The following is a 144,179-nucleotide window of genomic DNA, read 5'->3' on the forward strand; positions in this document are numbered from 1 at the left end:
AAACAAGAAAAATTATTGAACCTAAAAACAGCACTTAGGAGCCTAAAGTTAATGGTAAAGTGTGCTGGGGTTGCAATACATTCCACATGACTTCCCCCTCCCACCTGTGATGCTGAGGAGAAACATAATGCATATTATCTAGTTATATAAGACACTTTTATAGCAATACAATGTCATTTGTGTGCTCCTGAAGGCAGCCACACTGCAACAGGCTCATGCAGCTGGATAAACAAAATAACATGGAGGGCATCCAATTGGATGTCATAGTCACCTTAGATGTAGAGGCCCTCTGTACAAACATCCCTCAGCAAGAAGCACTTGAGGTTGTAGAGGAGATCCTGGGGTCAACCAATTGGACAGCCACTACACCCATACGTTTCATCATGGAATGCACAAACATAGCCCTGATTGAAAACTTTTTTTAGTTTAAGGACCGTCTCTATCATCAAACGCAAGGGACCTCTATGGGCAGCACATTTGGCCCCAGTATGGCATGCCTGTACATGTCAGACTTCGAGGCCAAACATGTTCTCACAGACATTAACCCTTACAAGGATAACATCATCCTGTGGCGTCGCCACCTCAACGACGTCCTTGTACTATGGAAAGGTGGTCAAGAAATCATCCCCGCATTCGTTACCTGGGTCAATGGCCTTAATCCTTACCTAAGGTTCACGGCCAACATCTCTGACCAGGAACTACCTTTCCTAGACCTAATGATCAGCCGCAAGCCTGACAAACTGGAGACAAGAACTCACAAGAAGCCCACAGATAGCCACAGTCCTCTACTATTCAGAAGTTTCCACCCAAAAGCCTTTCGGGAAAACCTCTCCTACAGGCAATTTCTGTGGATTAGACGTAACTACAGCAACCTGGAGGACTTTACTAAACAATCGTCTCAGCTGAGGAACCATTTAGCCAGACAAGAGTACCCAGTGAGGAAAATAAAAACTGCCCAGAAGAGAGCCGCAACACTAATAGAGAAGCACTCCTTGAAATACAACCTAAAGCTGAAGAGAAGCACATGACTTGCGTTACCATATACACACCTGAATCAAATATGATCAGACGGGTCATAAGGAGACACTGGAGGATTCTCCAGATTGGTGAACTTGCACCCAGCCCCTGAAGTTTGCTTTCAAGAGAACTGCAAACCTAAAAGACATGTTATTCAGTGCAAGACCCAAAAAGAAGGAGCCACAACAAAACCTAATGTGGGACCTGCCTCCTGTAGTTGCCCACTACCCCTGTGGACAATGCATAGCCTGTTCCCTCACCAGTGCAACCAAGACAGTTGCATTGACTGACACTTTTATATGGACATAAAAGAAACATACTAACTGTAATACATGCAACTGCGTATATCTCATCACTTGCCCATGCCAGCTCAAATATGTGGAGATGACAACATGTCCTGTAAAAACTAGGATTACTGAACATAGGACCAATATTAGTTTGAAAAAGACAAACACCAAAATGTGTGCCCACTTCACAGAAAATAACCATACCACCAATGACCTACACTGGACAATTTTGGAATCTCACCCCCAAATACGGAAAGAAGCTCTGTTCAGGAAGAAGCAATACTTGGTTTTTAGACTCTCCTCCCAAACCACAGGGTTAAATGACAACATCCACGGAGCCGCGGACGGGACAGTCTTGGCAGGGAGTACCTCTCGTATTAGTGCTATTAAGCACGGGGTCCCTCCGTATTACATGCTCATGATGCAATTCGACAATTTCTAGCAAGTCCTCATTGCAGGTACTTACGATTTGGAATCTAGTAATTAGGCACATTTAGTCTAGTTTACGCATTTATATCACATATATTGTTTGTAATTTAATGACAATACACAACCCTGATGTGAGTAAGGTGGGGATCTGTGCACCCCGTCCTGAAGAAGAAGCTTTACGCTTCGAAACATGTTGACGCACACAAGAGGTATTGTACATTAAATACAAAATACCTCCACCACACCCCTTTTAGCAATACCAGAATGGAGGTTTATTAAAATATTTTTAGCACTCACATGCCAGGTATTTTTTAACATTCAAGCATGAATTCACATCTGACCCCACCACTCACTTACCATCTAAACCCTCACGCACCACACATAGTTATTACATCAGTGCTCCCGCGTAGTTGTTGGTTAGTAGGACACCGCATTCCGTAGAGGGATGCGAAGACCCCTATGATGAAGCATGACACCAAGGGCCCTTTTGGTGTGTGAGGGGTATTTAAAGAACACAGTGTGCTCCCCACCATCGTAGGGACCATACCAATCTCATTGAGGTGGATTCCTTTTGTTTGTTATAAACGACAACATCCCCAGGGTTGAATTAAACCGACCAAGGTAGTCACTTGATGTGAGCTGACATTGAGATACGCCACCAAACATGCCACTTCTATAAAGTACTTCCAGGGGGTCATAACTTACAACAGATACCAACATACAACACACCTACCTAATTCTCTGTAATTCGTGTTGGCCCACCATAGTACCATTGAGGTGTCACAAAGGGGCTTTGCTCTGTCTCCCATTTTTGCCACCAGCCAGTTGAGGCACCATGCATAGCCCCACTTGCAGCCACCCCCATTAGGGTGAGCCACCACATAGGAGGGGTTGTTTGTACAAAAAACAAATAGGTGAGAGAGAAACCTACCCTAGCCTCCCCTCTCCTCCAACTTTGTTGTTCCTAATTAGTTTTTACCCCCGGCATGGGTTGTCTGCACTGGGACATTTGAATCAGGCTGTTTGTGATTTACTACAAAATAATCATAACTACAAACCCTAGCAAGGTTTATCCTGCAAGCATCTGTGTGGAGCTAAAAATGCGATCTATTTCATTGCCCACTCAAGTGTTTCAATAAAGTTCACCCCCAAGATGACTGCCACCTTTAATTTTCTACTGTCATCACGCTCACACGCTTAACACGCTATTTTTACCACGCCCCCGCAACCACACCTCACGGGGACCAGTTGCTGCGCCACCGTTCGTGAGTATGCATTCTTCGAAAAAACGCTGCCCGGCCATTACCAAGAGCCCCTGGTAAGACCAAAACAATGAAATGTTATTGATTGCACGCTTGTCGTATACCCTCATTTCTTCACAGGTTGTGAGCAACAAGGTGCAAGCCACCGTCAGCCTTGACCTACAAATTAAGGGGTGAGTGGTTAACCAGCAGTCTGATTCGAACAACGCAAAGTACGCACTCAATTTATCTTAATTTCCTCCTTCGACCATCATTACAAGCAATTGCCATGACAGCAACCACGCTAACTGCTGGGACAGCGTCTGTGTAAATATGTGTGCACTTGTAAATGGCTGAAACTACGGGTTAGGTGGCTACCCTCGGTTTTTGCCCATGGACAAGTTCAGACATATTCTGCAACAATTCAGTTGCTTTTTACCCACTATTTGTGTTGTGTTTGTCGTGTTTGTCTCCTCAATGTCTTTACTATTTACGCAACCCTCACTCTGTGTCCTCATGTTGGGCTCCTCAATGAATTTACAAATTGGAGCGAATCACGCATTTTGTAGAGACACAGACCACAGAAGGATTGGTCGCTACGATCATGACAGATCACTGAATCATGCTGACATTAGATGTACTCCACTGCACGCCGATAGCGCCAAACCACACAGGCTTCTCCTGGCATTTTTAAACATAGAAGCACGCTATGGGTACATCGCAAGGGTCAGAAATGAGCTACACATTAGGGGCACCTTTCTCTATTGCAAATGATATAAGGTGTTTCCACCGCCCCCTTCTTGATTAACAAGCGTCTCACTGCTGCCAGACGCACATTGGGTTCACTTTGAAAACTAAGCGCTGTGGGGATTCTGCCTCACTTTTTTAAAAACTGTTTTTATCTCTCTCTTTCAGGTCATAGAACACTATGTCACTCGGACCTGGTGCTCAATTGCAAAGCTGGTTACTACTGCATCTCGCTATTTCAAGACCCAGATTTGCGGTAGTGCTAGAGTTAAGACAATTTCTCTAATTACCCACGGTTCTGATGAATTGCCACTAGACCCATTAGGGGCTACCTTAGGCCAGAAACATGTCGACTTTATGCACCACACAGGCCCGTAGAGACCATTGTATCCAGCTAGGGCTTCCTGCTTTTAGTTAGGCTAGTGCACCCTAGGAATAAAATGTAGACAAAAGGGCATCCCTAGACCTATTTTAATCATCACTTCACACTCACTGCACTACCTAGCTGACACACCCACATGCACCTTAACGGCTTCATCAACACAAAGATCTCAGCTAAAGAACCCCTTCACGGGTGTCCGTCGGGCATAGCAGCGCCGGCCCGACAAGGAGCAGGCCCAATGATGAAGAATGACATCCACCGGGGTGTGTGAGGGCACTTCTTAACAGACCTGAACACTCCCACCCTCACTTAGTAACTGCACACCACACCAGTCTATTATTCAAGTTTACGATTAGGGAGTACGTGTGCAGGACCTGGTTAAAAAGCTCCTGGTTCCTCTTGTTTAGAGACTAAACAAAATAATCACAGCTGAGTGGAGGAGAAACACTATTTTTCTGTGGAAGCGCATAACTTTTGCCTAATCAGAACATGTACTCCTGACCACCAACATGTGGGCATATCCAAAGCCCCTCTCTTCAGTATTCCTAAAAACTCTTTTAAGGTTTATCATTTTACCTATGGCAGCAGCAGCAGCGCTGTCAAGCCAGGCTTAAAAAAAGTAACGCATTCTACTACTGAAATAAAAGTAGAACCTGAATCTAATAGAGGCCTATATTCGTTCTGAAATGCTCCCTCGTTTTATTTCTCCTCCACTTCAAGGCAATTTAAATCCAGCTAACATGCATTGTCTTCTTATGTCTCAAGAGACACAGATGCCCCTGTCACAATATATATTAAAGATAAAAATACCTTTTGGAACCCCCAGATGGATTGGCGCAGACTGCTCTCCGGGACAGCAAGCGCATCTCTAAGGGGGCTCTCCTGTTCCAAGGACAATGAGCCTCGGTCAGGCTTCCCTAAAAATACTGCTCTGTGCCCCCTGCCTCACAGTATGTGCTACCCTCAGTTGAAAACTCTCCCTTAACTAGAACCGCTGCTAAAAGGAGCAAGATGTGCAGAGATGTCAGCAAAGCCACCAAAGAGAGAAGGGGGAGGGGAGGCTGGCCGACCAGCTGACAGAGTGAGCGCTCCTTGTGCTCCTCGGCATGCTCTCTACCTGCAGACCCAGTCACTGCACAAGGCAGACCCTCCAGTGTCAGAGGAGAAACATACAGCTCGGCTAAGGTGGACGAGTGTCTCCCCACTGCTCTTTGAGCAGGAAAAATAAAATTATAACAACGTAGATATTATCATTTTATTTTTTGCAGGTTCAGGGCTGGATTAGGACGGTGCTGGTGGCACAGGTGGAGGAGTGGTTTGTACACTTCAAATGCCCTTGACTGCTTGGCCGGCCGTCTTGGCCTGGCCAAACAGTCATGCGCACTTTGCATGTTCCCAGCAGGCTGCAATACACAGCCTGGTGGGGAACATGCTCAAGTCCCCAGTCCCCAACTGAGCACTGATCCACAGCACTCAGACCAATCACAATTCTGCATTGCAGCATTGTGATTGGCTATGGGGAGTCTGAGTGCTTCCTGGTTCTGGGACTCGAGACGCGGCTGGCGGAACAGATGAGTGGTATTTTTAAAAATAAATAAGCACATTTATTTTCCCCACCGCCACCACCCCCGCCCTCCATCCTCATTCCCTGCCAGCTGCTACTGAGCTCAAGACCACTGAAATATTGCACAAAAGTGTGGATTTGCCTCATTTGCCACATAATCCATCCTCGGAGGCTAATTTGCAGATTTTAACAAAAACAAATTGCTTCTAGATCAAACAGTTCAAAAGTTTGTAAAAGCATGGCTACATATGTTACTGTGAAGTGTAAGGCCCTTTGCAAATGACGACTAGTTACCTTCAAGTGGCTTATTGCAATATGTGGATGATAATCTGGTACCCGAAATAAAGTGAAACGTTTGCAGAGACAGTGTTGAAGTGTGAAAATAAAATAATTAAGTGCTACTAGAACAGATTGTGAACATATTATGCTGCATAATTTGCCTTTTTTATGCATGACTCAGTTTGCCCTGCACTGTTGAATATTTCAACTGGCCCTGAGAAAGCTATACTGGGGATGGCACAACCAAGAGAATGTAATTTTGAATCTAAAAGGTGACAAAGGTAGCCTGTTGCTGGTTTCGAAGGTGGAAAAGTGTATTTGAATGTAGCAATGCAATTCTTTGCCCTAGCCCTGGTCTCTGCTTCACTGATGCTGTGTTACGCTCATTGATGGCAGTACAGAGGACACAAGTGCATTTATTGCCAGTGCTTGGGCCAGCAAACAAATCACCTCTGTTGCTGTAGAGATGAAAACCTCCAGTAGTTAAATCACAAAACAGGTGCCTGAACTTTGAACAGGTGCCTGAACTTTGATCACTGTTTTGTGTGAAATGGATCCCGACTCCAAAGGCCCAGCCTCTCTAACAAGATGAACAGACCAATCAGACTGACAGCTATTTACATATTCATGCACCGTAAACCAGGGTGCCCCTTGTAACCTTCTCGTGGCGCTGTATGATATTTTTGTGAGCATTAAATTCTGGCAGAATTGTGTTAATTCTGATCCACTTTCGGGTTTGTGAAAAAAAAGGGCAGCAATCTGTCCGCCAGGATTAAAAACATTCTGCTGTTGATTCAAGCACGACATATGCAAAAGAAACAATTGATGGACGAAAAGCTGGACAATGCAGACATTCACCTCAGTCACAAGGATCTGGGTTTAATCATCATTCTTTTGCTCACCACACCACCCCAGATTGGGCCCAGCCATATGCAAAACAGTCTTGACCCTGTTCCTTGTGGGAACAGTCCAGCCTGAACTGCCAAGCCAGGTCCTCCCTGGACCGGCAACAAGCAACCTGGGCCCGGTTTCAGAGCATCACCCTTCATCAGCCAAGCTAGCTTGAATCCAGTGGTGTAGTGAGCACGGGACCACATCTGGGCATACCCTTCCCATTTAGGGCAACATATGCAAAATAAACAATTGAATGACGGAATGCTAGACAATGCAAACATTCACCCCCAGTCACAAGGATCTGGGTTAAATCCATCATTCTTTTGCTCACCACATCACCCCAGTTTAGACCCAACCATATGCAAATCAATCTTAACCCTGTTCCTTGTGGGAACAGTCCAGCCCGAAATGCCAAGCCAGGTCCTCCTTGGACCGGAAACAAGCATCCTGGGACCGGTTTCAGGGCATCATCCTTCATCAGCCAGGCTAGCTTGAATCCAGTGGAGTAGTGAGCACGAGACCCACGTCTGGGTATACCCTTCGCACTTAGGGCGACATATGCAAAAGAAACAACTGATGGACAGAATGCTGGACAATGCAAATATTCATCCCGAGTCACAAGGTTCTGGGTTAAATCCATGATTTCTTTGCTCACCACACCACCCCAGTTTAGACCCAGCCATATGCAAATCAGTCTTGACCCTGTTCCTTGTGGGAACAGTCCAGACCGAACTTCCAAGCCAGGTCCTCCCCGGACCGGAAACAAGCATCCTGGGACCGGTTTCAGGGCATCACCCTTCTTCAGCAAGGCTAGCTTGAATCCAGTGGTGTAGTGAGCACGGGACCAACGTCTGGGCATACCCTTCCCACTTAAGGCGACATATGCAAAAGAAACAATTGATGGACTGAATGCTGGACAATGCAAATATTCACCCCCAGTCACAAGGATCTCGGTTAAATCCATCATTCTTTTGCTCACCATACCACCCCAGTTAGACCAGCCATATGCAAATCAGTCTTGACCATGTTCTTTGTGGGAACAGTCCAGCCCAAACTGCCAAGTCAGGTCCTCCCTGGATCGGAAACAAGCATCCTAGGACCAGTTTCAGGGCATCACCCTTCATCAGCCAGGCTAGCTTGAATCCAGTGGTGTAGTAAGCATGGGACCCATGTTTGGGCATACCCTTCCCACTTAGGGTGACATAGGCAAAAGAAACAATTGATGGACGGAATGCTGGACAATGCAAACATTCACCCCCAGTCAAAAGGATCTGGGTTAAATCCATCATTTTTTTGTTTGCTCACCACACCACCCCAGTCTAGACCCAGCCATATGGAAATCAGTCTTGATCCTGTTCCTTGTGAGAACAGTCTAGCCTGAACAGCCAAGCCAGGTCCTCTCTGGACCAGAAACAAGCATCCTGGGACCGGTTTCAGGGCATCACCCTTCATCAGCCAGGCTAGCTTGAATCCAGTGGTATAGTGAGCACGGGACCCACGTCTGGGCATACCCTTCCCACTTAGGGTGACATATACAAAAGAAACAATTGATGGACTTAATGATGGACAATGCAAACATTCACCCCCAGTCACAAGGATCTGAGTTAAATCCATCATTCTTTTGCTCACCACTCCACCCCAGTTTAGACCCAGCCATATGCAAATCAGTCTTGACCCTGTTCCTTGTGGGAACAGTCCAGCCTGAACTGCCAAGCCAGGACCTCCCTGGACCGGAAACAAGCATCCTGGGACCAGTTTCAGGGCATCACCCTTCATCAGCCAGGCTACCTTGAATCCAGTGGTGTAGTAAGCACGGGACCCATTTTTGGGCATACCCTTCCCACTTAGGGCGACATATGCAAAAGAAACAATTGATGGACAGAATGCTGGACAATGCAAACATTCACCCCCAGTCAAAAGGATCTGGGTTGAATCCAACATTTTTTTGCTCACTACACCACCCCAGTTTAGACCCAGCCATATGGAAATCAGTCTTGACCCTGTTCCTTGTGGGAAAAGTCCAGCCTGAACAGCCAAGCCAGGTCCTCCCTGGACCGGAAACAAGCATCCTAGGACCGGTTTCAGGGCATCCCCCTTCATCATCCAGGCTAGCTTGAATCCAGTGGTGTAGTGAGCACGGGACCCACGTCTTGGCATACCCTTCCCACTTAGGGTGACATATACAAAAGAAACAAGTGATGGACTTAATGATGGACAATGCAAACATTCACCCCCAGTCACAAGGATCTGGGTTAAATCCATCATTCTTTTGCTCACCACACCACCCCAGTTTAGACTCAGCCATATGCAAATCAGTCTTGACCCTGTTCCTTGTGGAAACAGTCCAGCCCGAACTGCCAAGCCAGGACCTCCCTGGAACGGAAATAAGCATCCTGGGCATACCCTTCCCACTTAGGGCGACATATGCAAAAGAACAATTGATAGACGGAATGCAGGCTATTGGAGAAATTCACCCCCAGTCACAAGGATCTTGTTTAAATCCATCATTCGTTTGCTCACCATTCCACCCCAGTTGAGACCCAGCCATATGCTAATCAGTCTTGACCCTGTTCCTTGTGGGAACAGTCCAGCCCGAACTGCCAATCCAGGTTCTCCCTGGACCAGAAACAATCATCCTGGGACCAATTTCAAGGCATCACCCTTCATCAGCCAGGCTAGCTTGAATCCAGTGGTGTAGTGAGCACGGGACCCATGTGGGTCCCGTGCTCTCCAAGCCACTGGAGTGAAGCTATCCTGGCTGATGAGGGCTGAATGCCCAAAACCAGTCCTAGGATGCTTGTTTCCAGTCCAGGGAGGACCTGACCTTGCAGTTCAGGCTGGACTGTTCCCATTGAGCGCAGGGTCAAGACTGATTTGCATATAGCTGGGTCCAAACTGGAATGGCATGGTGAGCAAACAAACAATGGATTTAGGCTCAGATCTCTGTACTGTGTTGAATGTATGACATTGTTCTACATTCTGTCCCTCAATTGTTCTTTTTGCATTTGTCACCCCGAGTGGGACGGGTATGCCCAGACGTGGGTCCGGCCTCTCCATGCCACTGGACCCAAGCTATCCTGGCTGATGAGGGCTGAAAGCCTGAAACCGGTCCCATGATGCTTTTCAGTCCAGGGAGGACCTAACCTGGCAGTTCAGGCTGGACGGTTCCCATTGGGCGCAGGGTCAAGACTGATTTGCCTATGGCTGGGTCCAAACTGGAATGGCATGGTGAGCACAAAAAAATGGATTTAAGCCCAGATCTCTGTACTGGGGTGAATGTATGACATTGTTCTGCATTCTGTCAATCAATTGTTCTTTTTGCAGTTGATTCAAGTGCAGCAGCATTAAAAACTAAAGGTTAACTTGAGCTGTCAAATGAGATGTGTACACCGAAGCAAAAATGTTCAGCAAATTCAGTGGGACTTGTGCTAAAAAGACTCTTAATCAGGCTGATCCCCTAATTGGTAAGGTGATATCTTTCAACACTATGCTTAAATACTTAAAGAGCTCAAACAGGACCATTCACTGCAAATGCCACCCAGCCACTAAGCCCTGATTTCGCGGGCACTTTTGTAAAAAGCGCAGCCTTTTTACTAAAGTGCAGATTTTGTGATATTTTGCAAATCAAGAAATCCTGGAGGGCATGAATGAAAGGCAGGTGTCACCCTGCCATAGTAAAACATTTATAGCATCTAATAGCTCCTTAATCTCTGATACCAATAAAGCGCCTCATAGTTTTTAAGAGAAGATAGTGCATAGTTACTTCTGTTTGAGTCAGAGAGGAGGTTTGTTTTCAGCAGCATGCTCTAGTTATTCCAATATGGGAAGAACTTCTGGGGTTTTCTAGTTATGAAATTATGTAATGTAGTGGAGGGCATTTTACTAAGGGGCTATGTCAGGAGTAGTGAAGGCATATTATATTAATAGAGTCCAAGTCTGAACAAAACCATGTTTAAATTGTCCGCTCCGTCTTACTGAGACTATGGGGAAATTGCCTATCTGCAAAAATTGAGAGATGTGAGCTTTAAACTAAAAGAGTTGAACTTTGGGGTTTTAGTCTCACACCAACGGGAATACACTTGGATCAAAAGAAAGTGCAATTAGCTGGCTTCGGGCACTTATATAGCATTAACTCCACTGCTGATTGAGGAGGTTCCCATGTCAGTGAAAGGAGTGAAGTAGCTTAATTTTAGCTACACTCATACACGTCACAAACTTACATTGATTGTGTGCAGTTAGCACTCTGTATACTCAGAGTGATCTAATATTATGAATACAACAATGGAGTTTCAAATGTATTTCTGAAATATTTCCATGTTAAAACAATAGAATCATATAACTAATGCTTATTATTGTTTAGAATTCTTGTGAAAATTTAGTTCTCACTCACAGTTACACGAATGTTCTAGAATGTAACTCTCAGTCTTATGTTTAGTTCATATGTAACCATGATTTCTCACATAAAGAATATTCATATTCATGCATTGACTATGTGACCATACATGCAGTGCACATTTGTTATGATAATTTAGCATGACTAAAGGCCTTAAGCTCTCAGGTTTTCAATTTTAACCTTTAACGTGAAAATTGCTTACTTGCATGTTCTCTCTTCTTCAGGTGCAGATTTAGGGCTTCATTAGCTAGTGAAAAGGCATTGTGTATTGTAGGGATAGTAGGGTACGGCAAGAAACTTTTGGCTAGAGGAAGACACGCTAACGAGATGGGAGACAGGTGCTTATGGTGGAGAAAGGGATGCTCAAGGTCAATCAAATGTCCAATTGCTACCATTGAAGATGGAAATGTACTGGAGACAATGACATGGGTTACCTTGAATACTTTGTGTGTTATTTGGTGTTGCATAGCTAGTTAGGAGCAGATCCTTTAGGGCTTCATGACGTGTAGACCTTTTTTCGGTACCTCTGAGTGTGTTGCTTCATGTTGCACATTCTTTAGATTTGAAGCACTTGTACTTGAGGCACCATTATACTGAAACCTGTCCTTGTTTCTCTGATTAATTAGGGTTTCCCCACTTTAGTATAGAGTAGAATGAGTTAGATTTCTTTACTAATGACGAGGCAGGAGGATTGGATTCTGCAGTTTAATCTTCAGAACTCTTCCTCATCTTATGCATCGCAGCGACTGAGTTTCTTGTATATTTTTGTTATTGTTTAGCTTGTTATCTTTCTCAGAAAGTAGCAGAGCAAGGATGGTTAGTTCTTGAAGTATAGGGAGATAGAAAGTTACTGTAGATCAATCCAGACTCAATCCCAGTCCTAGAATCCATGTCCCGACTTGGAGTGTCGGCGGATTCCAAGTGGTCCGGGAGAGAATTATAATAGCAGAGGAGTGCAGTGGCTTATATGCAGTTTGTGGGTTGTAAGGGAATGGGATGCTGTCTGACAAAGATGTTTTGAGTGTTGTGTATGTGCAGTGTTAAGTCAAAGTTGTTATCGGGTCGGACGTGGTCTAAGATCCCAGGATAATACTAAACAGTGTAGAAGCACTATATTGTAATTCTCTGCTAAAGTTATGTAGTGCACTTTGTTGACGTCACAATTGAGATAGCGACATTTATTGGTGTGCGAAAGTGAGGTGAGTGGTGCAGTGGACCTTATGCACAGTGGGACACTGTACTAATCAGAGCCATTCCCCACAGGTCGAGGTCTCCTTTGAATGTGTGATTGTTGAGGTCGGAGGATGGGTTATTTTCGAACCATAGATGCCACATTGTTAGAAATATTACAAGAGCAGACAAAATAAGATTGCCTTGTGTTTTTATTGCATATTTGATGTTGCATGTTTAGTGTTGAGAAGAGTGCGTTCCTAGACATTGCAAGGGAGGGTGAGCCCCTGCAAGGAGTGAGATTGATGTCATAGTGTTGGTTGGTTGGTGTCAAGCCACGCTATTACTGGTTGTTCACATCAAGTGCTGCTTGGGTTTTGGTCAGTGACTTGGCACAATAGGTGTGGGGAAAAGATTGTTTCCTGAGTTGACAGATATTCTGATTTCTATTGGTGACAAAGTTGCTGAAAACTGAAATGCTTAGAGTCCTACATGATTTGGTGAGGGGAGATGTGACAGTACCTGTCAGAAAGGGAAAAGAAGCACCACCTGAAGATACTGCAGGTCATTGTATAGCAATACATATATGGCTTCACAAATGTATTTGGCTTAATGGCACAAGATCACAGAGCAATAAGTTGTACTGGTTTTCCCATGCTATGGTGCATTTAATGTGAGGATCATTGAAAATTAGAGGAGAATTTAATATGAGATGAAACCATTTCCTAGAACTACACAGTTTGATGCGCTGAATGCATGAGAGGGTGCAGCACTTGCCAAAGGAAAGAAGAGATATCAGGAAAAAGCTTGCAAGGCAGTGTGGACATACGTTGATGCTAGATGGGATGCAGAACAGAGAAAGCGGAGAACAGATATGATAGAGAGAGCAAAGTTGTAACCCACCATCAAATAAGAAAGTAGGGCTGGGAAAGACCAGAAAAAGAAGGAGAGAATCTGAGAGAATCAGGGGAGATGATAGCAACAGTGTCACTGGTGATAGTCTTTTAGATGTGTTGTTGTCAGAACACCTACCTCCATACAGTGAGTCTCAAATGATGAGTGGGGGAAGCACAAATGTGAGCGGACATACAGGAGTGGTTACCGCCCCAACAAATATGAACCCTGATACAATGTGGATGACTCCTGTGAATATGAATCAAAAATCTGATGGGAGGGAGTTCAGGGATGTGTGTACCTTGCACTTCCACACCTCTCAATGCACCAGATGCCCTTCTTGTTCCAGTTACGATCAGTCCAGTGGTCTCTACAGACAATCCTAATTCAGTGGGAAATTTGAGGCAGAATTTGACTCTCCTGGCTAAACCACAAGTTTCAGGGTATGCTCCCACAGGTTCAGGAGCAGGAGGATTTTTTCCTTTAATTCCAAAGAATGAGAGTTCTCCTTGTGGTGCAAGTAAAGACCCGTCGCATAATGAAACTGGATTTGAGCCTTTAGGACATTCCAGTGATTACCAGAGGTTGAGATGATTACATGGGAGCCACCTCTGAATGCAAACAGTAGTACACCTAGAGAAGGAGTAATACCAAATTGGACAACTAGTTGAAAACTTTTAATGAGTCGTCAAATGCTAGTGGAACTACAAAACTGAGCCAGGGAACAATCAGGTCAACATTGAAAGTAAATTTGGTGGATGTATAAAATTAAAACTCAAGTTGAATTAAAAGATAAGTGGAAGTCTTGAGTTGGCCCGAATAGATGCTTTACAGACAAATGAACTTTTGTTTATGAGCAAGGTTATTACTAGATGAGCGAGACCAGCCTCATAATACGCTGACCGACATAGCCAAGAATTATGAAATAGATCTGGGTTGTGCGAAGCCCTTAAAAAAGAGCCACCAATTATTTTCTTCTGATCAGGATATAGAGAATATGAGAATGCCAGGGTTGAAAATGCAAATTTAAGAGTTAATTCAGAGCATTCAGATTTGGAGTACATTGAATAAATGGGAGGACAAATGGTCAAGGACTAAGGGTCCCAAAAGATCTATGGGGAGCTGCCTCCTTCAGGGGAAAGAGGAGCACGTGCTACGAGTTTCCCTTATGGGAAGTACCTAGCGGAGGTTACGTTTATGTGCCTTGGAGTAGAAGTGATCTTGTATCATCCACAAATGACTTTCCGAGACTAAGACAAAAGCCTGCAGAGTTGTATAAACAGGTTGATTTGTTTGTGAACATTCTGAAGGTATTGTGGACTGTTTTGAGTACCTTGTTTGATATTGTTGTTCCAACTGATGTGTGGGCTACATGCAAAATAGCCACATAATGGCCTGAAAGAGATGCAGTGACACATGGTTCACCAGCTATTGTGATGAGAAAGTATTATCAGCTGATGACGTGGTTAAAGGCTAAAGTACCACAGCAAGATATTGATTGGGTTAAGACTGACCAAATGACAAAAGAACCAAATAGACGATTCATGCATATTATGAGATATTGTTACAAGCTTTCAAGCAGTGTAGCGGAATGGAGACATTGGAACCTAAGGATATGAGACAGTTTGTGTCCAGATTTGTGGCTGGGTTGAGGCCCGTAATTAGCATGACGATTTAACGGCATTTAATATATTGGTAGAATAAGTTAGTTGATGAGAGTCTGCGTTATACCAAGCACTGTCATGATAACATTTATTTGAAACAAAAAAAGTTCAAAGAGAAGCTAATGATTGCACAGATGAAGACTGCTCAGAGGGGCTTCAAGGGAAATGTGGCCCCTATGCAGGGACTATCCCAACAAGGAGCTCCTGTGATGCAAGGTGGTGGAGGTTTTCCGACACAAGGTATAGGTTGAGGTATTCCGATTGATCGGAGTACTGGGATTGTTATTGCCACATTGAAAAAGTCCAATCTTTGTCACTATTGTAAAAGGTTGGGGCACTGGAAGCGGGAATGTTGCCTTAATCCTGCTAATCAAGGACAAAATGTAGGGTTTGCCCAGCCTTAGAATAGTAATCCCACACAACTTCAAAATGTGCTGAGACCGAGGTCTCAAAATTTCAATGAGCTGCAGGTTCCACAACCCCTGATGCCACAGCAGATTGCCAATAATCCTAGATTTAATTCAAATCAAATCCCAAATGCAAATCAGAATGTCATTCAGAACAATAACATGGTTCAGCAGTATTCTGTGTTTAAAATGATACAGGGTTATGGCTCTGATCAGTCTTTTTGATGGTGCCTGAGAGGGGAGGAAGATTGTGCACTTGGTGCAGTCTTAGAGGCAGACCAGAGTGGCCCATTTGTAGATGCTGAAGTAGATGGCCACCCCACAACCTTTTTGCTGAATACTGGTGCTACCCACTCTACTGTGAGAACAGTGGAGGTTCCACACCTACCCCTCTCGGGAAGATGAAGAATCTAAGTTGTAGGAGTGACGAATAAACAGAACTCAAGTCCCTCAATGGAAGAGGTACCTGTAAAAACAGGGTCCTTTGCAGAAAATCATCAATTTGTGGAGTGAGATTTGAGTCCTGTGTGTCTTTTGGGACATGATTTGTCGTGTAAATTAAACAGCATAATTTACTGCACCCTTTAGGGGCATAGAACTTCAGACCAATGATGAGGATATAGCTTTTTATATAATTAAATCAGAATCTGGCTGTTATGATGTTCCCAATTATGACAGTTGACAAGCTGCCATTGGATCTCAGAGATACTGTGGGGTTGGAAGTTTTGGATTTTTCAGGAAAGGTATTTGGGGTCAGATGTATCATCTTTGCAGTTTGTGTCTTCTTAATGGGGAATTTTAGCGATTCGCTATTAAGGACTCGCAAAATGCAATGTATGTAGGTTTCGCAATATTAATTGCGATTACTACATATTCCTTAATTACGAATCGCAAATTACGATTCACAATTAAGAAATACCTTCCCATTCGTTCCAATGGGCCTAGAGGCCCATAGGAACGAATGGGAAGACATTCGCGATTTGCGAGTACCCAATAGGTACTCGCAAATTTCAAATGCAATTTCAAGGGTGCAAAGGTGCCAGAAGGAAATCCTGTTGCACCCCTGAAATATGCATGTGTGCACATGTGGCGCACATACATGCCCTAAGGGCATATATGTGCCCCACATGACACTTTGAAAAATGCAAAAAGGTGCATTTTTCAAGGAATTAGCAAATTACCACCAACTTGAAGTTGGTGGTAATTTGCGACGTCGTAAGGCAAAATCGCACAACTTGGGTGATTCCAGAATTGTATTTGAGGAATTGCAAATTGCAATTCCTCAAATGCATTAGCGATTCCCTATTTTGCGAGGGCCTTTTGAAATGATACATCCCAAAAGGCTTTTTCCCGTTCGCAAACGGGCCGATTCTGACAATCGGCCCATTTGCGAACGGGAAAAAGACTTCATACATCTGGCCCTCTGACTCATTAAAGAAGTTGAGCCTGCCCATATACAAGTAAAGCCAAATGTTGAATACGCAAGAACCTCGCCATATAATCTGACCCCTGAAGTGATTGCTGGAATTACTCCAGTGATTGAGAACATAGTCCAACAGGGGATCTTGAAGGAGATTATGGGTAGTCCTCACCCATTATAGGTCTGCAGAAGCCAAGAGGAAGGTACAGTTCATGCAGGAATGGCAAAAAATCAATATTATTGGAGGTTCCGAATCCCGCTGTGATTTTATTCCAAATTGCATGTGAAACTGAGTGGTTCACTCTCATTGACCTTTGTCAGGTGTTCTTCTCCGTGCCGTTGCATGAGGAAAGTCAGTTCCTCTTCACATTTTGGTTAGGCAGTTGTGTTTTGGCATGGTGCTGAGTCCCTCAAGGGTACACAGAGAGTACGTCTATCTTTAAGCAGATCCTGAAAAAGAATCTGGAGTCTCTGATCATGCCATGCAATTCAGTATTGGTGCAGTATATCGATGACCTTCTAATTCATTGAACGCTCAAGAAGCTTGCAAGACAATTGCCTTGCTGAACCATTTGACTGAGAATGGACATAAAGTGTCTCCAAATAAGTTGCAGTACTGTTTGACAGAAGTCCTGTACTTGGGGTATCACATTGTGAGAGGTGCAAGGAAGGTGTCATAAGAAAGAATCTCAGCAATCATGCAGATGAATCCACCAATGACTCAAAAGGAAGTCGGGATGTTTTTGAGAATGGTGGACTACTGTCACGACTGGATACACAACTTTTCCTTAGTTGCGAAGCCTCTACAGAGACAAGGATGTGTACGATCTTCTACCCAGGGATAGTGATTGTTTGGTTGCCTTCCTAGAGTTCAGAGAAAGCCTCTGCCATACCCCGGTACTAAGAATGCCTGATTACAACAAAGCGTTTTTGCTTTTCTGCAGTGAGAGGGAGGGTTGCACTCTTTCAGTGCTCATACAGAATCATGGAGGTGCAAGTAGCACTTTTGCCAAGTTTTCAGCTACACTAGACCCAGCAGCTGCAGTGTTGCCTGGCTGTCAGAAATCCATGGCAGCCACAGGCTGTAATGGGTCATCCACTGACTATCTATGTTCCCCATTATGTTGAATTTTGTTGACTAGAACATGTACACAGCACCATATTAACAGCCGCCTCACTAAGTACGAGCAGGTTAAGGCATTGTGCTGTTTTGAATCCTGCTACTTTGCTACTACTTCCTGATTGTGATATTGATGATTGTGAAGTAGAACATCACTGTCTCGATGTTACTGAACTGGGCACCAAGCCGAGACCAGATGTTCAAGATGACCCACTATCTGAATCTGATTACGCATTGTTTGGGAATGGTTCATGAGGCCTAGAGGGGACTATGAGAGCTGCTTATGAAGTTTGTACTGTCTCAGGAGTACTGGAAACTGGCTGGCTTCATGAGTATTCTCCACTCAGGTGGCCAAATTGATTGCCCTTACCAGAGCATGCTGTGTTTTAGTCCAGCTGAAGGTGACTATTTTCAACAATAGCCAGTATAGCTTGCTATCGTGCACAATTTCATACAGTTATGGTCTCAAAAGTGCGTTCCTGACCTCATCAGGTGCCCCCATCTGCAATGGAGAGTACAGAAAGTGCAGAAGCTTTTGGAGCTTTGAAACGTCCTGCACAAGTCGCAGTCGAGAAATGTTCCGCACGTTCCAAGGTATATGATTAAGTGACCATTGGCAACAGATGCCGATGAAGTCACAGAATATTGTGCTCATAATGCTTGCACTTTTAATGGAGAAATAAACAAATGAAGGAGAAGATGAAACCGATTACAACCTTTTGCTAACAATTGCTGATACTTGGGAGTAAGTTAAGATGTTGCAAGAAGTTACAGAGACAGAACAGAAGAGAAGAGTTGGGTCAAGGCACGTTGTGTGAAGAGGTATGAGGGCATTTAGGTTTCAGAATATGGAAGACCTGTGTTGCCTAACAATTTGTTGCCACCTATGGCTAGGCACTATCATGGACCAATTCTTGTGAACAGGAATGCCATTGTTTGGTTGTTCCGGCAGACGTGGCTTAATCCCAAGTTAGGTTGATGGATGAAGCTTTGTGTCACAGGTGTGTTGTCTGCCAACAGATAAATTTAGGGAAAATGACTGCTGTTACTTTTGAGTCATATAGGGAGGTCAGAAGTGTCATGATTACCCTGATCAAGCATAAGTAATGTGTAACGCACGGGTTACCCCAATGCTGTACACGTTTTCATATATAAAAAAAACCCACCCCTTTCCCGTGCATCCAGCACTACCACTGGTATGTGAATTGACATGTAAGGTCTGTAAAAGATATGTGTGGTGTCTTACCTGTTTTGTATCATAATTTAATGTGTACAATGTGAAAACTCGGTTTTGAAATGTGTTTTGACCTTAAAACATTGTTCGGTACTGTATTTTGACTTTGGACATTGTTCAGGTATTTGAAACATTTGCGCTTTAAATATCAAGCATTTTAAAACATCTCGTTGGTTTCAAACTCTGGAGACTAATAGCTACAATGTTGCTGGGAGAGCGTTGAGCTCAGCAAGACTGCAGGATGTGCCGCTGACCGCTGCCCCCACAGGGGTCCACTAGAGCGGTCAGCGTCCTAGAGTCGCCTGGGCACCGGTCACCCCTCCCCTCCCCGCCCCCCCTCCCGGGGGGCAGGGACTCCGGCCGGTGTCCCCCTCCTCTTCCTGCCCGGAATTGACACGTGGGGCGTCACTTCCGGGGCTTATCTGTGCATGGGGAAGGCTATATGGCTACATGGCTTCCGGCCCCGGCACAGTACCGAATCTGCGCTCCTGGCCGTGTCAGAAGCTATTAGGAGCAACCTAGATGTAGGGGACTCAGCGGCCTTGGTCCTTTTGGACTTAAGTGCCGCTTTTGATACGGTGTCCCATAAAATACTCCTGAAACGTCTGCAGGACATTGGGATCAGGGATTCAGCCTTGGCCTGGATTAAATCATTTCTATCGGAAAGATCATTTCAGGTCTCGGCACCTCCCTTCTGCTCACAGGAGTTTGCTCTGCACCAGGGGGTACCACAGGGCACCATACTGAGCCCACTATTATTCAATCTTTATGTTGCCCGCTGGCAGAGCTGGCGAAGGGGAGGGGGCTGTCGCTGGTATCTTACGCTGACGATACCCAATTGGTGATAGCCTTCTATAGGGAATGTACCATCAATCTAGACAACTTCAAGGACGATTTGCTGGCTATCTCCGATTGGATGGCAGCTAATTGCCTACAGCTCAACTCCGGCAAATCGGAAATCCTGCTATTTGGGAAGCATAGGGAGCTGTGGACCGATCTTTACTGGCCGGACCGCTTAAAACCTGCCCCAGTCCCTAGGGATACCGTAAAAAATCTTGGGGTATGGTTTGAACGAGGATTGACCTTTGAGAAACAAACAAAAGCTGTTGCAGGGGTCTGTTTTGGACTCCTGCGGGATCTAAAGCCGTTGCTCGGGTTTTTCCCCCCTCCGGTGCACCAGATTATCATCCAGGCGTCTGTTCTATCCAGACTGGATTACGGCAACTGCCTATATTTGGGAGCAACACGGGCCAGCGTAAAGCGCCTCCAGACGGTCCAGAATGCAGCAGCAAAGATCCTGGTCTCACTACCTAAACATTGCTCAGTCGCCCAGGTGCTTCCCAAACTCCACTGGTTGCCAGTGGATAAGCGGATACAATTTAAGGCACTGTGCATCTCACATAAGATTCTAGCAAAACAGGCTCCGCTGGGCCTTCTCCATTTGTTGCAGGCCTATGTACCCAAGCGCCCACTGCGATCTGCTGACCAAGCTATGGTCTGCACTCCTCGAGTGTGGAGGGCCAGGGCAGGAGGACGTTTGTTCCGCTGCCTGGCGGCTAAACTGTGGAACTCACTCCCGACATTTACTAGAACTATTTCTAATCACCTGGCGTTCCGTAAAGCCTTGAAGACATGGCTTTTTCCCATTTCTACCATTTAATTGCCCTGATTCTTGTAAGCTCTCGTTTCTGGTCCCCTGTGCTGTGCTGGGACGCCTCGTTGCTGTGGCAGCCATGCGCATTATAAATCTGAAATAAATAAATATATAGCCCTCCTCCACCATGCTGGTGACCTCTTTCGCCTCGCTCGCCGCATCCGGAGGGTCCCTCGTCGTTTCGTCGTCCTTGTCTCCTAGCAGCTCCCAAAGAACGGTGAGTGCCACTTGCTACCTCGCCCCGCCCCGGCCCTGTCCCTGGGCAGTACCAGGTCGTACGGGGCCCCGTGGCATGGATTGCCATGGGCGGGGGGGCGCGAGCCTTGCACGTGGCCCTAGGTGGCGTTGCTTTGTGGCCCACCCTGAGGTCGGGGGACGCCGGGGGGGGGGGAGTTCGGTCCAGACTCCCTTAGCGCTCGCTTCAACTGTGGGCGCCAGCGATGTTGGGTATCATAGAATTAATTACGGGGCCTGCTGGAGCTGCCCGGGACCTGGCAGCACGGGCTTGGTGCGGCGTCGGGGTTGGCTGGCTTGGTGCGTGGCGTGGAGTGCTCCGTGCGAAACCGGGGGCGGTGCGGGTGCTGTGCAGGCAGTACGGGTTTTGCCTGTAAGGGGATGTCATCTGCGCACCGTGGGCTCGGTGGGATGAAGGCCGATGTCCGGTCAGAGAGCCCCCCCCGCCCCACCCCCGACCCGAACACAGAGCAGGCCCGAGTGCCGCCGCGGACCCAGGGCAGCGTAGCAGCGCGTCGTGACCGCAAACTCCCCCGTCTAAGTTACGGTGCTCTTGAAAGAGGGAGAGGTTGCAGTCCGTCGGCTTAAACAGCCAACTTTGGTGCAGGGAACCAGGGTGCGAGCCTCAAGGTCGCGTCCACGTCCTGTGATTCTGGGCAAATCATTCCTCTCCGTGTTTACCCGAATGTGAATGTAAACACGGTGCTCATGTTAAGCGCTCCAATACCTTCGGGTCGAGATCGCGCTATATAAATATGCAGGGCATTTACGGTCTGGTTTATTTCCACTCCAAAACCTTCGGTTCGAGTTCGCGCTATGTGAATATGCAACAATGAAAGAATCTTGCTGTTTCGAGTTGCGCGGGTCATTTCATCCCTCCGTGTTTACCTAATCCCCCCCTTTTTCTAATGTGAATGCAAACACGGTGCTCATGTTAGCGCTCCAATACCTTCGGATCGAGACCGCGCTATATAAATATGCAGGGCATTTATGGCCTGGTTTATTTCCGCTCCAAACCCTTCGGTTCGAGTTTGCGCTATATACATATGCAGCAATGAAAGAATCTTATGACTTTTAGGTCCCCCAGCATGAGCTGACCACATCACAACTGCTATGAAAAAGGCTGAATATGCATGACTTTGTTTCTTGACATTTCCTCATTGTCAGTAGTGCATGTTTATTTCATTGTACTTAACGAAGCATGGCATCTATGCGCTATATAAATATGCAACAATGAAAAAATCTTGCTGTTTCGAGTCGCGCGGGTCATTTCATCCCTCCGTGTTTGCCTAATCTCTCCTTTTTGAATGTGAAGGCAAACACGGTGCTCATGTTAAACGCTCCACTACCTTCGGTTCGAGTTTGCGCTATATAAATCGCGCGATAGGAACCTGGGGGGGATTGCTGTTGGCGAGTCAAGGGTGGCGGTTTCCGTAAAGCAATCGCGGGCCACATGAAGTGAAGGGGTGGGCATATCTGGTGCACGCAGAGGACTGAGTGCATTCCACCCCCACCCCCCTTGTTTTCCTATGATTGGGGGGCTAATTGCTCTCATGCCTAAAACGGCCCGCGCACGTAAGGCGCCAGAATACCTTTGCTTAAGAGTGTGCTGAGTATTGGTTGTAGCCAAGAGGGCTACGAGGTGCGGGGGGCGTGCCGCAGCAGCATGATCCGCAGAGCAGGAGTGGGCAGACCTGGTAGGTAGAAGACTCTCGCTTGGCCAGTGCGCAGTGCTGCCCCGGTGTAAATCCCGCAACGAGCACCCGGGTGCACAACGGACGGTCGGTGGGTGACCATGCAGCGGTGTGTTGTTCTCCCCTTTTTGTCTTGCAGATGCTGTGGTATTACAGGTTTAGACGAGCAGCACCAGGGTGTAAGTGGTGTGGCCTGAACCTGCCGGCCCTTAGGGGCACCAGGGTGCCATGTAGGGCGTAGCTGGCTTACACCAGCCGTGTTTCTAAGGATTGTACACCGCGTAAGCTAGTGGGAGAGGTGGACACTGGTTACGCTAGGAGGCTGGGTGCAGCACTGCCCTTCCTTGCCTCACACTTGTTTTTGTCTTTGCAGCAGGTCGGTGAGGGAAGAGTAGTGAGTTCAAAGGGACACTTGCATGCTGCAGTGCCGCTGGAACGCCTGTCCGAACAGCACGACAGTCGCCCGTGTCCCTCGTTTTCTTAAGGAAGTACGGCTTAGCCACGGGGGGCCAGAGCTGGTTCCCCGGACAAGGGCTTGGGCCAAGAGTGCTCTGGGCTGTAAGCATGTGGGCGAAACTCTTTTCCTTATCCTTCCAGATTGGGAGGCACACGCACGAAATTTGATGGATAGTCAGGGATCCCCACCGCTTTTTACGATGAGGTCCCAAGTCGAGGAGACCCAGACTGGCATCTCTGAAGATGCACGGATCGCAGCTTTTCTCGAATTATCCAAGACCAAGGGACTGGCTTGGGCCACCGAACTTTTGAAAACCAATAACCCCGAGGACTCAGGAATCGCCAGCGAGGTCCAGCCCGTAGAGCAGGAGCCCAATGACGAAGCAGGCCCCTCTAGGTCCAAGAGGATACGTCGCCCCACGGTCAAAGACTTTCCGGCGGAGCAACCAACAGTGAGGGGCAGGGCCGTGGCCCCCTCTCGGGCCGCCACCCCCCTCCAGGTGTCCCCGGCTTTGGGAGCTGGACCATCGCTTGCACATGCCAGCTTCCCGCCCCCGGCGGCTTTCGCTACATCGGAAGACCTTGGTAACCTCTCTGACACTTTGAGGAGCTTCATGTCTGAGGTCAGAGCGGGCTTAGCGCTGGCTAGACCACCCATTTGTGCCGGGCCCGTCTTTCCCACCCTCCCCGGGGGGGCCCCGGTGCCGGCAGCGTTCACACAAGTTTGGGGGGGCGGGCAGCCCGTCCAGCGCACCCCTGGCTCAGGTGGGGGGACTGGCGCTCGCAATCCCCTTGCCCATGGGAGGACAGCTTCCAGTTGTGGGGGTCCCCCCGCCGACGACCTACCCCGCAGCCGACCCAGCCTTACCCAGGGCGGTGAATGCATCCAACACACCCATTGTGGTCCCACCGGCGGTGCCACCAACAGTGTCAGCCCTCGCAGTAGTGCCCAAGCCCTTGGTCACTACGGCACTGCTGCTATCCGGCCGCTGCTCTTTGGGGTGGGAAGTGCCCCTGGCTGCCAAAGAGGGTATCTGGCGGAGGGAGTTTAATTACATTTTCACCCTACTCATGCATGGGGCCGTGGGGGTCGACACTAGGAAGATGGGCGCCAAGGAGGACGATAAGAAAGTGCGCTTTCAAACCTGGCCCGAAAAGAACATTGTCACATGGGGGCAAGCCTTCGCCATCTTGGCAGCGGTAATAATGGAAAGGTTCCCGGACCAAGGGCCAGGGCTATTTCAGTATGCAAGTATTATCACTGAAGAGGCAGCAAATAGTGGGGGTATGGGCTGGTACTGTTATGACTGTGACTTTAGGAAAAAGAGGGCAATCTGCCCGGAATTAGAGTGGGACCAACTAGAGGTTTGGCTTTGGTTCATGCATATGGGTAAGCGCGCAGTGGAAGGGACAGCTAAGCCAAGCACCTCTAGTAGTGACAAGAGCAAAGAGACAAAGCAGGAAGGGAAGGGACAGATAAGGAAACCCTTTCGGGGGGGCCGAAAGCCGGGCAATAGATCACAGTTCAACGGGACCTGCTGGCTATTCAACGCCGGCTCCTGTTCATGGGGCAAAGCATGCAGGTTCGCCCACAACTGCAGTAAGTGTGGGGCCCACCACCCTGCCTCCTCCTGTTCCAAGTGAGACAGCTCGGGCCAACCACCGGCAAGACAGGACAAGTAAGCGCTGCCCTGTCTAAGTCACCCCACACCACCCAGTACCTTTTCACCTCCCGACTATAAAACACGGGCTTCCGCGCGCTCCACGAGTTGGACTAGGCCCCTCCCACCCCGGGTAAGGGTCCCTCCCCCATTAGCATTGCCAACCTCCTTGCCCTGATCAATGGGTACCCCAACAGCAAAGATGGCACCCTCATTGCGGAAGGCTTTGTGGAAGGTTTTCGCATCCCATACCTAGGCCCCCTAGTGAGCAAGGATGTGGAGAACCTCAAATCAGCGAGGGACCACCCTGAGATAGTGATGGCTAAAATAAAGAAGGAAGTGGTCCTGGGTAGGGTGGCGGGCCCGTTCAGCACCCCTCCCTTGCCGCATTTTGTAATCTCCCCTCTAGGGGCAGTGCCAAAGAAAGAGCCCGGGTCTTTCAGGTTGATCCAGCACTTGTCGTACCCGGAGGGGGACTCAGTAAATTTTTGGTTGGAGGGAGGGAGGTGTTCGGTGTCCTACTGCTCCCTAGACCTTGCGGTAGACATGATCAGGAGGGCAGGCAAGGGAGCGTGGTTGGGCAAATCGGACATAGAGTCGGCGTTCAGACTGCTGCCGGTCCACCCTGAGAGCCAACACCTCCTGGGCTTCAAGTTGCAGGGCAAAGTTTTCTATGACAGGTGCATGCCCATGGGCTGCTCAGTGTCTTGCGCGTACTTCGAGGCTTTCAGCTCCTTCCTTCAATGGGCCCTAATGAGCGAGTACAGGGTAGAGGAAGTGACCCACTACCTTGACGACTTCTTGTTCATTGGGGGTGCTGACACGCAGGAGTGCGCCCGAGCACTGCAGTGTTTCCAAGACTTGGCAAAACACCTGGGTGTGCCGCTAGCAAATGGCAAAACTGAGGGTCCGGTGCAAGTACTGATATTTTTAGGCATTGAGTTGGACACAGTCAAGGGTGAGTCCAGACTCCCTGTGGACAAGGGAAAGGCTCTGCGTCAGGAGATTCAGGCTTTGCTGGGGAAAGACAAAGCTACCCTGGGCGACATCCAATGCCTTTTAGGAAAACTTAACTTTGCAGCCAGGGTCATCCACATGGGGAGGGTTTTTGCTCAGAGATTAGCAAGGGCTACAGCAGGAGTTAAAAAGAAGCACCATTGGGTCAAGCTAGGGACAGGTTTGAAGCAGGACCTTGCCATGTGGGACGACTTTCTCTCCCATTTCAATGGAACGGTGATATGGCGGAAACCATGGGTGGACAGTCAGGAGCTAAGCCTATTCACGGATGCCTCGGGTAGGGAGGGCTTTGGGGCAATCCTGGGTGAGAACTGGTGTGCCCAGGAATGGCCCAATGCCTGGTGCAGGCGCAAAATCACCAAGAACATCACGGTACTTGAGCTATTTCCCATCGTGATTGCTTTACACCTTTGGCTTGAAACCCTGTCCGACAGAAAGGTCCTATTCTGGTCTGACAACATGGCGGTAGTCCAGGCCATCAATGGGCAGACAGCCAGGTGCCATCTTGTCCTATGCCTGCTGAGGAAACTAGTTAGGATTTGCCTGCGCGCCAATGTGGAATTCAAGGCAAGACACATTGAAGGTGTGAAAAATGTGGCAGCTGATGCTCTTTCTCGTTTTCAGTGGCTCCGTTTCAGGGAGGCCTGGCCGCGGGCGAGAGCACAGATGACCCCATTCCCGGCGCACCTTTGGAGGATCCTGCAGTGGGCCAATGACTGAGAACCATGGGGGAGAGATCATTGGCCGCAGGCACCAGGAGGCGTTATGGTGCCCACATGGCCACCTTCAGGACTGTGGCTCATTCACTGGGTATTTCGGCTGCACCAATCGAGGGTAGAGTCAGAGCATTTGTGGTGTGGGCAAGGGAGCAAGGCAAAAGTCACTCATGGGTGGGTAGCCACCTGGCGGCGGTGAGCCACGACACCAGGCTGTCAGGGGGGATAGACCCAATGAAATCTTTTGCCATCAGGACCGCTCTCAAGGGGTGGGCTAGGGACGAGCCCAGGGTTCCGGACAATAGGGCCCTCATTGATTTCAACATCCTCATGGGTATGCTGGGCGCGCTGAAGGGGGTTACGTATTCCAAGTGCGAGGCTACCCTCTTCGCGGCTGCTTTCTGTTTGGCTTTTTTCGGCGCATTCCGAATTAGTGAGCTGGTGGCCAGGTCCAAGACCGACAGTTCAGCGGATGCCTCAGGCATTTTAGATGTGTCCATCACAGACTCCCTGTCGATCCGACTCCGGAGGTCAAAGACTGACCAGGCGGGGCACGGGATCGATGCGGTCCTCAGGCCCCTCGGGGACCCTAGGTTTTGCCCGGTCCACTGGGTTAGGGAATACTTGATGTGCCATCCCCCTGCCCCGGGCTATTTACTGATGCATATGGACCAGGCCCCCCTGACCAGATATCAAATGGAAAGAATCATCAGAGCCAGCTTGTCCAGGGCAGGTTTGGCTCAGCCAGAGAGGAGATACTCCAGCCATTCATTCAGGATTGGGCCTGCCACGGCTGCTTTTATGGCAGGCTTGGAGCCCGGGAGTGTGAAGAAGGTGGGGCGGTGGGAGTCAGACTGCTATAAACGATACGTTCGCCCGTGAGGTATCTTGCCAATTGTTTGTGTGCAGTGAGTTGTAGTGGTTATTGATTTATTGTGCGTGTATTTTACAAAGTTATTAAATGACCAGGAGTGTAAACCATGTCTCTTGTTTTACTAGGGCTACCGGTGTGGGTGATCGGGCATTCATTTATCTCCAGGGTGGCACAATGGGTGTCGCACTGGAATTGGATGAGGCGCTTCCCACAGACACAGTTTGAGTGGATGGGTTTCCCTGGCATGAGATGGAGCGGGCTCCAGAACAAGCTGGAGCAGAGACTGGTTGCACAGGGGTCCCCCCCCCCAAAATCTTAGTGAGTCACCTGGGTGGGAATGACCTCATTGCACTGGGCAGAAGGCATCTTCTGCAGGCCATGAAAAGGGACCTAGGCGAGATCTGCAAGCGCGTAGGGCAGTGCGATGTCCTCTGGTCAGAGATGATTCCACGCAGAACGTGGCAAGGGGCCAGTTGAGGCAGTTGAGCATTCCCGGAGGAGTCTCAATGGGACAATGCGCAAGTTTGCTGACCAGAGGGGCCTAGGTTTCATAAGACAGGAGATGATCAAAGAGAATGTGAAGGGGTACTTTGACAAAGATGGGGTGCACTTGTCACCAGTTGGCATGGACCAATTTCTCTTAGACCTGAGCGAGGTGTTGGAGATGAGAGGTTGCAGGTAGGCTACAGCTGTGGTGGGGGGTCCTGGCGGTGATGGGGGCCATCTCCAGAGCTGTGGTGGAGTTACAGGGCGATCTGGAAGCAGGCCGGTACAAAGGGTACCTCTGCGCGGCACCATAGGGGGTGCCTGAGCCAAATCCGTGGAGCCTCATGGGAGGGTCCTGGATGCCGTGTCGGCGCCCCGCTAGTCCATTGGGCGGTTGTGGGCCTGAACAACAGGGGGTTTGCTATGCGACGCTCCGCCCCGGGAAGGGGCGTGAGTAGAAGTTACCAACGGTCACGTGATCCTGTAAGAGAATCACTTGGACGGCAGCAAAGGTGGGGTTAGCCCCAGTGCTGCCCGGCTCCTCAAGTGGGCAGGCGGCCCAGTTGGTTGCCTGCCCTTGAATTGCCCGTAAGATAACCCACCTATTACATAACGGTGTATGTACTAAACCTGCAGCAATATTTACCCAATCAAACAGTTTGTGCTGTGTGATTATTAGTGGGTAATGTATTTTGGTTGGAGGGGGGACTGAGGGGTGCCAATGGCGATACTATGCTGCTGACCGCGGCCCCCACAGGAGGCCACTAGAGCGGTCGATGCCCTAGTGTCGCCTGGGCACCGGTCACCCCTCCCCGCCCCCCCCCCCCCCTCCCGGGGGGGCAGGGACTCCGGCCGGTGTCCCCCTCCTCTTCCTGCCCGGAAGTGACGCGTGGGGCGTCACTTCCAGGGCTTCTCTATGCATGGGGAAGGCTATATAGCCCTCCCCCACCATGCTGGCGACCTCTTTCGCCTTGCACGCTGCATCCCTCCCTACCGCTTACCTGGCGTGGTGATGGCAGGTGGGGGTGAGAATATTGTAATGTTTCCTTCTTTCATTGCAGGTGGAGTTACAGGGCGATCTGGAAGCAGGCTGGTACAAAGGGTACCTCTGTGCGGCACCATAGGGGGTGCCTGAGCCAAATCCGCGGAGCCTCATGGGAGGGTCCTGGATGCCGTGTCGGTGCCCCGCTAGTCCTTAGGGCGGTTGTGGGCCTGAACAACTGGGGGGTTTGCTATGCGACGCTCCCCCCAGGGAAGGGGCGTGAGTAGAAGTTACCAACGGTCACGTGATCCTGTAAGAGAATCACTTGGACGGCAGCAAAGGTGGGGTTAGCCCCAGTGCTGCCCGGCACATCAGGCGGGCAGGCGGCCCAGTTGGTTGCCTGCCCTTGGATCGCCTGTAAGATAACCCACCTATTACATAACGGTGTATGTAATAAACCTGCAGCAATTTTTACCCAATCAAACAGTCTGTGTTGTGTGATTATTTTGGTTGGAGGGGGGACTGAGGGGTGCCAATGGCGATACTAAAAGAGCTACATGTTGTGCGCACTCATGAGAAAGAAATGCTTCGCTTTGGTGCTGGTAAAAGATACCGGTCTTGCTGCTTGTCACGTAACGTTAAAACGTGAAGAGACGTGGCGTCCATTTTGGGTGTGGTCTTCCTATTTGAGGCCACACCCATCTTCCAGAAGGTGATTAGCCTTCTCCACGCCTTCCCGAACGGACCTGCATTGGGATCATCTTACCTGACTTCTATGCTTCAGCATTCCAGTCTTCAGATTTCTTCCTTCTGGAGTCTTTGGGAGCTCCTAGTAGTGGTGATACCTGTAAGAGAAGAACAAAAAAGAAAGTTAAGTACAATTTTATCTTATTGGCGCCCATCGCAAGAAAGAATCATTTAACAGCAACTTTCAAAATCATTTTTGGACACTTTTTCATTAATCAGAAAAGGACTTTTAGAACCTTTTGGTGGACATTGAATTGAGCACTTTTGATAATAGGAAAAGTATATTGTAGAACATTTGAAGAACATTTTTATGTACAACCGAATTAATATCATGGGATTTTTGTTTTGGGTTTTCTTTTCTGTTTCTTTTTATTTTATTTTAGAAGCAGAACACTCCATTACAAAGATTTGAAGAATGTAAGCTGCTTACAAAAAGTAGAACAGTTTAACTGCAGTATACACTAGAATTAATCATAGTAACAAAAGTTGTGTTTTTTTTCTTCAAAAGATGATGTCATCTTAAATCATAACATTACAATTCTACCAGTTCTGCAATCAATCCTCGAACCCTGAAAAGGCAAACTGGGACGTTAATCTTACGAGCTTCAGACCACAGGTAGGGAATCTCAGTTAAAAAGGCTTATTTGAATAAGATACTAGAAGAGCTTACTAAATGTTACATTGTTTAAATTGTACTGACGTGACGTTCATCTTGTTGCCTCGCAGGTCGACAACAAGAGCCCACCAATGTCCAGTATCCGGGCCTCCTCCCCGATTCCTATCACGTAACTTCAGTGGGCTTTAATCACTGGTTATAGTATAGGGGACTGGGAAGTTGGTCGATTGCATCTCTGCGAAACTTAAACTATGCACTAACAAGGTAATAATGCTTAGTTGTCTGACAGGAAGGTCCCTTTAAAATGATTCAGCTAGACATTATTGGGATGCCTGTATCCAATGGACTGAGATATAACCTGGTGGCTGTGTGCATCTTTTCACGTTGGGCTGAAGCCTACCCAACTAGGAGAAATGACAGTCTCACTGAAGCTAAGCTGTTGTTAAAGAAACTCATTTCCAGGTTTGGATTTCTGACTTCTCTGGATTCAGAACGAGGAACTCATTTTAATAATGAGGTCCTGATAATGTTATGCACAGCACTGCAAGTGGAACCAAGACTACATTACAGTTACTGACCTGAGGCTTCTGGAATTGTGGAGCATGTCAATGACACCTTGAAATCAAGACTCGTTCAAGTGTGCACTTCAAATTTTTTTTAATGGCCTGATGCTTTGCCCCTTCTTAGGATGATTCTCCATAGTGTTCCTGATCGGAGAACAGGATTGTCAACCCACTGAATAATTATGGAGAGGGCTAAGCAACTTCCAGCTGTGCCTGCAAATGTGTTTGTGAACATTTCAGATATCATGATTCTTGATTACTGAAAGGGATTGTCTTATGTGGTGTGTTCTGTGTCTCATCAGGTTGAAGCAGCCACACCCCCACCCCATCAGGAGCAGTGTCATGACCTTAATCCTGGGTCTTGGTGAAGAAAGATGTCCAGATGAGTTGCCTGGAACCTCGCTGGCGTGGTCCATACCAAGTAATTCTTGTCACCACGACAGCTGTGAAGTGTGAAGTCTACCTCACTGGATGCACACTGCCCACACTTGCAGAGTTCAATGTCCCCTCGATAAGATAACAGCACCTCTCCCAGAAACACCAGAGGTAGGCGAAAGACCACAGGAGCAGGTTAGTCAAGCTGTAGGGGACCAATCAGAGCCTGAGACAGCACTTGGGGGTTTCAACAGGTGAAGGTGAAGCAGGAGAAACCTGTCCAGTTGTGGTAAATGAGACAGGATCAGACCCCAATGAAAGACTTAGTGCGATAGAACCACGAGTGGCAGCTAGAGAAAGTTGGCCAAGAAAGAAGGAGACTGAAGTTATCGACTGAACGTGAACTTTCAAATATTCCAAAGACGTCTGAAGAATCTGATCTGATCTGAGTGGTGATAAGAGTGGAGGGCCTGCTTTGAGAAGATCACGGAGATCAGAGTGCCTTTTCAGAGGTACTCTTTGCCTGAATTGACATATCTAGCTACAAATGGCCAAGAAAGAGTATTCTAAGAGTTCTGGGATAACTGTGGAGATCCAGCTGAAACTTCCAGAATGTGATCTCCAGTTTCACCTCATGTTTATCTGCCTTGGCTGACAAGATTAAGTGCCTTGAGACACCTCATCCTAGATGTAGCTTAGTTTCCCTTTCTGGGTTCATGGGAATTCCCTGTGCTGGTTGAGGAACTGAAACATTTCATTTTGGAACAATTCATTTACTGAACTTGGACATTACATTTTGAGATACTTTGAATGAACGTTGCTATAGCCATTAAAGAAGATTGCTTAGGCCTGAATTGAAGAAGAAATGTAGGGTTGCCTTTGGAAGGATATGGAGTAGGCCTAGGGAAGTCTTACAAAGCTTTGTATATAATTTGTTGCATATCCTATAAACTTTGGTTTTGCTGTTTGAACAGGTAGAGACCGACTCTGCTGCTGCTATTCTCCACCCATTGATCGGGCTTTAGTGAAGTTATGAAAACTAGCCTTTGTTATCATAGACACAGATACATAAAAGAAGCTACTTTCTTAGTTGTAGTAGCAGTATTAATGTCTTTACTTGTAGGATCATATTCCCCTACATCCAGTGCAGTAGATAAAACAAAGCCTAAGTCATCACATGTAACTGATAGTAACATATAGTCATTAGAGACCAAGACTTACACACATAATTATCTAGAAGAGATTATACACTGAATGCATATACTAGCTCACTTCAAGAGTACGATGGCACGATGGATGCAAGGGTTTGCTATGTCTATATTCAGTTACCCACATCAGTGGCAGAAGGCATAACCTACCACCGCCTATGGTGCTTCTTGTAGTCTTTTATTGAGCCTTTTCTTTAGACAAGGTTATTTTTAGTATTACTATTCAAACTCTGAGTTAGTTCTTTCTGAGGTTCCTATGTTCAAATATGCAAATTCCTTCTTTGTTACTCCCAAAATGTTAGACACTGCTTGTGCTCATAAACATAAGTTAACTTGTCTGATAACTGATGTTGAGAAAAAATGCTTAGATTTAGTCAAAGATAGGTACAAAGCAATGTTAGCTAATGTCCATTGATTAACGAGAACACCTAAACAGTCGCAAGAGGAAATGGATCATCAGAAAGCAGGGAGTACAGGAGCGTTGACCTTAGTTTGGCAGCATACAGGGAAATTGTGTATACAGAATGGCAAGAATTAGTTGGATACCTTATTTGTAGCAAAGAGTGATACATTTGAAGCTAAAGCACACTGAGAATTATAGCTAGGTAGATATAGAGGATCATGTGATTCCTGGAGTTTATTTAATTGGTGGGGAAAATGTTTACTTTAAATGGCCCAAGAAATGGTATGGCACATGTTAAGGCATAGTCTTTCCCCAAAAATATCATGTAGAGAATTTCGATCATCCTGTGTGGGAACAGTAGAATAGACCCAAACGAGGAGCTAATGCTGGAGAAAATGTGGGAGATATTTGTGGTTCAATAATTCCAAATGTAGGCATGATACTAAATTAAATTAAGATTAGAAAATTGTTCATTGTAGTTGACAAGCTGATCAGTAGTAAAGCAGGAGCTCTGTTACTTGTAGATACTGAAATGGTTGATATTAGATCCATGGCTTTGCAGAATAGACTTACATTAGATATTCTTCTTGCAAAAGAGGGTGGGGTTTGGTGAATGTTGAAAGTTCAGCAGTGTTGCCCTTATGTTCCAGATAACAGTAAGGATTTACAGAAGTATATCAAGAATATTACTGGCCTACATAGAGATTTGAGCAATTTGAGTGCATGGGAAGCCATTAAAAATAGACTCTGAGCAGTATGCAATTAGTTTGGACATTTTGGAAGTGAAATGGTGGGATATATATCTTGAAATCTCTTGAAATTATTACTCTCTGTGCAATAGTTGTAGTTTTGTCTTTTAAGGTGTACAAAAGGGTGAAGGCAAAAAAGGGTATGAAGAGAAAGAGCGGATGTGGAATTAGAAGAGAAACAAAGTAATTTCTATGATGATATGAAGCATCTAGGAGAGCAAGTAAAACCACAAGGTTTTGATTGGTTTATCTGATACGATCTAGAGATTAAATGTGATGACTTGATTCACCATCAGAGGTGGGATTGGAGCAGCTTAATTTTAACTCCACTCTTACAGGTCACAAACCTATATTGATTGTGTTCAGTCAGCACTCTGTATACTCAGCGTGATCTAATATTATTAATAAAACAATGGAGTTTCAAAGGTATTTCTGAAATATGTATATGTTAGAACAACAGAATCATATAACATATGACCACTAATATTTTGATTTCTCATGAAAATGTAGTTCTTACTCAATGTTTTAAATTGTAACTCTCATTCTTATGTTTAATTCATATGCAACCATGATTTCTCACATAAATACATATTAATGCATTGATTTTGTGACCTATAAAACAAGTTGCTTACCTGTACAATATAGTTCTCCAGCATTAATATCTTTAATAGATTCACATGCTGAAATCTTCCCCGTCGTCATGGTGGGAGTCCCATGGTAATAGAAGAAATAGCAATTATAAAACATCACCATAGACCTCCATAGAACAGAAAAGTCACTTAAGTAACTTTTCGGCCTTATTTTATAGCATCCAAATTTCAGCTAATGACAGCAGAGACCTCAGAGCTTCCTTCCCCACAGACCTCATATTTTGGGCACAAGTGTATAGGTATACAAAACTCTGAGGTAATTGGTGAGCCTAATCCGGGAGGACGGAGGGCCGCAAGTGAATCTATAAAAGATATCAATACTGGAGAACCACAGTGTACAGGTAAGTAACTTGTTTTTTCTCCAGTATTGTATCCTATATAGATTCAAATGCTTGAATCCAACTAGTAAATAGTATAAACACAATAAGAGAAAAAGAAAAAAGGTGGTGAGCAGGCGAACCATTCCACCATGACATAAACTTGTAGCATCAGAAACCAAGAAGAAGAGAATTATAAGCATACAAATTTACAAACAGTATGTCAAGAACATAAAAGGCTACCTTAGGCAAAGAGATGTCGAAGTGTGGCTTGACCAACAGCCATATCTGCCTTCTTCCTACCATGAAGGTAGTAATGCTTCTTGAATGTTTGAGCGTTCACCCATGTTGCCGCCCTGCATATGTCAGGAAAGGATGCTCCTGCAAACCGGGCAGAGGAAGTCGCTACTTTCATAGTTGAGTGAGCTTGTGTTTTCACAGGAAGTGGGCGGACAGCCTTCTCATGACAGAAGGTAATTGTTGAGGTGACCCAACAAGCAATCCTGGCCCATGGCGAGGCTTGTCTTTTCCTAGGTGCCGAGAAAGATCAGTAGCTGAGAGGATTTCCGGAAGATCTTCGTTCTTTGTAGATAAAATTTTAAACAACGTTTAATGTCCAGTGAATGCAATGCCCTTTCCGATGCTGAGGATGGATTAGGAAAGAACGTTGGTAAGACAATCGACTCATTGAGGTGGTAAGTTGAAGGCACCTTGGGTAATGAAGGAGGGTTAGTGTGTAGGATAATCCTGTCCAGCAATCATTGAAGATACAGTTCTTTTATAGTGAAAGCTTGGATTTCACCCATACATCTGGTTGACGTGATGGCCAAGAGAAAAGCCACTTTCCAAGAGAAGAACTTCAAATCACATTTGTGTATTGGCTCAAAGAGAGGTTGCAGTAATTGCCACAGAACTGGAGAAGGCTTAACAGGTGGAAACGTTTTAAAAAGTCCCTTCATAAACTCTTTGATGAGTCGATTAGACTACAGGGAAGTTTGGTTTGAGCGTCGTCTATAACTAGATTTTGAAGCAAGGTGAACTCTTATGGAAGAGTGAGAAAGTCCTGATTTTGCAAAGTGCAAGAGATAAGGCAGCACCTTCTCCAGAGATGATGAGAACAGATGTAATGCTTGCGAGATACATCAAACACAGCATCTCTTCCATTTAGCTGTGTAACATTTTAATGTGAAAGGAGCCCGAGACTTCTGTAGTATCGTAGAACACTCCTCCGAAAGCCTCAAATCCCCAAATTCAGCATGGTGAGAAGCCTAGCTGACAATCGAAAAGAGGGAATTTGTGAATGAATCACTTGGCCCTAGTTCATGTGGAGAAGATCCCCCCTTGAAGGAAAGAGAATCGGAACACATTCTGATAGGTGATGCAACTCAGTGTACTAGAATTGTCTTGCCCAACCTGGAGCAATGAGAATGAACTGACAAGGCTCTTGCTTCATCTTCTGAAGTACTCAAGGAATGAGTGGAAATGGGGGGAATGCGTAGGTGAACATCCCCGTCCAAGGAAACTGGATGGGACCTCCCAATGAATTTGGATGTGGTGTCTGCTTGCGAAAAGCGGACACTATTTGCTGAGAAATGTAGCAAACAGATCTAATGTTGGGTAACCCCAGGATTGAAAAAGAAACCTTCAAATGCTGGTCGTTGAGGTCCGATTCATGACACTGTTTGGAGGCCCTTCTCAGAGAGTCGGCCTTCTCATTGTGAACACCTGGCACGTACTCCACTCGCAAGGAGATGTGGTTGGCAAGGAGCCATCTGTTGAGCAAGAAGGAAGAGCATTTGAAATATCATGCTGCCTTGCTTTTGGAGGTAAAACATTGTTGTAGTATTGTCCATCCTGACGAGCACTGACAAGCCCTTGATCTGAGATAGGAAGGCTTTCAGTCCCAGAAACACTGCATTGAGTTCCTGAATGTTTATGTGGCACTCTGATTCCTGTTTGGACCACTTGCCGTGAACCTGTAATTCTTGAAGGCGAGCCCCCCATCCGTCTATTGACGCATCCAAGGTCATCACCTGCTATGGTTCAGAGGGAATGAAAGAGAGGCCTTGCGAAAGGACTTTCTTGACCATCCACCATGCCATTGCAGCTCTCATTGCTGCTGAAATGTGAACCTTGTCGTGGAACAAGCCTTGAGACTGAATCCACTGCGCATCGAGCTGCTCCTGCAGCGGTCGCATGTGGAGCCAGCATTCGGGGATGAGGGGATGCAAGAGGATATTATCCCCAGCATAGACTTGTAGTGCTTCACAGAAACTAACTTTTTTGTTGAAAGAAGCTTTGTCGTACCAAAATCTGCATAATTCTTTCTTGAGTGGGAAATGCCTTGCCCAGATCTGTGTTGAGACGTCCATCCAGAAAGACCAATGACTTGGCCTGGATAATGGACGTTTTTCCAGATTGATGTGAAGACTTAGAGACTGGAAGAGAACCTGACAGACTCTTGTTGAAATCTCTGCTGCTTGAAAAGACGGAGCCTTTATGAGCCAATCCAGGTAAGGGAACACCTGGTGACCTGAACATTTTAAAAAGGCCGCTATCAGTGCCATGCCCTTGGTGAACACCCTGGGAGCGGATTTCAAACCAAAAGAAAGCACTTTGAATTAGTAATGGTTCCCTGCTACTTTGAACCTTCTGAATTTTCGATGCTGAGGGTGGATGGGAATATGAAAATAAGCGTAGAGGATGCTGGATTCTTGGCTCTTCTCTGCGCTGCTTGCTTAATGACAGAGTCCGGTGTTGGGTGACGAATGAGGCATGCAGGCTAGTTGTCAGGAGCCTTGTATTTCTTTGTTCAGTTTTGTAATGACAGCTGGGACGGAGGCAGCTTTAGCCCTTCTTGCCATAGAAAGTCAACTATGGGGATTGCCCTCACAGAACATTGAGTGCCTGGCTTAAAATCATGTAGAAAATGTTCAGTTTGTTTAGCTGGCATTGGTAAATCAAAACGTTTGGAGACACGCCCAAGAAGATCATGAAAACCCCCAATATCTGCAGGAGGGCAATCTGGACCAGGAGGGGTGGAAGATGGTGGCATAGGGGCTATGTAGTCATCCCATTCAACATGGATGTCTATGTTTGTATTTCCCCTTCCTCTGTCTGTCTGTCTTCCTCTGTCTGAGCATCCTGAGTATCCTCTGTGATGACTATAGGAGGAGAGAGGGGGGATGCTTTGGCCCAGAATAACAGTGGGTACCTCTTGGGGAGGGAAAGGCCTACGAGGAGCATTTGCGTCCTGAAAACGCCTGTAAATAGTCATCAATCATATGATGGAGATCAGATACCAGAGATACTGGAATGTTCATTGATGGTTCCCTAAACTGATGACGCTCCTCCGCCCTATCATCATAAGGGTAGCGCTCCTGGAAGGAATCCGGCCTCTGCATGACAGACATGTCTCTTTTTGCAAACAAAAATTCCCCTACCACATAAGAAGATGGCTTATTGTCCTCAATGTCCTCATCATCAGATTCTTGGCACTTGACCCTTAACTGCGATGGACTGTATGCAGGGCCAAACATATTTTCATCCTCTGGCTCTTGAAAGTTTAAAAGGTGAGCAGGAGGTAAAGGGGATATCTTGGAGAAACCCTGAATCTGCCTGGGATGAAGGAGACTAATTTTTCTCTCTGTCGACGGTCCTGTTGACGAACTCGAAGACGGTGCAGGCACTGATGCGATTGTCTGTGGTACCGTCGACGGTGCATGGACGGCTTTTGTCTGCGGGGCCGTGGTTGTTGGAGTTGTTGACAGGCTTTTGGTCGACAGTGAAATTCTTGTCGATGATGAAGGCCTTGCTGACGTCAATACCATCGTCAAAGCTCTTGTCGCTGTTGCTGCCGTTAATGTCTTGACCGTCGTTGTCATAGTCATCGCGACAAAGCCGCCTACGGTGCAGGTACCTCAGGTTTTCTTGTGAGTGGAATCTTTGACGACGTCGACGTTCAAGAAGATTGGTCTCTGAGAGGACTCAGAGAAGCAGGCACAGGAGCTGAAGAAGGCTTTGAAGCCTCTGTCTGAGGTTTCTTGTGGTGTTTTGGTTCAGATTTCTCCTGAGACTTATATATCTTAGAGTCCCCATGATGTGAGGAGGGACTGCCCTCCTTTCTGTTCCTTGGGGAAGAATGGGCCTTTTCCTCAGGTTCAGACGCTGAGTCTGAAGCAACCTTCCTCATCTGTAGCCAGAGTAGCAGCCTACCCTCCCTGTCTTTGATGGCTTTGTCTGAAAAATTGTGGCAATACTTGCATTCCCTGGGTTTTTGGTCAAGGTAGAGGCAATATAGACACTGTTTGTGGGGGTCTTTGGAAAATAGCCTACACTTCCCACAGGTATTACAGGGCCTAAACAGCCCTTTTTAAGGCTCTGGCATTTTAACAATAAGGAAGAGCAAAAGTATAAATTCCAACAAATACCGTGAGAGTAGCAAAAGCTGGGACTGGAGTCAAAAGTTGTAGAAGAAATACTGTAACTCAGCAGAGCTCAGGGAGACTCCCTATCACACGACGTGCAATAAGAAATTTGAGGTTTGGTGGCTCTGTGGGTAAGGAAACGCTGAGGTCTCTGCTGTGATTGGCTGAAATTTGGGTGTTATAAAATCAGGCTGAAAAGTTACTTAAGTGATTTTTCTGTTCTATGGAAGTCATGGTGATGTTTTATTGCTGCCATTTCTTCTGTTACAGTGGAACTCCCACCATGATGATGGGGAAGATTCAAGCATGTGAATCTATAAAAGATACAATACTGGAGAAGTACACATATATCTAAATGTTAAGTGCACATTAATTGTTACACTAACTTAGCATGACCAAAGGCCTGAAGCTATTGGGTTTTCAATTTTTAACCTTTAACGTGAGAATTGCCTGCTTACATGTTCTCTCCTCTGCAGGTGCAGATTCAAGGCTTCATTAGCTAGTGAAAAGGCATTGTGTATTGAGGCGATAGTAAGGTACGGGAGGAAACTTTTGGCAAGAAGATGTGCTAACAAGGTTGGAGACCATTTCTCATGGTGGATAAAGGAATGCTCAAGTCCGATTAAATGTCCCAATTTGAAGGTGTGGGTGAAAAGGAGGAAGTTGCCAAGTGCTACCTTAGAAGATGGAAATGTACTGTAGACGATGGCGTGGGTAACCTTGAATACTTTGTGTGTTATTTGGTATTTCATAGCTAGTTAGGAGCTGTTAGAAATGGGAGTCTCTAGTTGGCAATGGCTTGCACCATTGTCTAAATAGGGACCCTTCTTCCAAGTGAGGGTAAGGGGAATACACTTCTAAAATAACCCCTGCTCACCCCCTTGGTAGCTTGGCATGAGCAGATAGGCTTATCTCAGAGGCAGTGTCTAATGCATTTGTGCACACATACAGTAATACAGTGAAAACACTACAGAATTGACACCACACCAGATTAGAGAAATAAGTAATCTTTATCTAAACCAAAAAAGACCAAAACAACAAAAATCTACAATACATTAATCAAAATATGACTTTCAAAAGGTAGAAACAGTTCTGCTCAAAGCAAATTGTAGATGCAACACTTCCAACACAAAGTACCTTGGATGCGTCAAAATCAAAACCAAGAACAGCTGCAGGGAAGGTGATGCATCGGTTCCTTACTCCAGGGGAGTTGATGCGTCACTTTCAAAGTGCACGGGGAGATGATTAGTCGGTTTCTTACTGCGGCCCCGGTGTCCTTGTAGAATTGGCGCCCCAATGCGATGCGTGAGAATCGGGGATGTATCAGTTCTTGATGCGTCGGCGACATAAGCGCTTGCTTTGGTTTCCTCAGCCACGGACCCATGATGCATTGGTTCTTGCAGCCGCACAGCAGGGCCTGCATCGGAATCGGTGCGGTGATCTCAGCCTTCGTAGATTGGTGCACTTGATGCAGCATGCAGCGATTTCTCGAACCGTGAGCAGACATCGGTTTCTTCAACGGCACGATGACGATGTGTGGAAATTCTTCACACACTGCCACGATGCGTCTGAAACAGGTGCGGATGTGTCGCTTTCCAGCTCCCAACAACAGGAACAACGTCCGGAGGCCCAGAACAGGTACAGGCACCTCCTGGCAGATCAAAACTCCCAGCAAGGAAGTTCAGGAGTTTAGAGTCTTTGTATTCCTGAGACTTCAGAACAGGAGGCAAGCTCTACTTCAAGCCCTTGGAGATCTTCCTCAAGGAGGGGAGCCAGCACACTGGCCTTGTCCTTTTCTTGGCAGAAACAGCCACTGCAGACCAACCCCAGACAGCACACAGCAAAGGGGCAGTACTTCTCCTCAGTTTCTCCAGCTCTTCTCCTTGGAAAAGGTTCCAAAAGTAATCTAAATTTCAGGGATCTGGGCCCCACTCTTTATAGCACAAAGTCCTTTGCTCTCTGAGAGTTCCGTTACCCAGCCAGAACCAGTTCTGTCCTCTCCGGTGCAGCTTCCTGGCAGGAGGTGGAGACAGCATTGTCCAAGGCAGACCAGGCCCATGCAGGTGTGAAAGAAATCTCCTCCCCCTACTCTAAATGCAGACCAGGTCTATTCAGCCCAGCCCTGACTCACCCTGGAAAGGCGGGGCACACCTAACCCCCCCAAGTGGCTGTCTGAACAGAATGCACATCCCAAGTCCCTGTCCCTTCAAAGCCAGACAGTCAATATACAAATGTAGCAGAGGCACACTGGATAGCTAAGCAAGAAAAGTAATCACCTACTTTCTAAAAGGGGTATTTTCAAACCCAAAATGTAAAAATCACCCTTACTAAAAGATGCATCTTTATATTCTGAGTTCAGGAATATAACCTCCATTTTCCTATCTTGTTCCCATGGGCAGTTATGCTTATAAGATGTCATAAACAAACTCCCCATTCTATCCGATGGGACAGATAGCCTTTCAATAGTGAAAAACGAAATTGCCAGCATTGCAGGACATGCCACACACATCAGTGCATGTCCTACCATTCACATACACCACACCCTGCCCACAGGGGTACCTTGGGCCTACCTTAGGGGTGACTCATATGTAAGAAAAGGAACGGTTAGGGACTGGCAAGTGGGTGCACTTGCCAAGTCGACATGGCAGTCACAGCTGCGCACAGACACTGCAGTGGCAGGTCTGAGTTACATTTACAAGCTGCTTATGTGGGTGGCACAATCATTGCTGCAGGCCCACTAGCAGCATTTGATTTATAGGCTCTGGGCACTATATTAGGGACAGACTAGTAAATCAAATATGCCTATCATGGAATCACCAATCCATAACAACAATTTATAAGGAGCACTTCCATTGAACAGCAGTGGCAAATTGCCCAAAGCATCCAGACCAGCAAAAACGAAGTCCAACCCACAGCAGAATAGCAGGAGGCAAAGGCAAAAATACACGGGGATCCAACGCCAATAATGCCAGGTCTAACAGGAGCAAATACCTTTAGGACTTCATGAGGTGTAGACCTCTTTGCGATACCTCTCAGTGTGTGGCTTCATGTTACACATTGCAAGACCTCTGACCTCCTGGTCAGGGACCTGCTCTCTCCCCCTGCAGCTCCGCTGGTCAGTGCCGTTGCCCTTGCTGTGCTCTACACAAGTAGGGCTTCAAGGCCCTCCTCCACCCGCAGGCTCCTGCCTGCGACTCATCCCTGGTGGTCCAGTGGGAGAGGCTTGCTCTTCTGCTGGTTCCTCTGCTGTCTGTGCTGTATTGTGCCCATTTTCTGTTTGCTTTCTGTCTCTGTCTTTGTTTCCTGTATTGTATTGTAACTGCATTGTATTGTAACTGCGCCTGTTTTTCTGTCTTGCCCCTGTATTTTTGTCTTGTTTTTCCAGTTTTCAGCCTGTTTCCCTGCCTGCTGCTGCTGTCCGGGGGCCCCTCCCCCCTGCCGATTTCCCCCTCATGCCTCCCAGCTGCGATTCCCTCCCCCTTCTCTACTTAATGGTGGCCAATGTGCGGCTGCGCCGCTGGCACGGCAAAGGCAAGCCCATCTGCGCCCGTCCGCGACCCAAACGCGACCGGCGCCAGGGACCCTGGATCTTCAACCTTCCACCACTACAACCCAGCTGCCCTTCTTGCACTTAGCCCCGGTAGAAACAACAACTGTTGAAGCCGAACACCACACCACCCACTGCAAATTCTCCTGCCGACACTGCCGTCATTCCTTCATTGTTCCTTCACCATCCATGGCCCCCCCGACCTCCGCACCCACGCTGGAAGCCCGCACCAAAGAAGCCCTGAAAGGCGTCTTCCTTAAGGTGTGCTCCCTGCACAGACATTCCGTAGAGATCTGAGACCTCCTCGACACCCTCTCGCCAGACGTCGCCTTTTTCACGGAAAGCTAGACAAATGCCGACTCCACCCGGACATCTCCACCGCCATTCCCGACGGCTACAAGATCAAGAGAAAAGACCACCCCCACCGCCCAAGAGGAGGACTCACCGGAAGAGATGTGGCGCAGCAGCCAGGGTGCCTGACTCCAGACCATGGAGCTCACGGTTCGATTCCCGGTGCCAGCGGCAGGTTAGCCCAGCACCATGTGACTCTAGGCAATAGTTTGCTTAATCTTCGTGATGGCCCCCAGCTGGGTAATTGTGCGCTTAACAAATGATGGATTTCATTTCATTTTCATTTCATTTCATCGCACAATAGCTCCCTCTGACTCTCCACCTCCAGCACGAGCGACTCCCTCTCCAACACCGAACACCTCCACTTCCAGATCCAGACCAGTCCCAGAACCACGCTGCATGGCACCCTCACCCACAGAATTGGGCACCGCACTCCTTTCACCACTGCCATTGCTGACCTCATTGCACCCCACAACATCTCCTCCACGGACTACATACTCATCGGAGACCTGAATTTCCACCTCGACAACCACAGCGACCCCGACTCCACCGCCCTCCTGGACAACCTTGACAACCTCGGACTGAAGCAGCTCATCCCCACCCCCACCCACAAGGCCGGACACGTTATCGACCCCATCTTTGCAGTAGGAACAAACATCCATGTGACACTGCACCTTATACTGAGTGGTAAAGGAAACAATAGAGAGAGAGCAGGTTTTCTTTTTCTTTTGCCTTGTCCTTTTATTTATCTTGTTTAATTAGCAAGTCATTCACAGGTTTTAATATCTCCTTTTTCCGGTCTTTGGTTTTCCCTTTCTGTTCTTCGGGACTACTTAAGTACCGGCCTCACCCCCGTGGCCCCTTAGAAAAGAAAAACGTGGCTCGAATCAGTGGTTTGTTCTCTTGTCAATCAACCTCAGGGTAGGGAGTAAAGAGGTATATTTTTTTCACCCAAAAACAAAACCAACACCAGTGAATTCCTTTTAGTTCCCCTCGGTCCCGTTTTCCCTACTGCAGACCTTTCCCTAGCTTCTGGCTTCCCTTCTGTTATTTAAATATTCCCCGTAAGCGGCCACACACCTGTGAGAGCCACGTCACTCATGGGACGCGGCAGGACACTTCTTGTTCTTTCACAGATCTCTCGCCTTCGGCTCCTCTGACGAGGTAGACTGTTGTCGCTGCTTGACTCGGGGCCGCTTCGGTTTTCAACAACAACTCCTGACACCATTCAAGGCTTTAGTTGCTTCCGGCGTTCGCGGCTACATGCATGGTTATGTTTGCTTCCCAGTCTTTTCTTAAAGGGTCCTTGTCTTCCACGGCATCTTCCTGCGATGTTACTATTCCACTCATATCATCAATCTGCAGAGGGGTGTTGTTCCTTCCGGTTGCCTTGGGACTGCTCTGAAGCTCAGGATCATCGGAGACAGATGTGGGCTGTAAGGAGGGGAATGGAGAAATATAAGGAGGTAACATGCCTGTCTCATCCTCCATAACATTGTTGTCTACGGGCACTTCGTCACAATCCACTTCAGCTTACCTCACATCCCCTCTGGACAGACCACCACTGCATACACTTCTCTTTCAGCACCACCACCACACACAAGCCTGCCCGTCACGAAGGAACTGAAGCAAGGTCACAGAGGAGCACCTCAACCCAACCTCGCCCATGACCCCCCTCTGCCACGACTAACGCCAACTCTGCAGCCACAGAAGTACAACGCTGGATCAACAAGCTCGCTCCCCTCCACCTCCCCAACAGACAACTCCTTCTGAAGGCCGCTTGGTTCACCACTGACCTCCAAGAAGCCAGACGCTCTTGCAGATGGCTAGCGAAACGATGGAGAAACAGAAAAACCACCGAAGACCAGTCCACCTACAAGCACGCCATGACAGAATACCACCAACACATAAGGTCCACCAAGAGGACCTTCATCAGGAACAAAATTCTCACCAGCATCTCAAAATAGCTCTTCATCATCATCAAGTTCACCAAACCCCCCAGTGAAGCCACGGACATCACACCGTCCCAGGACCTCTGCAAGAAGCTTGGCTCCTACTTCCACTTAAAAATCAGGGCCATCTATGACAACTTCAGCAAACAGACTTAAGAAACCACCCTCCCCTCCACCAATGGCAGCCAGCACACCATCACCACATGGACACCAGTCACCACCGAAGATACCACCACGACCATGAAGAGCACCCACTCAGGCGCCCCCATGGACCCCTGCCCGCTTCCCATCTTTCACAGAGCCGCCACCGCCATTGCACGCGAACTACGCTGCACCATCACCGCCACCTTCGAATCCGGCATCTTCCCTGATGACTGGTAATGGGCTGAGGTCAAGTCCCTCCTCAAGAAACCCTTGGCTGACCTGACGAACCTGAAAAACTACTGGCCCATCTCTCTCTTTCCCTTCGCAGCCAAAGTCACCGAGAAATTCGTCAACTGACCACCTTCATCGAAGAAAACGCCATCCTCCACTCCTCCCAGTCCGGATTCCGTAGCAACCACTGCACCAAGACTGCCCTTCTTGCCGCCACTGACGACATCCGTATGCTTCTAGACCAGGGGGACACAGTGGCCCTCATCCTGCTAAACCTCACTGCTTCTTTCGACACCGTCTCCCATCGCACTCCTGCAGCCAGACTCCACGACCCTGGCATACGGGGATCTGCCCTCGACTGGATCCGCTCCTTTCTCACTGGCAGAAACCAAAGGATCACACTCCCACCCTTCCTCTCCAAACCCACAGAGATCAACTGCGGAGAACCCTAAGGATGATCGTTCAGCCCCACGCTCTTCAACATCTACATGGACCCCCTCGCCGCCATCATCAGACAGCATGGGCTCAGCATAGTATCCTACGCCGACGACAACCAGCTCTCCCTCACAAAGAACCCCGAAGACACCAGACTCAGCTTCCAAGAAGGAATAAAAGACGTCGCAGCCTGGATAAGGAACTGTTGCCTACAACTGAACTCGGAGAAGACAGAGGTCATTGTCCTTGGATGCTCCCCCACCACGTGGGACAGATCCTGGTGGCCCTCCACCCTCAGAAACCCACCCACCCGATGACCCACGCACTGAACCTCGGCATCGTTCTAGACTCCTCCCTCACCATGACTCGCCAGATCAACTATGTCACCTCTGCCTGGTTCAACTCCCTCTGCGTCCTCCGCAAGACCTTCAAGTGATGCGCGGGAATCAACAAATCCCTGCTACAGAAACTCCAAACCATCCAGAACACCGCAGTTAGACTCGCCCTCGGCACCCCATGACATTAGCACATGACCCAACACCTGCAAGATCTCCACTGGCTCCCCGTTGAGAACAGAGTAACTTTCAAGCTAATCACTCATGCCTACAAATCCCTTCACAACATCGGACCCAAAAACCTCAACAAAAAAATCTCTTTTGATGCACCCAAAAGAAACCTCCGCTCTGCCGACCTCGCCCTGGCAGACACCCCGCACATCAGCACAACCAGAGCTGGGGGAAGAGCCTTCTCCTACGTGGCAGCAAAACTTGTTCAGTTTTGGAAATTGAGATTATTTAGTTCTTTGCCATGTTTAAGTTTATCACTTCATCTGGGTCTATCTCTATTGGAACGGTGTCTTTATTCTTCAGGAGTCAGTAAAAAAAAAAGCATAAAAAACATACCTTCTCACTGCTCTCCCACTCTCTCCCACGTCGTCTCAGTCTCTCCGGGCCAGAACAGGAAGCAGCAAGGCTCCCTCCCCTAAGCTAATTACAGCGCTGTGATTGGTCTAAGCACCATGGATCAGCACTCAGTCAGGTAATGGGGGCCTGGGCATGTTCTCCACGCAAGCTGTAATGCAGCCTGCACGGAGAATGTGCGAAGTGCGCATGACTGTTTAACCAGCCCGAGAGGGCTAGCAAAACAGTCTTTGTGCATTTGGAGTGGGCAAACCAGTCCTCCCTGTGAGAAGTTGGCTTGGTATATGCTCTCCACTAGTTATAGTGGGCACCCTGGACCAGTCCAAACAACCCCTTATTGATGATAGGTTAAAGACAACCTTTATTGAAAGCTATTCTAGTGGTAGCTATGGAGAGCAGCCTTCAGGCTAAGTCTTGAAGGAATCTAAAGCAGCTTGTTTTACCAGTTTATAATCTCTTGAATGGATAAATGAAAGGCAACCACACCAGGTATATATATATAAAATATATGTATTTATTACTAAACGCACCCTACTAGTCTCTTTATGAGGCGTTAGGCCCTAGGGGCAAGCCAAACCATATACTAAAATAGTGGTATAAGAACCACGACTTAACTAGACTCAAGGCCTAGGGCCTGTAGAATCACTGGGACCCCAAGGAACCACCCAAGGTAGTGACACAGGGGACCCACGGGGGGAACACAGCTGCGAGCTCCTGTTAGCTTCTATGTGGAAAGGCACGGTTAGATTTTTAAAGATTAGGGACACTTAGAGATGAGCTAGGACCAAACCCTTTTGGACTTAGGAAATTCTAGGGTCAACACCCACGGAAGCACCGGTGTACTCGAGTTACCTCACCCATGGAAGCCGGGTGCATAGGTGTCAAATGGTGTTGGGTCACGTCGTCGTTTTCAATGGGAGCTGTCGAAGAAGTGCTGCTGCCGGGAAGATGTGAAGTGTCCAAAGAGATCCAAGCCTGGATCAAAGATGAGAAGAACCTGAAAGCAGAGGGGACAGAGTCTGGGTCACTAGCCAGTGACCAGGGTCACGATAGGCGAATGTCCACCGATGTCGGGTGATTTCAGATGAAGAAGCAGAAGCTTGACTCTTCAGCCACGAGAATCAGGAGGTGTCAAGGACAACCAGGAGCTGGGTTCAAGCTGTCCCACAAAGGATGCCGAGTGCTGCAGCATCGGTGCCCGGATTAGACACAACAAGCCTTGGCAACAGCAACCCACGCAGAAATTATTCGGTGCAGACCAGCAAGGTCTGAGGGACTCACCACGCAGTGGGGAGTCAGGGCACATCTGGAGCAACCAGGGAATCCCAAGGAAAATCAAAGTTGCCTTCACAGGGACCCACCAGTCGACAGACCAGGGATCGCGAAGGAGCCTCAAGCTGAAATGCAAGAAGCGGGCTCACGGAACACTCATGAAGTGTAGGCTCACAATCTTCAGTGCAGATGGTGCTCGGGGCTTGGGCTACACATAATCTAAAGCACGACTTCAAGAGACATTGAGAAGTTAATGCACTTGCAAATGTGCACAGTGATCAGGAGTTCCAGTTCCACGTTACTCACGAGGGCTGCGGGTCTCAGCTTTGCTGGAGACTCAGGTTGACCTTTGAGAAGTCTGGAAATCCTCTTCCTGGGCTACAGATACTTCAGAGTTCGGCGGGAGCTTTGGAGATGCAGACCGGCAATTGCTTTGTTGGTGCCTGCCAAGCAGGGGAGTAACTCCTTGACCCCAAGGGAGATTTCTTCAGTCCTCCGATCTTGAGTGGAGCGTTGAAGTTCCAGGATTCAGTTGCAGAGTTTCATCCAGGCATATCTAAAATCCTGTTGCCAGGGGTTCCTTACTTATACCTAAGAAAGGGGTTGGACTAACTCAGGGGACCCACCTATGGGAGGGTTTGGAAAGAGGGGTGGCTACACCCATTTCCTTTGTCCAGTTTTGCGCCAGAACAGTGGCTGGTAGCCCCTGAACTGGTTTGAGCTGGACTATGCACAGGGACACCAAATGTTCCCCCGGTGCAGGACTTCAAAGCACTCTCAGAGTGCTCCCACCCAGCCCCAATATACATCAGCCTGTCTGGGAGGTGGTTACACCTCCCTGTGACAGCAAACCTATTGTCCAGGCCTCCCCTGCCGTAGTTTCGGTCAGCAGCAGGAGGCCAGACCTGTATCTGTGGTTGCAGCATCCATTTTGTGATGCCTGAGCTCAGTTAAGTTTGTACTGGGTATACCGGTGCTGTCATGTCTCTCCCTCTAGAAGGGTGGGATCATACTCCAACACCAGTTACTGGTGTGGGGATAATATTCAAAGGTGTTTGACACCAAACACAACATGTTTCCATGCAGCCAGTCCAAAGTTAGCATTTACCGTTGGGTTATAATGCACTTAAGAGTATATGGTCAGGCTGCACCACTGACAACCCCGGAGGATAGATTCCGAAGGCTGCAGAGGGGCTCAGCTCATGCCTGGGCACCCTCTCACATATAACCAAGCACCCTGTCTTCAGGATTGATAAGGCCTGCCATAGGGGTGACTGATAGGTTTCTATGTGCAGTGATAGGTGAGATATAGTGAACCTGTATCTCAGTAAGGGGTGCATGCACCACCTTACCCAGGCTGCAGTAGCAGACCTGTGGTGTCATTTTGAAAGACTTCCCAGGGGTGGCATAATACATGCTTCAGCCCATGGTAGGCCTCTGGGGTACCTATGCCCTAGGCACATAGTATACCATATACTAGGGACTCACAAGGGTACCCCAGGATCGAATCTGGGGTGTACCTAAAGTACAGGGAATCATTTTAGAGAGGAAGCAGCCAGGCTTGGGTCCTGAATAGCAGATAAAAGTTGAAACAGCGTTACAGCAGCAAAAATAGTGGGGGTAACCATAAGAGGCAGATCCTACTCTCCTAAACAAACCCGCCCCCCCCTCCCCCAATGCAGGGACATTAAACTAACCTTGACAAGTTGAGTCTTCATGTTGTAAGAGGAAGTATCTAGAGAGTCCATCTGCATTGGCATGGTCACTCCCAGGTCTATGTTCCACTGTATAGTCCATCCCCTGTAGAGAAATAGACCATCTTAAAAGTTTGGGGTTTTCACCCTTCATCTGTTTTAGCCATAAGAGGGGCTTATGGTCTGTCTGAACAATGAAGTGAGTACTAAACAAGTATGGCCTCAACTTCTTCAGAGCTCAAACCACAGCAAAGGCCTACCTCTCAATGGCTGCCCAACGTTTCTCTCTGGGGGTCAGCCTTCTGCTTATGAAAGCTCCTGGCTGATCCTGACCTTCATCATTCAACTGTGACAGTACAGCCCCTACCCACAACTCAGATGCATCTGTTTGCACAATTAACTTTTTGGAGTAATGAGGACTTTGCAGAATGGGAGCAGTGCCCATGGCCTGCTTCAGGTCATCAAATGCCTTTTGACAGCTAACTGTCCACTGAACCTTTTTGGACATTTTCTTAGAGGCTAGGTCATTCAGGGTTGTCACTATTGAGCCATACCCCTCGAAAAATCTTCTGTAATACCCAGTCAGGCCTAAGAAGGCTCTCACATGAGTCTGGGTAGTGGGAGCAACCCAGTCCATTATGGTCTGGATTTTTCTCTGCAAAGGTTGAACCTGGCCTCCACCTACAAGGTGGCTCAGGTACACAACCTGACTCTGCCCTATCTGGCACTTAGTAGCCTTGATAGTTAGGCCTGCTTTTTGCAGGACCTCCAAAACATTCAGGTGGACCAGGTAATCCTCCAAGGTGGAGCTAAAGACAGCAATATCATCAAGATATGCTGCACTATAGTCTCCCAGGCCTGTAAGGACGTGATTCACCAACCTTTGGAAAGTGGCTGGTGCATTCTTCAAATCAAAGGGCATTACCACAAATTGATAGTGCCCACTAGGGGTAGAAAATGCTGTCTTTGGCTTTGCATCATCAGCTAGTCTGATCTGCCAGTAGCCAATTGTCAAGTCAAATGTGCTTAGAAACTTGGCTGAGGCCAATGTATCTATTAGCTCATCTGCCCTTGGGATGGGCATCAGTCCTAGTGACTGCATTGAGACCCCCTGTAGTCCACACAAAAACTCATCTCTCTCTTGCCATCTTTAATGTGAGGTTTAGGCACAAGGACTACTGGACTAGCCCAAGGGCTGTCTGAGGGTTCAATGACTCCCAAATCCAACATCTTTTGGACTTCTGTCCTTATACAGTCCCTGACATGATCAGGATGCCCGTAGATTTCACTCTTCACAGGTAGACTGTCCCCAGTGTCCACTTCATGAGTGCAACAAGTGGTCTGACTTGGAGTCAGAGAAAACATATGTCTAAACTGTCTGAGAATTTTCTGCAGTCAGTTTGTTGCTGGACAATAAGTCTGCCTGCCAAGGCTACACCATCTACTGATCCATCATCAGGGTTCTGGGAGAGCAGGTCAGGGAGTGGGTCACTCTCTTCCTCCTGTCCCTCATCTGTAGCCATGAGCAAGCCCATGTCTGCCCTGTCAACATATGGTTTAAGTCTGTTGACATGAATTACCCTATGGGGCCTCCTATGGGTTCCAAGATCTACCAAGTAGGTGATCTCCCCTTTCTGTTCAACAATTGTATGGGGCCACTCCATTTGTCCAGGAGGGCTGCTGGGGCCATAGGCTCCAACATCCACACTTTCTCCCCTGGCTGGTAAACAGTCAACACAACCTTTTGGTCATGCCAGGCCTTTTGTAATTCCTGGCTAGCCTCAAGGTTTTTAGTTGCCTTTTTCATATACTCAGCCATCCTGGAGCGTAGACCAAGTACATAGTCCATTATGTCCTGTTTAGGGGTTTTGAGAGGTAACTCCCATCCCTCCTTCGCCAGACACAAAGGACCCCTAACAGGATGGCCAAACAAAAGTTCAAAGGGGCTGTAACCAGCTCCCTTTTGTGGCACCTCTCTGTAGGCAAACAAAAGGCAGGGCAAAAGGATGTCCCATCTGCGCCTAAGCTTTTCTGGGAGACCTTTGATCATGCCCTTTAAGGTTTTGTTGAATCTTTCAACTAACCCATTGCATTGTGGGTGATAGGGTGTGGTGAATTTGTAATTCAATCCACATTTCTACCACATTGCAGTTAAGTAACTGGACATAAAGTTTGCCTCCCTGTCAGATACTACCTCCTTAGGGAAGCCCACTCTTGAGAAAATTCCCAGGAGGGCCCTTGCCACCACAGGTGCTGTAGTGGTCCTACGGGGAATGGCCTCTGGGTACCTAGTGGCATGGTCCACCACCACCAGGATACATCTGTGCCCAGATGCTGTTTGAGGATCCATGGGACCAATAATGTCAATCCCTTCCCTCTCAAAGGGAACCCCCACCACAGGTAGTGGTATCAGGGGGGCCTTTGTGGTTCCACCTGCCTTGCCACTGGCTTGGCAGGTCACACATGAGCGACAAAACTCCTTAGTGTCTTTAGACATGTGGGGCCAGTGAAAGTGAGGGACAATTCTGTCCCAGGTCTTGTTCTGGCCCAGGTGTCCTGCTAAGGGAATATCATGGGCTAGTGTCAAAAGGAAGCCCCTAAACTTCAGAGGTATAACCAACCTCCTAGAAGCACCAGGCTTGGGGTCTCTACACTCTGAATAAAGGAGTCCATCATCCCAATAAATGTTATTGGTGCCACTAGCGTTCCCAGCAGCCTCATCAGCAGCTTGCTTTCTGAGAGGTTCAAGAGAGGGGCAGGTTTTCTGCTCCTGGCTCAGATCTGCCTTGGAAGTGCCCCCTGTCCCCAAGAACTCAACCTGATCAGGTTCAAGCTCCTCTGGGACAGTTCCTTCTTCAGGTCCAAGATCATCTCCCTCAGGAGACTAATCTGTATTCTGAGTCTGGGGGGAAGGCACTGCCTTAACCCTACTGCTCCTCCTCTTGGGAGGCACCTGGTCCATCCTTCCAGATTCCAGGGCCTGTCCAGTGTTAGACATTTTGGCCTGTGACCTAGTCACAGCAAAGACATGAGCTGGGATCCCTAGCATTTCTGCATGTGTCCTGAGCTCCACTTCAGCCCAAGCTGAAGTTTCCAGATCATTGCCAAGCAAGAATTCAACAGGTAGGTCTGCACTTACCACAACCTTCTTAAGGGCAGTTAACCCTCCCCAGAGAAGTTAACAACTGCCAGAGAATGGTCTGTTCTGACATAGCTAGCATTGGTCACTTGGTACATTTCACCATGTATAATCTGCCCAGGATCCACAAGATCTTTTGTCACCATTGTGAAACTTGCTCCTGTGTCCCTGAATGCCAAAGCCTCTTTTCTATTAATCAAAGGCTGCTGCCTGTATTAGCCCAAGTTACTGGGACTCACAAAGAGGGACATATCCATGCCCCCCTCACAGATCAGTATATCCTGAGTTGGAACTCTGACTAGGCCAGAGTCCATCTCAGAACCCAGGGTTAACCCTACTACACCCTTCTTCTGAGCATTACCACCACCAATTGTAGCTGCACTAGGGGCAACAGTTTCCTTAGGGGCAATGGTGGCTGGAGTTGAGTCTTTGGACTTGGTGCAATCACTAGTCCAGTGAGTTTTCTGGTTACAGATCTTGCACCATGGTTTCTTTTGGGATTTCCCTTTATTAGATTGGTATTCACCCCGAAGAAGATTTTTGGGGACCTTGTGAAGACTCACCCTTGTCAGAGTTCTTAGGATCTTCCTTCTTCTGGTCACCACCTTGGTTCTGAACCTTGTGCCTCACCCTGGTTCTGACCCATTTGTCTGCCTTCTTTCCCAATTATTGGGGAGAGGTCAGATCAGAGTCCACCAGGTACTGATGCAACAGCTGATTTTGACAATTATTAAGGATCTGTTCCCTCATAATTAAATTGTACAATCCTTGAAAGTCATGCACCTTGCTGCCAAGTAACCAACCCTCCAGAGCCTTAGTATCACAATCTACAAAGTCCACCCAGTCTTGATTTTGTGCTTTTTGGGTATCTCTGAACATTAACCTATATTGTTCAGTGGTTAGGCCAAACCCTTCAATCAATGCACTTTTCAGACTTGTATAATCATCAGCATCCTCCTCTCTAACAGTGAGGAGCGTATCTCTACCTTTTTCTGAAAAGGAGAGCCATACGATTGCTGCCCACTGCTCCTGGGGAACCCTCTGAACTTTACAGGCCCTTTCCAGTGCAGTTAGCCATTTGTGGATGTCATCCCCACTCTGGTAGGGAGGGATAATCTTATTTAGTTGTCTATGGTCATGAGACCTCTCCCTATCTCTAGGGATGTTGCTACCACCATGGGACTCTAGTCCCATCTTTTTTCTAGCTCTGTAGAGCAATAGGGACTCCCTTTCTAGGTCTATCCGCTGCTTTTTGATTTTAAGCTGGGCTTCCTCATACTTCAGCAGTCTCTCTCTCCTCTCCTGGGAGGTTTCCCTCCTATGAGCAGAGATAGAGGTCCCTATAAATGAACCAGAATGGTTAGACTCCACTGAGGGAGATCTAGACCTTTTAGGCCCACCACCAACTCTTCCAGAAGGGACAAAGAGGGGACCATTGTGGCCCTCCCCCTCATCTTCTAGGGGAGCTGGATTGTCCAGGTCAAGATCATTGTCATCTTCCTGGTCAGCATTAAAGGTCTGGTCATGGGGAATTTCACCCCTAGGCCCTTCCTCATCTGCTGCCCCACCCACTCTGCCTACCTTTCAGACCCTATAGGTCTTCTGAGATCATCCAACCTGAGTACCTCTATGAGGCGTTGGGTGGTTTCACTTTTGTCTGTCTTCAGTCTCCTAGTACTGCATAATGCTCTCAATTCCAAGAATGGTAGGTTATCATACTTGGAGGGAAGAAGCCCATTGGCTTCTGGCAGGCACCCACTAGTTCCTGGCCTTGAAGACATTACTAGTGTGGTGTGGTGTATTTTACTACCTACTCTAGTGTCGCCTACTAAACTGTCTTGAGTAGTAGAAAGGGTGTGCTAAGACCTTAACATACAACTCTAAGTTCAGTAGAACTTACTGTATTCTAAAGCTTGTATTATATGTCCCTCCGTTACCTTTAGTGGTTTTCAGTTAGTCAGTTCGATTGAGATTATCTGATAAAACAATAGCAAGCTGTAATCCCACACGCTGCACACCAATGTGAGAAGTTGGCCTGGTATATGCCGTCCACTAGTTATAGTGGGCACCCTGCACTAGTCCAAACAACCCTTTATTGATGATAGGTTAAAGACAACCTTTATTGAAAGCTATCCTAGTGGTAGCTATGGAGAGCAGCCTTCAGGCTAAGTCTTGAAGGAATGTAAAGCAGCTTGTTTTACCAGTCTATAATCTCTTGAATGGCTAAATGAAAGGCAACCACACCAGGTATATATATAAAATATATGTATTTATTACTAAACACATCCTACTGGTCTCTTTATGAGGCTAGAGGTCCAAACACATAAGTTACACTTCAAATATTACAGTAAAATAGCACAAATACACTTTAGGCCATAGGGGCGAGCAAAACCATATACTAAAATAGTGATATAAGAACCATGACTTAACTAGACACAAGGCCTAGAGCCTGTAGAATCGCTGGGACCCCGAGGAACCACCCAAGTTAGTAACACAGGGGACCCACGGGGGCCGTGAGCAGTGTGAGAACACAGCCGCGAGCTCCAATTAGCTTCCATGGGGAAAGTCGCGGTTAGATTTTTAAAGATTAGGGACACTTAGTGATGAGCTAGGACCAAACCCTTTTGGACTAAGAAAGTTCTAGGGTCAACACCCACGGGATCACCAGAGTAATCGAGTTACCTCACCCAGTGAAGCCGGGTGCATAGGTGGCAAATGGTGTCGGGTCGCGTCGTCGTTTTCAATGGGAGCTGGCGAAGAAGTGCTGCTGCCGGGAAGATGCGAAGATTCCGAAGAGATCCAAGCCTGGATCGAAGACAAGAAGAACCTGAAAGCAGAGGGGACAGAGTCTGGGTCACTAGCCAGTGACCACGGTCACGATAGGCGAATGCCCACCGATGTTGGGTGATTTCAGGTGAAGAAGGTGAAGCTTGACTCTTCAGCCACGAGGACCAGGAGGCGTCGAGGATGACCAGGAGCTATGTTTGAGCTGTACCACAAAGGATGTCGAGTGCTGCAGCATCGGTGCCCAGATTGGACACAACAAGCCTTGGCAACAGCAACCTACGCAGAAAGGAGAAAGATGCTTCGGTGCAGACCAGCAAGGTCTGAGGGACTCAAGGTCAGGGCACGTCTGGAGCAACCAGGGAAGTCAAAGGAAAATCAAAGTTGCCTTCACAGGGACCCACCAGTCGATGGTCCAAGAATCGCGAAGGAGCCTCAAGCTGAAATGCAAAAAGTGGGCTCACGGAACACTTGTGGAGTGTAGGCCTACAATCTTCGGTGCAGATGGTGCTTGGGGCTTGGGCTACATGTAACCCAAAGCACAAGTTCAAGAAACGTCGAGAAGTCAATGCACTTGCAAACGTGCATGGTGACTAGGCGTTCCGGTTCCACATTACTCACGAGGGCTGCAGGTCTCAGCTTTGCTGGGGAATCGAGTCGGCCTCTGAGAAGTCTGGAAATCCTCTTCCTGGGCTGCAGATACTTCGGAGTTCGGCGGGAGATTCGGAGATGCAGACTGGCAATTGCTTCGTTGGTGCCTGATCCCTCTCTCCTACACTCCCCTGCTCTGAGAGCAGAGCAGCCCCACCCACCACGCAAAGCTGCGCAGCAGGAACCAATACAAAGATAACCTTGAGTTATCATTTTATTTCTTCTCTCTTTCACTGCTTTGCAGCAGTGGGGCAGCGCCCCTCTGCTTTAGCAGAGGAGCTGCCACTGCCCGGTGGTACCCAAAGTGATTCCAAAGACACCAGCTAGAAGGAAAGTGTGAAATTGTTCAGATTCATTTTTCCAGGATTACAACTTTTATAGCACCAGGAATAATTTCATGTTGGTGCTTTCCTTTAAATCTATGTAAAGAATATTAATAAAATATTGAATTTAATTAGAAGCATACATAATTCTAAGCATATACTTCTGTATGTAGTATTCCAACCATCCGGCAACGCAATGAGTTCCATGTTTAGGGTGGCAAATATCATGCTTTGGGAGTCATTTTCATACAGTTGTATTAAGTGGCCCGCTGCTGTGGTTTCTTGACTGGGGAATGTGGTGTGCGGGTCCCAAGATTCCTGCATTATTGTACTCAAATTAGTGGCTCCTAAGATGATTGTGTGACACTAGGGGCCTACAGCCTAGGACTCTGTATGGGGCCAGCAGGTCCATAAAAAAGAGTTTACCAGAGGGTAAATCTCATCCTCTAAATTAGGCTGGTGGTACAAACAAATGATGATATTGGTTCATGTGTGATTGTATAGATGGTATGAGTGTGTGGTACGGTCCTGCATTAATTAATATTTCTAAACATTATGGGACTGTTTGGTCCCGAAGAAAGCTGGAAAACCATTTGGCATTACCAGCTGAAACATGTTGACCATGGGGTGTGGAGTTCATTAATTCCTCCCACACGCCCCTTTTCCTTGTTTTTAATGATGCCAAGGCTGCTGGTTACTTTTAAAAATTTATTTTTACACTTTAGGTATTTTTAACCTACCATTTCAATTCAAGTCCCTGTTCAGTACATCTGTAGACCATTTAAATAACCGCTCCTCCTATAAGCTAAATACCTGTACCAGGTGAGGGCTCGATGATGAAGCATGCCACAAAGGGGCATATGTACAAGCCACTATCGCAACAGGAACGTCACTTTTTGTGATGTTCCCGTGGCAATAGGGGCTTGCCTTATGTACAAGGCAGTGTTAAGCCACTTAGTGTGGCTTAGTGCTGCCTTGTACATAAGGCACCCTTTTACGCTATGTTTAGCATGAAAGGGACGTGCAGTGGGTGTTGCGGTGGGCGTTCCACCGCAACACCAATTGTATTTGACGCTGCCCCCTATGTACAAGGGTGGAGTACATAGGAGGCAGCGCCAAAATTAAGACCTGGAAACCCATTTTCTTGCATTATTTCTCCTCGTTTTTGCATTTTCCATGCGTGCTGCCTTGTGCAGCACACATGGAAAAAACAAAATGCCATGGTTTGTTTATGTGCAGGAAGGTGGCCCTTCCTGCACATAAACCAACTTAAAAAAAATATCAATTTTGCAACTTTCATGTGTGCTGCATGAAGCAGTTACAAAATGGCATTTTAGGATTGGTTATGTGCAGGAAGGGACACCTTCCTACACATAACCAATCCTCCCCTGCACACAGACACCCTTGCACTCTGGTGCAAGGGTGCCTGCATTGGTGCTAAGTTGTGAAACTTATCGCCAACGCAGGGTGAAATGCAAGGCTGCGCCACATTCTTGTAAATATGGTGCAGCCTTGCGTTTCCGAAGTTGCAGAACGTGTCGTTAAGCCCAGGAGGCTAGCGACAAGCTCCGCCACTTTGTTGTTCATATGGCCCACAGTAGTTCTATCTTTTCTTTGATCTCTGTAGATAGAACTTGTAGGGTTAGCTCTCTTTTGGTTATTATAGGAGAAGGCTGTGCTACCCTATCAGTGTTAGTTGCTTCAAACTTATTTGAATGGTGTGCTGCTCAAACATTCCAGAGTGGCACAGAAGGATTGCCATCAGCGGTGGCCTTAGCGGTGCAGTACATAATCAAAACCAAGCATGAATTATATCCTCACAACTGACATGGCACTCCTTAAGAAGCCTGCATAACATTGAAATCATTAGGCATGCTAGGTCTCTAAAATTCCATTTGAGGCACAACACTGGTGCAATAAATAATTTCATTCAGATAGTTTAAAAAGCTGGTTGCAAAATGTTACATACGGTTCCACAATGATCCCAAGTCGTCAGGGGACATTTTCCTGCTGGGAAATTCATTTAACAACTACGTGTGCAAAATCATAATACCATTTGCAGCATTTTGTGGAGGTAGAAAACCTTGCATTTTCTCAATTTTTAGAAATTTGATACCTTTGCAAAACTTTGCTTATTGGTAAAATGTCGTGCAAAAATGTTTTTTTTCCAGAAACTCTGCAATTTTTGTGAAATTTACAATCCTTTCAAAGGATTGAAAAAATCCTCACACATTTGTTGGAGGCAAACCTCAATTGTGCCCTCCCAAATAACAGCCAATGCATTCTTGAAGTTTGAGCCCTGGCTCATCTCAATTCAACTAGCTGCATCATATTTCCAGATTATAGCTGTTTGAAGCAGGAAAATCTAGTCTGATATATGTTGGCCACACCTGAGCACCATGTGTTTAAAATAAGTTCATTTATAAAAGTGAAGTTACTTGAGACAGAAAAAAATCAATACAATACGCAGTCAGCAGAGTTAAGATGAATCTAAAGATATTGCTGTGGTGTTTTAAGGCCCTAATCAGAAATCTATTTTCTATGAGTAGATGTGACTTACTTCTGGAAAATTACGGATAAATCATATGTAATTGGCTGTAAGTCATCTTCCAATCCAGTGAACAATCCTTGGTAAATCAGGCTCTTACACTACAAAGAGAAATCTTTCAGCACAATAACAAGGTTATTGTAAATTGGAGGTGAATTTAGGGTCACAAATGGGAATAATTTATGTAAGTACAATTTATGCAAGTTATTCTCCAATTATGGATACAGCAATTTGTTGGTGTCAACGGTACACACAGTTTGCGTGCTGTGCCTGTGATGTGGTTTACCTCATTTGTAGTTGGGTAATATTACTGTATTAAATATGTTTTGAAAGGGAAGAAACGTGCAGTAACCAGGTTACTTAATATTTTCCTAGAGTGCAGATGAATGTTGGGCATGAGCCTGTCAGTGAAATACTCTTAGGCCCGCAGTACAGGATTCACAACATGTATTAGGTTCCTAAACACAGATCCCCAATCTAAATCCCCCCCAGTGTCTGAAGGCAAAAACCGCAAATCAACAAAAACTACATTAAACAAAAAGTGCATTCAATGCGGTATTCCAAGTTATTTTTGACCTGAACTGCGCCTTGAGAGCAACGATTTCTGGCAGTTCAAAATTGCTAATTTTATTAAATGCAAGAACCAGTGGACTGCATGCTGCCAAGAATGTGACTTAAGCACCTCTGCCCCCAACGGAGATCTGAGTAGTGAATGAATGAATGAATGAATGAATGAATGAATGAAGAACTCCGTAAAACACTGCACCTATACAACCATTCTCAGGCACTCCGACCTCACAAACTCGAATTGTACCAGGGCTGGCTCAAAGCCTTGCCCTTTTCAGAGATCAACAAAATGAGCGCCAACCGGTTGGTTATCATTCTTTAGGCACTAAGGGCCATATGTAGGTAGGGACACATTTACCACTTCATAAATACCGAATTTTACCGATTCGGTATTTATGAAGTGGTAAATGATATGTAGGTAATTGGTCGGTAAATATTACCGAATCGGAATAATTCGGTAATTACCGAATCGGTATTTACCGATTCGGTAATGAGGCATACCTTCCCATTGATGGGAAGGTATGCCTCATTACCGAATCGGTAAATACCGATTCGGTAATGGGGGGAACACATGCAAGGGTGGCAGGGTGTCACATTGACACCCTGTTGCACCCCTGAAACGGCCATGTGTGCACATGTGGCACACATACATGCCCGAAGGGCATGTATGTCTGCCACATTGCACACTTGTAGGCGCTATGAAATGCATTTCACCATCCATACTTTATTTACCACCAACTATTAGTTGGTGGTAAATACCGACTCCAAACATCACCCACACACTCCCCCTACATCTCATTTCTGTATTCAGAATTTACCGAATCGGTAAAATTACCGAATCGGTAATTATTACCGATTCGGTAAATTCCGAATACAGAAATTGTCCCCCTACATACCAAAAGCCTAAATACCGGTCGGTAACGGTATAATTACCGAAAATCGGCCGTTACCGACCGGTATTTGGCTTCCTACATGAGGCCCTAAGGAACAGCAGGGTATCAGAATATCATCCTCAGGATAATATATTGGGTCCTAAATGTTATTTAATAATATAGAACCCTATTAGAGTTATCAATAGAAAGGCTACAAACAATGGAACAGCATTCACCTAAATGATGTTTAGGACATTATACTTATTCAGAGGAAACTTCTGCATACAATTCCTGACAGACTTCCACCTCTGTTTTTTGGTGTAAATTGATACTGGGGGTGCTCTATGTTGAAAGGAAAGAGTGGTTCCAATTCTCGTATTCCTTGTGCTCCTCAGTCACTTATCGGGTGCTTTCTTCCAACAGTTTCAATTAAAGTGCACCACTACTACAACTAGTGGAGACAGCCAGTCATACATTTCATTTTTTTCCCCTTAGAATTCTGGTATTCACAACCCCAAATAGTCAGGGCAATAGACAGAACCATAAGGATCACAATTAGGCCTGGGCGAAGCACTACGCTACGCTCGCGTAGTTTGCGAAGTTCGCGCTACTTCGCACTACGCGAACTGCACGTAGCACAGTGCGAACACGCGTAGCGTAGTGTTGCGTAGTGCTGCGGTCATTTTTCGCTTGCTCGCGGTCCTCAACGTCAAGTTGGCGACCGCGAGCAAGCAAAATGACATCCTGGCGAGACTTTTTCCTTGTTCGCGATCGCGAGCATGGAAAATAAACCTCCCGGCGAGATTCCCAACGCGAGGAGGTCAGGTTTCTCATTGCGAGGGGTCGCGTATGCTCGCGACCGCTCGCGATGAGAAACTACCAGTTCGCGTTGAGAAAGCTGCAGCTCGAGTAAAAATCTACTCGAGCAGCAGAAAACTACAGCTCGCACTGTGCAAGATACCATTTTCAATGATTGCACAGTGCCGGTTGCTTGTCCGCACTGTGCAATCATTGAAAACAACATCTTGCACAGTGCGAACATGTTACTACGCAGTTCGCGAAGTGCTACGCGTAGCTCGTGTAGTGCGAACTTCACTTTGCGTAGCTTCGCGAAGCGCTACTTCGCGAACTACGCCCACCCTTAATCACAATGCAGCAAACCAGAACTAGCTGAGCTACTTATGCATGCAAAGAGAAAACGTAAGATCTCTTCAGAGGATTAGTTGAAAGTCGGTACGGGCAACACAGTGTTCTGTAAACATGGAGTCATCTGGCAAACAGAGGTGTTAGCGCTATAAATTAAAAATAACAGCAGCATCTTCTTCATACGCATTCATTAATGAAATGCATTAATCAAAGCCCATAGGCGAGCTATTGGCTTTGGCAATCGGGTGGGGATGTCTGTTCTATAACGTTTCCAGCGCTGGACACTTAGTGCTTTTTATGTCATAGAGATTGAAGAGATGATGTTGGACCTGGGCCTTTCTGCAGGGTCATCACCAAACGTTTTGCCTTCCTCCTCCTAATTTTTGCTGAATTCATTTTTTCCGGCCTTAGGACTCTATGCACTATACCACTGCTAACCAGTGCTAAAGTGCTCATGCTCTCTGCTTAGACAGGTTAGCTGGCTTATACCCAATTGGCATATTTAATTTCCATGTTCGTCCCTAGTAACATGGCTCTACATATGCCCAGGGCCTTCCAATGAAATGCTACTAGTGGGTCTATAGCACTGAATGTGTCACCCACTTAAGTAGCCCTTTAAACATATCTCAGACCTGCCGTTGCAGATCCTGTGTGTACAGTTAAAACTGCAATTTCAACTTGGAAAAATAAACTTCTTGCCAGGCCCAAACCATACATTTCTATACATATATGTCACCGGTAGGGTAGGCCCTGGACAGACCAGAGGGCAGGGTGTAGTGTATTGAAAAGGTGGGACACATACTCTTAAGTTTTACATGTCCTGGTAGTGGAAAACTCTTACATTCTTTTTTCACTACTGCAAGGCCTAGCTCTCCCATAGGTTAACACTGGAGCTGCCTTATTGCATTTTAGAAGTGTAATTTCTAAATGGGAAGATATTACTGGTTTAGTGTCTCAGCAATCCTAATTCAAAATCCTAATTTATAGTGAAGTCAGATTTTAAATTGCAATTCTAAAAATGGCACTTTTAGAAAGCTGGCATCTTCTTGCCTTAGCCATTTGGTGCCTGCTGGCTGTCTCTGGTCACGTGACTGGGTGCAGATGGGCTTTGTGTATTCCTCCTAGACAGCTACACACTATGGGAGCTTAGGTGTGAGTGAGTGAGCCATCACTGGCAAGATGGGAGGGAGGAGCTGGGACCAGCCTTGCCTACACCCGAATAGGCTGTATCCTCCTGTCTTCACACAAAGGGCTGCATACCCCCTGTAGTTAGTCTGGAGCCAGGGTAGGGAAGGCAGGGTATCTTTGCACTTCAAAGGCACACCTCTAGAGGCTTCTCCCCAAAGGAACAACTGTGTATAAAAGAAGGACCTGAGACACCACAACTTAAGTACACTTCTGTATCTATGGATACTCTGTCAGGAAGAAGGAATGTTGTGCTGCTGAAGGACTGCCACTCTGCTGGACTGCTGATCTGAAGGAGCTGCTGTCCTGTTGTGTCACCCTGTTGCCTGCTGCCCTCTTGGCTGTGTGAGAAGGACTAGACCTGCATCTCTTAAACCCAGAACCCAGAGTGGTTCCAAGGGCTAGTCGGCAGGCCTACTGATCTGAAGCCTCAGGGACATAACAGGCTTCCAAGAACCTTGCACCTGCACTCTGCCACCTGTGAGTGAACCCTGCCAAGTGCTGCCACCCACAGTCCTAGACCCTTGAAAGTGGGCCTAAGGTGCTTGCCAGTGGAAATGATGCCACTTCTCTGCTGAGCAGCGCATCCTCGAGCAGAACAGATGCATCACTGGTGCTGCATGGACTGGATCCATTGCAAAGACTCACATCACCTCCACAGTCCTTGCAACTGACGCATCTTCCTGAAAGGGTGGTGCAGCCACAGCCCAGATCCTCGCATTTCTCATGGACGGTAGCCTCGATGACGGAGTCTGCATTGCAGCCTCACAGCTCTTTGGAACTGGCGGATTGTCCTCTGCGTGCCTCATCCCCAACGTTGAACTTTGCATCGCAAGCCCTGTCGACAGGTCCTCGACAACAATGCAACAGGCCCTCACACCACAGCTTCACTGCATCTCAGAACCAATGCATCGCTTTGGCTGAACAGCATAGCTTCAACACCGATCCACGCATAAACACTCTGCAAACAGGATTTGAGGTATTCTGTTCAGCAAGCCTATCTGGGTCCCTGTAGCCGGCCCTTGCTTCATCACAGTTGGCCTGAGATTGTGACTTAGTCCCGGTCCAGCGCGATCAGATATCCCCAGTTGGCGCTTTGTACTTTTTTTAGGTATTTTCTCTAAAAACTCTAAAATTCAATATCTACTGATTGGGTTTCTGATGTTTTGATCTTGTTTTATTTATTAGAAACTATTCTATTTTTCTAAATCTGTTGTGGGCTCCTTTTGTGATGCGCTTTTAGTGTTTTTCTGTTTAAAGTGTTGCACAAATAGTTTACAAATAGCCTCTAAGTCAAGCCTGACTGCTCTGTGCCAAGCTACCAAGAGGATGAAAACAGAATAATTTGGGGATTGCTTGTGCCTTACCCTGATAAGAACTGTGGTTGCTGCTTGACCAGGGCTTACATCCCACTCAACCAACAACCCAATTTCTAACATTGGTAATCAGCGTTGAGATTAGTACTTGTGTTCCAACCAAATTTCTTATAAATTGAGGCAGGTGGGAGGGTAATAAGGAGGGATGGGATTAGAAGAAACAAGAAGAGAAGTAGTGGGGAGAAGTTAATTAATAAAAAAAAAGAGACACAATCTATTTCAGGTGTCCATCCTCAAAGTTCAATGGACTAGAAATTGCATAGCTAGCACCAACTAGACCCTACATTCTATGCACTGTATTGTCCCATTTCGCCTCCCGAGAGCAGGAAAGAAAATCCTACCTGCCCAGCAACCAAGGCTTAGCCAATGCTGGTCAAACTGCCAGCTTGGAAACCACACTACTCAATTCCATCCAAGATTTGAACAGACATATATCAGAAATGAATACAAACGTCAATGACTGGATAAAAGATTAACTGGACTAACAAGTCCCTATGAGACGGCCACTGGGTCATTCCCCTTGGATCACTGCTCAATTAGCTGAATTAAAAAAATGCAAAAGATTGCAAAGGAAGTGAAAGAAATGCTATGAAGCTACTGGAAAACTAAATTATAAAAAAAACCACAGGAATATCAGTATGCCATAGAGAAGCACACATTTCTTATCTTAACACTAGGTTTGCAAATGCACCGAATTCAGCACAGGAGGTATACAAGATGGTAAACTCTTTCATAGAACCAGACAGTATGTCTTCCAGTCCCCTCTTTGAGTCTTGCTGCAATATGTTAGCCAATGACTTTCTTGGAAAAGTTAACAATATTTGCGCTACTTTGGCAGGTGAATCAGTACTCAGTACTGATCTTAATTAAATCCCTGGGGATGGCCTGGTAAAAGAGAAAGTTTCTTCCCTCCCTCCCTTTGTTGGCAAAGGAAGATATCAAAGAAATGTTTAAAAACAGTAAAATCTGAATCCGCGCATGATCCGGCACCTCTTGAAATACTGATGAAAGGTCAAAATGTAAGTTTCCCCAGTACTGATGAGTATTTTTAGCGATTCACTCAAGAGAGGTAGCATCGCATATGCTTAGAGACATGTAATTGTTAGACCATTACTGAAAAAAAACTGGATTTGAGGTACTCTGTTCAGCAAACCTATCTGTGTCCTGAAATTGTGACTCGGTCCTGGCCCAGCGTGACCAGATTTCAGAGATCATATGTTCCCATGGACTTTCAATGGGGTCATTTGCAGATGACATGCAGATTGTTATCTCACTTATGCCTGTCTCAACAGCACTATCCTGTCAACTCATTTAGTGCCTAAGGCAAGTTGCAGGCTGGATGTCTGCCAGCAGTCTTAAATTAAATGGTGACAAAACCAAAGTACTAAGTGTTGGCAATAATCCTTCCATTTGGAAGAAAATCTGCAGGCCTAATTAATTTGGGGAAAATTCTCCCCCCAAATTAGAAGTAAAAAGTCTGGGCATTCTAACTGATAATAACCTCATCATTGAGGTCCAGGCCAGAAAATTAGCCTCAAGCTGCTTTGGCCTGTTGGGAACCGTCAGGAAAGTGCTGGGCTGATTACCCTGTCCCATACGGAGAGTGGTGATACAAGGTCTAATATTATCATGCCGAGACTATGGGAGTTCACCATATTTGGGAATCCTACAATCTGTGATAAAAAAAACTCCAAACTATCCCAAACGCAGCAACCCAGACTCTTTTGAAAATACAAATAATCACTCTGTTTTATTCTCATTCGCCTACCTACACTAGCTGCAGGTACATAACAGACCTGAGCTATGGTGACAACATCATAGCTGAGTTTCTAAGAACCCCCTCCCTGCTAGGGGCTGGTGGAAGTGCTCAATATAATAGCCATAGTGACAATTGGAGTTCAATCACTGCTCTTAAAAAACACCAGTTGAAGATAGCCCTAAACGGGGCAATCATGACAGAATACCTCAGGGCCAATATAGCACCCAACGGCCTTCTTGTCACAACTGCTTCTTGCATATTCCGAGAGGATATCATTTTCAGGCGAAAATGGTCTCAAATCGCATGGAAGTGATCCTGATAATCAACATGGCCAAATGGCTCTCGGAGGCCCTCATTATCAGGATCACGATTGCATAGAACAATCTGAAAACAGGCATAAGCACTGTGACAGTCAAATCATGGCTAGTCAAAATTAACTCAGAAATGAGCGAGCATAAGAACTACATCAGCCACAAAAAAAAAAGATATATATCAACAAACTCAGAAAGACATAAAACCATTTGATAAAGAAAAGATATTCCCTTACATCAGAGAGTACTATTAAGATCCAAGTGGGAATACTTCATCCAATGAAAGGTCTGTCACTCATCAGACATCAAAATCCACTCACCAGTTCATCCAGTGCAGACAGCTCAAGCAGTCATAATAACCACCGGGAAGCACCACCTCCACCCATGTACAGGTACCCAATGGGGCCGTTTCCTGGATACCAACCAGTGTGGCACCCTCATTTTCACATGCCCCCACAAACACCTCAGCCTCTTTTCCCGCAACACTTCACTCAATCACCTTTTTCACACAGTGGTTGCGGCAAAGGCAGAGGAAAAAGAACAGGGGGGCACAAATGGGTACAATGGCAACAACCCCCGCCAGAAACACAAATACAGACACGAGCAAAAACAACCAATGAAACTAGTGTTCAATCTCTCCACTAGAACAATCATACCCATTGAGTATACCATTATCAAAAAAGGGTCACAGCTTCATGCCTATGCCCCATGAGGACAAATTTCGACTAGTCAATGAACTGCACAAGATTTTGTGCATTCTTTCAGGATAAACCAGAGCCTGAGGCCAGGGTCTCTGGTCTATGTGCACCCTTCAGATTCACCCCTGGAACTGGGATGACACTGAAATAATTTCTAAGATTCGAGCAAGCTGTCCTGAAGAAGTAGACTTGAATCCTCCTACACCCTTCTACAATATGTCTACCCAAGAACCGAAGGCGGTGAGGACATTCTCCACAGACTCCACTATCACCATCAAATCTGCGGACAAAGGTTGTGCTGTTTTCATTTTAACCACCACAGATTACAACGTGAATGACTCCAACAACTGGCTGATGAGAGATACTACCTACAGCTCAACATAGACCTGACAGAAAGACTCACCACGAGGAGAGAAACCATTGTCACATCAGCTGAATTGCAAGGATGAATCTCTAAAAATGAGGCTGAGTTTCTAATTAACCCCTAACCTAAGATACTATATTTCTACACTTTGTCAAAGATTCATAAATGGGTCAATCCCCTCTCGGCGATCCCATTGTATTGACTCCTGTTAGAAATGGGGGTCTCTAGTTGGCAAAGATAGGTACCTTTGTCCAAATAGGGACCTTTGCTTCTAGTCAGGGGTACACATTCTAGATAACCGCTGCTCACCCCCTTGGTAGCTTGGCATGAGCAGAAAGGCTTATCCCAAAGGCAATGTGTAAAGTATTTGTACCAACACTCACAGTAACACAGTGATAACACCACAAATGGAAACCACAGCGGTTTAGAAAAATAAACTATCTTTATCTAAACTTAACAAGACCAAAACGACAAAAACCAACATGCAATTATTAAGAAAAATTACTTCCAAAAGGTTTTAGCAACTGAGTCCATAGAAAACTATGGATGCGTGATTTCTTGCAATGTTCCTGTCGATGCGACAAAATTCACCAAGCCAAACAGCCGCAGCGATGGGAAGCGTCGAAAAACAAAGAGTTGTGTCAATTCCTGAGACCTTCGTGGATGCGAAACAAAAGTTCTGCTGGACATAAGGGAGCGGTGCGTCGGGTCCGGTCTGTAGGAGGAAGCGATGCGTTGATTCTGAGATGACTCATATCCGCAGATGAGCATTGGGGAAACCTTGCCCCACAGGGACGATGTGTGGAAATCCATGATGCTGCAGCGAAAGATGCAGCGGCGTCAAGCGGTGCCATGTCGGTTTCTTCAGCTGCGATCCCTAGATGCGTAGATTCTTGCAGCAGTGAAAGGCACTGTGTCGGTTTCAGCAGCAGCGCGGTGGTGCAGGGAGACTCTTCTCGCACCATGGTGTTGCATAGGAAAAACTGTCGCAAGAAGAGCGATGCTTCAATTTTCTTGTTGCTGCGTTGCTTCCCAGCTCCCAGCAGCAGAAACAACCTCCAGAGGCCCCACACAGTCACAGGCACGGATGGCAGGTCAGAACTCCCAGCAAGGAAGTTCAGGGGTGCTGGGTGTGAAGTCTTTGTGTTTGTGAGACTTCAAAACAGGAGGCAAGCTCTACTCAAGCTCTTGGAGATGTTCCTCGTGCAGGGGACACAGCACACAGCAACCTTCTCCTTTCCTTTGCAGAAACAGCAACTTCAGGCCAACCCCAGACACACAGCAAGGGCAGTACTTCTCAGTTTCTCCAGCTCTTCTCCTTGGCAAAGGTTCCTTTTGATTCCAGAAGTAGTCTAAAGTTTAGGGGTTTTAGGTCTAATACCAATACCGCAAAAATGTATTTGTTCTCTTTGTGCAAGGGTCTCTGAGCCCAGTCCAAACCAGTTCTGTCCTCTCTGGTGCAGCTTCCTGGCAGGAGGTGGAGACATCATTGTGTTAGGCAGACAGGCCCTATTCAGGTGCAAGGGAAATCTCCTCCCCCTGCTCTGAATGCAGCCCAGGTCTATTCAGCCCAGCCCTGACTCATTCAGGAACTGCAGGACACATATCATTGCCCCCCCACGGTGGCTCTTTGAGAAAATGCACCTCCATAGCCCCTGTTACTCCAAAACCAAACAGTCAATACACAAACAGGCAGAGGCACACAGGATGGTTACATAAGAAAATGCCTACTTTCTGAAAGTGGCATTTTCAAACACAATTTAAAAAACATCTTTACTAAAAGAAGTGTTATTAAATTCTCAGTTCAGAAAGTCTAAACTTTATTTCACTATCTTGTTCCATTAGGAAGTTATATTTGTAAGATATCATAAATAAACTTCCATTCTAACCTATGGAGCAAGAGAGCCTTCCAATAGTGAAAAACAAAATTGGCAGTATTTCACTATCAGGACATGCCCCACACACCAGGGCATGTCCTACCTTTCACATACACTGCACCCTGCCCAGTGGGGTACCTTAGGCCTACCATAGTGGTGTCCTATATGTAAGAAAAGGGAAGGTTAGAACCTGGCAAGTGGGTGCACTTGCCAAGTCGACATGGCAGTTAGCAAACTGTTCACAGGCACTGCAGTGGCAGGTCTGATACTTCTTTTCAGGGCTACTCATGTGGGTGGCACACTCAGTGCTGCAGGCCCACAAGTAGCATTTGATTTACCAGCCACGGCCCACCCAGTGCACTTTACTAGAGACTGACCAGCAAATCAACATATGCCAATCAGGGAGAACCAATCCTAATAACAATTTACACAGCGAACATATTCACTTGAGCACTGATCAGCAGTGGTAAAGTGCCCAGAGTCCTAAAACCAACAACAGTGGGTCAGAAAAAAATAGGCGGAAGAAGCAAAAAGATTGGAAATAGCCCTGCAAAAAGGGCCAGGTTCAGGAGCGCCCTCCTGGAACCCTAGAGCAAATTGTGCTTCCAGTTTTTATAATCTCTTGTAAAGAAGAGCCCTCTTTCCCAAACTTCTACAGGGATTTACTGAACCTCATGAGGAAACAAACCAACTGGAAGGGATCTAACTTCTGATGACCCTAGACGTGGATACCCTGTACACCAACATCCTGCAGGATGTCACATTTGCAGTCATCGAGAGGTTCCTTCTCGCAGAGATGTCAATATCCACGAGCTCGGTGAGTTTCATCACTAAATGCATCACGATTGCATTGAAAGAAAATTTCTTTCAATTCCAGGATCAACTGTTCCATTAAATTCAAGGCACTTCAATAGAGAGCACTACATAAATGATGGTATCTTCTTGAATGGCGATATTGAATCTTGTGAGGATTTCTTCACCTGGATTAACTCTCTCAATCCTTACTTGAGGTTTACTAAGGCTATCTTTACAAGTGAATTACCTTTCCTGGACCTCAAGATTTCAATAAACTATAGGAGACTGTCAACGACCACCTATAAGAGAACAGCGGACTGCAATAGTCTTTTGCTCTACAACAACCACCATCCCAAGACTCTCTTGGACAATCTTCAGTATGGGCAGTTTCTCCATCTCCGCTGTAATTGTAGCAACATTAGGGACTACGATCAACAGAACACAGATCTGAGCAACAACCTAAGAGCCCATCACTACCCTCCAAAAACCGTGAACCAGGCTCACAATAGAGTTAAGAATAACAATAGAGAAGCACTTCTGGAACCGAGGGTCAATCAAAATGACAACATAATTACATGCGTCACAACGTTCACCCCAACTCCAAACGTATACAGCAAATTATACAGAAACATTGGCCTATACTTCATTCAGGGTCTTTGAACATCCCTCTTCCACACTTTCCGTTCAAGCGCACCCAGAATTTGTGAGATCTTCTAATACATACTAGACCCTTGGCCACCCCTAGATCTGAACTATGCACATTATGGTACTTTCACCCTGTCACAGGACATTTTCCCTGAGGGTCTTGCGGGATCTGTCACCTCACAGAGACAACCAGAGAGATCACACTGGACTACACACATACTTGGACACAAAGGGGCCATATGTATTGCAACACCAAAACCTGTGTATACCTCATCCACTGCCCCTGTGTGCTCCAATACATAGGCATGACCACCAGACCATTCAAAACTAGAATTACTGATCATTGCAGTATTATTTGGTAAAAACGTAGCACCTCTAAGATGAGAACCCACTTTTTGGTAACTAACCATACATTTGAAGATCTGAAATGGACCGTCTTGGAGGCAAATACCCAATGGGACAAACAAACATTGTTCTGCAAAGAACAATGGTGGGTTTTCCGCCTCTCCACCCACACTAAGAGTCTTAATGATGACATATCCTGGAACGAAATTCACACATGAAACTCAACTACGATCACGCCACATGAGCTAGATTCCCTCCCATCCCAATTCATAGCAATGGCATATTGATAACTGATATTAATTACACGTTTCCCTGGTTCTAGATCTTAGAATTTTACATGATCACTAACCGTTGACATATTTGTTGACATTCATCGTGCATTGTTCGAGGACACGCTATTTTATCTTCCCAGGGCGCCTGAGTACCTTTATTTTAGGAGCCCGTGATAAAACTGCACCATAGCCTTTTTACCCTCTTTGGACCGTTATGAGGCCCCACGCAAACTGGCAACACCCTAACCTCTTTGGTAACAACCAACTACCTTAAACTCACTCTTTATGTGACTGCATATGCTGGAGTCTGTTGATTTTTGCCTGATTCCAGTCATTCACATTGTCACAGTATGCTCTAATCAGTGAATAGGTGCTACATTGGCCTCTCCCTATACTGTTAGTATAGTCCTGGCACACCCCAATATGGCTGCCATCTCAGCAGCCATTCCAGAATTCCTTGGCTGCTTCTACTCGAATCCTTGCAGCATGCAGTACTGTCATTCATTGTTGGTGCACGCTCCTGTCCTACGTTACAGCAGCTTATATAACCACCCCGCAACTGACTCATTTGCAGCACGCCCAGCTGTGTTTCATTGCCGGCACCTGCACCTAGCATCAATTGTGCCTCACACAGAGGACCAATTAATCTCCTGCATACCTATTTAGACTCACTGCCTTTCCTCAGTCGGTACCTACAGGGTGGCAGAGGAGGGTAGGTCCCTGGTCAATAACCGCATGGTCTACATGAGTTCATCGCTGTCTTGGCAGCAGTGTTCTAGTATTTTGCCTTACATTTCAGTCCTACTTACTGGCATTTGCTTCTTTTACCAGCTTCCCCTACAACTAAGAGTGACCCTCTGCCCTACCGAAGGGGCATTGCTACCTCTATTATAGGGTAAGATTCCTATTTCCCTAATCGCTTTTCAGAACCATGCCTGAACATACAGTATGGTTCTTTATGTGTGACGTTACATCACCTGAACAATTGGCTGGCTATCATACACTCTTGTTGTTTATGTTGATATCTTCCACGTGTGTTTACTTGCATTTAAATAGACTTGTGTTTGTGTGTCAGATGTGCTTTTAACGATGCACGTTCATATCGTAGAGCTAATAGTTGCCCCCAGCATGCTCTGTACCACAGTAGCAGCTCCTCCACTAAGGCGGAGGAGCGTAACCCCACTGCTCACTGAGCAGTTCAAAAGAGAAAAATAAAATGATAATAGCGCATTGTTATTATCATTTTATTTTTTCGTGGCTCAGCTGGTTAGGGATGGTTCGGGGGCTTGGCTGTTACAGAGGAGCGGGGGTGGGGGGAATCGTGAGCACTCTCTTAAGTGCGTATGATGGTTTGGTCGGCCGTCTTGGGCCAGCCAAACTGTCATGCACACATAGCATGTTCTCCACCAGGCTGCACTGACAGCCTGGGTGGAGAACATACACAGCCTCCCAGCCCTTGCATGAGCGTGGAACCATGGCACTCAGACCAATCACAATGCTGCTGTAATGCAGCATTGTGATTGGCTAGGGGATTAAGGGAGGCTGTGTGCTTCCTGCTGCCTGATAAGAGAACAGAGAAGAGGTGGCGACCAGCGATATCCAGGTAAGTGCTTTTCTTTTTTTATTCCCTCCTCCGCCCCCCGCCCCTGCCACTCCTGCTCGGTAGCAGCTGCTACTGCTGTACCACTGTAATGAAATTTGCCTCTAATGTATATCTAGATGTCACATTGCACATCGTGAATGGAGTGTCTGCCATTCAGAACAAGTGGCATAACTCCCTAAAAGCTGTCTCCCAGCTTTTTCTCCTCAACAGGTTGGAACTTGATTATCTTGTACCACAGCAGGTACAGTGCACCTCCTGTGAATGGGCACTTTTGCTGCACTATCTCTGTTCCCAATCAGTTGTAGATAGGTGTATACACCTGGTCCTGATGAAATACCATAGACCCTGCTGGACATTGAGACAAGAAACATGGTGACCCCCCGTCACTTCTAGGTAGGGTTTGACTACTGCATGTTTCCAGTCGTTGGGGAATGTCCCTGTTTTGAGGGTGCAGTTGATTGTTCATCGTAGTTCTGGTGTGTTGGCGGAGGCAGCCCTGTGGAAGATGTGCAGGGGTCAGTGGGAGCTCCGGAGTGTATGCTCCTCATGGTCTTTGCGGTGTCTTCTGTGGTGACGGGGGTCCAGGCGAGGATGGTTGGCTGAGTGGCGTTGCTGGTGGGAGGTGTTGGGTCAGTGCCTCAGTCATGTTCGTTGAAGTTGTTGTAGAGTGTCCTGATCTTGTGGTAGATGAAAAAGCCGAGTTTGTTGTAGAGGTCCTGGGAGGGAGGGATGTGAGAGGTTTCGCTGGGGGGGTCTGGTGAATTCTTGTATGATGTTGAAGAGTTCCTTAAGGTTGCGGGAGTTGGAGAGGATTCTGTCCTGGATGAAGTTCTTCTTCATAGATCTGATGAGTTGGTGGTGTGCTGTAGTGGCGGTTCTGTAGGCGGTGGGTGCTTCTGGGGTGTGGATTGTTCCTCCATGCTTTCTCGAGTCGTTGGCACAAGTGCTTGGATTCTCAGAGGTCAGTGGTGAACCAGGTGGCTTTTGTGGTGTGTTGTCTGTCAGAGTTCTAGACGGGTGCGAGCGTTTGGTCGCAATTGGCTGAAGAGTTAGCATCGGTCTTGATGAGGCAGGAGTGCAGCTGAGGGCAGAGGCGAGGTGCTCTTTGGTGATCTTGCTCTAGTTTCTCCATGGGGCATGGCGTTGGCTTGTCTGCAGTGTGTTTCGAGAAGGAGAAGTGAACCTTAGTGGTGGTCCGTCCACAGGGGTTGGGTGGTGTGACCGAAGTGAATGTTGATTCCTCCGGCGGAGATGGGGTCGAGGGTGTGTCCCACCTTGTGGGGGGGGGGGTGGTAACGACTTGCTTCAGACTGATGTTGGTGAGGTTGTCTAGAAGGGCGGTGGAGTTGGGGGTTGCTGAGATGTCAAGCTGAAAGTTCAGGTTTCCAAGCAGTACGTAGTTCATGGATTTAAGGGCGTTGGGCGTGATGCAGTCTGCGATGGTGTTAGTGAACGGAGTGCTGGGTCCAGCAGGTCTGTAGGTGAGAGTTAGGCATAGAGTTGTTCTGTGGTTGACCTGGATCTGGAAGTGGATGTGTCCCAATGGGGGGCGAGGAGTCATTCAAGACTGAGATTGTCAGTCGGAGGGAGCTTTTGTGGACGATGGTGAGGCCTCCTCCTGGGTGGTTGGAGCGGTCTTTCCTCTGAATCATGTACCTGTCGGGGATGGTGGTTGCGATGTCAGGTGTGGAGCAGGTGTTGGTCCAGGTCTCTGTGAGGAAGGTGAGGTTGGGCGAGAGGGTGTTGAGGAGGTCCCAAATTTCTTATGCGTGTCTGTGCAGGGAGCGTATGTCGAGGAGGATGCAGCTTAGGGGTTTGAGTGCGCTGGCGTCCGGTGAGTTGGCAATAGCTGTCGGGGGGCTAGGAGGTGGGTGTAGGTGTGGAAGCAGTATCAGCAGGAGAACGGGCCTTGAGTGATGATCAGCATCCAGAGCTGGCAGTTGTTGTTGAGTCCAGGGTTGAGTGTGTGGAGGGTTGTTGAGTTGTAGCGGCGGGGGGTCGGAGGACCAGGGTCACTGGCGCTGGTCGTAGTCAGGTCACGGACAGGTACAGACAGGCTGACCTTTGCGCCAAGTAGCGGCCGGTGGTGGGAGTGCTGCGTGGCGGTGGGGCGGGGGAGGAGCAGGGTGGGGGGTAGTAAACTACAGCATACGGCCGAACAGAGGTAAGTAAACAAATAAATAAATAAAATGAGTTTCATTGCGCGTGCTGCATTGCCAAATGCGATGCAGCACGTGCAAAGGAATTAGTTTTATTTATTTATTTGTTTACTTACCTCCGTTGGGCCGTATTCCATAGTTTACTACCCCCCACCCTGCTCCACCCCCACCCCGCCCAACAGCCCCGCAGCACTCCCACCACCGGCCGCTACTGCACCTGCCATTAAGTAGGGGTCGGGGAGGGAGTGCAGCTGGGAGGCGGGAGTGGGAACACGCAGGGGGAAGGGGCCACGGGGGAAGCAGCGGCAAGAAGGGGTTAGAAAAAAGGCAATGTGGAAACCAAAACAAAAGTGAAAACAGCAGCAGAAACGGCACAGACAGACAAAAGCACAAACAGATAAAAAGGCACAGACAAAAAGGTACAGACAGATAAAGAGGCGCAACAGATAAAGAGGCACAAACAGATAAAAAGGTAAAAACAGATAAAAAGGCACACAGATAATAAGGCACAACAGATAAAGAAGCACAACAGATAAAGAGGCACAGAGACGAAAACAGAGAACACAGAAAGGATGTCAGAGCGGGCCAGCAGAAGAGCAAGGCTCTCCCACTGGACCACCAGGGATGAGGTGCAGGCAGGAGCCTGCGGGTGAAGGAGGGCCTCGAACACCTACCTGGAGACCAGAGGGCGCAGGGGGCAGTGTCTCAAGGACAGAGCTGTGAGAGGGGAGAGCGGTTACCCTGACCAGGAGGTCAGAGGTCTTGTTAAACCTGTCACGCAGCAGCCGCCAATAAGTAGGGGGCGGGGGAGGGAGAGCAGCTGGGAGACGGGAGCACACAGGGGGGAGGGGCTGCGGGGGCAGCAGCAGCAGGAAGGGGTCAGAAAAAAGGCAACGGGAAAACCAAAACAAAAGTGAAAACAGCAACAGAAACAGCACAGACAGAGTAAGAGGCACAACCGATAGAGAGGCACAAACAGATAAAAGGCACAACAGATGAAAAAGGCACAACAGACAAAAAGGCACAACAGATGAAGATGCACAACAGATAAAGAGGTACAGACAGGCGAAAAAAGATAACACAAAAAGGCTGTGTTCTAGGCAGAATAATATGTCACAGGATTATGGCTTGGGTGACAGATGAGTGTGTTCATCACACCTGTCAATACAGGTTTAGACGTAAAGAAGGAACCATAGAACAGTGTCTTAATTTAAGTTTGGTGTTAGGGAAACATACAGTTTCAAACCGGTCTCTATTTTACTTTGCCTTTATGGACCTCTCATCAGCATGTGACTGCATGAACTAAGCCAAATGTTGGCATCTGCTTGCTGCTAGAGGTCTGGTACATTTTCCTGCATATTTGCACAAAGACATGAGGGTTAGGGTTTGTATCAGCACACAGGGCAAGGTATCCAGGGATATTGGTATTCATCGCAGAGTGAGACAGGGCTGCATTTCGGCCCCTCTTTCATTCATTCCTTATATTAACAAATTACATTCTCGTTATACACAGGCCACCCCTGATGTATCTATTATAAGTGGCAGCCCACTTCCCTTGCTTTTTTATGCGGATGACACAGTCCTCATGGCTCATACTCCGAGGGCCCTGAGTCTGCTTGTGCATGCATTTGTTGACTTTATGTCCTCCCTCGATCTTCAGACCAACTTTCTAAAATATCACATCATGTTTTGTGGCCCCAAGCGTGGCAGTCTTTCAAATATGTTGTTAGGCACCCATTGTCCGAACAGTGCTAACAATTTCCCTTATTTGGGAGTGACATTTTCTGCCCAAGGATCTTGGTCGCCTAACATTGCTCTCCACACTACTATGTTTTCACAGGCTAATGGGTCGCTGTTTAATCTCCCACAACCAAAAAGGGGGGTGGGGTGATCTCTTGCCCTCATGTTGCAAATGTATAGACTTATAATTATGTGCCCATCCAGGGTGAAGAGCACAGGTTCCTAAGAACACAGATTTGATTAAGGCTTGGCCAGTTTTGTTATGGCTTTCTATTTGGCAAAATCCCAAGGCTGCTTTAACCAAGAAAATAATAAGGAATTGTCCCTTCCTAGACAAGGGATTATCAATTCCATGGAATGCATTTGTAGAAGCTGAACAAGGCAAAATTGGGATGCAGTCTATCTTTAGCGACCCATCAACTTGTGAAAGTGTTAATAAGAAGGTTGTGGCCAATGCAATTTATGACCATGAGAAGCGAGGCGTCTGAGGGAAGACTACTGTGGCCCAATATCTCTGTTTGTGTGAACCTGACTGCACTACTGATTACATTAGGCTGGCTCACACCTGTTGGGAACGCTCATTGCTGTTTCGTTTCAGATCGGAAACTATAAAATATTTGCTTTCTTTTCCCGTGGGTTATGTTCAGATTCTAGAATCCAAGCCCTGTCAGTGTGGGGAACAATCTGGCCAATCTACTCTCCATTTTATGCTTTTTTGTAAATTTTATGCTGGTTTTTGATCCCAATTTTAAAGAAATATTGTTTTAATACTGCTCAATGTAGACCTGCTTTTAGATTTTTACTGTATCTCACAAATGAGGAAGCTGTTCTGTATGTCGGTCCCCTTTTAAAACATGCTGGTTATGCACTCAGGATCTTGTGGATCTAAAACTATGCGTATTAATGTTTTAATATGTAATGGTGCTTGTTGCTTTTAACTGTTAAGTGCTGTTATATTGTGTATACTTTTATGGATATCTGAATGCATCAGAATAAAGTTTATTGAACGGAATAGTTTAGCGTAGTGTTGAAAAGTGGTGAAATAAAAAAGAAGAAGAAGATGGGATGGGTGGGAGATGTGGGATACAACAGGGACAGGAGGTAGGGGAGAAGAAATAATGAGGGGTAGGGATAAGTTAAATAAGTTTAGAAAAAATAAGAAAGAAAAATAGAGCTATGACGTGGCCAGCGTTGATAGTGTATTAGCTTAGAAATATTACCTGAATTGCAGCACATGGCCAGTGGACAGTCACTAATCAAAATCTAATCAGTCTGTACTTGGTTCGTGCGCCAGGTCAAGCAAAGGAAGTGATTTATAAAAAGTGCTGCCCAATGAGAAGGCAGCAATGAAGAGAGACAATGATAGCAACAAATGGTAAGCTATGGGTGGGTTCCAAGCCCATTATTGACAAGAAGAGTCTCGCATTCAAGAGCGCATGCTCTCCCAGTCTCCACCTAAAAATGCACAGAACTTGAAAAGTTGCGCCTTTGGGAAATCGAGCTGTTTGATCAGTCTACTTTGTCTGTGGACTCTTTATAAATTCTTTTTCTGATCTTGCTAGCTTCATGAAATGAGAAGGAAGTTCACACATTCAACATATACTGACGATGGCAATAGGTTTGGTTGCTGGGTCATAATCGTTATGAGAGAACTGCCTGAAATGTTCTCTCAAAAAGCACCCATTGCCACAATAGACTCTAGCATTAAGGGGTTAATTTTACTAAAAAGAAAAAAAGGTTTTGGCTAACACCAGACCTGAAACATATCATGAGGGTGCACCTTTGTAGCACCGGAAAACTGTTCCACTTTCACAATAGATTTTAAGGGACAACGGATGGACAGGCAGCTAACCCTCAACTGAGTCCACCCGTGGTCCACCCGCACCCCCTTACATTGTACGCACCACTAAGGTTTTTTGTAGGCGAGCCAAACCCACCTCTCATTGAACTAAGCTTGGAGCTCAGGCACCCTGTCCAAGACCATCTTGCCTCGAGTAAATGCTGAGTAGAGATACTGCTAAATCCTGAAGCCCCTCGAATCCCAGCTGCCACCTCCCTCCCTCCTCCCTTTCTTATGGCGGCCGCTGTGCGGTGAGGAGAGCGACCCGTGACCCTTTCATAGGCAGTTCGCTTCCCACGCTGCACATCACCACCTGTGTGTCCTGCCCTTAAGCCCCAGCTGCAGCTGCTGAGGAGTTTTTGAGGCCCTCCTCCACCCGCAGGCTACCACCTGCGCCTCATCCCTGGTGGCCAGTGGTAGGCCGTAGGTTTGTTTTGCTGTAATTGTATTGTTTCTGTCTTATTTGCTTATTTGTTTCTTTCCTCCTTGTTCCTTGTTTTATTTCTGTGCCCTCTGCCCTTTTGCCTTCTGTTTCCTTTCGCAGTTCCTGCCCCGTTTTCCCGTCCCTGCGTCCCCTGCGGCCCCGCCCCCTGCTCGCCCATTCAGCTGCTCCCTCCTCCCAGCTGCCTCCTCCCTCTCACCTCCCCTTCTTATGGCAGCCGCTGCGCCGCTGCGCCGCTGGCGCGCCGAAGGCGCACCTAAGGCAAATCCGTCTGCACCCGTCCGCGCCTGGACCGCGCCCAGCACCAGAACCCCTGTACCCATGAACGGCACAATGTCCATCACCACTACGATGCCAACACCCTCCATGCACTCAACACCGGACGAGCGCATACCTTCTTCCTGGCTGCCCCGAAGCGCACCAAAGGACCCTTCTCCTGCCGGAGTTGCAGCTTCACCATTCTCCGAGCCGCCAACCCGCCCACCAGGACAGGACGCAACCACCTCAGATGCATACTACTGAACACCCGCTCCGCACGCAAACATGCCGTCGAACTCTGGGACCTGCTCGACACATCCTCCCCGGATGACACCTTCCTGACAGAGACCTTGATGAACGATTCTCCTCGGCACCGGACATCGCCATAGCCATCCCGGACGGCTGCAAGATCACCTGCAGAGACCGCACCAATGGACTAGGAGGGGGAATCGCCATCATCCACAAGTCCACCCTCAAGGTCTCGACCAACTCCGACGACCCCCTCAGCACCGCCGAACACCTGCACTTCCAGATCCACACTGATCACAACACCACCCTCAGAGGAACTCTGTTCTACAGACCCCCTGGACCCCGGCCTCAGTTCAGCGACTCCATCGACGACTTCGTCAGCACACACGCCATGACCTCCACAGACTACATTCTCCTCAGAGACCTGAACTTCCACTTCGAGAACAACAATGACACCAACTCCACCACCCTGATTGACAACCTCGCCAACCTCGAACTCCGACAGCTCATCACAACGCCCACCCACTCTGCCGGCCACACACTTTATCCCATCTTCTCCGCAAGCTCCCACGTCTCCTTCAGCCACACCACCGAACTCCACTGGACCGACCATCGCTGCATCCACTTCACCTTCCAGAAACCCACCACGCACCACCGCACCCAACAGATCCCCGCTGCTGCTGGAGCAAAATCACCGAAGACCAGCTAAACACTGCTCTCGCCCGAAGCCCACCCGCCGACCCCGCCGATCCCACCGACCCCAACGCCGCCGCCACTAACCTCAGGCGTTGGATCAACGACTGCGCCAACACCCTTGCCCCGATCAAGAAACCCTCCGACAGACACACCAACAAGAATGCCAGCTGGTTCTCCGCTGACCTCCAGACCTCTAAACAAACCTGCCGAAGACTAGAGAAGAAATGGCACCGCAAACAGACACCGGAGAACCACGCAGCACTCAAGAACGCCATGCGCCAACACCATCACCTCATCAGATCCGCCAAAAGGACCTCCTTCAAGGACCGCCTCGACAACAATGCACACAACAGCAAAGAGCTCTTCAACATCGTGAAGGAATTCTTAAACCCCCGCACCAACGACATCCCACCATCGCAAGACCTGTGCAACTCCCTGGCCACCTTCTTCCATCGCAAGATCACAGACATCCACGACAGCTTTGACAACCAGACCACCACGACAGCCAACGACACCTCAGACCCCACGACCACCACCCACAACGACCACCTGCTCACCTGGACTAACATCAATGACGACGACACCATCAAAATCATGAACACCATCCACTCTGGCTCCCCGTCAGACCCGTGCCCACACCACATCTTCTTTTTGGGAAAAAGGGGGTGGTGATGGACAGAGTTTCTGAATGATGCAGAATACTCTTACCAAGTCAAGAGATCATGGTTTTAATCCATCACCGTTTTTTAGCTCACTGCACCATCCCAGCTCAGAACCTGGCTACATGCAAATTAGTCTGTACCTGTCCCAGTGCATGATGGGAACAGGACAAACCAAACTACCAAGCCAATTCTTATACTGGGAAGGAAACAAGCTTCACATCTTCAACAAAGCCAGTGCCACCATCGCACCCCATCTCCGCAAGGCCATCAACATCTCCTTCGAGACCGCGAGCTTCCCGGAGTGCTGGAAGCACGCCGAGATCAATGCCTTGCTCAAGAAACCCAAGGCAGATCCGAGGGACCTTAAGAACTTTCGACCCATCTCCCTGCTCCCGGCACAGGTCATAGAGTAAACCGTCAACAAGCAGCTGATCCACTACCTCGAGGAGAACAACATCCTGGACCCGTCCCAGTTGGGGTTCCGCAGCAACCACAGCACCGAAACTGCCCTCATCGCCGCCACCGATGATATCAGGGCCCTGCTGGACAATAGCGAAACAGCAGCCCTCCTCCCCCTGAACCTATCAGCCACCTTCGACACGGTCTGCCACCCCACCCTATGCACATGCCTCCACAATGCAGGGATCCGAGACAAGGCTCTGGATTGGACCACCTCCTTCCTCTCCGGCAGAACCCAGAGCGCCCGCATCCCCCCTTTCGGTTCCGAAGCCTCCAAGATCATCTGCGGCATACCCCAAGGTTCATCCCTCAGCCCGACATTGTTCAACATCTACATGGCCCCGCTGGCCCACGTCACCAGACTGCACAACCTCAACATCATTTCCTACGCTGACGACACACAGCTGATCCTCTCCATCACCAAGGACCCCCTCACCGCCTAGACCAACCTCCATGAAGGAATGGAAGCTGTTGCCGAATGGATGAAGTGCAAAAACAAGTGATGGACAGAATGCAGAACAATGTCATACATTCACCCCAGTACAGAGATCTGGGCCTAAATCCATCGTTTTTTTGCTCACCATGCCATTCCAGTTTGAACCCAGCCATATGCAAATCAGTCTTGACCCTGTGCCCCATGGGAACAGTCCAGCCCGAACTGCCAAGCCAGGTCCTCCCTGGACTGGAAACAAGCATCCTAGGACCGGTTTCGGGCTTTCAGCCCTCGTCAGCCAGGATAGCTTGATTCCAGTGGCATGGAGAGCAAGGGACTCACGTCTGAGCATACCCTTCCCACTCGGATGGATGAAGAACAGCCGGCTGAAGCTGAACTCGGACAAGACGGAGGTCCTCATCCTCGGCTCCACTCCCTCAGCCTGGGACAACTCCTGGTGTCCGACCGCCCTGGGAGCAGCACCAACGCCCACCGACCACTCACGCAACCTGGGGTTCGTCCTCGACTCAACACTCTCCATGACCAAACAAGTCAACGCCGTCTCATCCTCCTGCTTAAACACCCTCCGCATGCTCCGCAAGATCTACACGTGGATCCCCACCGACACAAGAAAAACGGTCACCCAGGCCCTCGTCAGTAGCAGGCTGGACTACGGAAACGCCCTCTACACGGGAGCCCCAACCAAACTGCTGAAACGACTGCAACGCATACAGAACGCCTCGGCCCGCCTGATCCTCGACATCCCTCAACACAGCCACATCACACCCCACCTGAGAGACCTGCACTGGCTGTCCGTCAACAAGAGGATCACCTTCAAGCTCCTCACCCACACACACAAGGCACTCCACGACACCGGAGCAGCACACCTCAACAGACGACTCACCTTCTACACCCCGAACCGCCAGCTCCGCTCTGCCGACCGTGCCCTCGCCACCATCCCTCGCATCCGAAGAGCGACCTCCGGTGGCAGATCGTTCTCCTACCTCGCCGCCAAGACCTGGAACACCCTCCCCATCCTCCTACGGCAGACCCAAGACCTACTAACCTTCAGGAGGCTACTCAAGAACTGGCTGTTCGAGCAGTAGCAGCACCCCCCCTAGCACCTTGAGACCCTAACGGGTGAGTAGTGCGCTCTACAAATTCCTTGATTGATCCCTAGTGTTGTAGGTGTCAAGACTTTCCTCACCCAGAATGCATCAGGTTGTAACATAAATGCCCAGTGTTTTTGATAACATGGAATACGTTGGCTAATCTTCACGCGATATTGCTCAACTTTCGGTGAGTATTATCTTTTCAGTCTGCCCTTTAATTCAACAATTTGGTGACTTCTGGGATTCACCGTATTCACTAACATCAAGTACACCAGGGGGGATATTCTCAAGAACGTGTTATAACTACCGCAAAAGTAGCTTAACGTAACTCTTCACATCGCAGTCTATCGTGGTAAAATATTACTGTGTTAACGTGGTATTCTCAACACGGCAGCACCATGCGATAGCTCCACCACAACGTGGCAAATGAACGCGCTAAAATCAACACGACGCCGCAAAAATGCGAAACACCAATGCGAAAAAAGCGTCGATGACGCAAATCGTGATACAGAAATCAGCGAAAACCAGACACAGGTCTGCAATCCCCACGCGACATACGGGAAATGCACTACAAAAGTTGGGGAAAAAACGACATACAAAAGCCAAACAACAGCGAAGCATAATGGAGGCAGCCGGAGCAAGTGCAGAGGACAACCAGGACCCCACAAGCCCCCCGGAGGACCAGCCTGGGACCTCGGGGTCAGGGAAGGGCAAGGAGAAGAAGAGTAGGAAGAAAAGGTACAGTCCGCAGGAAAACAGGATCCTGATAACGGAGGTGATAGAACACCATCAACTACTGTTCGTCACCTCCACTGTGTCACTGGCAACTAAAAATGGAATATGGCAGACCATCGTGGACAAGGTGAATGCAGTCGGAGTGCTGATGAAGACAATGGAAGAGGTCAAGAGGCGCTGGAATGATGTCAAGCGCAAAACCAAGCAGAAAATCGCAAACAACCGGAAGGCAGCAATGCAGACTGGAGGTGGGAGCCCAGCGTCACAGGAGGAGCTGGAGGAGATGGAGGAAATGGTGTCCACAGTCATCAGTGGGGAGACGGTGGCAGGAGTTGGGGGACCGAACACTGCTCAACATGACCGGACACAACAGCAACAGGGTGAGTAACAACCAGGGACTGGGGGATGGGGGGAGATGGGCACAATGGCACACATGCACTATTATGAATAGCACAGCTGTGGACAAACCATGCCTCAGAGTCCCAACTCCAACCAAGAGTCCAATACATCCAATTATGTAACATCTCAGCACTGTATAAGCACAGAAGTCAGAGGCACAACGCATGTAAGTGATAAGGGGCAGCGAGACAGGGCTGCAGGAGCGATTCCCCCAAAATACGGCACACACACATCACTTCCAGAGCACATCACCATTGACAACGGTGTGGCACAATGCGCAACACGTCCACCACAGAACAGAGGACACAACTGATGCCGTCTGTCTGCAGAAACTGGCCAATCACATGTGGCATAGCAGGGAAACGTGAGTTAACAATGTACAAGTACAAACACACATCCGTGATGTTGTCGAAATGTCCACTTTCCTGCATCATATAGGCAGCTCCCCACAAACAGTCACAATGTACACTGTCATGCAGTCTGAATGTAAACATGTACAATGCGACAACACACATGTGAACACAATGTTAATCTGTATCTCCCCTTCACATTGAAAAAGGGAAATTCAACACTTCCTGCAGAGCAGTCCTAACCTCTCTTCTGTGATGACGAAGAGGACCACGACACCTTTGACTCGGACGCCCTCCAACAGCTCGTGGACAGCCACCACAGCCCACTTCCAGGAGCAGGGCACCCCAGCTGCTACGAGGAGAACCCACCCCCTGCACAGAGCACACAGCAGGCAGCACCCACAACCACATCTGCCTCCCAGGACCCCCACAACGAACACATGGCCTTCCAACACCGTGTGTTGGGGTGCCAGGAGAAGCTTGCTGAACAGGTGCAGGTGGGGTTTGACCACATGGCAGACAAACTAGATGCCATACGTGGGTGTTTAAGCCCCATCAGGGACCACTCACAGTCCCTAACAGACACCGACAGTCCGCTCCATGTCCTCCAACAAACCATGGCTGACATTGCCAGAGTCCTGACTCTGCGACAAGAACGACTGTCTAGTCAGAGTGACTCCAGCGAGCTCGCCCGGGAGTTGGGACTCATGCGGAGGGTCATGGAGAACATGGAGCGGACGCGGGCGGAAGGATCGGCTGCCACAGCTGCACACGAGTGAGAGGTAGCTGTGTCACTCAATGCCGTAAAGACCCTCCTCGTGGCATTGCTGCTACAAGGCCTGGCGCTGATGCATGCTGCTGCTACCACTCCGTCCACATCCCCAGCCCCTGATGTGTCAATGCCACACAGTGCTGGAGACAGAACACCACCACCCACATGTGAGGCACCTGAAACAGCAGAGGACGAAGATGCGTATGAATCTGCACTCATGGTCAGAAGGAAGCGGTAGCATTCATCTCTGTCCTATGGCTGGTTTCTACTTGGTTCTGCCCTCTGCATCATCACCTTCCACTGTTCCCTGATGCACTCTGCGACACTCACCTTGGACCTCAAAATGGACTGCCATATTCTCTTTGGTCACCAATGACACAGCTATCATACTGCGGACTGAATTCCTCCTCTTCTGATGTACTTGTCATTCCCTGAAAGACTCTGGCTGGCCCTCCATGGGCTATCAATGTAAAGTGGGGTTTGCATGGTCCTGTACTGCTCCAGCTACGACACTCCATTGAATGTGCATTAAACATTCATTGTCACACCGATGTGTCATGTCTATGATCTTGTAAGTATGGAGGTATGGATGAATGTAGGGTCAATGATTCCCCCTTACGTCCATGTTGCTCATGTTGTGGGACTTTTTTCACAGGGTGACTCATTGCCGATTGCGTTCCGGGTGGCGCTGACACTAGAAAGGAGACACACGCATTAGTCACTTCCCTGAACAGCCCAGAACGGAAGCACACCCAGAGCCTCGGGGTCATTGTTCACACCCTTACGCTGGACTGGCATACGCCAGGCCAGCCCACTCTGCTTACGCTCACTGGGGGGGGACAACGCTACATGTCTCAGGTCTTCTCTGTAGGGATCTGCTGCTCACAGGTCTAGTTGTCAGCATGCCACAGCCACTCTCTCATGGCTGGTTCACACCCACACCACACCCATTCAGCACCGGCGTCACAGGACTTGTGACCCTGCCAATAAAAAGGGCCTGGCGCACGTGCTGGAAGCCATTTCCACTCTGTAACTGGGTTTTTCCGTGTGGGTATCATTTCTGCCTGAGGGCCTAGGGCCCGGGCACAGCACATTGCCCAGTGCCGGGGGTGACATGATGGTGTCCGCACAACGAGACTCAATCATAAAGGGTACATGGCTTGCGGTGCACAGACTTGGTGGCACCGGATACACTGTGACAGGCACACCGCCACGGGATGGTGTCTTTCGGTGCACTGAGGTAGGGGCACCTAAAGTGCTGAGCGGATGTGCAGTCTGCGATGATGCGCCATCCAGGTGGTCCGGAACGGTGGCATTAGTGTGAGCCCTGCTGGACCTCAGTGTAGGCCTGAGCCAGCGGGCAGTGCGGGCCTACTGCCACGTGGTGTCGCCTCGCAGTTCACAGAGTTAGTGACACCTCTAGTGCTGAGCGGGTGTGCAGCCTGTGATGAGGCCGTGTGTACTGATATGTTCTTTGCCATAGCGAAATCAAGACACAGAATCAAGTGTGTGACCTGGTGGCCCGCAGTGTGGGGCTGCATGATGTGGAGGGTGCCATGTTCGGGGGTTTGGGGCTCCCTCTCTTTCTCTCTCCCTCTCTTTCTCTCTCCCTCTCTCTCCCTCTCCCTTTCTTTCTCTCTCCCTCTCTCGCTCTCTCTTTCGCTCTCTCTCTTTGTACTTTGATGGGCGCATGACACACCTTTCTGTCTTGCAGGCTGTGACTTACAGGATGCCCATTGAAGAACCGCCGTGCCTCTTCAAGATTGTTGTTTTAAAAAAAATCTGTAATAAAGTTTTTATTTGGATTATTTGATTTGAATGTATGATTTCCATTTTTCTGGCCACACCTGTATGTTAGGTGTTGTGATTGTGCGACTTCAGGCGATTTGTTTGGTTCATGGTTTCGTGGTGTTGATGTGCATTCTCTTTCTCCAAAGGGAGGGGGGGCAGGTGGTGGGGTCCTGGGGGTGGTGGCGGTGGGTTTTGTTGCCCTATTGGGGCTCCGGGCTGCATGTTCAGTTGCTCGGGGGCATCTGTTGTTCTTCATGTTTGGCTATGGGCTGTGCTCCCTTGGCTGCTGCCGGTTGTCATCCGACTTTACACCAGGTCAGAGCAGGTGTTAGTTTCCTGCTGCTAACGCGCCTTATCACCTGTTTTGTGATCTTATCGCTGATCTGGCTGGTCGTTGCGAATATTGTGGAGTGGTGTTGTCGCGGCTTTTTGCTCGGAAACGCCTACTCTGCATCTCATTAGTGATAGTTGCCGGGGTCATCCGTGGCGATGTTTTTTTAGGATGCTATCGCTGGAAAACTGGTGATATGGGCTGTTAGCACCAGCTTGTGAATGGGGCGGTAAATTCATCGCAACTTTGACTGCGATAAAGTGCCGATAACTTGGCAATAGCTCTTTGAGAATATGCCCCCAGATTGCATAGCACTCTTGTAAATGATTTCTAAAAAGAAAGCCCACAATTGATCCAATAATTGTACACATTTGAAGACAATGAGAGATGAAAGGAAAGTCCAGAAGCGGACAAGGATGTGCAAAGTCACTCACTTTTCTCCTCTCATAATTACAGTAATTGTCGCAAAAAAAGGCGCTGGCAGTAACATATGGTGCACTAGGTCTCCAATGTAGGGCCAGTCATCAGAAAATGGGTTTGCAAGTGCACCAACTATTGTGAGTTACCCAAGAAGAGAAAAAGATATGGCACGCGTCTAGACTCGGAGAACTCGTAAGATATTTTCGAGCTCCAAAACATGTCTTACAGGAGAAAAACAGCCGAGCAGTGTAGGTATGAGGTAAACAGGAAAGCACTCTTAATTCAGGACACCATATATCCGTGGGCTACTCAAGACTATACACAAATAATTAAAACAAATACAAACACACTCACACGTTGAGATACACGCGAGGAGGCGGAGATACGATAATTCATCATGTAAATTCAGGTAAATGCTCCTAACAGAATATTAGGGGGTAACAGTATTCCCAACAAAAGAAAAAGTACCATTGACACGCAAATGTCTGCGCCATTGCTCCACCTTTACCTCATTTTTATAAACATAGATCGTGGTAGCGCTAAAAGAGACCAGCAAACAAATTCTCACTGGTATGTGTCTTGACTAAGGCTGCCTTCAATAAGGTCCTATATAGCAATGTGGGAGATGTAGTCTTTGTAGCTTTCGTTTACTGTTCCAATTCTAAATTTAGAAGTAAAATACTGAAATAATGGTAAATTAACTGGATTTGTAAAGCGCTCTCATGACCTGTTTACAATAAGGTGCTCTCCTTTATTTCAAACAGTACATTATATAATCGTCACTAAGCAATCTCCTGACATCATTATGTTTTGCTTCAATTAAAGCTCTTTCGAGGAACGTGACATAACTAGGTGGGTCTGACTTTGAATGCTTCATAACAATTCAAATTATAAATTATCTCTACGTCCCTCGTCCTTGACTCAGACATTACTCATGAGGTATATTTCACTGACAGGACACAGGAAATAAAACAAGAAATGCTTGATGACTCCACTCACCCTCCTGCCAGGGACTATAATACTATAGCCAGCACAACAAACTTCCTGTTTTGTTTCCTGTCGGTGGACATGACGGGGGACACTGTGTTTATTGCTGGGCTCTTACCTCCATCAGTTGTCTCCTGGCTCCTCCTTCTGCTGGGCTTTAGGAGTGCCTTGGTACTGTCGTGGGAGCGCCTGGAGTTGGGATGCGGTTTGCGGTCTCCTGGATTCTGTAGGTTGATACCGGGTGCCTTGCTTGCTTGGCTCGGTTGGGCTCAGTCGCCTTATCTTTATCCCTTATGTTACGGTTGGAGATTTCACAAACCTTCTCGGCAATTTCAGGTGGGACAGGCTGATTTTTCATTCCCCCAGCCGCCTCCAGCGATTCCTGTAGAACCACTGGGGTGTCGGTGTGTTCCGATTTTGCTAATTTGTTGGGTGGAGCAAAGAAGCTGATTTTGCTGTTCACTGGGCCCCGGGGTCTTTTCTAGCAGCCTCCTAGTGGGTATGGAGGCTGCTCTGCCGATTGCAGTCTGGGCCCGCCTGTGTGTTCAGAGAGGCCGGTGCGCCTCTCCGGTTGTTAATTCTCTACTGCCTGATTGTCGGCTCTTCCTCGCTGCCTGGGGCTGCGGTATGGTGTTCTGTGGCCACGCCCTGCATTCCTTTCATGCCACGAGGTGGCAGACAGCGGGTTTTGTATCTCCCTGTCACTGCGCATGCTGGAGCTGGTCAGATGCGGTATTTTCTTCTTTTGGTGGGAAATATATTTAAGGGGTTGCTTGTGTTGTGGATTCTGTCATTTGTCTATGGTTCAGTATGGGGAAATATAAATAGAAGTGCACACACTGCTCTCCTGATTCTTCACCCACTTCCTCAGGGGGCAGTGTGGTTTCAGCCCTTCCTTTGAAGCAGTATAAAAGGGGTGATGATGCCAGATTAAAGAAGCTGATGTTGGAGATTTTTGTCTGCTATAAAGTCCTCTGAAAAGGTGGCTTATGTTCTCTCTGGAGGACGGCATGACCTCTACTCGGATATTTCCAGCTCAGAATCTACTGATGGTTCTTCCTTGGGTGCCGTGGACCGTAAGGGACAATATATATCTAAAGATTTGTTGCCAGACATTCTTTCCCATGTTAGTGATAACATGGGTTTCCCTGATGAGAAAGTTGCCAGCACGTCTAGGGACATGGTTTTACTCCAGTTGCGGAAGCAGTCTACGAAGGCCTTGTCTATTCATTCTTTTGTGATGGGCGTGCTTTTGAAAGAGTGGAAAGATCCTGACTGAATTATAATGCCTCGCTTCATGTCTAAGCTGTACAACTTGTGGGACATGGTGGTTTCTATTCCGGAGTTGGTTCATGTTGACTCTATTGTGGCCAGTCTGGTGGGGCATCCATTCATGGTTGAAGATAATGTCCCAGAGGATGGTGCAGATAAGAAGATTGACTCTTCTTTGAAGAAGGCTTAAGCGGGGTCCCAACTCACAATCCGTTGTGGGGTGTATGATGCATATGTGGCACAGTCATTGTTGTCCGACTTCAAGTCCTTATTCTCCACTATGCAGGAAAATGATCATTACCCGTAGTTGTTGGAATCCATGGAACCTCAGGCTGAGTTCCTCTCTGACATTGCGTTTGACTCTGTTTCTGCTTCAGCTCTGTCCTGTGGTGCGTCCATTGCTGCCAGGCGGAATTTGCTGCCGAAGGGTTGGAACATTGATGCTTCTCAACGATCCATGGCTTTACGATTGCCCTTTACTGGTTTTCGTCTTTTTAGTAAGGACCTGGAGGAGACGTTGCACAGGGCGTTCAGGGAATGGAAGCATTCCTTTTCTATTCGACGTCTGCAGTGGCATATGGATTCAAGTCTTTTCTGCAGCCTTCTCATCTGCAAAGGAATTCCTCCAGAAACCAGAAGGACCCTGGGAAGGGTTTCCAGGGGAATTTTCAGAGTAAGCCTCCTCCCTATGTGGGTCCTGGGATTTAGCGTTCCTGACTATGCCTCATTCCAAGGCGGTCCTGCTGGACTGCTGCCAGAGGTAGGTGGGAGATTGCACAATTTCCATGTGGCATGGCATCTCACAACAATGGACCAGTGGGTGCTGCATGTCCTGGACTGGAGTTACCAGATCGAGTTCCTATCCCCCCTGCATCAGGCAGGGTACGGGCTCCAATTCCGAAGGAGGTGTTGCGGTGTCGAGCCCTGTTGGACAGGGTTCAGCTGTTGTTTCGAAGAAGGCGATTGCTCCTGTTGCTCAGTCTTAGTGGGGTCAGGCAAATTATTCAGTCATCTTTCTGGTGCAGAAGGTCATGGTTGGCTTCCAGATCATGATCGACCTGCGGCCCCTGAACAGGCTTGTCCAGAAAATTCCCAAAATTGAGACCTCTCAGCATGTGATCCCATTGAGTCAGACCCGCTAGGTGATGTCTACTTTGGATCTTCAGGGTGTGTATCTGTATGTACCCGTGGTTTTGGGGTTCCAGAGGTTTCTGAGGTTTTGCCTGAGGGATCATCATTGGCAGTTTAGTGCCCTCTGTTTCGGCCTGCATTCTTTGCCCAGGGTCTCTACCAAGGTGGCGTCTCCCCTTGTGGCTCACCTTCACCTCCTGGGCGTGTCTGTGTTTCCCTACCTGGACAACTGGCTTCTGCAGACCCCTTTGCCCTGGTGATGTGTCAGCATCTGGATTTGACCATTTGTATGCTAGAGAGCCATGCCTTTCTCCTGAATTTTCTGAAACGCCATCTTTAGCCTGCCACCCAAAGATCTTTTATAGGGATGGACTATGACTCTGTACTGGGCAAGGGGTTCGTGCCTCCTTCCAGGATTCTGTGTCTGCAGTCATTGTTGGGGGTGCTGTTGTCTCAGACTTCAGCTTCCCTGCTTCAGTGGTTGGAGGTACAGGGGCACATGGTAGCCTCAGTGTTCACTGTTCAGTGGGCTAGGTTGCATCTTCACCCCTTGCTGTGGCATCCACACCACTTTGATCCTTTCCCTGTTCAGGATTTCTCCTTGGACGTTCCTGTGTGTCCACAGGTGGTGAGCAGTCTCCAGTGGTGGATGGACTCGTCTAATCTCTAACCGCAGCATGTGGCGGCATGCTTGTCTGCCGGTGGATGTGACAACACATGCCAGTGCGTTGTGTTGGGGTGCAACTCTGGGTCAGTGGACCATGCAGGGTCATTGTCAGGGATCGGAGTCACACTGGTCATCCAACTGGAAGGAACGGTCTCCTGTGGAGCGGGCACTTCGGTACTCCCAGGGTTACCTGTTCAGTTGCAATATTCTGGTGTGATTTGATAACACTGTGACTGTGGATTATGTAAATCATCAGAGCGGCACTGACTGTCAGTCTTTGAATCTTGTGACCCATGCCATTCGCAGGTTGGGTGGAACTTCATCTCCTGCCAATATCAGCTCCCCACATCCGGGTCTTGGACAATGTGGTGGGGGATGCCCTGAGTCACAGGTTTCGGTCCCCTCTGCCTCCCAAGATGGATTTGTTTGCTTCCAGGACCAATGCTCTCCTGCCCTTCTTTTGTTCCTGAAATCCGGAACAGGGGGTGTGGGGTGTGAAGGCCTTATCTCTCACATGGTTCCCTTGGTTGCTGTATGCATTCCCTCCCTTCTCAGGTGCTCAGGTGGTGGCTGTGTTGCCTCACTGGCCCGGAGGTCTTAGTTCCTGTTGGTATTGAGTCTGGAGGTGGGTCATCCTTGGATCTTGCCGAGATGCCCATCTCCTCTGCCGTCTTCCACTCCTCTCCTGCTGGTCCCTCTCACCTTAGCGGTCTGGAGGTTGAACTGTGGTCTCTAGGTGGTCGGGGTTTACCTGATTACATTATTTCTTTGATGCAGGCCTCGCATAGGAGGTCCACTTTGTCTTCTTATTCTAAACATTGGTCTTCTTTCGACACATGGTGTTCTGGTCATGGGCTGTCTTCTACATCTTGTTCTGTCTGATTCTACAGTTCTTTTTCAATAGTTTCCATAAGCATCATGCTTTGTCTACCCTGAAGGGCCTGTGGGCGGCAGTCCAGGCTTTCCAGGATCCGGATTCCTTTTCCTCTTCAGCCAAGGTGTCCCAGTTGTTACGGAGCTTTTATCTCACTTCTCCCATTGTATGTAAGCTCTTCAGTGCCAGTCTTGGATCTTTCTCTGGTCTCCATGCTCTGCAGTCCTCTCCTTTTGAGCCTTTGTTATCTGTTGATGTTAAGTTCTTGTCTTTTAAGGTGCCTTTCATGGTGGCCATCACCTCGTCTCGGAGGTTGGGGCAACTTTCTGCTTTGCGCTGTTCTCCTTTTTTGAGGTTTGTGGAAGATGCTGTGATATTATGTTTGGATCCTGGTTTTCTGCCGCAAGTTCAATCTATGTTTTATGCCTCTGAGGAGTTGGTCTTGTCTCCTTTCAACTTCTCCCCTCCTTCTCCTGAGGATCAGTTGCTGCACACTCTTGATGTGAAGCGTGCTTTGTCCATGTATGTGGATCAGTCAGCGGCTTTACGCTCATCTAACAAACTGTGATTTTTGGGCTGGCTGGCTGGATGTGGGAAGACTGCTTCTTGGCTTACCCTCGGTCGTTAGATCAAGTCTGTGAGTTCCTTGGCTTATCATGGCCCTGGTTTGCCTAGTCCTTCTGATGTGCAGGCCCGATCCACAAGGAGTGTCTCGGCCTCCTGGGCTGGCTTTCATGGGGTGTCTTTGGATGAGATCTGTCATGCGGGGACTGGGGGTTCTGAGTCTACCTTTATTAAGCATTACAGGTTGAATCGTGCTCTGACTGACCATTTGAATTTTGGGTTTGGTGTTTTGCGTACTGTGGAGCCTGATGCTCCTCGTTGATTCTGTCATGCCATTAAAGTTTCACTGTGGTGTGTGTGCTTCTCTCCTGTGTGCTGCCTGGTTTGTTTTATGCCAGTGTTCCAAAGGCCTTCACTTTATGGTGTTTGCTTTGGTATGCCTCAGGAGTAATGACTGGGTCGAGGACGAGGGACGAGGGACGTAGAGGTAATGTCCAGATTACTTACTGGTAATCCTCATTACACTTAGTCCCACTCGTCCTCGACCTAGTCATGATTAAGTTGTCAGGCCTTTGTTGCGCTTGGTATGTCAGGAAGTGCTTTGTGCTGGCTATATTATTATGGTCCGTTTTTACGCGCACCAACCTTTGGTCAGAGGAAGGATCATTAAAACAGTTAGGTCCTTTTCCCTACACATGACACATTATTAATCCCATACAACCGGCATCTCTTTATCACATAGGTCGAGTAAGCCTCTTGATGCTTTTTGGTTTCCTTAGAAACCCTTGTAACTACGCAACACACTGTACATGGGAAGCGACCGTAGCGGTCTAGTCTTCCACTTCCGCTTTTAGCGCACCACGTGACAGGCGTGATGACGCTACGTCCTTTCATCGGAAGAGCTTTCCCTATTTCCGTACCACTCCCGGCCCGGACGTCAACATCCGAGTCCAAAGGTGGACCGAATAGGTTGCTCGTGGGCTGGCGACTTTGGCGTAGTAAGTAGAGGACCTCCTTTGCCTCAATCCCGCCTCACCTCTACTCGTAAGTGACTTACTTTCCATTTTCTGTTTAGTGTGTGACTACAAGTCCCGCCCCCCACCCGGACCCATGCAGTGACGTTGAATTCAACATCACGTAAGCACCTAATTACCAACCTTGTGGTTCCGTGTGGGTTCTCACCAAATCAGTTTGATAATGCCTTATGTCTCTATTTACATAGCCAAGCGTTTCTTCCCCTTCTTTTGTCTAATTTATTTGGCCTCCCCTAGTCAACTGGAGTATAATGCTGATTATGAGTTTGATGGCCAGAAGTCTTTTGTACCTTGAGTGCACCTCACGTGAAAGTTCACCCTAGTTGCAATTATCTCTCACTAGGGTGCAGCACTATTTGGCACAATTGTCTAGTGCTAGTTAGCACTATGAGAAATTCACAACACCGGCACGGGCTGAGACGAACGTTATTTCCCAGTGTTCCAGGTTTTATGGAAAATCACCGTTTGTGAGCACGAAGTTCATTCACAAATTTGTTTGAGTGTCCATGGTCTGTTCTCTGTGAATATTTATGTATTTTGTGAATCACTGTTTGTTTTGTTTTTCCCTATCACCTCTGCTTTGCTCCAACAGAACCGAAAGATCTCAGAAATCCTGAAGGGTTATCTCACTTCAACCGTAAGTTCTAACGGTTCCAGACCCCACAGGTCAGGGTACGCCTTAGCGAGCGTATACCGCCGTGGTGGTCCAACACTAGGGGCCTTATGTAGGTAGCATTCAATTTACCACTTCATAAATACCGAATGTTACCGATTCGGTATTTAAGAAGTGGTAAATTGTATGTAGGTAATAATTCGGTAAATATTACCGATTCGGAGAAATTCGGTAATTACCGAATCGGTATTTACCGATTCGGTAATGGGGCATACTTCCCATTGATTCCTATGGGCTGGACAGGCCCATAGGTATCAATGGGAAGCCAGTCACCATTACCGATTCGGTAAATACCGATTCGGTAATGGGGGGAGAAAATACAAGGGTGGCAGGGTGTCACATTGACACCCTGTTGCACCCCTGATTCTAGCATGTGTGCACATGTGGCGCACATACATGCCCTAAGGGCATGTATGTCTGGCACATTGCACTCTAATGTCAGCAAAATATTGCTTTTTGCAATGTATTCGGTATTTAACACCAACCTATTATTGGTGGTAAATACCGAATTTTAAATAGTAATTTTCACTCTTGAGAGTGCTCCCTACATTCAGGATTCGGTAATTTTACCGAATCGGTAAATTTACCATTCAGTATTTTTACCGATTCGGTAATTTTACCAATTCGGTAAATACCGAATCCTGACAAATGCCCCCTACATCTCAACTATCTAAATACCGGTCGGTAACGGGTTTTTTACCGAATTTCGTCCGTTACCGACCGGTATTTAGCTTCCTACATATGGCCCTATGTCCTGAAGAATGCTTCATGTAATATCGTAAGAAGCAGAAACATGTCGACCACTTTGTTTATATTGCACCTCCTCTAGGACGTAGCTGGTCAACTTATTACCAGAGTTCTTACGTCCACCACACTATATTTTTTTTAACTGTGTCCAGTTGACCACTATTAAAGTCGTTTATTGGTTTAAATTATGACACATTTTAACCAGCACCATCACTGACTGCACTGTCTTCACTCACAAAAAATCCAGCTCCGCTGTAAATCAGGCGTTGCAGCACACCGGGGAGACATTCGGTCTCTCCGGTGGGAACCCAATGATGAAGCATGTCACCAGCTAGGCTGGTGAGTGAGGGTTCTTCTAAAAACATAGTGATTCACCCCCGTGCCTTTTGAAATACCTTAGCACTGGTCCTATTCTGACGGACACACTCTTTCTTTGTTTATCTATACTATTATAGCCCCTGGCATGAGGGTGGGTGGAGCACTAGGAATGCTCCCTCCAGGCCTATCTTTCTATTATACTGAGGACTGAATCACTACTGGGCTCAATAATCAGTTGAATCACATCAGTGACACTTGACAATTGCAATTTGATTCTTATTTCCTTTATTATTTCATTTCTTTATATCATTTATAAAATTTCATTTTTTAATTCTTTTTTCATTTTTAAAACTTTTTCTGACAGTGTGTACATTACAATAAAAATGAGACCAATCCTGTTATTACATCAAATACAAAAAAACACATATATTGTATTGCTTAACAAAGAAAACCCTGTAAAAAATATATAAATACATCAGTTTAAAAAAACCTCCTTCAAACACATTCAAACTCACGCAACCTGCATACAAACTGCATCTGAACAAGGGGAAGATTGTAGATAACAAAAATCTCCACGACCAGATTGGATCAATATGTTCGAAAAACGGGCTTGCACATGAGGTAGTGGTGGATATTGCGTCGCACAATCAAACAAGATATTTTAAAAGATAAAAGGGTGCTTATGTGAAATACATGCAATTAGCTATAGATCAGACCAATTCATAGGTGCCAACTCGAGGTAAGATATCACACTACCAAGGATGTCAATCATACAGGTCACAAGTGACCTGTAGCACAAGTACAGATAGAAACCCCGGCACTTTAGTTCTATATAGGCCTGGGCCAAAATTCCGTTCCGTTCGCGGAAATTGCGATATTTTGGCATTTTCGCGTTCCGCGGAAAGCGCGAAAATGTCAAAATTTCCGCATTCCGCAGCTTAGCGATAATTTCTTTCTTGCTCGCGCTGTAAAATAATACATTCTCGAGCACACGCGATCGCCTTACCTGAATCCCTGCGTTCTCCGACAAGTTTTCTTGACCCGGTCGCGTTCTCCACGAGATGTTGGATTTTGGTAGCCATTTTGCGCTGTCTCGCGAGAGTTCGCGGCCGCATTAACGTCATTTTTCACGCGATCACGTCATTTGTCGCGCGATCACGTCTTTCTTCTCGCGATCATGCACCGCGCGAGTATGAGAAGATTGAGATCTCGAACATGTCATTCTACATCGCGAGCCAGAGGATGAGGACGCGGGCACGTGAAATCGAACGCGAACAGGAGAAAGAGACCGCGAACACGTCATATCCAACGCAACAGGGACAAAGAAGAGAACGCGATCATATCGTTTTCGACACGCCGGCGGAAGTAATGTGAAGCTCGAGAACTCAACAACGTAAAATTTACAATTTGGAGAGGAATATCGGCTCTAGCAGCATGAAACCATCTGCAAATACTGATTTTGGATGAAAAGAACTCCTTACATTGACATTTGGCTTTCCTTTTTTGTGCAAGGAGTCATTTTTTACAAGGTGGAGAGAGGGAGGAAGTGACACAGAATCTCCAACTTCCTATTCCTGTCCAGCAGGCTCCTCCCAGTGCTTTGTCCATCTCCTGCTCATTCTGCCTTTGGATTTGGAGCTGGAAAGATCACTCTTTTTGTCTGCTGCATCATTGCAATTGGATTTCAGGTTTTTTGGAATAGGATATTTTACAAGTAAGTGGTTGTTGTGTTTGATTGTGGGCATTGCAGTTGTTGTGTAACTACAATTTATTTTTGATAATTAATTAATTATCATCATTCCTTTTTTATTTATTTTTTATTTTGCGGGTTGTAGTAGTAGGCCCGAGCATGGCCTCATGGGTGTGTGTGTGTGTGCATGATGAAGCAACTGTTCCTTTTGTTTTTTGAATGTATTTCATTTTCAAGCACATTTAGGGCCTGGATGGCATTGGATTGAGTTGGGGAAGTGTGTTTTTTGGGGTGGCCTTTGTGATGTTGTTGGGCCTGGCCATGTGGCTGGTGGCCATTTTGAGGCCTAGGCCTGCAAGCTTGCCTGGCCTTGTCTGCCAACAGGCCTGCTTTCTTCCACTAGGACCAGAGCAGGTAGCCACAGCTTTATTAATCTACTGTTTTCTGTGTGCTCTGTTGAATTTAGACATCATTTAGGGCATGGATGGCATTGGATTGAGTTGGGGAAGTGTGTTTTTTGGGGTGGCCTTTGTGATGTTGTTGGGCCTGGCCATGTGGCTGGTGGCCATTTTGAGGCCTAGGCCTGCAAGCTTTCCTGGCCTTGTCTGCCAACAGGCCTGCTTTCATCCACTAGGACCAGAGCAGGTAGCCACAGCTTTATTAATCTACTGTTTTCTGTGTGCTCTGTTGAATTTAGACATCATTTAGGGCATGGATGGCATTGGATTGAGTTGGGGAAGTGTGTTTTTTGGGGTGGCCTTGCTGATGTTGTTGGGCCTGGCCATGTGGCTGGTGGCCATTTGAGGCCTAGGCCTGCAAGCTTGCCTGGCCTTGTCTGCCAACAGGCCTGCTTTCATCCACTAGGACCAGAGCAGGTAGCCACAGCTTTATTAATCTACTGTTTTCTTTGTGCTCTGTTGAATTTAGACATCATTTAGGGCATGGATGGCATTGGATTGAGTTGGGGAAGTGTGTTTTTTGGGGTGGGCTTTCTAATGTTGTTGGGACTGGCCATGTGGCTGGTGGCCATTTTGAAGCCTAGGCCTGCAAGCTTGCCTGGCCTTGTCTGCCAACAGGCCTGCTTTCATCCACTAGGACCAGAGCAGGTAGCCACAGCTTTATTAATCTACTGTTTTCTTTGTGCTCTGTTGAATTTAGACATCATTTAGGGCATGGATGGCATTGGATTGAGTTGGGAAAGTGTGTTTTTTTGGGGTGGGCTTTCTAATGTTGTTGGGACTGGCCATGTGGCTGGTGGCCATTTTGAAGCCTAGGCCTGCAAGCTTGCCTGGCCTTGTCTGCCAACAGGCCTGCGTTCATCCACTAGGACCAGAGCAGGTAGCCACAGCTTTATTAATCTACTGTTTTCTGTGTGCTCTGTTGAATTTAGACATCATTTAGGGCATGGATGGCATTGGATTGAGTTGGGGAAGTGTGTTTTTTGGGGTGGCCTTGCTGATGTTGTTGGGCCTGGCCATGTGGCTGGTGGCCATTTTGAGGCCTAGGCCTGCAAGCTTTCCTGGCCTTGTCTGCCAACAGGCCTGCTTTCATCCACTAGGACCAGAGCAGGTAGCCACAGCTTTATTAATCTACTGTTTCCTGTGTGCTCTGTTGAATTTAGACATCATTTAGGGCATGGATGGCATTGGATTGAGTTGGGGAAGTGTGTTTTTTGGGGTGGCCTTTGTGATGTTGTTGGGCCTGGCCATGTGGCTGGTGGCCATTTTGAGGCCTAGGCCTGCAAGCTTTCCTGGCCTTGTCTGCCAACAGGCCTGCTTTCATCCACTAGGACCAGAGCAGGTAGCCACAGCTTTATTAATCTACTGCTTTCTGTGTGCTCTGTTGAATTTAGACATCATTTAGGGCATGGATGGCATTGGATTGAGTTGGGGAAGTGTGTTTTTTGGGGTGGCCTTGCTGATGTTGTTGGGCCTGGCCATGTGGCTGGTGGCCATTTTGAGGCCTAGGCCTGCAAGCTTGCCTGGCCTTGTCTGCCAACAGGCCTGCTTTCATCCACTAGGACCAGAGCAGGTAGCCACAGCTTTATTAATCTACTGTTTTCTGTGTGCTCTGTTGAATTTAGACATCATTTAGGGCATGGATGGCATTGGATTGAGTTGGGAAAGTGTGTTTTTTTGGGGTGGGCTTTCTGATGTTGTTGGGACTGGCCATGTGGCTGGTGGCCATTTTGAAGCCTAGGCCTGCAAGCTTGCCTGGCCTTGTCTGCCAACAGGCCTGCGTTCATCCACTAGGACCAGAGCAGGTAGCCACAGCTTTATTAATCTACTGTTTTCTGTGTGCTCTGTTGAATTTAGACATCATTTAGGGCATGGATGGCATTGGATTGAGTTGGGGACATGTGTTTTTTTGGGGTTGGCTTTCTGATGTTGGTTGTCTTAAAGACATGCTTTTGTTGTGTGTGTCTGGTGAGTGTTGGTGTGCGATGCATGCTCCCTGCAGACCTTTTTGGGGCCTGTGAATGTTTGTATTTGCATTTTGTTGCATTAAAAAGGCAGAGCAGTGTGCTTCAGCATGCATCTTTTACCTGACTTTTATAGGCCTTTTGTCAGCTCCTGGTGTTTCCCAGGCCCGCTGCTTGTTTGTGATTTGTGAGTGTCCATGTGGCTGGTGGCCTTTATTTGTGTTGGGAGTTATTAGTGTCCTGCGTTTGCCATATAGGCCTGCATGGTTTTCCTATTGGCTTACTGCTTCCATCCATCCACCCCCTTTGCCAGCAGCAGCTCCATGGATGCTGAGATGCTCAAATAATGCAATGGTCCACCCCACTTCCATTAGTTTTTTATTTTGTTGTTTATTATTAACTTTCCTATCCTTCCTGAGAGAGTAGTGTGTGGCTGTACACAGTACTAGTAGTATAACATAGCTCTAGTTAAAAATAGTCATAAATGGCTATACTATCTTTTGTTTGCACTAGTACAGTACTAAGTAACTGAACCACAAAAACAAATGCAACATTTCACTGATGTTCTTCTCCTGTCTTCTTTGCTTTTAGCTGCACAAAAGACAGAGTAGGAGGAGTCATCGGCATCACCTGGCTACCCGTTGTACTGCCAGCCAGACAGAAGTCCTGCTGCGCATCACGCCCACGTGTGACCAGAACTTGTTGTGCATCTGCCTCCTGCCTGACATCTGAAGAAGATGGCCCCAAAGAAAGGTACCAGGTCCAGTACCAAGAAAGTTGCCGGTGAGAAGAAGGAACAGAAAAAGGAAGTGCCATTAACCACGACTGGTGGTGTGCCGGCCAATGTTTTTTTTGGCACCAAAGCGTTATCCGGGAACCAAGCTGGGAGCAGCATAGCGGTCCAACCCCACCAACCTAGGCCCAAGGGCTTTAGTGTCGCAGAGGTAGCCAGTCTACTAACGAGCAGCGATGTTGAAGAAATGTCATTACCGCAAAGTAGTACACAATCAAGTTCAACGCAGGCGCAAACTCAGCAGATCAATGTCAAGCCGCCGCAACCAGAACAGCAGCAGCTGCCGCAACCAGAACAGCAGCAGCCGCCGCAACCAGAACAGCTGCAGCCGCCGCAACCAGAACAGCAGCAGCCGCCGCAACCAGAACAGCAGCAGCCGCCGCAACCAGAACAGCAGCAGCCGCCGCAACCAGAACAGCAGCAGCCGCCGCAACTAGAACAGCAGCAGCCGCCGCAACCAGAACAGCAGCAGCCGCCGCAACAGCCCACCATAGTAGTTGTTGCTCCTGACGTAGGGGCATTTCAGGAAATCGAGCTTCCTGCAGACAAAGTGGAGCGAAGTCAAACCACTGTTTCAGAAGATCAATTGTCTTCCAGACCACCAGCAAGGAAAAGGAGGCTTAGTCCATCATCTTCTTCTTCAAGCCCCGCTTCTGATGATCGTGATGACACTTGGGTCCCACCAGCTCGGTCTGAGAGTGAAGTACGCCACAAGACATTGCTTCTGAAAAGGAAGGTCCCAGAAAAACTTAGAGTTATGGAGGTAGATGTAGAAGAGGGGGGTGATGATGTTGATGAAGACGAGCCAGTCATCACGCACATTACTCCCGCCCCAAAGGGATTGGAGACCGACATTCTCACCCTATCCAGAAAGGCTGCTACTGAGCGGGATGTAGCACGGATCTCACCAACACAGGTTACACCACCACTACTTCCAGCTGCCATATTTTCCAAGGCCCGGCAGGGACCTACATCCAGCTCAACCATCTCAGTAGGAAGTGGTAGTAAAAGTCACAGTGTAGGTGGACAGGGTCACATATTTTCAAGCACCCCCTCAAGTTCATCTGGTGTTGAAAGTGGCACATCCAGCAGTGCCAGAAAGTTCTCCTCCCCAGTTTGGGACTTCTTTTCTGTTAGCACCAAGGAGGAGAACGTTGCTATATGCTCAATTTGTCGGCAAGGTGTTCGGCGTGGTAAGCTTGGTACAAACTATGGTACCGGAGGACAAGCAAGTCATCTAAAAATACACCACACTATCGTGTGGGAGGATCACCTACTTAAGTTAAAAGAAAGTAGAAAAACTAAACCCATTGAAGTTGGTCAGCAATCAGGGAGCGATATTATTGTGGTGGCAGGTGAAGAACAGGGAGGCATTTCTAGCCCTGTCTCCAGTAGTGCAGTCACTGCAGTGGTAACGCCCACATCCTCCTCAGTAACATCAGAGTGGCACCGCAGTAAGAGCCATACTCAGAGTGTGGGTGAGACACCAAGGCGACCGGCGAGTACCTCAATGAGACAATCTGTGTCGTTGAGCCTTAGTGGGTTAATGAAAACAGCACCACTAAGGAAAGTAAGCCAGCCTACCATTGACAGCATGTTTAGGTTGGAGGGGCAGTTCCAACGCAACCACCCAACGGCACGATTGTACAATGCGAAGCTGGCTAAAATGTTAGCGCTGGACCTTCTTCCTTTTTCATTTGTGGAAGGGGTGGGTTTCCTTGAATTTGTGTCTGCCATCTGCCCGAAATGGAAAGTTCCCAGCCGGTCCTATTTCGCAAGAATTGCTGTTCCGGCACTATTTATTTATTTATTTATGGGTTTGTAACGCGCCGGCATCACACCCGAAGGTGTATCTCCGCGCGGAGCTGTAAGGAACAGTCAGGGCAGCGCTCCAACTAGAACAGAGTGGTTTTAAGGAGTTTCCTAAAGGCCAGGTGGCTAGAGCAATCTCTGAGAGAAAGAGGAAGATTGTTCCACAGACGAGGGCCCCTGATGGAAAGGGAGCGACCCCCCTGTCTGGTCTTGTTGTGTCTAGGAACCTGAAGTAGCAGCTGATTGCTGGACCTTAGAGTGCGGGAAGGGCGGTGGTATACAAATTTCTCCGCAAGGTGAGGTGGACCGAGGTTGTGAAGACCCTTGTGCACCACACAGCAAATCTTGAATTCCACCCTTTTCCGGATGGGGAGCCAATGGAGGGCCTTGAGGAGGGGCAAGGATGGGGTTCTAGGGGGGGCACTGGTTACCAGGCGGGCCGCAGTGTTTTGAACCACCTGAAGTCTGTTAAGCACTCCTTCGTTGGCTGCTAAGAATAGGCCATTGCAATAGTCCAGGCGGCTCAAAACGAGGGCCTGGACCAAGGTCTTTCTGGTGTGGTCTGGTAGAAGGGGGAACACCTTCCGAAGGAGGCTAATAATGTGAAAGCAGGAACCTGCCGTGATGTTGGCATGATGAGCAAAGGTGAGATCATGATCAAGACGGACCCCCAGGTTTTTCACCACCTGTTTAGGGAGTGGGGCCTGACCCAGACTGGAGGGCCACCAGTCAGGGGTCCACAGGATTTTAGCCCCTCCGAATAGCATGACCTCTGACTTTCCCACATTACACTACATCATGATGTGCTGGAATTGGTTGGTCAAGGTTTGTGGCAGAGTGCTGTGCACAATATCCACCTGACAACAGACATGTAGAGCAGTTGCCAAGCCACAGATTACATGTGCATCACTGCACAATGGATCTCTTTTGTGGGGGTTAGAGATCAACTATCTGCACGAGGTGTTGTTGACACAGCTGCGATTTTTGAAGGTACTCGGAAACATGCAACTGTAGCCATGTTCGCCATGGAGAAATCTCATACGGCTGAAAACATGTTAGAAGAGTTTCGCACCAAGGTTTTGGAATGGCTGCGGCCCAGAGGGCTTGGTATTGGCTTTGTTGCCACAGACAATGGCAGTAATGTACTGAAGGCCATGGAACTTGGTTCCTATTTCAGGGTTCCGTGTTTGGCACACTGCATAAACATTATAGTGCAAGACTTTCTGAAAAAAGAACCCATAGTAAGCAATTTACTGGCCATCTGCCGCAGAATATGCACTCATTTCAGCCATTCTTTTAAAGCTCGGAAGCAGCTGAGGATCATCCAACGTGACTTTAGGATGCCAGTAAAGGCACTCATCCAGGAGGTGGCAACACGTTGGAACTCAACGTATTACATGCTTGATCGTCTGTACGAACAGCACAGGTCACTCAATGAATATGTCTGGTACAGAAGCAGTGATGCTAGTGTTAAAGGCATGACCCTTCAGAGGGAGCAATGGACCCTAATTAAATGCCTGACTGAGATGCTGTCTCCTTTTGAGGTCTTCACACGTGAAGTCAGCAAGGAGGACTGTACAATGGGCCAAGCTATCCTATTGTTGCAAATGCTAGAGCATGAGCTGAATAATGTGTCTGAATCCTACAAAGGTGTAGAGGACAGAAGGCAAGCCCATGACTTGGTGGAGAGCTTATCCAGGCGCTTATCAGAAAATGTAAGGATACAAAATAAAATTTTGTCACAAGAACATTACATTTGTGCCACAATTCTGGATCCACGTGCAAAATTAGGACTATTCCTTTCTTTTTCCGACAATGATGTTGCCCGCTACAAAAGTTGTATAGCTGAAGCAGCCATCAAGTTTGAAAACGAAGGGCTGCTAATTAAAAGCCCGCCACATCAACCCACAACAAGTACTGATACTGAAGCAGGCCATGCAGAATCAAGTGCAACTTCGTCGGCTGAGGGCAGTGCGGTTGGCTCACAATCGCAACACTCACCATCACCATCGACTACAGAAACAATAACTGGCTCATTAGGCAGAGTACAATCATTATCAGATTGGTATGTAAAGATGGGCTATTGTAAGCACAGTGCTGATGCACAGAAAAAACAGCACAAAAGCTTACCAGCAGCAACCCTGAACATTGAGCGGATGGTCCAGGCCTATCTGGACGACCCAACAGAGGTGTACGTTGATCAAAACCCAGTGCAGTATTGGTATAGGAAAAGGTCTGAATGGCCACAGCTCAGCAGGCTGGCGATAAGCTATCTGGCTTGCCCTGTCGCAAGTGTCTCTTCCGAACGTGTTTTCAGTGCTGCTGGTTCCATTGTAACCTTGAGAAGGACCAGTCTATCTCCAAAAAACGTGGAGAGGTTAACAATGATCAAAATGAATCAGCACTTCATACCACCGAATTACACAATGCATGAATCAACAGAGGAAGATGAGGACAGCGGCTCAGGTGACGGAAGTATTGTGTCAGATGATTACCTACTACTGGAAGATCCCCCAGAGTTTGAGGACGAGCTATACTTCCCTGACAATTAGGCTCGCACTTACTGTCTTCCTCCCTTTTTTCCCCCTTTGTTTGTGTCTGTCGTTCCGGTTATAAACTTGTGAATCGCAACAAATGCATTATCACCGTCTTCTACTCTTCTAATTTAAGATACAAGTTTCAGGTGTCTGCCATTTGACACTACAGTCCTCAGAATCCAGCTCCTCCGCTCGATCATACTGCATCTCCTGCTCAATTCCATTTCCCTCATGAATGATGATTGGATGATGGTAACAACAAATTCAAACTTTCCTCGTCCTTCCAAAACAAGTGGACCATGAATCTGATGACTTCTATAGCTATCCTCCTTCAGAGCCGAGAGAGACTGGCCATTAACTGAAAATAAGATGCAACAGGTAATGATTGATGCCATGCATTGGCCGCAGAATCGCAGACTGAATGATGTAGATTTTGTTGTGTGTGTTGCGCATGAATTGATGTAATTGTGCACTGCCACTAATCAACATTCTACAGAACACACTAATTTTCCCCTTCTTGCAAACAAGAAATGTGTACTTCTCCTGCATCTTGGTGATACATTGCTTTTAATTCAATACAGGAAGGGGACTCACTCAATCTGCGCAATGCAAATGACTGTGACTTAACAGCACCGTCCATCATGATGATTACCTTAAAGTCCTGCTTCAGAGTAGCAGAGTGAGGCCCGTGGCGCATCGCTTCTGATCTCAGTATATCAGCACAGCACAAACGCACATTATGCTAGCATGGTGTGTCGCATCTATCTGTTTGTGTCTTATACAGTCAGCAAATTATTGAAATCAAACACAGGCTATGGGCGGCCATGCACCAGCAAGGAAACAGTGTGATGTAAAACAGTTACCCCACCTACAAAACATTAACAACATTGCATGTAACATAGAAAAATATATTTAATTTACCCTAACAAATAAACTAAACCCACAAAAGCTGACCCACCCACCTCCCTAATCCCAACCACTGTCCACAGTAGAAAAAAGTCAAACGCCAAACGAGTAAAGAACAGGAATTAAAAAAGGGGCAGTGACAGGGACTAACTGGTGGGGCGGGACTGGAGGAGGACACGCATCTGGCGCATCTCGTCCTCTAAATGGGCGACGCGGCGTCTAAGGCCGCGGCAGTTGCAGCCACAGTGGGGGGGCACCGGAGATGACACGGTGGCGGCGGGCAGCCGCCAGGCGGTGGCGCCGTACCGCTAGAGGGCAGTGGCTGGGGCCCGGGGCACTGGAGGAGGCTTCAATAGCTGCAGCAGCCTCCTCCTCCTCCTCGGCTAGGACCACCAGCCGCCGGTATTCCTGCTGGATTGCCTCCAGCTTCCGGCGCCGTGCCTTGGCGGCCAACTCCTTCCGGTTGAGTTTCGGAGTTGCTGTGTATCAAAAAGAAAAAAACAAGACAATTGTAAAATATAGTCTTAATAAAACAGTAGGACAAGGTAATTATTTATACACATAGTGGCATGGTAGAGTAGCACTATAAAATAAAGCACAGTAGTACATAACATTTTAAATGGCGCCCGTCCTTCTTCCTTCCACCTGTCTTACACTTTTTAGTTGAACAGTGCACCAGGTGCTCTTCTCCATAAAACTTTCAAAGCGGAGTTGAAATCAGATAGATGAGGCCATTGGTTACTCAATACTCCGGCTCCTAGTCCTATACAAATTAAAGGGAATTCTAGTCTTCTAGTTCACTCTTCAAACGTCCCCAAGAACTCATACTTACTTACGACATCGGATAGCTGGCAGGCTTCGTCCGCCCGCCATCCGACTGCTAAAAAGGGTGGGGGTCCCGTGGGGACAATTAATTAGGATGATGCGCCCGGCACAGTGGCGGGCGCACCCTGTTTTTTTTAATTTAAATTCTGGTTGGCTTTGCTGAAAGCAATGCTAAAATGTTGTGCTGCTTTTCCAAGCACAACATGACGGGCCCCGCACGGAGCCTGTCACATTTTGCTTTGAAAGTCGGGGGGGGTACCATAGCATCGGTAGGTACCCTCCATGGGGGCCCCCAAGCATACTCTGCAATGTGTGCATGCCTTTCCGTGGCGGACGGCAATGCCGCCACGCAAAGGCATTCCAAAATGCAGATTATATGGCTGGCGGTGTGGTGAGAGAGACACCACCGCCATATTGAACCCTTTTCCGCCTGGACATGTCTGAATATTTTCTACAGGGATGGCGGGAGGTTTGCCCCTGCGGTGACGGCAGTGAATTCCAGCCGGCACGGCGGGGGCAATACGCCCACCATCCTAATGGGGCCCTAAGTCACAACTGTACAGTATACATATACATACAGTACACCCTTGCAGCGAGTGTGCTGTCAAGTTCAACAATAGTTAAAGATTATGAATCTAACTTACCACCGCCTGCCACTGGTGCTGCCACTCCCCCTACCGCTCCGTTGCTATCTGCAACTGCCGCATCCTCGCCCTCGGCGTCGCCTTCGCTGGCCCCAGCAATGGTGGTCGGTAGTGCGCCTAGAAAACATTACACATTTATTAGGCGTCATATACACCTCCCCCCTATTGATCAGTAGCAAGGTTGAAAAATGAGTTAATACTAACATACATCACTAGTACAAATCAGGTAGTAGTAGAGTAGACACTAATAGTTATATGATCATTGTAGCCTTTGCTTGATTAGCCCTAGCCATGCACATGTGACGTTACCTTTACCTTGCAGCTTCTTAAGACACCTTTGAGCCCACATGACCTGCCTCACACTGCTACTGTCTAGTCTACGCGCTGCGTACAAGCGGTCAACAAACATTAACAAGCCACTTTTTTAGGAAGAACTGGTGTACTACTGTTACTGTTAGTCCATATTGCTTATCCATAGATGCTACACTTTTTGGCACGGCTGAGAAATGCTTGCAAGTTGCAATATACTAACGCACACCATTTCTTTTTTCGCATTACAGACGCAAGATTCCCTTCTACGAACCAGAGCTTCTGAACGATGCACCAACTACCAGTACTAGGTTCTTCTGAGGTGAGGGGTCCCTTCACTCACATCTTCATTTATAAATGTATATAAACTAAATTGCTATGGGATGGTGGTGCTGCCTTCCACCACTGTTCAGTTATCATGATTTAATTCCCAACTGTATAAGTGTAACAATGTATATTGTTTTAATGTTATTGATTTGCCGGTTGGTGCTGCTAAGAAAACAGTGTACAGACCTTCTCAAATTGAAATAAACATTTTAAACTTACATAGACTTCGTGGTATTTGGTGTGGAGTGGACTAAGTTACACGAGTGAGCAAATTAAAGTAAGGGTGTGCATGTGAATTGCTTCCACGACAGAGGTTGGGTGTGTTATGTTCTGGGTTGTCTACTTGTTGGGTATCTTGGGGGGAGGTTTCCGAGACCTAATAGGTATGACAAGACAGTACTATAGTCAAGCAGTGGAATTGTGGTGGGTGCGGAATTTCTGATTGAGGTGTGCAAGGAAGGTCCAACCTACCATCACCAACATCCTATTTTCTGGTGCAAATGTATGTGCAAGATCCCTACAACAGTGGTATGTCCTATCGGGTATCATATCAAAATATTAAGAAATCTGGTAGGGCTGTTGCTGTGAATTTTCAAAGCCTCAACATCAATAAGAGTAAAAGTAGTACAAGACAACGACCCAACGGATTGTACGAGCTACTGGTGAATATGAGTTTTATATTACAACCTTTCACAAAGAGTGGCACTGGCCAACTGGGCAAGACTAGCTACTACAGTACAGACAGACTGATAGTATGTAGTAGTACTCAGTCATCATAGCGGAGGCAGGGATAAGATTTTTGAAACCGTACAGATCGAAGGATAATTGGTGGTAAAAAAATAGCATTTGGAAACACACTATAGTTCGGGAGAAATGGGGCAGTAAAAGTTATGGAATAAGAAATATTATTAAAAACAAGAAGACTTACTGGGGCCAGCAGAGGAGCCCTCAGCGGTGTCCTCCTGGTGGTGTTCCTGTCCCGCCGACTGCCCAGTCCCTGTCGGTCTGCCCCTGGGTGCTGATGGACAGGAAAGATATAAGAAAGAGACAAACATTGATGGATGGTGTCAAACAAATACAATATTTGTCAACAACGGTCAAAAAACACTTATGTAAACAACAATTGCAATAACTACATTGACCGATCTCATCTGGTCAACATGTAATATCGGGGGATTCGCAGTTCGACTACTTAAGTTACTATTTATCAACAGTAATCCAGTCTTCCATTCTGATTCCAGAAAACTAAGTTACAACTAAGCCTAAGTAGTAGTACAACGTACCACCCAACCTAGCCCACCTATTCCAGGCATGCCAATTGTACATTAAGTTTGCATTTCCACTGTATTCCTCAACAATGTGTATGGTCCAATCATGGAGGACACATGAACATGACTACATTTTTTGTATACACCAAATTTTGGTTTGATTGATGCTGATCTGCTACTGCTAAGTAACTGCTAAGCCTACCTCCACTCATTGAACAAACTAGAAAAGGTTCTAAAGACTGCCGTACTAGCAGCACGTCACGTAACTGAGTGAGGGGGGGCATCACGCATACCACTAACCAATTAGAAGGTCCTTACAAAGTACCTAAACCTAAGTATCAATCCGCCCCTATCTATTAGTGACAGGACAAAGTAAGGAGTGGACGTGAGTCACTGTAGCATTACGTAACTTAATTTCTCTAAAATAAACTCGTAAAGAATCACGCTAAGCAAGCGCAAACGCAAAGCTGCAAACAAGTAAGATTAGTAGTAGCGCAGAAGAGCACCTGTGTCATAATCACAGAAGACTTTTAAACGTTATTAACCTGGAATGTATTGTAAGCAGCAACATTCTAGCTGGTTGGAAGGAAAAAAAGATATTCGCAATATATAACATAGAGCAGAAGAACAGACACAAAGTTGTAATAATTAAATAGGTACTCACCAAGCCCCGGGACCTCCACTCCTAGCAGGTCCAGCAGGTCCTGCTCACGGTTCAGGATGTCGGACCACCGGTGCGTCAGCTGTGCCTGGGTGCGCCGGACCCCAGAGATGCGCGACACTGCCCCGCGCACCTTCACCCACCGCTGCCGATGCTCCCGGAGGCCGTACCCGGACCCAGGCCTGCCACCTGCTGCCAGGGTTGAGGGGAGGTGGCGCTGCACAAAGAAAGTGAGTGCAGCCAACTCCACCTCCCCAAATAAGGCCCGTGCCTGCACCCCTTGTGGGCGCCGCCTTCCACATGGAAGGCGGTCGCGGCTCTGACTGCGGCGAGCCCTACCCTTTGACATGGTTCTGAGGATGAGAGACGGGGTGGGAAAGAAAAGGTAATAAAATTAAAAAAGTAAGTAAAGGAAATAAATAGGCAATAGAAAGAGTGAAAAAGTAGCTAAAAAACAAAAAAAAAGTAGACAAAAACCAAAAATATAGAAGCAGGAAAATAGTTAGAGAAATAATAAGTAATAAAGATCCAAAAAAAGTGGCTATAAACAAAGGATTGAAAAGATTTAGGGAGGATTGAAAATCAGGCCCCAGAACCATGCAATAGAGTGAAAAACAAGATGGCCGCGCCCATTGCGACCACGTGCGCAAGTTCGCGCGATATTTTCTCCCCGAGCAAGCAAAAAGCAACGCGATCAAGTAAAAGCGGTCGCGAACAGGAAATATCGACCGCGAACAGGCGCGAACATGCATTGCGCGACCCGGAACAGGAAGTAAGCATCGCGAGAGGGCGGGACAAGTGAAAACAAGATGGCCGCGCCCGTGAGCAACCGCATGGGTATGTTGGCGACCCGCGATCACGCAAAAAATACCGCGAACAGGCGGCAAAAAAACTTCCGCGTCTTCGCGATATTTCCGGCGTGTTTGCGGAGATTTTCTGCATTTTCGCGATAATTTGCGACAGTTAATTTCGCAAATTCCGCCCACCCCTAGTTCTATATAAATATACACAGTTGTAGAAATTAATCTCTTGGGCTACGAACACAAAATGATGTTAAGAGATAACCCCTGATACAGAGAATATTCAGACACATACAAATATATAGTACAAATGCTGATTTAATAATTATTAGAAACATAAGTCCAGAATGTTACATACCATGTCACAAGATGTTCATGAACACCTGCCGTCCGTAAGTTCACTACGTATTGTTGATTAGAGGATCTTATTATGGCTCCTTAATCTCTGAATTTATTGAAAACTTGATGACAAAGACGACTATGATTATTCACGACTACTTAAATACTTTGTAGCTTTATGGGGACATCTACATGGATCCTCATCACTTTTGAATTGAGACTGCAGGAAATCACTACGCTCTAAGAGCAGGACTGTTTTTTTCTAGTTTTTATAAATAAATCTTGTGTGGAACGGAAATCTGGGATTCCATAACTATCTAAGATATTGGAGGTTCTAGAGGACCAGGCTCATCAAAGCCTTCCCGACTATCTGAGCACCGCAAATAGAGCCTTGAGGAAGTCACGGTGGTGACGAAAGGCGCGTTGGCTGTTTTTTGTTGCTCCATGTGTCAAGAACTGGACTTTCAATAATTCCACGAAATTAATCGTGTTCATGAACATCTTGTGACATGGGATGTAACATTCTGGACTTATGTTTCTAATAATTATTAAATCAGCATTTGTACTATATATTTGTATGTGTCTGAATATTCTCTGTATCAGGGGTTATCTCTTAACATCATTTTGTGTTCATAGCCCAAGAGATTAATTTCTACAACTGTGTATATTTATATAGAATTAGAGTGCCGGGGTTTCTATGTGTACATGTTCAAAAAACGGGTCTGAACATAAGGTCATGATGGTGGGTGGAGCCATCAAGCGCTTCCTGTTTTGTTTCCTGTCAGTTGAATATACCTCATGAGTAAGGACTGGGCCGAGGATGAGTAGGACAAAGAGTAATGAGGCTTACCGGTAAGTAATCTGGACAATACCCAGGTACCTTCTCCAGCAGTGGAGCAGCCTCTTTGTGAGACAACTCTCCGCAGAAACCTTAGTTGCTAAAGATGTAAACAACGAATCGGGTATCACTTCAAACCTAGCTCAGAATTTCTTACAGGTGTGTGCAGTCAGTAAGAGCCCAGTGCATTGTGGTAGATGCAGTCCTCGTGTTTGTCATTTTGGTAAATGGAGGAGAAATGTATTGATGTGAGGAGATTACTTAGAAAAAAATAAACTGCACTATTTAAATGAAAGACATTAGATTGCGTTATTCAAACTGACCGCTATTGACTGCTAAATGAAGACTGGCAATAGGAAAGCAAAGACCCTGGACTACATCTACCAAAATGCTCTATGGCCTTACTGGTAGCATACACCTGTGAAACCTTTTGTGCTACGGTGTTTCCATGCTAGCATAATGTGCGTTTGTGCTGTGCTGATATACTGAGATCAGAAGCGATGCGCCACGGGCCTCACTCTGCTACTCTGAAGCGGGACTTTAAGGTAAAACACAGCCCCCCTGTTAAAAGTGACGCACGGGCGGCGAAAGGGGTGTGTAATTAAGCCCCGGTGTTTGTTTGTGCGAATTACTGTCTGCGAATACCACATTGATGGAAACAAAACGCCTATATTGTAGAGTGGACCTGTTTATGTTTGCATAGTAGCCACATTTTACCCTCAATCAACAGGCTCATGCCACGAGCGTCCCCTTCAGGCAGATTGGCTTGTAAATCACCACCACAAATCTCACCGGTGCCTTTGGACCTATACGTGTAAGGGACAAAACTAAACAATGTGTTCAGCAGATGGGATGTTGCTGCACGAAAAGCCTTGACGGTCTGTGAAGCACCCTGATGTTGCACCAGCTTGCAGCCGTTCTGCGTGCTGGGATGTATGGGTCCCATTCCTACAACGGGAATATACTAACATCCCTCAATGTGTTGTTGACAAATACGCCAACATGGGTTGTAATACTCCCTCATGGCTAAGGTTAGCATTAGGGTGTCCACTTCAAACTGCCCACTTCCTTGTCATGGCGGATACAGTTAACAGCCCTGGACTTTTAACCTATAAATTATTGTTATGAATTGTGCTAGTCTAAAAGTTATGTTGAAGTAAACTGATACTGCAACGCCCAGAATGCAACAGGTTGTAACATGAAGCCTACCACTAGAAGTAGTGTCTTTGATGGAAGTGAGCGAGGTGACCACTGAACTTTTAATATTTCTCAACTTTATGCAGAGGTCTTTTAAAAAACACTCTCTGGCCTTACATTTAACACATGAATGAATTCTGGGATTGCCAGTGTCTGTTGACTTTAAATACACCACCTGGAATAGCACACTTGCAGCTGATTTGTCAGAAGTAAACAAAGGATTGGACTCATCCTGTCTACCCGATAAGGCAGTCTTGATCATTACTTGAAACCAGTTTTAGCAGCTGAGAAAGCATGCGTGTCCAACAGTCAGGGTTTTACACTTCCCTTATATCTCTGTACCACAAAACCACCTTGTCTCCCTGCATCATTGCATTCTACGGCGTGTTCATTACACCCACTGGGGTACCACATATGAAGACAGCGGTTTGTGATCGGAATGTTCAAAACTGGAAAGGCTGTGTACTCACTTGGCGTGTGCAAAGGCACATTGCTTTTTCTCTGATAATTATAGGGTTACCTTACAGCCATGGTCCCGGCTAGCTCGAAGAGAACTGAATTTACTTCCTCCACCTCTGATCCCAGACTCGCAGAACCGTGGCTACGCCTGCTCAGCCGGGCCATGCAGTCAAGGAATCCTCCCTCTCCAGGAGGCCTTAGGACGCTGCCTGTTGAATAGCTCTCCCTATCCCACCCACCCAAGGTGCTGCTAGAAACACCCACCTTCCCAGCAGGTTGAAGCCCCTGTGTCAGGCGGCGCTCATGCCAGGTCAGCATTAGGCTAATGCAAACGCAATAAATCAAAGCTCCCTCTCTGCTGGTCTCCCTGTTCTTTCCTATTAAAGTACCCCTTAGAAATGGAACATGCTTTATGCGTTTCTAAGAATAAAGACGGGAAGAAAGGTCAAGGAAATAAATTGCATTATGCAGACATGTTTCCTTTTGCGAACTGATAGAAATGAAGTAAATTACAGTCAGTTTTGGGCTCGTGGCCAAGGGTTTTCTGCTGTGGATGCATGTTAGGGTACCATGCTCCTTTCTTATGGGAGGGGTTGTGTTTAATCAAGTCCAGAAATTCAGAAAGCAATGGCTATCTGGCTGTCAGTTGCTCAGACCAAGTAATTCATGAGTACTGGATAATGGAGCACTATGTTTTTCATGTGAGGGACCGCCTCCTGCAGTAAAATTATACACTCAGTGCCCATTGCAGAGATTTTTGAGCAGCCAGTAAGACAAACGCTTAAATCCATAGGGGTGACTTATCCCCCTGCAGAATAATATGATGATCCCTGAGTCTCCCAGATGTTCATTGGTCTTCGGCTCAATTGGGCATCCTGGAGGGTTGGGGGCCCACCGCGGGGGCTGGCGAGCCCTGTGTTCCGCCCTTGGGTCAAACCTGTTGAAATTTAACAGGGAAAAGTGTATGGTATTTACTGTATCAAGTGTATAGTGGTGCGTTAGGTACCAAATATAGATGTTATTGCCCAAAAACTCAGTATATGCGCTATTTATCCCACCAGAAAAATAACATACCCTGGGGTATTGTTATTCATGAGGTGATATAAATAGCATCTTGATTCCGACAAACTTGCAATCAAGGCCTAGGTCAGGTGCAGACTGGCCAGCCCTCCCCGGTGAGCATTCATATATATCGACTGTGTGCCCCTCATCTGCTATCCCCAGAAGTGCTGCCTGTGGTGTAAGTGCAATAGGTACCTTGAGGACCTGCGTGAGTATCGACTGAAGATGGTCCCAGAACGACTTACTTTATGTGCAGGCCCACAATGCATGCAGGAATTTACAATGGTCTTCATTACATCTTGGCGAAGGGGCATTTAAAAGCTCCCCATTTTATACAGGTGTGTTGGTATATAATAAGACCTATGTAAAAACGTAAACTATATAATTCATAGGCGTACCGAAATAGGTAATTCACTGGGTGCCATTTTTGCGCCTTTTCATTTGTGGTCTTCACGGAGTCTAATATACCAGGTCTCTGAGTGTCTCCACATGGCCAAGGGTGTTGATCATGCGTGTGCAGTGAGTTCCTGAGATTCCCTTGTTCAGTGGTGACCTTTGCCCCCAGGGAGCTATATTCAGGAAGCGCATCCAGCTTCAAACCGTAAAAGCTGAAAGAATGCCTCACTTGCATGCGTCTAAATTCGTTTTCTTGCTTATCCACTGACTTGAGGTGTATGTTGTCCCAGTTATTCCCTAATTTTGATATGCCAATTAGATCTCATAGTTCAAATCCTACTAGTCGAGTTTCCTTAGCCAAATAAGTACCATGCCGAAGTTGCGTCTCATTGGTTTTTATCATGCCACGTCATCCATCACAATGCAGCCCACCAGGCCTGAAGGACCACTTTAATTGGCGACAGTAGTGCTTCGGGGATCCTACACTCATATAAGACGTTTAATGTTACAGTCCTCTCAAGAGAGTAACGTTCTAATTGTATCACAGGATCCAGGGTTGTACTGGCCTTTAGGGCAATCAGGTAATGCACAACGGCCTGGTCTGACATGTCAGTGTGTGGGCTTATTTTTTTATGGGGGCTAATTGTTGGCCTGTTTTATGGACAGGTGAGCCAGTTTTCACTGCTGATTTCCCTGATATTAAAACAAACATTGCCTACAGCAAGCATAAATCATGTTATGGTGGTATACTCCGGATATAGAAACATGACACACAATACACAATCAAACACACCACGTGTTTATAATGGTGTGACTGGTGGAAGAATGGGTTATGACTGGTAAAACTACAAATCCCAGAAAACCTGGATTCAGCAGGGGGAGTCCTAATTGAGCTCACCTGTGTGTTCATTACAAAGAGCCAGCACGGAAGAACTCAGCGCTGTGGAGTTGTGTTTCTTGTTTTTCTGGCAACATTATTTCTACAGCGCGTTATTAGAACAGCTGAAATTCATCATTTGAGCCTCTCGGCGTACAGGAGCACGAACTGAAGAGGAGACTTGCAACATTTCATCTTGGTTCTGTCTGAACTCAGTCCAGGCGTGTTGCTACCTTGTTGCATTCCACGACCGGAGAGCATTCTGCAGGAGCAGCAGCTCCATTAACTATTTCAGGATCTGAGACAGTGTTTCAGGGCTTGCAGGACTATTCGTTATCATCGAGGCTTTTGTTTTGCAATATCTTCAGCTGTGGCAAAACACCATCAATCCAGCTAAGTACACCTGCTTATTTCTTCATTCCATTTTTTGTGCTTTGCCTTGAATTTTGTGGATTCAACACTTGCCTTCATTGCTAACTTGGTATTTCTATTTTTGAGTGTATTTAAAATAGAAAGGGCTTTTGGATTATTTGGCTTTCCTTATAGTGACGTAACTATATAGGAGGCAGGCCAATTCTTTTGACTCTTCCATTGATTTTGGTTAACGCATCTTTTAATTATAGTGGCCAGGAATTACTACTACGTCAATGTTTGGAAGTGAGTATTAAGAACTGCAGATCGCCACCTATGTTATCTTTCTGTTTGAATGCGGTTTCTATTTGATTGTGTTGATCAATACCTTTCCTCTACAGGACGCGTGTTCCTACACTAGAGAGGACGTGGCTTACGAGGTCTTCCAGCCTGTGTTGGCAACTGTTTATTTTATCCCTTTCTCCTTTTCCCCTGAGTGGTGTCTTTTCGGGAAAATTATATTTATATGCTCCTGTGAGTTATCACAAATGGTAATCGGAGAATTATCCTCATCCATCGTCCCTGTGGGTACAGACCACAGGTTGGTAGTATTCCAATTGATCATCTGACAGACCTGACAAATCCATGCAGTCTTCCACACCTTGCAAGACACTTATACAGTGTGTCTTAATAAGTTCAAACTGCCCCAATTTGGAAACATGGAGGTCTTTTTAAGCTATTTAATTTGGTAATGGGGAGAAACTTTTATTTTGATGCCTGGCCCTTTTTTTCTGTTCCAGTATGATCCTGACTCTAGCACCCAAAAGCTAATAACTAACCACAGGGAGAAGTGAAGCCCAACAGTATAGCTTTATTTTGGTGACCCTGAGTCCACCATCAAACGGAGATTGTACACATTTATCCCTGTGGTATCTACTGGGTCTTACTGTATCGTGTAAATGTTCTCCTAATGGTCAAAATCTCTCTAAATGATTGCTAAGGAATTTGAAGTTTGTAATTTAGCATTGCATATAAAGACTAGGGGAGAATGCTCATTTTAAGAAGAGCAATTCACCCAAAGTCCAATTAGGGAGCGCGCGCCACCTGTCAACATGATTTCGGTGCTTAGTTATTAGCGTAGTTGGAACGAGTACCCGACTCAATGCTGACTCAGGGTATTATGTACTCCCAGATATTTGAGTGTCCCATGTTGTATTTTAATCTGCGAGAGATTTAGGGATTGCTCGATTTCCTCTTCTCCCAATGGCACCTGTATGGTCTCGTCCCAATTGACACTAGGACCAGAGGCCATTTCATAAATGTTAAAGATGAATGTATGATGCTACATCGCAAGCATTAAGATCGCATACCTTTACATCGGCGTCTTTACATCGCATGGCCATTCACAACGCACGCTTTCACCACGCAAACCATTACTTCGATTGCGTATCGAAGTGCATGCAAAATACATTCACAACGCACACAAACACCCCGCATGCTTTAAAATCGCGATTTGTTTCCCGAATACCCCCTACATAACACACACTACCCTAAAGCCTTAAAAAGTACACTACACTTCCCTAAGACAGTCCGCCTAACACACTGCCCTACATAACACACACACTACCCTAAAGCCTAAAAAAGTAGCCTACACTGCCCTAAACGCCAAGACAGTACACCTAAACACACTGCCCTACATAACACACACTACCCTAAAGCCAAAAAAAGTGGCCTACACTTTCCTAAACCCTAGCCCTAAGCCCTAAACTCTAATACACTACGCCTAACACACTGCCTTACAGTACAACCACCAGACACTGCCCTAAACACTAAACACTGCACTGTAAGCACAATCTTCAGACACTGTCCTAAACCCTAAACACTACACTCTAAGCATAATCCCCCTTACCTCTTTCTCCTCGCGTTGTCCCGGTGCTCCTCCGCCTCTGTCTCGGTGCTCGTCCGTGCCTCCCGCCTCGCGTCCATTACACCACATACGATTTAAAAGCGTATGCGTTTTAAATGCGCATGCGATGTAATGGTACGCGTGGTAGTGGTCCGCGTTGTGACGTCGCTTGCGTTGTAACGCTTGCGACGTAAATGCATGCGACATAACGCATGCGTTATAATGGATTTTCCCAGTTAAAGATTATCGCCAGTCTGAGCTTGGTCCACCATGGATAGTCGTAAAATAATAGCATATCATCCAAGTATAGAGAGACATGATCTTCTATGCTTCCCTCCCGTTAGAATTCTTATACCAATCCATCGTTCTCAATCCACACTGCTAGGGGTTCTAAAATTAGTGTGACCAATGATGGACAAAACGGACACCCCTGGCAGTGGCTCCTTTCAATAGAGAATGGGTGAGACGTTTGCCCAGTGACTTAGACCTGGGCCCAAGGCAGTGTGTGAAAGAGACATACCTCTGCAAATAATTAAGGACCAAAGTTCCTTTTTTTGAGAAACTGTCAAACAAATGCCCAGTCTATCTCGTCAAATACTTTTTCTATATCGACTAGCATTAGGCTCTCCAAAGTCTTTAATCCTAGCTAAAACAACAGGTATGCATCTAAAGCAGTGCCTCGTGCACATACCAGTCTTAAAACCATTTCTGGTCCTTTCCATCATTGAATTGATCAACCTAGTGAGCCGTGATGCTAGTACCTTAGCCAGCAGTTGGGCTTGAAGATTATTTAAAGAGACGGGCCGGTTTGAGGGGCATAATTTAGTAGATTTCCTAGGTTTTAAAATAACCGAGCTAGTAGCACGTTGGAAATCATATGGGAGCCTTACCGATTGCAGGGCCTAATTATACACATCGTGCAAAAGTTGTAAAATAAATTAGACCTGCCTAAAAAAACAAAATAATAATAACTCCACTGACAGGTGGTTGGGACCACTATTCTGCAAAGCAGCAAGGCCCTTGCCCAAGTCTTCACAGGTTGATGGTGTCTCCAAGTCCTCCCGATCAATAGCAGACAGGAACGGAACAGAACAATGTGTCAACAGTGGGCTTTCTAGTACCTGCTGTGTGGGTGCAACTTTAGTGTATAGTCAGGGCCACTGGAATTAGGCATTGTGCTTCTATGGCATTTTTAGTAACCCTGGGCGTAGTTCCCGAAGTAGCACTTCGCGAAGCTACGCAAAGTGCACTTCGTACTACGCGAGCCACGCGTAGCACTTCGCGAACTGCGTAGTACCTTGTTCGCACTGTGCCAGATGTCGTTTTCAATGATTGCACAGTGCGGACAAGCTACCGGCACTGTGCAATCATTGAAAATGGCATCTTGCACAGTGTGAGCTGTAGTTTTCTGCTGCTCGAGTAGATTTTTACTCGAGCGGCAGCTTTCTCAACGCGAACTGGTAGTTTCTCATCGCGAGCGGTTGCGAGCATACGCGACCACTCGCAATGAGAAACCTGACCTCCTCACGTTGGGAATCTCGCCAGGAGGTTTATTTTCCATGCTCGCGATCGCCAACTTGATGTTGCTGATCGCGAACAAGGAAAAAGTCTCGCCGGGATGTCATTTTGCTTGCTCGCGGTCGCCAACTTGATGTTGAGGACCGCGAGCAAGCAAAAAATGACCACAGCACTACGCAACACTACGCTACGCGTGTTCGCACTGTGCTACGTGCAATTCGCGTAGTGCGAAGTAGCGCGAACTTCGCAAACTACGTGAGCGTAGCGTAGTGCTTTGCCCAGGCTTAATTTTTAGTTTGATTGTAGATTTGCCTTATTTGCCACATAATTCATTATCTGCTGCATAATCTACAGTTTTATAGAAAATATTTTTGTTTCTAACTCAAACGGTTCATAAGTTACTAAAAACGTAGTAACGTGTTGTCCCACTGTGGAAGGCCCTTTGCAAAGGTTGGCTGATTACCTTCTTTTGCTTATTACCATATTTGAGTGTTAAACTGGTACTAATGAGGCACAACCAATACCCACACGTTCTTAATATGTGTAAAAATTGCAAATAAAATAATACTATCACAAAATGTGGCGCTTTACGCCGCATAATGGCCCTTTTCTTGCTGAATAATTTACTCAACAGTGTCGCATAATTTGGTCGTTCCCTGACACATAATTTCAATGGCTATGTGTTTAGTGCATTGTAGAATTCCACAAAGATTTCCGCAAGGGTGGGATAATTTGTCACCGAACTGCCCTCTGAGTTTTTAAGCTGGTCCAACATATTCTTGACCCTGTCATGGTTGACATGCCAGTATAAGAGTTTCCTGCCCTTGTTACCCATATGATATGCCTGCCCAATATAGTGAGTACGTTGTTTCATGGGCAAATGTTTTATGTGTTTTCGAAGTTGCTTTAACTGGTTGTAATTTATATAGGTCCTCTGTCTGATTCCCTTTCACTGTAAGCATAGCAGAGCTCTTTGAGGCTACGCTACCTGCCGCTAGCACAGCCTCTTTGTTTTTCAAAAAAGGACATAGTTTGCTCTCTCATCACAGTTTGTATGCTTCCAACAGCGTGCGGTGTTTTGACACTGATCCAGTATTAACTTCAAAATGGGACTTGGTTTCCTCTCTGACAAAGCCAGAAAAGCCGCCATCTAGTTACCATTCAGTGTTCAAACATCTGATGCTCTGTAGCCTGTATGGCACATGACTCCACTTTAACTCCAAGGGGAATGATCCGAAATGACCTCGAGGCAGAATTTGAATGTTCTGTGAAGATCCGCATCTGGGAGGAAGAATTCATCAATGCATGACAAGGACTGATGGGTGGCTGAGTGGAATCTCTGTCTGCATGGTTCCCCTTCCTCCATATATATAAAAAAACATAGTTCTAGACCATTCACTCAATAATGCACTTCTGAGGTCAGTGGATGAGTCAATGTGTTCACACATGGTTGCATTAAAATGACAGCACATGACAAGATTGGAGGTGATTCAGAATATGGCAGCTTACCTGGTACCCAGTCTTCCTTCTGGTTTCCACCTCAAAACCTACTTTAAGATTCCTACATTGGCTTCTTATTAGAAAATGCTGTCTTTGTAAACTTCCTTGCCATGCTCACAGAGCTCTGTATGGGGAAGGTCGGCCTACCTTCATTCCAGAATATGATTCTACCATCTGGTTAGGAGCCTTTGATCTGCAACACTGCACTGACATCTTCCTGTCATATTCGACCGACTCGCAACAGGGGCCGTACTTTCTCCTATTTGGATCCGTTTCATTTGAATAAGGTGCCAGCCCAAATTCGTTCCTGTCAGAATTCTAGAATTTTCTTTTTTTTTTAAATACATGGTTAGGGGCGTGGCCAAGATGGCGGAGCGGTCAGACGTGTTTTCGTCGGCTCCCGCTCGCCACCCGCCCGATAACCACTCAACGGGACCTGGGATCCCTGCCTGGGGTGTCCCGGTCTCGCGAGGAGCTTTCGGCCGCGACGGACGGGCCGAGGGCCGGAGCTCAGGCGGAGCCGAGGACAACCAGCACCGGCCTCCCTGGTGTGGTGAGGCCTGGACACTGCGGTGGGCCCCGGAAGGGTCCATCGAGGCTGGCTTCATTGTCCTTCGAGGGCTCCAAAGCAACGCCCCAACAGACGGCGCCCTCCAGGAGCCTGGGCTACATGCACGCCGAGGGCGGACAGCCCGGGTGGAGATTTCGCTGGAGACGCGGCCTGCACCCCCCCCATGAGTCGCGAAGCTCCGACGCGGCCTGTGAGGCCTGGGCGGCAGTGACGGGGCTCAAGTTGCGGAGCCAGCAGCCCTGAACGGTAGCAGCGGCAGCGGTGCCGGTGCTGGCCGGTGCGGATCCCCGGCCCTCTGAGAGTGGCGGAGTTAACGGGATGGTAGCAGCAGGTACAGAGGTGCGGATGGGACCGAGAGCTGGGGGCAGAGACTAGGAGCTGATACCAGCGGTGCGGGCGGCCTTGATGCCTCAGCGGCCCCCCCCTCAGACACTTGCCCCCATAGATGCACCCCCGAGAATGGAGCCGAGCAGACACGCAGTAGCGCTCCCTCGATTGGAGGCCTCGGGGCACAGGCGGAGCGGACGGCTCGGGCGGGGGCCCCGGGACTCCAGGTGAGCGTGGTGCAGGCCTAACATTGTGACACAGCTGTGGCCAGTTGCGGAGGGGCTTCACCAGTACCGGACTTTGGGCAGCAGGGGCGACTGGAGTCGGGCCGTGTGGGTGTATTGCGCCCCAGCACTTCACCGAACTGTGGTTGTTGGCGATCTTACGGGGATTGCAGCCTAGGGGTTCTGCCGTGGGAGTCGTGCGGCAGGGCGGTGAGGCCTATCTGGTGGGGACGGTTGGGGCCTCCTTCCTATTGTCGTTTGGGGCTCTGGCCTGGCCTCCTCTGGAGTTCCTGGAGTAGCGGGGGCTTGGTTGGCTGTGTCCTAGGCTGCACTTTGGGTTCAGTTGACGCGGTGCTCTGACGCTGGAGCATCGGACAGGGGTCCCCGGGGCTTGGAGCTATCGGGGCCCACAGCGGCTCAGTGGTGTTGGCAGGGGACCCACGCTCATCTAGGAGAACCCCGCTTGTGCTCTCACGAACTCTCTGGCAAAATCTTCCCAGCGACAGCATCAGCCCCCGTAGGGGCTCTGCCCTCTCTGGTTGCGCACCGAGGGGCGACCAGTAGTGGAGGGAGAGCATGTCCAAGACCAGGCACACCAAGGTGAAACCCCTGAAGGATATTTTCATTCGTCCCCAGTCGCCCGCCTCCATGGCTAGCGGGGTGCCTGACACTGCGCCCCCCAAACTTCCTCCGAGTACCGGGGAGGAGCCTATCACGAAGACCTTCTTGGAGTCTCTGTTCCTTACTCTACGTGAAGACATCCAATCGGTAAAAAACGAATTTGCTGCGGAAATCAAGGACTTGCGTAGGGATGTTGATGGTGTCGGAGAACGTGTAGCTACCCTTGAGGAGAAAAGCGACACGGCGGTAAACGATACAGCAATGCTTCAACAAGAGGTGATCCGCCTGCGGGACCAGAATATGGATATCCAAACACATCTGGAGAATCTGGAAAACCGGTCCCGAAGACAAAACATCCGAATCTGGGGAGTCAAGCTGACCGAGGACCCTAGGGACCTGTTTGTTTTCACCACGGCCCTTTTCCAGCACATCTTGGGGGGCACTCCTGACACTGTCATTGTCTTGGACAGAGCCCATAGAGTAGGCCCCCCCAGAGGTCTCAATGCCCCTCCAGCGGACATCCTGGTGTGTGTGCAAGACTTTAAAGTCAAGGAAGCCATCCTCGCAAAGGCACGAGCCCTCCATCCTATCTCCTTTCAGGGTCACACTCCTGCCCTATACCAAGACTTGGCTCTGATTACCCTACAGTTTCGTCCCGTGACGGAGCATCTTCGGCAGCAAGGGATCACCTATTCGTGGGGGCTTCCGTTTTGCCTCATATTTCGCCACGAGGACAGGCTCCATCAACTGCGTTCACTGATGGTCGCTTGCCAGCTGCTGGGCTTGGTGGCGCCGGGCGATGAAGACGATCAAGGGGGAGCCGCACTGAGCTCAGAGTCACCTTTGTCTGGATGGCAGAGGCAGGCTCGACGGCGGCGCTCTCGTGGGCCGTCCCAGTCGGAGATCTCCCGGAGTCAGTGGGCGGCACTGACCGCAGCAACGGAGGCGCTGGCGGGGAGCGACGACACGGCCAGGTGAAGCTGGAGTGTGCCTCTTGCTCGTGTGCTCTTTCTCATCATCTTTGCTGGCTCTGAGTGGGTGGCGGGGGAGAGCTGCTCTTCCGACCGCCTCGGTATGGACCCCCATACTTTGACTGACCAGTTGTCCTGGGACGACGGACTATGCTCATTGTTGTTTATGATTGATATGTTGCCTGGGTTAGGGGGTTGAAGTCCTCTCTTGTTGGGGTTTTGGGTTGCTTTGGGGTTTGCTTCTCTCGTCCATCCTTCTTCCCTCCACAGACAGGTGGTTTACTGGTAGCGCACTGTGTCCCAATGTCTCCGTGCTATATCTCAGCATAGGCGCTGTGCGCTAAGCCTTGGCATGTCTTTCCTCCACACGCTAGATGCCCCATAAGCCGCTTAAGATCCTGACCCTTAACGTCCGGGGACTCAACAAACTGGTCAAGCGTAAAGCAGTCCTTTACTTTCTGGAACACTCAGATGCAGACATATGCCTCTTACAAGAAACACATCTCACCCCCAAGGACCACCATAGGATGAAATCGCGTGCCTTCCCATGCAACTCTTCTCTTCTAATTCCACCAAATCCGCCGGGGTTGCTATCCTGATCTCTCGCTCTTTTCAGGACAGGGTCCTTCAGAAGGAGGCTGAGATAAAGGGCCTCTTACTTACTTATCAGTTCCTAGTGGCTGGGGTTTCTCTCATAGTGGGCTCTGTTTATGCCCCGAACGAGGGTCAGGACAAATTTTTCCACACCGTCCTTACTGAAGCCACAGCCAACACGGAGCGCTGCCTGTTGTTGGGAGGGGATTTATATTTAGTCTTCGACAATCTGTGTGACCGCTCGGCCCAGCGGACGACTCAGGTGGGTGCTCTCTCTCAAGTGGGGTTGGCTCGCCTTGGTGATCTTGGGCTCGTTGACCTGTGGCGCTACTTTCATCCCCGTAGCCGCACTTACACGCACTTTTCAGGGGCACATAAAACGTACGCCAGGCTTGACTATTTCATTAGCTCTCTCCCACTGCAGGCGCTCGCAACGGGCTCCGAGATCCTTACTGCATCTCTTTCAGATCACTCCCCAGTTGTTGCCACCTTCCAATTCCCCTGAGCCCAGCAGCCACTGCGGCATTGGCGACTGCGCGACACGCTATTGCACTCTGCATCTACGGTCGATCAAATCAAGGTAGCAATTGCCAACTATCTCACCCTTAACGCGAACTCCGACACGTCTCTAGCGACACAATGGACGGCCCTTAAAGCCATCCTGCTAGGGGACTTTATAGCCATCTCGACGGCCAGTAACTTGGAGCGCAGCCGCAAACGGGCTGAGCTCACCCAGAGGGTGGCTGAACTGGAGCAAATGCACCAATGCACAGGAGCAGCTAGAGCATGGCGACGGTTGTGCGTGGAGCGGAAGCAGCTTGCAGCACTAGACCAAGATAGGGCCGAGTATGCAGCTCTCCGATTGCGCCAGTCCTTTTATGCTGGGGGTGATAAATGTGGCCGTCTGCTGGCCCATAAGCTGCGGGCGACCCGGCAACGCCAAGGGGTGCATGCTATTCACCGGGGCCCCGGGGTGATCTCACGTCGGACGATGGGGCGATCGCGGAAGCCTTTCGTGATTTCTATGTGACTCTTTACTCGAGTGACTCCCTGGATCCACTCCACTGCTCCGCCTATCTAGAGCCTGCTCAGATACTGTCTCTTACCCCAGCACAAGCTGACTGTCTCAATAGGGATATAGGGACGGAGGAGGTCATTGCAGCAATCTCGCGCTTAAAGTTGGGCAAATCGCTGGGGCCGTATGGATACACGGCAGCCTTTTACAAAACCTTTTGTGCGCAGCTGGCTCCCTTACTGAGAGACTTGTTTAATACCTTCTCCCAAGATGGCGCCATCCCTGCAGAAATGTTAGAGGCGTCAGTCGTGGTCATCCCCAAGCCTGGGAAGGACGCGGCACTTTGTAGCGCGTACAGGCCGATTTCTCTACTCAATGTCGATCTTAAATTATACACGAGCATCCTCGCAACCCGACTTGGGCCTTATATGCCCCAACTCGTGGAGCCGGACCAGGCGGGATTCATACCACAGAGGCAGACGAGTGATAACACCTAGATAGTCCGCCACCTCATTGAAAAGGCATTGCGTACCGCCGGGGAATATATGCTGCTGGCCGTAGATGCGGAGAAGGCCTTTGACTGAGTGGATTGGCCATATCTAGAGCACGTATTGCGGCGGTTTGGCTTGGGGGAGAGGCTGCGCACACGGATCCTGAATTGTTACCATCTGCCCATGGCCACAGTCCGGGTGAATGGACAGACCTTTTCCTGGTTTCCCATTAGCAGAGGTACAAGGCAGGGGTGCCCCCTCTCACCCCTCCTCTTTGCGCTATATATGGAACCGCTAGCACTTCGGATCAGGCGTCCTCCCCTTATAACTGGCATCAAATTTGGCGGAGATGTCCACGCCATTAGCCTATATGCGGATGATGTTCTATTGTCTCTCACTAACCCGGTCCAGTCACTCAGAGCACTTTTTATCGAACTTCATAGTTTTGGGCAGGCCTCCGGTTTTAAAATTAATATGGAAAAGTCGACGGCACTTAATATTTCCATTACCAAGCACACGATGGCTAGTCTCCAAGAGGAACACTCGATACAGTGGGCGACCTCTACGGTCCCCTACTTGGGAGTGCAATTAGGCCCCACCATTCAAGCTACAGTAACCGCTAACTACGGCCGGCTCCGCACCCACATTCGCAGTGAATTGGGTCAGTGGAAACATCACACCCTCTCTTGGTTAGGTAGAATCGCGGCCACCAAAATGACCATCCTTCCTCAAATCCGTTATCTTTTTCAGACGCTCCCTCTCCATCCTCCTACGGGCTGGATTCAGTAAACTCAAACGGAGCTGGCGCAGTTTATTTGGCAGGGCCGCAAGCCCAGATTTAAGCATGCCATAGCAATCTTGCCGCCCGAGCGGGGAGGTGTGGGAGTTCCCGACCTGCAGCTTTATTTCTACGCTACACAACTCCGCTACCTTGTGGAGTGGAGCCGCTTGGAGTCCGAGAAGCATTGGTTATTCCAGGACCAAGCGGTAGCGGCAACGACCCTGCAGGGTGTCCCCTTTCTGCGTAAGGCCCACAGGCCACCGAATCTCTATGCTTCCTACATCACGGGTCCGATTTTGGAGGCGTGGGACCATACTGCTATCACACATGCCCTGACTTCCTTTCCCTCTCCCTTAACGCCACTCTTTAACAATCCAGAATTCCAACCAGGCATGGCGCCTAAGGCCTTTGCACTCTGGCGGCCCTCTCCGTGTAGATGCCTGGGGCATCTATTTGACACAGATGGCATTCTTCCCTTTCCACAGCTTCGTACAGAATATGGCCTTCCAGAGACGGAGAGGCTCCCATACGTACAGCTCAGACACTGGGTCCTGCAACCCCAAGTGAAACCTGGTGCCCAGCGTCCCCTCACTACCTTTAAGAAATGGCTTATTACTAGATCTTCAGATAAAAAGCTTATTTCCGATCTTTACAAGCACCTCCTTGCCACTAACGCACATACGTACAATGCGGGCCAGACACGCTGGGAACGGGAGATCGGGAGACCCCTCACTCATAAGGAATGGGATAACATCTACTATAGGGCCCGACACTCAGCGCACCACGCAGGCCTTACTGAGACCATGACTAAGGTGGTCACCTACTGATACTACACACCGGAGCGTCTCCACCGCTTTGATCCCCGCCAGAGTGCTCTCTGTTGGAGGGGCTGTGGTCACCCTAGAATATCTACTGTGGAGTTGTGAGCACATTCAGCCTTATTGGTCCCAAATACTGGACGAAATAGATACTCACCTGGACACACAGCTCCCGTGTTTCCCTGCCTACATACTTCTGGGCCTGCCAAACCCGTTGATGTACCTTCTAAAATCCCAAAGGGGGCGCCTGATCGCCATTGCCCTGGGAGCGGCCACACAGAATATACTGGTGCACTGGCGCTCCCCCTCGCCCCCACCTCACTCGGGATGGTTACAGAGATTGTGGTCGGTGTTGGGGATGGAGAAGCTCACTCTCACTCTGGCGGGCAGAGGGTCTGAATTCCCAGAGCTCTGGAGCCCCTTCCTCACCCTCCTCATAGCTGACTTCAGGGAACTAACGTGCCCCCACTATCTTAGATCATTGCGTCTGGCAGATACGCAGATCCCACAGAAGGCCCTCCCGCGCAGATCTGCTAAACTGAGATGATCCGCTGTGGGTCTCTGGTCCTCCTTCCCTATCCCGTGGGGTTTTTAGTTGATGGACGAGAGGGGGGGCGGAGGGCGGACAGGTTTGGGGAACTTCTGGGTTTATGCTTTTGGAGGGTCTCCCTCTGTTATTTTCTTCCTATGTTCTTTCTCTTATTCTGCTCTCTCTAGTAGCTTCGCTCCATGCTTCTTACCCTGGTAATACTATTAGTCACGACACTTGTGTCTGTTATACATTGTATTAAGGAGTCAGGGTCTAGTTTCTTCTTCTCTGTTGATATGAAAATCAATAAAAGATTTAAACCATAAAATACATGGCTATATGGTTGTAGTCATTCATTACCCTCTGCGGTTGTAGCTTTAGCACCAGGATACTCCTGTGGGAGTGAGCTGTTAAGCTTTATAAGAATCATTAACATAACATGACTATAGTGTCAGCTGGGTGTTCAGTGAGTAGCATGCCGTATTCATCCAGGGTGTTTTGTTTAAGAGGAGATAGGACTATACACACTTATCAATGATGAGGGATGCCCCTCACATTCACCAAATATTTGTATGAATCTTACCAGTATGTTTCAGTGCATCTTAGCGAGTGGTATGGAATATCTTTTATGAAGCATTATGCTCACCCCCTAGAACCTCAGGTGAATCCAATGTGATACTCAGTTGAATCCATATCTAGCTAGGAAGTAACACTTGGTCCCCAAGTGATCTGTCTCTTGCATATAGGAAGTGTCTTTTAAAAAAAATCATATTATAGAACAGCCTTATGTTTAATCCTATCATTTAGGTCATTTACTTTCCAAGACACTATTTTATATGAGTGGTGTGTGCTTAGCACCCCTGTGCATCCCGATCACTGTGTGAAAGGAATACAGGACACCAGGAGAGTCACCAGTGAAGACAGATTTACCAAGACCAAGATAACTACGAGTGACTGCTTTCTTTTGACTTTGAGATATTGCAGTATTAGTAACATGTTCACTCTATGATCACCTTTAATGTGTACAACACCTTTCTGAACAACTCCAAAATTCTCTCAACTACTCCCTACCTGCACTCCCACTCACACAGTATCTGTCACCCTAGAACCCTAAATTAGTTTAATTATATTATCATTGGTCTCCTTTTCATACCCTTCCTCATCCTTCCTGTACTTCTCTACACAGACTAATGTCCCCCCCCCCTTTTTGGGTTGATTAACCTCAATTTTGTCTCATTACAAGATGCATTACACCAATTGTAAAGCAAAACATTGCTGGCATACCCATGCATGTATACTGAACATGTAATACAATAGTTTTGCTCCAGTAGATTCAAGACATACTTTCAGGGCTACTAGCACAAGCAGTTTCCCTTTACCATGACTGTTCCAACCGAGGAACTAGCCTGTTGAGCCACCCATTTGGTCTCTTTTTGCACGAATTCCTCTGGATCCATATAGCTCATTTGCAGATCTCACATTCAGCTAGAAATCTCTTTTTGCTTTTGCTTATCTGCTTGATTTAGGATGCATTTCTGTTTTGCTATCTACCTCCAGTCTGTTTCACTCCTCTTCAGGAGTTGTGAAGAAATAGAATCTGCCACAATGTACTATCCTTAATTTTGCAGAAAAGAGAGACATATCTTGAAGGTTCAAGTGTCTCAACTTAAGTTTAACATTATTGCAGTAGATTTTAAGTTTTTGGACTTTTAGAGAATGGTTCAGAAATATCCTTATAGTGCTTGCTTTGTGTTTCTGTTTTCCTTCCTGTCTAGCCGTACACTGGATGATGTTCGTTAATTACAATTTTTCACAAGGATGGCTTTGGTGGGGAGTGCCGAGAGGGAAGCAAAGCCAAGATTTTATGGGCTCTTTAAATTAAGAGGAGTGTGAACAGCCCAGGCAGTTCTGTGGAGCCTCTTATGTAGCATTCCAGGAAACAAATCATGGTTGTCTCTCTCCACCCTCTCTGGAAACCCTACAAATTGCAGGTTGTTCCTCCATACTCTGCTATCTGCATCCTCGTCTCTTCGTTTTAGGAGGTGTGCCAGGTCAATGATAGAGTGAACTGCATACTTAAGACCAGAGACATCCAATGTTAGGAACTTCGCCTGCCTTTTAGTATCCAAGGACCTTTCACTGGTCTTATGTAAGTCTACTCTTGACAAATTCCCCTCCAACGATATGGAGTCAATCTTACTTTCCAATGTCTGCCATGGCTGTTCAATTACCACCAGAATCTGATTCCCAGTAGGTTCTAGGGCTATCATGTTTTGTGCACCATCTGGGTGATCAGTCTCATTGTCTGCCTTTGATCCACTGGTGTAGTGATCAATCCATGTTTGGTCTGAGGATAATGGGGGTCTTTCTCTCTCCATGATGCTTGAGATTTACGCCGCTATATATTTAGGAGAAAGCAAGCTGGGTGGCTCTTAGTTTCACTTAGTAAAATTCTGGATCCACTGCAAAGCTCACCAGGTCCCATGGGCCTCTGTAGGCAGTAAGCCCCCAAGTCACATACATGTCCCATAGGTGATCTCCAGTGTCGAGCAGGTCAGGCTAAGGACCAGGAGATCTCCGTGCAGACATACTCGTGCCAAGTCATTCCAGCAGCGGCTTAGCCTACTCCAGCCATCCATAGTTCGATGCCATAACTAGCACCTACCACAGTTCAGCAGGATGCTCAATGTAGTTAGTGCCTTGTAGCTGATGGTCAGATGTCTTGAGCAGTGTGACTATTGGGGCTTCTGCATATTTCTTTACAATGACAATGAAGTCAAAATCCTCCTACAGAAGCGTGCGGTGGAGGTTGTCGCCCACAAACAACAGGGTACAGCCATGTATTTCAGATCATATCTGGTGAAGAAAAAAGACAAGGATGAATTCAGACCCATTCTCAACTTAAAGGAAGCCAATAAATGGATATGTAGAGAAGTTTAGGATGCTAGTATTACATCAGCTCCTTCACTAACTACACCAGAGAGATTGCCTCTGTTCCCTAGACCTCCACGATGGGTGTTTTCATGTGCCCATAGCTAAGAAACGTCACAAGTTCTTGAGGTTTGTAGTGAGGCAGGACCATTATCAATACTATGTCCTTCCATTCGGCCTCAGTCAGCTCCCAGAACCTTCTCGAAGCGCATGGCAGTAGTTTCTGCTCATATCAGGAGGCACCAAATCTTTGACCATCCCTATCTAGAAAATTGGTTAATCAAGTCATCAACTTCACAGGAAGCCCAGCGACATTCCAACAGGACATGTGATGTTCTTAAGGTCTTCACATCAGTCACAACATGTCAGTCTCCATCGCAGTTCAGACTCTGCAATAGGGGTGGGCAAGACTCCGCGAAACCGTAAATAATCTCCGTGAGCACGCAGAGTTCCGCAAACACGCGGAATTGCTTGTTCCGCCTGTTCGCAATGCTTTTTTCCTGTTCATGAATGCTGTTTGCGTGCTCGGGGGGAAATATCTCGCAAACACACATTTTGAAAGCACGAACAAGTAAAACATTCTGTGAAGCCGCGGATCGCAGAATTTTTGGCAATTCCGCATTCTCTGCGGAACACAGATTTACCCAAATTCCGCACATATCGCGAGCGGAACAGAATTTACTGCCCAGGCCTACTCTGCAATACTTAGAGGCCATCATCAACACACAACAAGCAATAGTGTTTCCTTCCGAGAAGAAAATTTCCTCAATCTGTTGGAAATGTCACTCCCCAATGAAAACCTCTTAGCACATGGAGACATCAGTGTCATCCCTTCTCTGCTCCATGGCCTCATGTGTTTTACTCACTTTGAATGCAGGCCTTCACATGTATCTCCTTCAGAAATGCCCCGAGGACCAGTGGGACCAGGCAACAGGTAGCTGGAAAGAAAAGATCATTCTCCCCCCCCCCCCCCACTCATGTGAAGCATTCTCTAACATGGTGGTGCTCTTCGACCAATTTGACCAATCTCCTTCACAGGATGCCTTTCCACCAAAGGCTCCCTCTCAAACCATAGCGAAAAATGCACGGTTATTGGGGTGGGGAGCCCACATGGATCATCTCCAAATTTGGTGTACATGCTCTCCGAAGGAGATGACATATCACATCAATCTTCTCTGGCTCAATCAAGACCCAGTCCCTGCTAGTTCAGGTGAAGAATATTAACACTATGTAATACCTCAGCAAGCAGGGGTAGACAGTTTCCAGACCTTTAGCCCACGAAGCCCAAGCAATTTGGAATTGTCTCGTAGCCAAGAACCTGTGGATCACAGCAACTCCACTCTCAGGTGTGCAAAAATGTGCAGGCAGATGCCCTCAGCAGGATTCTACAGGAAAATCACAAATGGGTCCTTCACAACGACATCCAGCAAGACAACTTCCAGCTGTGGGGCTCTCTGCACATCGACTTATTCACCACCGCAGAAAACAAAAAATACCAAGACTTCGCCTCAAGGTCCTTCCAACCAGGTCCTCTGGGGAATGCCCTATGTATTGACAGGTCGTGAAAATCTATTTACACCTTTCCACCAATCCCTCTGATCCTAGTAGTCCTCTTCAAGCTGTCCCACATGAGAGCCAGACTCATCCTGTTAGCCCCAGAGTGGCCACACCAATGGTGGTTTAAGCACCTCCTTCATCAGTCGCAGCGTCCACATCTCAAGCTGCCATGCTGACCAGACCTGCTAACGAAGGTTGGAGGCCAAATGGTTCACCCCAATCTCTCTTCTTTAAAATTGGCAGCATGGCTTCCGAGCTAGTTCAGTATGGACACCTGAATCTGCCACAAGACTGCATGGATATCCTCAAGGAAGCTGAACTGCCATCAAAACGTTCAGCATATGCCTTCAAGTGGAAGAAATGTTGCATTTAATGTTCCACCATGAACATAGATCTTATCTTCTCCATTTGGCAAAGTACTTACGAGGACCCACCCCAAAATTCTCCCCACGGTAGTTTTGGACTTTCACGTCAATCAGACAATTTTATTGCCAACTTTCTTTCAGAACCGTTCAACTCTGGCTGAGAGAACTGTTCATTCCCTGGATGTGAGGCTGGTCTTGAAGTTTTATCTAGACAAGACTTGTGACATATGTAGATCGGACCAATTGTTTATAAATGATGGGCTGGCCCATACAGGTTTAGCCACTTCCAAACAATCCACCTCACGGTGGATAGTGTCTGGCACTTTCTTATGTTATCAAAAAGCCAACAAGTCATTATCAGTTAGACCTAAGGCCCACTCTACTAGAGGCAAAGCAGCTATTGCTGCTTTGACGGAAAATGTCCATATAGCGGAGATCTGCAAAGTGGCTACATGGAGGTCTGTTCACACATTCACCAAGCATTACTGTTTGCATGCAAATGCTCTTGCAGATGCTCAAGTAGGACAAGCTTCCCTCATGAATGTATTTACTTAATTCGACCGAAAGTCATTCCTTTGTCGTTTTCCACCACTCTTGGTAGGTATGGGCGCGCTATTCTATTTAAATGCTTATGATCATCAATGGAGATCCGCCTACGAGAGAAGGATTACTTTCTTACCTGTAACTCCAGTTCTCTCGTAGGAGAATCTCCACTGAAGTCATAAGCAAATCACTCCCCTCCAGAGTGGATACAACAAGGATATTATTGGGATCTCCTATCACCAACGCATCCCTTCAAAAAGAACTAAGCCATCTGCCACCTGCGACGCATGATATGATACTGACAGTCTCTGAGTCCTTAATGGCACAGACACTGTTTACAACTCACATAATGGCAGCCTATGGGCTACACTGTCTTGCTATCCTTCATCTTCAACCTTTACAAAACAGGGTTTGTGAAAGAGATTTAAGCTGTTTTACGAAATTTCACTTCAAAATTATACGTATTCAGGAGTATTTTGACCCTTTTGTAAGTACAATCTGAAGTATTTCTGCAATGTAGCCTGTTATATAGACTGCACATTATGTCCTTAAGTGTTTCTGCAGGCCTTCCTGAAGAAAGGAGAATATCTACACTTAAGAAGATATTCTATGAAGAAAAGCTCTGGGAAACCTGCATACGGAGGGAACTATTCAAAGACAATTCAGGCCTGAGTCAATTTTTATCCGGTCCAGCTATTTTTAGCACCTACTAGTCCCAACTTGTGAGTGAACTTAGGATGCAAAGAAACAGGTGTTCTGTTCATCCAGAAAGTAAATGAGCAATAAAGATGCCATTAAATCTTGTTTTTATCTTGACACATTTGCTATCTGTTCAAGGAAAGAGGTAAAATGTTAATTTGTCTTTTCACTAATTGCTGCTTGGAACATTGAGGTTTTTTTATTCTTTCTCTTACTACAGTTAGAGAATTTTGCAAAGTGAGCTGTCTGAAGATGTTAATTATATTTCTCTAACACATAACATTTAAATAAATAGCCTATAAATTAATATTACAAATACACATTTGTTATAATTAAGAAGTGTGAAGCAAACAATGAGTTGCAAGCAAAGAGCAAAGCACACCAGAACACTTTACTTGGTGATGTGCAAATGACATATATTTGCAGAAACTGCATTTCCAAACATTTTTGTTTGTACACTATGTAGTTTTATCTGTAAAACCGCATGTCAAAGGGACATGTTGTGGCCATTTCAATGTCAAATCTGCTGATTGCAAATGGCAGTGTGCTACCACTTCATACTTTATTTATATATTTTTTTTAAAGTGATAGTTTTAAACATGATTTGAGAAACATTCCAGTCCCGCCCTGATGACAATGCTGTTAATGAACTAAGAGACAAGTCAGGGGTCATGTGTATCCTATATGTTGCTAGAATTGTAATATATATGGAGCAAAAGTTTATTCCATTAAATCAAACAAAAGTGTTGTTCAAACAGCAGACCTGCTGAACTCACATATTTGAAGGTGCTCTCATATGTGATAATGAAGAAAATGGTGGCTTAATGAATTAAAATATTTCCCCAGGATCACATCATTTGAAACCAGTAAATGGGTCAAGAGCATTACAAATAGGTCGAGTAGATTATTTAAGTCACTAGACCTGCAGGTCTAGTAACATTTTTATGATTTTTCGTGGCCTGCTTATAACTTCAATCAAGATTTCACTATGAGAGAACTGGAGTTACTGGTAAGAAATGAATTAATCTTTGTGCTCTCAGACACCATTTCTGTAGATGCTGTTCTCAGCACATGGAGAAGTACCCACGCCCTCTAGACTGCTTTGGTGTCTCTGCTCTTTCAGTCATAGAGAGAGGTGTCCTTGAGCTGCATGGAACATCAGGCATGAAGGGTGGCAGTATACTATGGAAATCAGTGCACAGCAAAGATATTAATCCTTTGTCTGGTTCTTCATGTGCTAAACGGACAACTTAATTTTCTGAAAAAGGGCATGGACAAGCCTTATAGTTTGCCCTTTGCAAGAAGGTGGTCTATCAATAGCATACTATCTAAAGTTCTCAATCTCACTTGAACTAGATACTTTTCCTGTGATGTTAGCTCCTGTTTCAATGACATATATATGGAAGCATTTCCAATTGATGGATATCTCACAACACAGTATATTTCAGCACTTTGTGCGCATGTCTTTGCTACTCTTTCTGTCCCTTATTTTTGCTTCTAGCAGTTGGAGATTGTAATACAACTGCTTTTGGTTTCTATTGTTAGGCTCTTTCCACTTCCCAGATGGTGGGGGGGACTTTGGTGTCTTGCCACTAACATCAGAGTTAATCATCATCTTCAGCCAACTTTGTGGTATTTTCCGAGTATCTGGGAACATCCTATGGAGACACGTGATAACTTTCTCTTCAAGGTGGCATTTTGTCACTCTGAGGAGTCGTCGTTTCCTCTGCCACAGTCAGTGGCATAGCTAGACCTACTGCCACCCAGTGCGGACCCACACACATTGCTGCCCAGTGCAGATAAGAGCAGGTGTGGCGACTAAGGGCGACTTGTTCTTGTATTCCAGGGGGGTGGTGGCGGCCGACGCCACCACCCCCCTGGGGGATGGTGAAAGTCGACAGACACTACTTGCTCACCTCCGCCACCCCCAAGCACAGTGCCTCCTGGGGCGGACACCGCCCCCACTAGCTGTGCCACTGACTGCGGGGCTCAACAGGCATTCTCAGAGTAAAGTCTTTGACTATAGTCCTGGATATTATTGAGTTTGATATTGTTTTGTATGTGTTTGCACTAATTTCAGAAACCAGTGAACTAATACTTCAGTGAACCTTTGTAGAGTTGAACTAGGACATTACCTCTGCATCTTTTTGTGTGCAAATGTTACTATTAGTGACAAACGCTGGACATCTACCCGTACAATGGAAACATTGAATTGTGGTTTTGTGATCACAACCTATGGTGGGCCTCAAAGGTGGTTGGTTGCAAGTCAGAATATCGAGGATAGAAATAAACTTTCCTTCATGATATTTTCATTCTCACTTTTTAGGCCCGATAAGAAGTTCTGGTGAAATATTCCAGGGCTTGTTTAGTTACGGGTCTGTTGAAGCAACTGATTGCAAGTCATTTTGGAACCTTACAACATTAACCTTGAATAGTTGAGGTCTGTGAAACAGAAACGTGAAATAATACACATCTATGATTATTGCACAAACAGTGCCCCCACACTAGAAAGCCCCTACCGACACCTGAGTAGCTCTGGGAGAAATTTACATTACGCCAGCGTAACCTACAAAAACTCTCCATCAACAGTAACAATCCTTTTGTCCATGCCTACTCCTTGTTGGCGACATTTCAATAGATCTATGGACCTGAGTATTAGTGTGTACAGTTCACTTCGATATATGCAGTAACTCGTGTAACTACACATATCAGACTTTGGAGTTTCAAGGAAAACACTTCAGCCCCTCAACTTTCCCCAGGGAAATTTTGGCAGGTGAAACCTGCCAAAATATTTTAGAGGAGATAGCTGATCACAGTGACGGTGCACAAAAGAGCACAGTTTAATTAAGCATTTATAGTGAATGCGCTATATAGAATGTTATACTATAAGATACATTCTTTAGAACTGTTCATGGATCAATTGTACACTTCAGTGCTGACGATGTGAGTAAGCAAGATTTGGGGTCTACCAACCCGTGTATGTGTAACATGAGACTGAGACCCTCCCGCTCTTCCTTTTACCTCCCAGAGATAGTTCAAGGATTAAATCCGAAGGGGAAAGTGGTTGTTTTCAAGGGTGTGCCTCAAACATTTACATCTCATTCAGGTGGAGGAAGATAAAATCGAGAAATACCTCTGCATGAATTCTTGAGTCCATCAGCAGACACACTGCCATGACATTGAATTTTTTTCAGAAATGTCGGCCACATCATGGGCAGACACTGGGGCAGCACTTTGAAATGCAGTTCTTTGTGCTGGTAAATGACTAAAGATTTTAATAAGATAGGATGTGATATAGACGGGGATTGGAACTTCGGTGAATTGTGCCATACTAACGTTGTTCTCTAATGACACACAGCATTTCATATCAGAGTGATACACTCGTCTATACTGCACCCTCTCCCCCTGCCCCGAGTGTAAGTCCCTTTAAAGAAGGTGGTGAGATGTAAAGATGCAAATGTGTATATATGGCATATGGGACAGGCCTATTAAGTTCCATCAACTGTAGTCTTAGCTTCTTTTACATTCCCCCTGCACCTCACTCATCCTAGAACAAATGTCGTCATTGTCACTAAGCCCGTAAAGCTGGCTGACCTGATCCATCCCTATCGTATTGGTTTATTTGAATGCCCATACAATCAGTGCCAGTATGTTAAAATGCTAAAAGCCAATGTCCAAGTCTCAATAAAAGTGGTAACCATAATCCTCTATTCTCTATTGTGCATTACCTCCCAGTACGGAGGTTAAAAGATGTTTATATATTCATGCGAAGCAAACACAAGGAGATGATGGACGAGGCGCTGAAACGTTTCAGACACTCACGGCCAGTCACAGATCTCGATTGAATCCATCATCGCTCTTTAGCTCACTTTGCCACCCCAGTTCAGATCCAGCTATATGCAAATTAGTCTTGACTCTGTGCCTCATGGGAACAGTCCAGGCTGAACTGCTAAGCCAGGTCCTCCCTGGACTTGAAACAAGCATCCTGGGACTGGTTTCGTGGTAACACCCCTCATCAGCCAGGCCAGTTTGAATCCAATGGCAAAGTGAGCAAGAGACCCACGGCTGTGCATACCCTGCCAACTTAGGGCGAACAAAGCAAAACACAAGGAGATGATGGATGGAGCACTGAAACTGATCAGACACTCACCCCCAGTCACAGATCTGGGTTGAATTCATCATCATTCTTTAGCTCACTGCGCCACCCCAGTTCAGACCCAGCTATATGCAAATCAGTCTTGACCCTGTGCCTCATGGGAACAATCCAGGCAGAACAGCACTCCATCCATCATCACCTTGTGTTTGCTAAATATTTATGCGGACAAATATTTCCCTTTTGTGGTCAAAATTAGCCATAGCTGTCCAGGTTTGTCATCTACCTGCCAACCTGTCCCCACATTCTATGCTTGTGTTAGAAATCTTAAATCCCTCTGCACCCCACTCCTCATTGGCCACTATTTGACTCCCACCCATTTTATCTTTCCTTTTGTGTTCTATGTATTTGTAACAGGTGTCCCATCACATCTTCTGATCCTCTTCTATGTGGTATAAACCCTTCTAAATCCAGCACTACTCTCCTTCCTCTAGGCATATCTTCTATCAATCTCAATAAAATTCCTCCACCCCTCGACCAAGAGTTGGGTTATTGATTGGGGGTAAGGGGTCCGGATTCAGGCAACAACCACAATCCTTGTCAGTGTGAACCACAACATTAATTAAATTAACCTATGCTTAATATTCAGGTAGTTTGTCTAAAAACAGTAAAGGCTTAACTTACAGGCAAAGTGTGAAGCATTTATGCAGCACACAAACGGTAATAAAGTGAAAACACAGCACAAAAAAACCTAAGTAAATTAAATCCAATCTGTAGAACTGGAGATATACAATTTCAATGTTCTGCGTAGGTATAGCGCCTAAAAGCACATAGCACCACTTACTTTAATCGAGTGATGATAGACTGGGGGAAAGTCATAAGTTCAAGCTCACCCAAATTCAGCAAACAGGAGGAGTGAAGGGAAAAGGTAAGGGAGGATACCAGGCCAAAGATGTCAAGTCTAACACCCACTAATCTGGATAACAATCATATGTCACCTATTCCCTTCATCATGTATGACATCAGCCCACCCATCTTTTTTCTCCCTCAGGGTCCATCTGTGATCATTCTCACAACTAAAAGATGCATGCCTGCCCTTGATGTCATTCTACTCTCTTTGTGTCTCACAGGCAATTTTATTTGACTCTCTGCTAAATGCATACATCTATGGTTACCCTCATTATATTATCCAAATGTCTGCATTACTTGGACCATTTGCCCCTTCTATGTACCCTGTCATCTCCAGGAGCCCCCACCAAGTCCTCACAAGAGCCCTGTTCAACTCCCTTTATTCTACAGTCCCCTCTCTCAACTTACTTAAATTAATGTCTCCATCGTCCTTCCTGTTCCCTACAGAGAAGCTCAAACTTCCCCTTTCTTAAATCTCTGTTCATCACTCTCAAATTAACTCTGTACCAGAGAGAAGCCAATCCTATCACTGTAAACCTATGCGAATGCACCTACCATGTTTACGCATATAGCAGGCAGATTATTTCATAAATCTTCTGGTCCAACCCTCTTTTGGCTCAGTGCACTTGCAGAATGCGGCCCATCATTTCCGCCAGAGGAAGTTTGTTTGAGGACACTTCTAGGTGCGTAGATGATTTCCTACAGGAATATGTTCGGAACCTACCTTTGTACAACAAGGACCCTGGTGATTTTCTAAAACACAAAGACGATATACCATGATGTGAGGACTATCTACAAATAACTTTAGATGTGCCATCATTGTACACCATTATCAATCATGGAAGATGGGATTTGTGTGGTTGAGCATTTTCTGCAAACTATATCAATCAGGTTATACAAACATACTTTGATGTTGTCTATGATAAGATGGTGCCTCAACAATAACTATTTCCTTTTTAACAACCACATATTCAAACAGGTATACAGTATGGCAATGGGTACCAGCTTTGCCCCAACTATGCTTGATTGCATATCGGCTGGTAGGGGGAGCAGGTGTTCATCAACCACCACAGAAAGGTGTTTACGTTATATAGAAGACCTCTGTGATCTGGAGGGGATCATACAAGACTGCCAAAGAGTTTATCAAACTAATTAATCAGAATGACTTGAATCTGAATTTCATGGGTAGCATTGGTTTAACTCCGGCAGAATTTCTTGACGTACGAGTGTTTGTAAGTGAAGGTAAACCACAAATTAGGGTATTTAGAAAAAAGATTGCGGGCAATTCTACTTTGCATACCAACAGTTTCCATCTGGTCCACTTGGAGGCTAGCATCCCTAATGGGCAACTTTTAGATTGAAAAGGAATTGCAGTGATATTGTTGATTTGAATGTGGTCAGGGAGGAGATGGTTAGGAGATTTGGCAGCGTGGCCACTCTGATGAATCTCTATCCACAGCAATAGTCAAGGTACAAGGCAAAAGTATGGAATCATTACTCTTAACTAACAAATAACAAAAGGAAGATAAACCGACCATCAGCCTAATAACTACCTTCAGCAAACGGGAAGGGCAATTCAGGTATATCATTAAAAACCACTGGCACTTAATTAAAGGGGACCCAAACTTGGTAAGTATTATTCCCAAATTTCCGCAGATAATATATACAGAGGAGCATTTGTCAATGAGGGACGCAGTGATGTGCAGTAGTCCCAAGTTGAGTAAACAGGTAATGTGGTTGCAGCAGCCAGTGGCTTCCGTAGATGTCATAGCTGTAAAGCCTGTGTCTATGGCGTGAATACTAGTGAGTACCTAACACCATTCAGTCCACACTCTACAAGATAAAGGGATTATTTAACCGCAAGACAGATTTTGTATATTTTTTGTCTTGCAAGTGTGGTATGCTATTTATAGGCAGTACCATTTTACAGGTCCACTGCAGGATTTTACAACATTTGAGAGCAGTAAAGAATAAGGACTGGGTGTAACCCGTGGCCAGACATATTCATGACTTGCACAACAATGACCTTGGGCACCAAACCTATTCTGTGATTTGTGCTGTGCCGAGATCTGTGAGGGGTGGTAACCGGGAGAGGTTATTGAGACAATTGGAGGGTAGATACATTGTCAACCTGGATACAAAATTTTCAAATGTACTAAATGCCAAAAAGGAATTATATTAGTTTATTTAATTTAGCTGACTAAGGGCCTCATGTAGGAAGCCAAATACCGGTCGGTAACGGCCGAAATTCGGTAAATATCCCGTTACTGACCGGTATTTAGGCATTTGCGATGTAGGTGGCAGATTTTCTGGACTCAGTATTTACCGAATCGGAAATTAAGAAATCGGTAAAATACCGATTCGGTAAATACCGAATCCAGAAATGCCATGTAGGGGGCACTCAAGTGAGTGCATCATTGGTGTCTGGATTCGTTATTTACCACCAACTACTAGTTGATGGTAAATGACGAATACCTTTCAAAAAGCATTTTTGTGCTATTTGAAAAGTGCAATGTGGCAGACATACATGCCCTTAGGGCATGTATGTGCGCCACATGTGCATACATGCACGAATCAGGGGTGCAACAGGGTGTCAATGTGACACCCTGCCACCCATGATAATGCCTCCCCCATTACCGATTCGGAATTTACCGAATCGGTAATGGTAACTGGCTTCCCATTCTTTCCTATGGGCCTCCAGGCCCATAGGAATGAATGGGAAGGGATGCATTATTACCGATTCGGTAAATACCGATTCTTAAACACCGATATTTACCGAATCGGTAATAATTACCGATTGGTTACCTACATTACATTTACCGATTCATAAATACCGAATCGGTAAAATTCGGTATTTAAGAATCGGTAAATATAATTTACCTACATATGGCCCTAAGTAACCTTCCTGATTAAACTACATTATTATACTGTTCACATCCAATGATCCAATGGATAATGAAATCATATATGAATCAAATGATGGAGAGAAACATATTGTAATTATCGCGGCAACTGAATCATTGAGTATTTGATTGTGGTAACACATGTCATATGTCAATTTAAGTTTAAAAAAAAAAAATGAAACCTAAGAATCATGCAAGAATTAATTTTAGTTTGATGTTGCCCCCAGGTGCTTAATGTGCAAACTAGAATGATGTTAGATGTTACAGTATGGCAATATTTGATTCTGTGGTTTTCCTCATTTTCATTTGAATTTGGTGCTTTACGTTGATATGAATGTTATCACCTGACAATATGCAGAGAATATAGAATTAAATATATTTATCCTGTAAACCAAGATAGTCCAATATCAATTGCCCACAGAGACTGAACTCTAACCGCTCAAGAATGCCAGCAATACGATATAATGTCAATATGGGTAAAATAATGCTTGATTGATGGCAGACAGAAATCGCAGGTTTTAACTTCATGAAAGAGCTTTAAAATCAGTGGGGAAACAAAAATACGGTGCTATGCTTTGATACAGTTGCAAATATTCATTTATTAGTGATGTACAATAAATTTAACATTTTCAGATTAAATTTTTAAGCATGGTGAACAGGGTGCATCGATAACATAGATTTGGGACTTAATCAACAAAGAATTGATTCATTTTTAACAATGTTGTATTTAGGCAGATATGAATTTGGATATATTTCTGGAATTCATCCCTAAAATGTATTTTTGTTATATTATTTCACTCCTATGCATTCCAAGTACAAATCCTATTATTTACAATCATTGTACAGACCTAACAGATACATGAAAGTAGCGTTGGTTTTTCTCAGTATCAAAAGTGCAAGAGTGAAAAGACTAAATGTTGCAGTCTTTCATTATTGTAACTAACACGTGAACAGTATTTGAAGGCATTCGTGACTGAAACAAGTAATAGTGGATGTTTGATGCTGAATAAAGAGTTGGAGATTTTCTGCGCCTGGTCCTTCGTGTATTACTGGATAATGGGCATAAGATTTACATATATATATGTGTGTATATATATAATATACTCAAGTCTACCTGTATACGCGCTTCAGGACTCCGGAGCGGGTGCGGCGTTGTCGTGGCAGTGGGTCCACATAGTTATGATAGCTCACTCTTCTCCATTGAAGAAAGAAGATGCCGCACTCTCGGGTGATATCACTCGATATTTATTTCAACAACAAGCGGGACGCGTTTCGGCTTGCGCCTTTTTCGACCACAAGGTTTACCAAATTTGCTACTCCATTTTTATTTTACATTAGCACATGTGCACATGCGTTTTCATCATGAAAATAAAGAGCGGACATAACTTTTCATCGGTGGCAAAAAGCAAATGCCATTTTTAAGTGGTTTTAGTACATACATTTCTATGTGTTTTAACTTAAACATTAATCATACTACGCGTGTGGAATCAATTGATACACACACTATTTCATCTTTGAGATCTCGCTCTGTATGAGCTTGTGTACCGTCTTTATTCTACTATCAATAAATTCAACAATTGATGTGCAAATACTATTTACAATTCCCATAGAAATCACATTTCATGATCAATTCAGTGGCGGCGCATAACATGATAAAGCTCTGAATGAACTTTTCACTATACACAGATAACTCTATATAAGTGTACACGCTGTAATATCATTAAATTCATACATCTTAACATTTGTATTTACATTATTGACATGTTGAAACCTGGCGCATCTTTGATTATATGTACCATCATTATATGACCAATTGATTGAGCTCTGGACGAGCGTTACCATTATTCCTAGTTTTAAATTAAAAAAACACTGAATATTTTCATAGGCAGCCCAAAAACTGATTAGAAT

At 47.0% G+C, this 144,179-nt stretch overlaps 1 long non-coding RNA gene across 1 annotated transcript; it reads right to left on the minus strand.

Annotated features, from left to right (window-relative positions):
* Positions 1–106,462: 106,462 nt before the first annotated feature.
* LOC146855764 (uncharacterized) lies at positions 106,463–109,177 on the minus strand. Its single transcript, XR_014980872.1, has 3 exons — positions 109,086–109,177; positions 107,522–107,638; positions 106,463–106,531 (listed from the first exon to the last, which is right to left on the minus strand). It is a non-coding gene; the product is annotated as an uncharacterized LOC146855764 (long non-coding RNA).
* Between the last annotated feature and the right edge of the window lie 35,002 nt (positions 109,178–144,179).

Source organism: Triturus cristatus, chromosome 4_1, assembly GCF_964204655.1.
Source record: "Triturus cristatus chromosome 4_1, aTriCri1.1, whole genome shotgun sequence".
In the NCBI taxonomy this organism is placed as follows: domain Eukaryota; kingdom Metazoa; phylum Chordata; class Amphibia; order Caudata; family Salamandridae; genus Triturus; species Triturus cristatus.